Source organism: Haliotis cracherodii, unplaced genomic scaffold, assembly GCF_022045235.1.
Source record: "Haliotis cracherodii isolate W230 unplaced genomic scaffold, xgHalCrac1.p SCAF_19, whole genome shotgun sequence".
Lineage (NCBI taxonomy): Eukaryota > Metazoa > Mollusca > Gastropoda > Lepetellida > Haliotidae > Haliotis > Haliotis cracherodii.
In genome coordinates this window covers 18,319,396-18,463,574 of record NW_027266274.1, presented here as the reverse complement: position 1 = coordinate 18,463,574, position 144,179 = coordinate 18,319,396, and the positions used below count along the sequence as shown (strand labels likewise).

At 40.6% G+C, this 144,179-nt stretch overlaps 8 protein-coding genes, 1 long non-coding RNA gene and 1 pseudogene across 9 annotated transcripts in view; 2 read left to right on the top strand and 8 right to left on the bottom strand.

Moving 5' to 3' along the window:
• Window positions 1-2,062, bottom strand: part of LOC139466855 (gustatory receptor for sugar taste 61a-like) — a 3,691-nt gene extending 1,629 nt beyond the window's left edge. The window contains exons 1-2 of the mRNA XM_071248596.1: window positions 1,625-2,062; window positions 694-762 (exon numbers count right to left, since the gene is read on the bottom strand). Coding sequence (XP_071104697.1) covers window positions 694-762; window positions 1,625-2,062 — 507 coding nt within the window. The remainder of the gene's footprint in view (window positions 1-693; window positions 763-1,624) is intronic.
• Window positions 2,063-11,581: 9,519 nt separating this feature from the next.
• LOC139466633 (gustatory receptor for sugar taste 64a-like) lies at window positions 11,582-19,987 on the bottom strand. The gene is given in 5 exon segments (XM_071248219.1): window positions 11,582-11,899; window positions 14,498-14,617; window positions 15,005-15,094; window positions 18,973-19,041; window positions 19,553-19,987. Coding segments are annotated over 5 exon segments (1,032 nt in total).
• Window positions 19,988-22,717: 2,730 nt separating this feature from the next.
• Window positions 22,718-28,873, bottom strand: LOC139466606 (gustatory receptor for sugar taste 64a-like). Its single transcript, XM_071248196.1, has 4 exons — window positions 28,436-28,873; window positions 27,692-27,760; window positions 23,176-23,265; window positions 22,718-22,816 (listed from the first exon to the last, which is right to left on the bottom strand). Exons 1-4 carry the CDS (start codon window positions 28,871-28,873, stop codon window positions 22,718-22,720), a joined length of 696 nt encoding a protein of 231 aa, XP_071104297.1.
• A 6,301-nt stretch (window positions 28,874-35,174) lies between these two features.
• On the bottom strand, window positions 35,175-40,432 carry LOC139466632 (gustatory receptor for sugar taste 64a-like; annotated as a pseudogene).
• A 5,009-nt stretch (window positions 40,433-45,441) lies between these two features.
• Window positions 45,442-45,765, bottom strand: LOC139466631 (uncharacterized). Its single transcript, XM_071248218.1, has one exon. It carries the CDS (start codon window positions 45,763-45,765, stop codon window positions 45,442-45,444), a length of 324 nt encoding a protein of 107 aa, XP_071104319.1.
• A 183-nt stretch (window positions 45,766-45,948) lies between these two features.
• Window positions 45,949-52,906, bottom strand: LOC139467174 (uncharacterized). The gene is made up of 3 exons (XR_011653644.1): window positions 52,814-52,906; window positions 52,182-52,253; window positions 45,949-46,206 (listed from the first exon to the last, which is right to left on the bottom strand). It is a non-coding gene; the product is annotated as an uncharacterized lncRNA (long non-coding RNA).
• Window positions 52,907-58,639: 5,733 nt separating this feature from the next.
• On the bottom strand, window positions 58,640-66,752 carry LOC139467173 (netrin receptor UNC5A-like). Its single transcript, XM_071248895.1, has 5 exons — window positions 66,688-66,752; window positions 66,312-66,396; window positions 61,575-61,772; window positions 60,620-60,746; window positions 58,640-59,365 (listed from the first exon to the last, which is right to left on the bottom strand). Exons 1-5 carry the CDS (start codon window positions 66,721-66,723, stop codon window positions 59,335-59,337), a joined length of 477 nt encoding a protein of 158 aa, XP_071104996.1. The 5' UTR covers window positions 66,724-66,752; the 3' UTR covers window positions 58,640-59,334.
• Window positions 66,753-72,607: 5,855 nt separating this feature from the next.
• LOC139467171 (A disintegrin and metalloproteinase with thrombospondin motifs adt-1-like) lies at window positions 72,608-89,572 on the bottom strand. The gene is made up of 15 exons (XM_071248894.1): window positions 89,485-89,572; window positions 86,876-87,087; window positions 86,399-86,476; window positions 85,643-85,880; window positions 85,166-85,235; window positions 84,750-84,828; window positions 84,136-84,219; window positions 78,319-78,455; window positions 77,860-77,894; window positions 77,378-77,483; window positions 76,985-77,143; window positions 75,977-76,106; window positions 75,450-75,575; window positions 74,286-74,337; window positions 72,608-72,786 (listed from the first exon to the last, which is right to left on the bottom strand). Exons 1-15 carry the CDS (start codon window positions 89,570-89,572, stop codon window positions 72,608-72,610), a joined length of 1,773 nt encoding a protein of 590 aa, XP_071104995.1.
• A 7,908-nt stretch (window positions 89,573-97,480) lies between these two features.
• On the top strand, window positions 97,481-110,519 carry LOC139466604 (60 kDa lysophospholipase-like). Its single transcript, XM_071248194.1, has 10 exons — window positions 97,481-97,547; window positions 98,894-99,014; window positions 99,864-99,984; window positions 102,799-102,924; window positions 105,297-105,377; window positions 106,019-106,166; window positions 107,721-107,836; window positions 109,172-109,345; window positions 109,669-109,779; window positions 110,463-110,519. The coding sequence occupies exons 1-10, from the start codon at window positions 97,481-97,483 to the stop codon at window positions 110,517-110,519; spliced, it is 1,122 nt and encodes a 373-aa protein (XP_071104295.1).
• A 9,424-nt stretch (window positions 110,520-119,943) lies between these two features.
• On the top strand, window positions 119,944-131,722 carry LOC139466831 (tyrosine kinase receptor Cad96Ca-like). The gene is made up of 12 exons (XM_071248538.1): window positions 119,944-120,101; window positions 121,529-121,720; window positions 122,772-122,963; window positions 123,855-124,046; window positions 126,939-127,054; window positions 127,235-127,373; window positions 127,934-128,044; window positions 128,653-128,846; window positions 129,264-129,392; window positions 129,975-130,086; window positions 130,563-130,659; window positions 131,318-131,722. Exons 1-12 carry the CDS (start codon window positions 120,032-120,034, stop codon window positions 131,499-131,501), a joined length of 1,728 nt encoding a protein of 575 aa, XP_071104639.1. The 5' UTR covers window positions 119,944-120,031; the 3' UTR covers window positions 131,502-131,722.
• Window positions 131,723-144,179: the final 12,457 nt, after the last annotated feature.

The following is a 144,179-nucleotide window of genomic DNA, read 5'->3' as shown; positions in this document are numbered from 1 at the left end:
TCGTATCCCAATTGCGTGGATCGATGCTAATGATGTCAATCACTGGATTGTCTGGTCCAGACACGATTATTTACAGACCTTCGTCATTTAGCTGGAAAACTGCTGAGTGCGGCGTTAAACAACAAACGAACGAAAGAAAGAAAGAACTATGTGCAGGCTATTCCAGTGCCTCAGTGTTATACATGAAACTAGCTCGGCAGTGCCTCGTACGTGTCACGGTATCGGTCAATTTTACAATCGAAGTGTGTAGTTTCGATGTTGTCAATTGTATGTATTTAATAAAAATAACTCAAAAACGTAATTTATTACCACTGGTCGTCGTTGACCTTTTGGTGTACAGGTAGTAATGACTATGCTGGATGTTTACAAAGGCTACTGTATCGAGGGTCGGTTATTATACACTACATATCACTTTATTTACAGTGCATTTTCCATCTTACGTTTACACGTGAATCCACCACTGCCTCGCACAAACGCAGTCTGTACAGGCTCTGTAATGGACAAGCTCGTTTCATGTTATATTCTTTGAGAAAATGTAACTTTCTCTTGCGCATGAATGCTGAGTGATCCGATATGGCATACTGCGGCAAACATCTGTACATTGTATCTCAGGGAAACCTTTATCCTTTGTTTGCATCTCAACAATATATTTAAAGATTTGTCCCTAAATGTATTGTTATAATGTTTTCTTACCAGTCCAACAACTCTATCTGGCATATTTCTCCCAGCCAAGTCATGCAGAATATTCAGGGGTCGGTGTGCCTGCATATAAACAGTTTAGTTATATCATTTAAACTTATTTAATCATAACACAACATTTAAATTGACACAAAATCGGATTAATAATTCATGTTCTGTAACAAAGTCACTGGTGGTCCAGTAGTTAAATCTTTCGCTCGTCACGCCTACTACCTCTGCAATACTCACCTCCATTTGTAATTCCACAGGAATTAGTATTATGACATGCATTTGACTTGATAAATTGCAGAATCATGATAAAAACTGTTTACCACATAGATAACTGAACAATTATAGTTGAAACCCTGCTCATTCTAAATGTCCAGACACACCAACCACCGTAACACTTTTTTTTTCTACAGACATCCATTTAGGTCTAACGGGGTATCACTGTACATATTCCAAAACACATTCTAACACTTACTGCTTCTTTCAGTCTGATACCGATATAGGTGAGAGTGATGAGATGCAGAACGGACATATTCCAAAACAACATTCTAACACTTACTGCTTCGTTCAGTCTGATACCGATATAGGTGAGAGTGATGAGATGCAGAATGGACATATTCCAAAATAACATTCTAACACTTACTGGGGGGCACGAGTGGCCCAGTCGTCTAAGGCGCCGCGATTCGCTGTGCAGAGTTGCGTCCCTTGGGCACGACAGAAACCTATGATTGCGGGTTCGAATCCCGGTTCGCCCCAATTATGTTTCTAGGTTTGTCAGCACCATACCCGTGCTCGTGGGTTTCACCGAAGTGGTAAACGTCTGAGGCCTGCATCACTTCGGGCTTTCCTCCCACATTAAGCTGACACGCCGCAATATGACTGGAAATCTGTTAAAAGCGGCGCTAAACCCAACTCACTCACTCACTCTAACACTTACTGCTTCGTGCAGTCTGATACCGATATAGGTGAGAGCGATGAGATGCAGAATGGACATGTACACATAACCTCCGGCCATGCTCAGGTTCACAAAGGATTTGTCGTCGTTGATGATGCTGTACAGGCCGAAACACACAATGAGGAAGGAGCTGACGTAGCCAGCAGCCACGTGTCTGAACATCAGGGAAGACACATGTTCCACAATGTCTGTTAACGATGCATGGTAACCTCGAATGTCCTCAATATCCTCTTCTTTGACGGACCCTTCAGATGCCCTTAACAGCCTCAGCGTGCAACCGTCATACTCGTAGGTAAGTAGAAGGGTGATGGACAAGAACAGAAGCAATAACGCATGGCTTAGCAGAAAACTATAGCCATTAACTATCAAAGTTAAGACGAGTGAAGGCCAATAGAATTCACTGGATGTTTCACTCATCATGCTTCCAACGAATCCACGGACCAAACAGACCAAAGCCGCGAGGATCACAATACAAACTAATGTCCTCATCACCCTCTGCCTCAAAGTATTGTTTGTAACAAAACTGTTGCAGTTCAATCGTGCTTCACGCAGACGTTCGCAGAATATGCGTACCTTGCTGTGGATGTTGGTACTGAGACCAAAATAGGTTACACACAACAGAATAAAAATGTTACTTGCTGAGGGGATAATTGTGTCCGTGAAAGATTCAGCTTTCAAATAGGAGGGTATCATCTGGACGAAATTTAGAACATAAAATATGCACACCAAAATTGAATATACCCGGGAAGCTACAAACAAGACGTTACACGATTTTGCTTTCTCCGAGTGCTGATAGTCCCATGATAACCCGGACAAAGCTACGAGTCTCTGAACACTTGTCAATGTTTTCTGTACATCATCTGTATCAATGGATGAACCAACGGTAATTGGGGAAACCTTCAGCATCTTCGACAGACTAGATAATAAATATGTTGCGTTCTCTTCGTAAGCTGGACCTTCATATGGTTCTGTTCTGAACTCAATCTAAACACTATTAGTCATAGTCTCCATGACAGAGCATCCGTCAAACTTGTATTCCGATCGCCCTTTCAATTCCACGAGAGGTTAAACACGGAACGTGGTGAGGCGAGCCATTATGTCATCCGGCGTCATTAAACACAACACTATTTATTTCTTTGCATGCACTTACCTGGCATAAGCTGTATAAAGCTTTTAATGGACATTCGGTAGATGGGATTATCTAAATTGATTAATCAATAGAGCTATGCAGCATTATGTTTGGTGGAAATATTCTATAAGTATAATATCAAACATGAAGTTATATTACAGTGTTTGAAAGGTAGGAAAACGATGACTGCGTCAACTACTTATTTTGAATTTGACGATGTAGAACACCGCTCAGTACTCAGGTTCAATTACAGATGTAGTGTTCATCTCTGCAGGGTAAACAGAAAGGGAAAGGAGAAGAGAGAGACAGAGAAAAAGAGCCAGAAATAGATATGACTTATTCAAGACAAACATCGGTAGTGTAATGTAATGTTTATTACCTTTTAAATAGGGTCCCTCGGGTTAAAGTGTTCGCTTGTCACGCCGAAGACCCGGCTTCGATTCCCAGGTACGATTCCCTTTTCTGGTGTATCCCGCTGTGATATTACTGGATTATTGCTAAAAGTGGCGTAAAAAGAAACTTACTATAGCTAGTACCCGATTAAATATTTGATCAGAAAAGTTTGGAAGGGTAAAATTGTTTGGGATAGATTTTCGTTTTGAGCGTCTCAAGCGATTGGTGTCTTTCTTGATAAGCATCCTATCACTGTATGATGTATTGAAAGTGATAATAGTTTGTTAATGCGTAACTTGGGAGAGCTCTACAATGGAAGAATTTACCTTGAAATGTTTCCCCTTTTCCAAATCCGTGACTGGCGTCCGCTAGTTCTTGACTGTTACTGAAGCCAGATCTAGGATCACAGTGACATTTAAGTTGCATTTTCGCTGAAGATGTAGGGTCGTTCATTCCCGTAATATTTGTACAGTTATACATGTGTGAAGCGAATAAAGATTTTTTTTACATTGTTTTGAAAAGCGCTCATTTCTATTTTTGCGTGAGCTTGGTTTTAAAGCCAATTTGAACAGTATTCCAGTTATATCACGGCGTGTAAGCTTAATGTAGGAGGAGAGGCCAAAGTGATGCAGGTCTCAGACGGTTACCACTTTGCACGGGTATGGTGCTGACAAACCGAGAATTATTGTTCGGGCGTACCGGGATTCGAACCCACAAACATTGGTTTCTGCTGGTGCAAGGGACGCATGTCTGTAAAGCGAATTGTAGCGCCTCAGACGAGTAGACCACCCTGAGACTTTTAATAGCAGTTGACACGAAAATATATGCTAACTGGAAGTTCGAACAAGGACAAGATATTTTATGGATGAGAACTTCTTTATCGGAGTTCGTCAATCCGTGCGTTCGTCCTTACGTCCTTCCGCTTCTTAAAGGGGACAAATTTTATCAAAAACTATTTAAGTCAGAGAAATTAAATTTTACACACTGATTTTACTGGTCACGATCTCAAAGGAGTTCGAAAATTGGTGTCGTAAATATATTTTCTTACAGAACAATGGCCCTCACATCGTGCTTTTCAACTTAGTGCAGACTGTGTGAAATGGGGACACGTTATCTCAGGAACTACTGAAGTTACTTGAATGGAACTTTGGCTGCTTATTTAAGAGATACTTGTCAGAGTTCGAAAATTGGTCCCATAATTTATCTTTTGACAGAGTTACGGCACTTGATCAAAGTTAGTCTCCTTAGTGCAAAGTGTCTGCAACGGGGACAAGTTTCCTAAGAAACTATTGAAGTAATCTTATCTATGAGATACTGATGAAGACTGAGTTATATTTTTCCAGAGAAGGGGCCTTTTGTGTGTATTAATTTCACATTTTATCATTTTTACTGATTTACACAAAGCGACCCAATGCAAGTTATATCTTCTTAAGACTTTATAGGACTCTGTTTTACAGTTGAACAAACAAGTTCTAATCTTCCACATGGCGGTGGATAGTGTTAACGCTTTTTCTTGTTAGGTTATGGTGTGAGGTTTCTGCATACATCCTTATCCCGTTGTCAAGCAAGCGTGAACTAAGACAGCACAGGATAGGCTTATATGTATCTAATTAGGATAAAAAAACCCAGGAGATTATACATGAAAGGACAAATGATAAGGATAATAGTTGATTGTTATAGCAACAACAAAAGAAGCCAACTGTACATGACGGGGCACAAATATACAGTGCTGATGGATTAATTAAAGATGATAGCTCGAGCGTTCTATTGTTTTATCAGTTTATTGTAACATTTCATAACCTAGAAACATTCGGGTCGAATCCAATTATTGAATTTAAATACAATGTTAACAGTACTCTCTTTAAGTAGCATTTATAAGTTGCTATGGTAACGGTTTCCACATATGTATGTTATTGAACTTATACTCCAAGGTGTGGCTTTACTCGAACTACGGTCAGCACTTGGTGTGGTCCATAACTTCTCCACGACTTCTCTACGCAAAATCACTGAGGCGATCGAAGCTATCATTAATAATTCACCGAGCTTTACGACGTTGTCCTGCTATCAACTTGCTTTTGGTATCTATCTATCTATCTATCTATCTATCTATCTATCTATCTATCTATCTATGTATCTATGTATGTATCTATCTATCTATCTTTCTATCTATCTATCTATTGGAAGAACATTTGGCAGGTAATCTAGTGTGATTATTCTCCGGCGTATTATATTTCCAAATTGACGACCTCACAACATTACAAAGTAAAGCTAAATAGCCATTAGCGCAAAAAACCCGTTAAGTTCACTACAAATACCAGATGATGAAGATATATTGCCGTAGTGTTTGCATCTTGTCGACAGCCATCAGTGGATTCCGGTTTAAACTGTATCACGATGAAAACGTAGGTGAGGAGGGTACCGATGATCTGTGTCAACAAAGAAGCAAAGTTTATTGATTTATTGTTTGTTTGAAGCCACAGTCAGCAATGTACCAGCTATGCGATGGGAGTCAGGAAGACAATCCAGTGACTAACATCTTGATGGATTTACACAACTGAGATAATGATAATATGAATCAACCAAGTCGGCGAGCAAGCTCTGCTGACATGTGTCAGAAGCAAAGTGATAGGGTGACAAGTACCCTTTAGGCTGTAACTGATATTCTGTAAATGGCGTCAGTGGAGAATAAAATTATGTGTTATCTTAAGAGTGACAAATGTCAGTGTTGACAAATATCCTTTCACCTATATTTATTCAACGTTATAGTGTCCTTCGTGGTGGTCATTAGGCCTAAAGCACTAGTTCCAATCTGACGTTGAGACAACTTGTTGGCGAACAGTGTGACCTGGGTGTTCATAAGAAAGATATGATAGTGACAACCCAGGAAACATGTATGTTCAGGAAGGTAGCGTAAGGTTATGATATAATAAATAAAATAAAACTGATAATGTAACATTCAAATATGCTTGACACAATATAATTTATCATAACATGTACACCCCCTTCACAATTGTCTTTCCCCACACAACTTTTTGTCAGACAATAACCCGTTTAAAAGACCCTGAATCAGCCTCTGACAGATCATATATAAAAAACATAGACCGTAAAACTGACACACAAACACTTTTTTCACATTGTCATTTACCTGCAAAGCTTTCCCAAGGCAAATTAGAATTAGAAGTATTTATCATATAATGGGAAGGTTACTCGGCAGGATAAAGCCAACGGATAAAAACGATATCCGTTGGGGTCATATACGGATAGAGATGCAAATATCAAAGGTCAAGTAGGGACTACTTTCACTGTTTATAAACCAACATGGCGTCGCCCTCGTCATTCGGCGATCGAGTCAGAATTAACCATCTGGAATCTGGATAAACTACAGGGATAATTGCTATCATTATCAAAAGAACAGTCTAATATAATGAAAATCAGTGTCTAACTGTGACGTCGCTAAGGCATTTTATAAGTTTTGGCAACTTTGGAGACATAAATTTCGAAACATTAGCGAGGGTTCGAGGCCTAGCCAAGCCGGATCAGTAGCCATATCTGTGCTTGTAGACCCCTGCGGCTTGAAACCTTCTCCACAATTAAAATAGTTGGATTTGGCCGAAATATGTTATGAATTGTTACTTTGTTTCGTGTTTTGTCGCTGTGTGTACATCTGACTACACTTCTTAACGTTATGACAGGACAGACCGACTGTCAACAACGTCTGACCGTGGCCGTGACGTCTCATAGGCTAGGGTTAGAGTAGCTTCCCTTTGACAAAGGGCATTTACTCTAGCGGACAGACCGATGGATTGCCGCGAAAGGCAATTAAAAACAATTGTTGTTTTGCGTATATGTTACTTCGTAACTGTATAAGAAACAGATTTCAGTTGGAACTATATTGGCTACTGTCACTGTCCGACTGACACATCACTTACCCTGTGACGTAATGAATATTAATGCGCGCATTTCAGGAAAACATTGAATGTTTCGGTAATGTTTGTGAGAGAGGGAAAGCGATTTTGAAGCACAACATTAAAGAATGACATTAAAAAATAAAGAGGTTATCACGCTTGTGTGTTTGGGGATGGTAAATATCCTGTATTAGGAATAAACACTATGTATTTAGCTCGCCAAGGCTCGCTAAATACAATGTTTATTCCCAATGCAGGATATTTACCATCCACGCGTGATAACCTCTATATATTTCGTCAATGTATTTGTAACATTTTTATATTTTTATATCAACAAAGATGTGTGTAGCGTAGTTAATGGTGTATATTAACTATTATTATACCAATACTGATATTTAATATTTCTCTCTCATTTTCGTAGAAAGTTCCTTTAGTTAATCTGGATCTCTCCCATAAGCATAACCATCAAAATGCAAATCAGATTCAGTTTGTTTATTCCATGACTTCCCTCCTCGCTAAATCGTTGGTTTTTTTCGCTTCGAAATTTGAATTTGTTTTTGAATGAATTTGTACAACCCCACATAAGACATCGTCGTTGACCTTGTGGTATATAAGAAATAACGACAATGCTCGATGTTTATAACAGCTGTCGTCTCGCTGGTCGGTTTATGTGCTGTATATAATTTCGTTGGAAAATAGTTTCCCATGCTCTTATCTTCAAGTTCCCATTTGAATTGATCACTGCTTGTGCTAGCTCTGTAATCGATAAGCTGGAGTGTCACTTCCTCTTGCCTACGAGTGTTGATTGATGTGATCTGAGATTTTAGATAAACGTCAAGGTGAATTGTTTTAACTTGACATGGACAATGACAAACTAGTGACAAACAGAAAAGCAACGGACTAAAATAATCGCCCTAACATATTTCTCTACTAAGAGAAAAGGGTCTGAAGTCACCACCTGCCACTGCGAATTCATCTCAAGTTCAGTTGACCCTGAGTCAAAAAAAGTAGTCGCTCGGGGAGGTCAATACATTCCAGTGACCTCAAAATCCATTCGGGAGATACAGAACCATAACGTTTTCTGTGGCCTATCCAACACATTGAGAGGTAACGATAGTAAGTTTTAAGCCTCATAAGGATCATTTTCTGAACTAGCAATTGATCATTACAGATCCATTATCCTTTTCTGGTTCCTTTCTGCTCCATGAATAATGTCATCTAAAGGTCTGTAAAACACTCTCTAAATATTATGTAGTGTGTATTCAGACAAGTTTTTAGGGTCAATCAAATCACCTTTCTGTGGGAGAAGTATTGTTCGACCTTTGCACAACCGAGATGGAAATCCCCTGTATCTACAAGAGTATTAAAACAGTGAAGTAATGGTTTTGGGACACACGGGAACCAATTTCATTAAAATCAGACCTTAGTTCTCGCTATCGCTAAACAAAGATCTGAAGACATCCATTAAAGGACGTCGCTTACCTGATCATGAAAGTGACAGTCGAAATGTGATTTCTAATCATGCAACCTCGAAAACTTTAACACCGGGTATTCCGAACGATAGTTACGGATTTAACGACTGAATCCATTTAATCAAGACCATCTATTAGCCATTCCAGAATGTTCTTTTGTTCAGGTTTCATATGTTTAATAGAGAATTTGTCAGAATATGTTTCGAAGCGTAGTCGCCAATTTGAAATTAGTGCCGTAAAGCACGAGAAAGCTGCCTTCTGATTGGCAAATGTCGACTTGTCAGTCATTCCATTGATCGGTCAAATGTCGCGCAAGGCGGTCTGACATGACCCGTAATGGGGTGTCCTCAGATCATTGTTTAGCGGTAGCGAGAACTAAGATATGATTTTAATGAGACTGCATGGGAACGGTTTCTAAAACCGGTTTCGGATACCATCATGCCCTGGCCCCGTAACAGACTGGGACTTTTGAACTTCCTTTTTCCGTCAGTCGGGTGTAATGAAACACAACAATGGAGACTTTATTGTGTCATGTACATTATCATTGTAATCCCCTACCCATGCATGGTCCCCCAAGGTTGCAGTTGCCGGGTATAGACAACGACTGTTTCCAAAACCTTTCACTGAAATACATGGTGGGTCTTTCCTCATTCCTGCCGTTTGTTGCATTTTATTGCCTTTTTACTCTTTTTTTTCATAGGATTTGAACAGTTTGGTTTGGTTTTTGCAATTATTTTTCTTATCCCACTTTTTTTTTCTTTCCGTCCCAACCTCTTACGGAATAAAGAATTTGATTAAGAATTTTCTCTTTTGTTTTGTTTTTCATTTTTTTCCAAATTGATGTTTGGCGTTTTGACATTGGTTAAAGCACAGTTAAATCCAGGACTCCAGGCATTGTCATGTACAGACCTCTTAAACTTTCTTTATTATTATGTACAGATTAAAATATAAAATGCAGCAAAGAGAGTTTGGGTGATCCTGGCACAGTCAGGCTGGTTAGGCTCATCATCAGCTCAGGGCCCTTGCCCCCTCTACACGCAGCCCAGACAGCGATTGGGACTTCTCCCAGGAAGCACTGCCTACTCAAACCTACCCAGAACTTTTCGGAGAATGTGAAGACTCCCCAACACTGCAGCCTTCTGCATTACCCAGATTGTCAGAAAGGCTGTATTCCTGGCAGTAAACCCGGGTACACAATGTCAGTCATCAGATTGGGATGTACCAACCCTAAGGCACTGAGAACAATGGGGAGTCGGACAACTTGGAACATGGAATGCAAGCGTGAAAACGAGGTCTGCATATTTGCCATGTTCTTCCTGAATCTTTTCCAAATATGTATAAAACTTAATGTACGAAGCGACACACTTTGTTTTATTAATTTATCCTTAGTTGTTCAGGTTAACCTTTGTTAAGGTTGTTTTGTGTTATGAGCCTTGACTGTCTACAAATTGCTCATATGTATGTGTGTGTTTGTGTGCGTGTGTGCGTGTGTGTGTGTGTGCGTGCGTGCGTGCGTGCGTGCGTGCGTGCGTGGGGGATGGCTAAAAGCCCCCCTAGTCCTCATGACATCACCAGGTAACGCTCTCAGATCACATACAGTTTAAAAAAAATCCAGTTAACATTGTTATAAAGATGTTCGAGTGAAAGATGTCGTCTCAAAATGTATTGTTATATTGTTTACTTACCAGTCCAATAACTCTATCTGGCATATTTTTCCCAGCCAAGTCATGCAGAATATCCAGAGGTCGGCGTGCCTGCATACAAACATTCTAGTAAGTTTTATTTATAATTAATAATAGAAACCATTTCATGCTGAAACTGACACAGATCGAATTGCATGATTATGTGTATTGTCCACTTGTAGTCGCATTAGTTGAAACCGTTACTGTTTGTTTGTCGTTTAACGCCGCACTCCAGCTCTATGACGGCGGTCTTTAAATAATCAAGTCTGGACAAGACACGCCAGTGATTGACATCATCAACATCGATCCATGCAATTGGGATACGATGACACGCATCAACCAAGTCCGCGAGCCTGTCCATCCGATCCCGTTAGACAAGCATAGTCGTCCTTTACCTATCACGCCTGAAAGGTCTGCAGTGATACATCACTGGAACTTGCCACAAATGGCTGTACATCATTACTCAAATCTGTAATCCCAAAGGCAATAGCATTAATATTACATTTATTTGCATTGAAACCTTGTACACTCATGATTACAACTATTCACAAATATAGGTGGTCTATCTCGCTCAGAAAAGTATAACTATAACGGTAATGCTGTTGAGGTTGTTGTTGTTTAGGTTTGTACTTTTGATTACCTTGTTTACCTCTGTAACACATGTATACGTTGTGTGACGTCGTGAATCTGTACTTTACAAAGAAAGTGTTATCCACAATATAACATTTGTTACATTTGACCACTTTCTAAATGGTATTGTGTGTTCACAGATTTTGGTCATTGGAGCCGTGCCAATTTACACTTGTCAGAGGGGTACTCAAAGTATGTGATCTAGACTGCCAGTTGTCGGACTTTCATTTTTGGTTAGATCGCTGACTTTGTGTCCTGGCGATAAGATGTCTTACTCTGGCAGTGTGGGTTCGAATCCCGGAGGGGCCACGAGTGACCCAGTCGTCTAAGGCGACGCGATTCGCTGTGCAGAGTTGCGTCCCTTGGGCACGCCAGAAACCTATGATTGTGGGTTCGAATCCCGGTTCGTCCCGATTATGTCTCTAGGTTTGTCAGCACCATACCCGTGCTCGTGTGTTTCACCGAAGTGGTAAACATCTGAGACCTGCATCACTTCGGGCTTTCCTCCCACATTAAGCTGACACGCCGCGATATAACTGGAATACTGTTAAAAGCGGCGTCCAACATGTACAGACAAACGAATTATAGAACCTCTATGTAATCCTATAGACATTGCATACATATATCATTACGAACACATACCACTTTGTGCAGTCTGATACCAATATATATATAGGTGAGAGCGATGAGATGCAAAAGGGAAATGGATGTAACACATGCGTCGATACTCATTTTCCCAAAGGACTTGTCGTCGTTGATGACGCTTCGTGCAGTCTGATACCAATGTAGGTGAGAGCGATGAGATTCTGAATGGAAGAGCAAACAGCAAATACGGCAATACTCATTTTCATAAAGGACGTGTCGTCGTTGATGACGCTGTACAGGCAGAAACACACAATGAGGAAGGAGCTGACGTAGCAAGCAGCCACGTGTCTGGACATCATGGAAGACACATGTTCCACAATGTCTATTAACGATGCATGGTAACCTCGAATTTCCTCAATATCCTCTTCTTTGACGGACCCTTCAGATGCCCTTAACAGTCTCTGTGTGCAACCATCATACGCCAGTAGAAGGGTGAGGTGAAATGGGGTTTAACGTCGCGTCCAAGAGTATTGCACTTATATAGCGACTTGCATGTACGTGAGTGTGTTTGTGCGGCTGCTTGTGCTAGACCGGACTGATGCCGATTTATAGTGCTAGCTCACTGAGATACCATACCGCAGTTTAACATGAATACCCCACTCAGACACAGTATACTTTCTCCGAGCCGACCAGTCCTTGTTTTTTAGCCCCTTAATGCCGAGCGCCAGACAGGGTAACAACAAGCACCATCTTTTAACGTCTTTTGGTATGACGCGGTCGGGGATCGAACCCCGGACCTTCCGCTCTCCGGCCGGACGCTCTACCAGACCACGGAGGCGGTTCATACGCATGGGGAGTGAGTGAGTGAGTGAGTGAGTGAGTGAGTTAAAGCTTTACGTCACATCGGCAATATTTCAGCCATATCATGACGAGAAATTATACTTTTTTATACATATATTTTAACTAAATTAAAACCTGTCATCGATGGACAGTAAAATTACTAGAATATCACAGATTGATATTTAAAACTAGCATACAACTATAAAAAGATATCACTATATATAACGGTACAATACAAAAGAGGGCTAAAGATCGCCAGCAGCTGAAGGTAGATCACCATGCTAGGGTCCATGGGGACTTACAGTATTTTTGCTACCTGCATGGACCCCAGCCGGATTTACATCATCCCTTCCGCTGTTGGCGATTAATGACAAATCTAGCCAGAACAAACGAACATATATACTTAAAAGAGCAGAAATAAACATACTTTGAAAGACGTGGTCTTCCATACCCTCTCAAGGGGGACAATAATTTTACACTACTTTAACCCCCTTCGAGGATATAGCCACTAACGATCTCAGTTACTAAATAATTCTACCAATTATAAAAGTTATTTATTTACAAAATATAGCAATCAAAATATATGACATAATTCAATTTCCTTTAAAAAAACAATGAGTACTTTCCTGTGTAAAAAGGTCCTTCATAGTTGAAACTTTGAAATTCTTATCCCTTGTGATGGAAAAATCAACACAGACAAGCAGGACATGCTTGACCGTGATTCTTTCATCACAAGGGATGCAGAATGGAGGATCCTCACCTTTTAAAATATATTCATGAGTATAACGTGAATGGCCAATACGATATCGTCTTAAACTGACCTCTTCAAATCTGCACTGACAACCCAAGTAGGTATAACCGATATTTGCTTGTATTGCATGTAATTTATTTATGCCCACTTGGGTGTCCCACTTCTTTTGCATCAGCTCACGGATGTAAGGTCTAATTATAGGTTTATAATCACTGTATGGTAACATGGGGAGGAAGAAGGGAACAGAAGTAAAAACGAATGGTTTAGCAGAGCGATCTATATGCGTTATCGAAGTCAAGACGAGCAATAGAATTTACTTTTATTGAACCAAACATAAGTTTAGATAATGCACGGATCATTCAGCCAACAGCCGCGAGGATCACATAACGTATAAAACCAACAACGAGGTTGGAAAACCAGAAACGACGCGGTGCACCATTTTACTGACCATTGATAACCCGGACAATGCCATGACGTCTCTGGACACTTGTCAATGTTTCCTGAACATCATCTGTGTCACTGGATGTACCAATGGTATTTGGGGAAACATTTAACATATTCCACAGATTGGATATTAAATATATTGTGTATTCTCTTTGCAGGCTTGACCTTCATATGTTTCTGTTTTCAACTCATTGTAACCAGTATTTGTCGTAGTCTCCATGGCCATGCATCAGTCAACAAGTACATTTAAATCCCCAAGAGGTTAAACCTGGAAAATGCTGAGGCGGGACAATCAGTCCTCCAGAGAGATTAAAATCTGAACAATTTATTTGTTTGAGACAGCTGACAAATAGCTGGAATATTGCTGAGTGTTGCGTCAAACAACAACCAAATACAACATATGTTTGAGAGTCATTGCTGTCACGTAAGCTGTATAAAACCTTTAATGGACAGTCTATAAATGGGATTACCTCAACTGATTATTCAATCAAGCTATATGACATTATTCTGTGTTAGAAAAGCGCCAATTCCAGTTATTGAGTGTGTGAGTTGGGTTAAACGCCGAGCGTGTCAGCTTAATGTGGAAGCTAAGCCCCATGTGATGCAGGTCTCAGACGTTTACCACTTTGGTGAAACTCAAGAGCCCGGGTAGGGTGCTGACAAACCTCCTAACATAACAAGGATGAGTATATTTATTGATTTTCCGAGAGCAGAACAATGATAAAAATATTCACATGTGTATGCTATTGGACTTTGTAGATATTGAAATCAATCTGTATACATTCGGAAACCATGACAACAATTGAATACATCACAAAGCACGGTTACTGATTTTCATTGATCCATACAAATAATTGTCATCACTCTTTCACCTATTACGCCAAATGGAATCTGTTTTGGCAGATAATGAAGTGTGATTAGTGAAACTAAGTAGTCATTAGTGCAAAAGCGTTAACTTCGAGTCATAACAATACATTATAAAGTAAAGCTAAATAGCCATTAGCGCAAAAAACGTAAAGGTCACTTCAAATACGAGTTAACGCAGTTATATTGCCGTCGTGTTTGCATCCTGTCGACATCCACCAGTAAATTCCGGTTTAAACTGGATCACGATGAAGACGTACGTGAGGAGGGTACCGATGATCTGTGTCAACAAAGAAGCAAAGTTTATTGATTGCTTACGACCAACAGAGGAATATTACAGCTGCATAACGACGGTCTGTAAATAATCGAGTCTTGACAAAACAATCAAGTAACTGACATCATGAGTATTAACTAACACAATCGGGATACTATTACATGAATCAACCAAGTCGGCGACCTGGCCACCCTATCCAAGACCAATTCTAATTCGGACCTCCACGGACGAGAATCAAAGTAATGGTATGACAATTATTCGTTTGGCTGCAGTGAAGCTACGTATGAGAACTCAGTAATAGGTTCCAGTGGAGAAAATAATTGTTCCTCATCTTATGATTTGGCAAATGTCATTGTGAATATATACCTTTTAACCTATGTGTAGTCAACGTACCGTTAGGATCGTGTCCTTCGTGATGGTCATTAGACCCAAGGCACTGATTCCAATCTGACGTTGAGACAACTTGTTGGCGAACAGTGTTACCTGTGTGTATACATGAGGAAAATATCAAAGTGTCATGCATTTCATCAAAATATATATTGCTTATAGCAGCACGAAACGTGTGTTCAGTTAAGTAGAGTGTGGTTTACAGTCGACTATGGCAAGGGTTTTGTCGCTTTATTTGCTTGATAATATCCCACTTAACAAGGCCAATACGAGTTGTCGGAAAACTAAATTAAGCATTTGTGATTTGTGTTTCAGTGATAAAAACAGCCATCAATATTGGCGAATCAGTTTTAGTTTGATGTACATGCCTCAACCAGATGATTTTTCTTCATACAATCTTTATCAAAAGAATAAACCAGTTCAAAAAGTAATTCATATATTAATAAAATGCCTGCGTCCAATCTCGCGCATATATTATCCAATGATTGAAATGGGCTTAAGAGCCTAAATAGATGATTAAATCCTCATAAAGCATATTAAAACAAATATCTTGAAGAAAAAAAAATGCCCGAAGACATTATTCATATCCATGAGATGTTAAAAACCTTTAGAGTTCGGTTGATTCATAGCGTTCGCCGTGACATTGACGCCGATGATAACGTTAGATTTGTGCCCAGTGACCTCATACATGTTCTAGGCTAATTGTTGGCCATGGCATTATGTGCGGCCGGAGGTGAGCATTGGCGACTGGTGCAAGGTGACTACAGTCCGTTTGGCTCCAAATGAGAACGACGAATTGAAAAATAATTATGACTGAGCAAATCCCACACAATATTGTTCACGGAAGGGTCATTCGCAACAACCTACTGACACCCTTTGGTGTCCTGTTTGCAAGGCATGTGAGTCGACGTCTTGTCAAGATATACAACGGTCCGTTTGGCTCCTATTCCAAAATATCTTAAAATCGGGAAAAGTCTATTAAATGTCAATACGGTATAGCAATGAATACCCTGTACCCTGTAACAACAACATCTATTTTTATTCCCACCACTTGGAATAGTTGTTTAAGAAACTATCATGTTGTTATGTGTACAAGTTTACATCTTGAAGGAAGCGGATCACAATAGTAGGAGGGACATCGCAAACACTCACTGCACTCAGCGCATTGAGCTGATGTGAAATAGCTGATATTTAAGGTGTATGATTTCTTCCGGTGTAAAGCAGAAAGAGGAAAACCTTTTTTTGCCATTAATAAATACTTGAAACGAGCTTCTGAAGCTCTTGGTATGTCTCCTAACAAGCTGAAAAGTGTTGTCCGTCGACGGGACTCCAGCAATCAGGCGAGGTAGGTGGGGAACATATCAAAACCATGTTTGTGTGATAAATTAGACAGTTTTGAGAACAATCAAGACATACGTGCAACTGTTAAACTGCATTCAGAAAATAAATACATGTCACTTAGACTCTTGAAGAGTGAGTGAGTAAGTATGGTTTTACGCCGGTTTTAGCAATATTCCAGCAATATCACGGCGGGGGACACCAGAAATGGACTCTAGAAGAAATACCTGGAAACTGAACATGCTTTAATTGTTACAAAACACAAGTTATGGCAACTTTGCATCCAGTTGGATACAGATGCAAAAAGATAAGTGGTGAAAACAGGGCTGTGTCATGTGAACGATCTCACATCCTTTGTCTCATTTTCTTCAAACCACCAAGCAAATACAAATATAAAAAGGCAATTGTCATTCGATTGTCAACATTTTTCAAGTTCGAAAATGCCGAGACAAAGTGCTGCTGATCGGAAGATCGCCATAGGACGTTTCCAAAGAGGGCAATCGCAGTCTTCTGTTGCACGCCACTTCAACGTCCACCACAGCACCATTTGCCGCCTTTGTGTCCGACACACACATATAATTCAACTGCAGACCGTCCGAGAAGCGGCCGACCAAGAGTTACCACCCCTGCACAGGATCGCTACATTCGACTGTTCCACCTATCGTCGTCGAAATAAGCGTTTTGCCCTACATTGTGTACGTGAATTTGACTATTTTGGTGAAGGTAGTGTCATTGTGTGGGGGGCCATATCTTACACCATGAGATCTGACTTAGTTGTGCTTTAGGGAAATTTGACAGCAAATCGCTACATGAATCAAATTCTTCAACCTCGCCTTCTTCCAATCGTTGACCGCCAGAAGGAGCTGTTTCAACAGGATAACGCACCACCGGACACAGATCTCCAGATCTCTAACCAATCGAACACCTCTGGGATGAACTCGATCGACGTGTACGTCAACGTCAGAACACGCCGGTGACATTCCTACAACTGGTCAACGCGTTACAAGCAGAATAGCGCAGAATTCCGCAGGACAGAATTCGTACACTTATCCAGTCAGTGCCAGGGGATGCAGAGCCGTGAATGCTGTCCGGGTCACACGAGATACTGAGTTCAGCGCAACCTTGTGGCCTTATGTGACATGACAATGAACAGTTTTCAATGGCTTTGTACAACGACAACGTGTGACTATCGAGCTCCAAACTTTCATATTTGTATCTATGATATTGAATTAAATATATCGCCTTTATCAGGTACAATAAATGTACTAAAAATCTACCTGTGCGTTTCTTTATTGGAGAGTGTATTAGCCATTCCAGAATGTTCTTTTGTTCAGGTTTCACATTTTTAATCGAGAATTTGTCAAAATATGTTTCGAAGCGTAGTCGCCAATTTGAAATTAGTGCCGTAAAGCACGAGAAAGCTGCCTTCTGATTGGCTAATGTTGGTTTGTCAGTCCTTCCATTGGTCAGTCAAAGTTCGCGCAAGGTCGGTCTGACGTGACCCGTAATGGGATGTCCTCAGATCTTTGTTAAGCGGAAGCGAGAACTAAGATATGATTTTAATGAGATTGGGTGAATATGTATGATAATCCCTGACTTTAGCTATCCCCACTGTATTTTTGTATTTGATACTGACCACTGCCATCATATTCTATATTGCTATTGAATATTGTACTACCACTCCATTATTTACTGCCTTTGTAATTGCTGTGCAGTAATTGGTATTGATTTGTAAACCAAGCTAATTTTTGTAATACATTTCTTGCTTGTATACACACTTAATTGTGTTGGTTGTTTGTTGGTTTCGTACTAGGTTCTTTTACGTACATATTTCTGGGTGAACATAGTGTTTCAGTTTGGGAATCGACACCTAACAACACAAGGAACTGGAAAGGGCCTAGTACGATCTCGGTGGTGGGTTTAAGGCTGAAATAGTTAGAAAACGTCAGTTTCGAATATGGGAGTAGATTCTAGAGGATTGAAAGACGAAATTGGCAAAGTGTGAGTCAGAAATGAGACCTGAAAACAGGAAATTTGTGGTTACAGAGAAAGTCACATATGTTGTTTGTTTTTTTGGTTAATTTTTATTTATTTATTTTTTTTTTTTGGGGGGGGGTGTGTATCAGTTAGCCGTCATATAGCTGGAATATTGCTGAGTGCGGCGTTAAACAAAATAAAACAAACAAAACAAATCAGGTGAACAAGTGACTTGCCTCTGCGTGTATTTGCGCCGGTGTCATCGGGTCAGGATATGCTTTTCGTGGTATCGTCACTGTTTTATAGATTCACAAACACATGCTCATGATGTAGTTGGAATCGTACAATCGATCTGGAAGTCTAAAGGACAGTGGTCTGTCTCGGTGAGCGTGGCTTATTATTCTACTTCTATTTCTTTGGGATATTAATGCAGAAGAAACTGACTATCAGATTGCAGGAATAACAATGAAGAAGCGAAAAATGAATTATAAGAATATATATAATTAACTTATCAAATTCGATAGATCATATTTCAAGGTTTATAATACACCTAATCAAGGTTGCACAGATCACATAGTTTTAATAAATACAACTACCTTTGTTTTATATATAAGCATGTTACGTGTTTTGTGTAAATGCATTGTTATAATATTTCTTACCAGTCCAATTACTCTATCTGGCATAGTTCTCCCAGCCAAGTCATGTAGAATATTCAGAGGTCGGTGTGCCTGAATACAAACATTCTAGTTATTTCATTAAAAGTAATAATAAAAACCAGTTTCTAATAACACATTTAAACTCACAGAAAATCGGATGACATAATTCGTGTAATGTAACGAAGCCACTGGTAGTCCCAAGGTAGCCAATGTGTTAAATTTCTTTGATGGTATCATGTCCATTCCTCTTTTATATTGGATTCCAAAGCTCCATAAAAATCCGTACAAGATAAATACCACACAATCCCTGCATCAAAGATTAAACTAAATCCTTAATACAATCAAAAAAGGGCTTTGTTTCATATGAACAGAATACACTGCGATGTCATGATAAAGGTCACAGTTGGGATCGTCTAGGTATTGGTAATATGAATAGAAAACTTAACCATTGTCGTGGAAACTCTGCTACGCTCAAATGTCTAGACAAATCAATCCTAGTACCACTTTGTAACCATACAGACATCCCATATCTCTCTAATAAAGTTTTAGTGTACATTTTTCACAACAACATTCTTACACTTACCGCTTCGTGCAGTCTGATACCGATATAGGTGAGAGCGATGAGATGCAGAGTGGACATATACACAGCACATCCGGCGATACTCAAGTTCGCAAAGGACTTGTCGTCGTTGATGACGCTGTACAGGCAGAAACACACACTAAGGAAGGAGCTGACGTAGCCAGCAGCCACATGTCTGGACATCAGGGAAGACACATGTTCCACAATGTCTGTTAACGATGCATGGTAACCTCGAATGTCCTCAACATCCTCTTCTTTGACGGACCCTTCAGATGCCCATTTCAGTCTCATTGTGCAACTATCATATTCATAAGTAAGAAGAAGGGAGATGGACAAGAACAGAAGTAATAACGCATGGTTTAGCAGAGTGGTACAGCCACCAATTATCGAAGCCAAGGCGAATGAAGGCCAATAGTATTCACTGTATTTTTCACTCATAATTCTTGCATCGAATCCACTGGCCACACAGCTCAAAACCGCGAGGATCACAATACTTACACATGCCCTCTTCACCCTCTGCCTCAATTTAATGTTTGAAACACAACTCTTAAACTTCAACCGTGTTTCACAGAGACGTTCGCAGAATATGCGTACCTTGTTGTGAATGTTTGTACTGAGACACCAGTAGGCTAGAGACAACATAGTAACAATGTGATTTGCCATGGTAAGACTTGTATCCGTGAAAGATGCAGCTTCCGAATATAATGGTATCATCTGGATACAAAACAGTATGTAAAATATGCACACCAAACTTGAATATATCCGTGAAACCACCAACGAGGCGGTGCACCTTTTTGGTGACTTTGACTGCTGATAGTCCCATGATAACCCGGACAATGCCATGAGTCTCTGGACACTTCTCAATGTTTCCTGTACATCATCTGTATCACTAAATGTATGAACGGAATTTTTGAAAATCTTTAACATCTTTGACAGAATGGATAATAAATGTATGTTGTCCTCTCTTTGCAGGCTAGACCTTCATATGGTTCTGTTGTGAACTAAATGTTACCAGTGATAGTCATAGTATCCATGACAATGCATCAGTCAACAAAGTATTCCGAACGCATAATGAAATCCCTAAGAGGTTCGAGATAGAAATTGGTGAGGCGAGTAAGCCAGTGCTATTCAACACCAAAACATTTATTTGGTTGAGAGTCATTGCATGTACGCATTTGGCCTTTGCTGTAAAAGCATTTAATGGACAGTCTATAAATGAGATTAACTAAACTACTTTATCAATCAAGCTATATGGCATTCTCAGTGAAAATGTTCTGTGAGTATGACATCAAACATGAAGTTATATACAAATGTGTACAGTTTTTTGCAAGGTAGGAAAACGATGAGTGTGTCAACTACATATTTTTATGTGACGTTGTGGAACACTGCTTTCTGTAATAAGGTTTAATTGATTTCAATTCCAGATGAATTGATCTTAGTGTACAATTGCAGGTCTATGATGCCATTAAAATGGAGAGAGAGAGAGAGAGAGAGAGAGAGAGAGAGAGAGAGAGAGAGAGAGAGAGAGAGAGAGAGAGAGAAATAAAGAAATACATTGGAGGTTTAAAAGTTATTCCAGCAATCATTGGTGCTGTAATATTCATTCCCCACTAAATATTTGGTTTAGTAGGGGAAAACAATTTGGGATGTGATTTTCTTTGGGACCGAATTTCATATTAAAACGGTAACTTGCGACGAATGTCTGTTATTCCATCGGTGTATGACGAATTATAATTGACGATAGTTCATTATTTCAGGATGTGTTAGCTTAATGTGAGAGGAAAGTCCAAAGTGAATCAAGTCGTTTCTGCCACAACGATATGAAGTTACATATTAACTGTAATCCCTCGAGCATAATACCAGAACGACATACATGTTATAAAGAAGTCCCAGTGGAGCTTCGTGGGTGGTAGAATAAGTTCGCGTAACTACAGTCTGCAACAAAAGGTTAGAAATGGTTACAGTTTAGGCTGATAAGGTGTCTACAGGAGGTCGTTATTTCAGTCCCTCCGTCTTGCCGTCCGTCGTTCCGAAGACATTTTTAGTGCGACCTATAACTCATAAACTACTGCATAGATTCATTTTAGACTTGTGAACCGTTTCGAAACCAATAAGAGAGGTGCCGTGCGAAGTTAGATTTCAATATTTGGAATTTTGTTTTACTGACACATTTGTACTGCTGCATGGATTCTTTTCAAATTTGGGGAACAGTTTCCGTCCGAATAGAAAAGTTGTAGTGTAAAGTTAAATTTTGATATGTGGATTATCTGAGAAAATACGAACTGTTTTGAACATAGAATTTTGTTTACTTCACTATTTGTCCGACCTATAACTTAAAAACTACTTTGGGGTACAGTTTCCTTATTAACAGTAGAGGTGCAGTGCATGGTTATATTCCGATAAGTGGGTCTTCTGAGAAACAATTGCCTCATTCATGTTTTGAACGTCGAAATATGTTTGAGTCGAGGTCGGGAGTATAAGTGAGTCGTGTTCACTTTTTTATTTTGTTATAATTATATTTGTTATATTAATATCTGTTAGGGCTCTCTCAAATCAAACAACACGTATTCCATGAATCACAAAGAATGTAGCATGAAAAGAAGGGTTTGCTTCCACAGAGGGTTTCCCGTCTGTTCCATTCTGACTGACGTTTCTGTTGTTGAGTGAGTGGGTGTAGTTTTTGCCATTTTTAGAAATATTGAATACGAATGTGTTGGACACCAAAGTTTCATATACTGTCTAACCTGGGGATTGAAACATTTGGCTTGATGAACCAACACTTAAACCTATCTCCAACTGACGCTAAAGTATTTTGTTTGTTGCTTTCCGACATTCATACAACTAAACACATATGCACATACATCCCGTTATTCTGCTAACATCGTGTACTTGATTGTGGCTTAAGGGCGTCTTTGTAGGCATATATCTATTTGTAAACATTCGGAGCCCATTACACCAATTTAATACTTGACAGACGTCACAAAGCACTGTTACTGATTTTCGGCGATCCTTCAAATAAATTTCACCACTATTTTGCCTTTGGGGCAGGTAATGGAGTGTTATTGTTCTCTGGTGTTTGCTCTTAACATGTCTGTTGTGACGATGTTAAAACATCACCAAGTAAAGCTGACTAGCCATTCGTGCAAAATCAAATACGAGTTGATGCAATTATATTGCCGTAGTGTTTGCATCCTTTCGACATTCACTCGTTGATTCCGGTTTAAACTGGATCACGATGAAAACGTAGGTGAGGAGGGTACCGATGATCTGTGTCAACAAAGAAGCAAAGTTTATTGATTTATAGTTGGTTTAAAGCCGCACTCAGCAATATTCCAGCTACATGACGGCGGCCAGTAAATAATCGACCAGACAATTCAGTGATTAACATCATGAGCATTGATGTACGCAATTGGGATACCTTGACATGAATCAACCAAGTCGATCTCAATAGTCACGATAAGCATAGTTGGCTGAAGATCAATTCTAACCCTGATAGTATAACACAGGGTAATTCGGATGTAATGAAGCTACGTTTGGCCATACTGTAATAGGTTTCAGTAGAGAAGAGAATTGTGTCTTATCTTAAAATTTACAAATATTGTCCGAGCTATATGTATTCAACGTACCGTTAGGATCGTGTCCTTCGTGATGGTCATTAGGCCTAAAGCACTGATTCCGATCTGACGTTGAGACAACTTGTTGGCGAACAGCGTAACCTGGGTGTGCAGTTCGTAAGAAAAATATGATAGTGACAATGACAGAGGTAAGTTCTTTCAATGTGGTCAGATGTATGTAGACAGACATCTATGCGATTCACACCATAATTCGATTGAATGTAACAGAATGATACTTCAAATACATTACAAGTTGACACGTATTAATATAATGTTATACAACGATCTACATTTAGAATTCAGGGGTCCGTTCCACATAGATATCGTAGCGCTTATGTTATCGTAACTCCTGTACTTAACGTAGACTTACGACTGTCGTTGCGCTACGATCGCCTTGTGGAACGGGGCCTTCTACCTGAAAGTTAATAAAAACACGTCACAATACCCTTTGATGAAATTAGTGAAATTGTTGCAAGATACACCGGCGGAACAAGGCCATATGACGGCAGCTTATCAACAGGCAACTCTACACGTATTGTCATTGAATAATACCAGGAATGTTGAGAGTTCTCAAATAAATACTTGAATTGTTCGATTAGCATTACTTAGAAGTTGACGGAGGACAAAATAGACACACTTTGTGGATAATATTTTTTATTAATAACTGTAAAGGTGACGTTACGGCGTAGATCCTTGTACCGTTGTCAAGCACAGCTGAATAGTACATTGTAGGTGGAGGTTGGTTGGTTGGTTGGTTGGTTGGTTTGTTGTTTAACGCCGCACTCAGCAATATTGCAGCTATATGACGGCGGTCTGTAAATAATCGTGTCTGGACTAGACAAAGCAGTGATTTACATCATGAGCATCGATCCACGCAATTGGGATCGATGACATGTATCAACCAAGTCAGCGAGCCTGACCACCCGATCCCGTTAGTCGCCTTTTACGACAAGCATAGTCACCTTTTACGGCAAGCATGGGTTGCTGAAGACTTATTCTACCCTGGAATCTTCACGGGCATGTAGGTGAAGGATTGACAGTAACAACAATTGCATTCATGAGGGCGATAAACGTGAGTAGGTTAAGTAATGAAATCAGAACAATAACGTAACAACATGACGGACAGAGAACATATGATGAGGAAGGTAATAAGATAGGAAGCAAATTGAACAGGATAAATATACATAGGTGGGGTGATGACTGCTTAATGAGTTCATAGTAGGCGGATAGGATGAAAGAGCCTTGGTCTATGTTGATTTATGGCCTGTTGCGGCCAATGTGGACTGCTTCTATTAGTTTCCTTTCAATGAAGTCATGATGTTGTTGCAGAGGATTTGGACGTTTTCGCAGTTGATGTTGTGATGGGAGCAGTCGCTGATATGGTCTGAGACGGCTGATTTTCTCTCTGATTTTGTGATCTTTGACTCTGGTGTTGATGGGGCGAGATGTTTCACCTACATAGGATTGTCCACAGTTATAGGTTCTTAGCGTGTGGTCCTGTTTCTGCCGTTGGCTCTTAGAAGGGTATTGAGAGCGGTGGAACTGGTGAAGTCGGTGTCAATATTGGCTTGCTGTTTGAAGAGGCGGCTGATGATGTTGGGGGCTTGTCCTATGAATGGGAGGGCGATACGGAAGGGACCCGATTCAGGTTTTGGGGTCGCAGATCTGGGTGTGGATTGGCGAAAAAGAGGAGATGACTTTGTCGACAATATTTTGTTAATAATCATTCAGGTGAGTGAAGGCTTGGCGGAGGTCTTAGATCTCAGGTTTGGGGTTAGCAGAATAAATGGTTGATGGTTCGTTCAGAGAGGGTAGAGATGAGGCCAGTCGTAGTTCTAAAGGGATGGTTGGAGTTGAAGTGGATGGACTGATCAGTGTGGGTGGGCTTCTGGCAGACAGCAGGATTGGATCTTTTTCTTGCTTAGGATAACAAACCAGCAAGTTGATTGAATGGGTGATGTGATAAGGTCTTGCTGTTCAAAGAAAGTCATGTAGATTTCAGTTAAGGAAATCAGCTGACTCTCTCCTAGCCTAAGGGGGAAGGATTCTGGTGAGGTGTTGGGCCGTGTCTCGGAAACACACAAGTCAATGGGCAAGGCTATTTCATCCCATCCGGCTACTATGAACTCATATTAGAATAACGCAAGAATCACCCCACCTATGTATACTTATCCTGTTTAACTGGCTTTAATAGGAGGCAATTCATCATGCACTAAAAGTCACACCGGAACTACAGGAAGCAAAGGCAGTCAACCCATCAAACTCGCTAAGTGAACTTCAAGTGATCAGCTGCAGAAACTCAAACTCAAGGCCAAGCACAGTCAATAATATTATATACGAATATACACAATTATCGGACCAAGGGCAACAGGTGGAGCTGTGTTGGATCCCGTCTCACATAGACATTCATAGAAATGAAAAAGCAGACCCATTGGCGAAGCTAGCTCTGGTCAAGGCGGAGATACAGCCTATTCCCTTCAGTAACCTAGAGATAAAAAGCAACATCCAAGCCTCCTTAGTTCATCGATGACAAGCCCAGTGGGACGCAAGTAAGATCGGCAGATGGCTATACAAAATTCAAGCCAAGATCCGCCAAAAGCCATAAGCGAAACTCAAATGAAAGGAAAGTTGAAATAGCCATCTTGTGTATCAGAATCGGTCACAAAAAGCACTGTGACAAGGTTTGTCCATCTTGCAATCAACCTGAATCCATTGCTCACTTGTAATTGGAATGTCAACGCTACGCCCCAGCCCGGCTCGGCTAAAACAAGAATTGCAGTTTGATCCGCTGTCTGTCGTAGATCTCCTAAAGCAAAGAGATAGCAATAGCGAAGACCAAACTAACTCTATTTCTGAGAGATGTACAGCTCCTCCTGTATATAAACAGAGCAACAAAAGACAAAATGAAATTATATCAATATACGAAAATAGAACTCGCATCATTTCAAAAAAAGAAATTCTATGAATACCAAAACTCAGTGTAGATATGTGTACCCAACTCACACACATGAGTCCCAAAGAGGGACAGGTCAGCCTAAATTGCTATGGCAGAAGGCGACCTCTTAAATACTTAAACCAGCAGCAGCAGCAACAACATCACCATTCAGTCTTGATGGACAACGGAAAAATAATGTCAACCGAAACGTCGCCTTTACAGTAATTAAAGAAATTGTTATCCATAATGTCTACATTAATAAATACTTGTATTGTATATTGTTTCCTAAGCTTGTATCTGTAAGTCCCTATTTATCTCATCTGTTTGCTCGGTCTGCAACAGATTAGCTAGAGTGTACAAGTTTTATACTTAGAGAAAGTCGACACTTCCTTTTGCGCAGGAAAAGTGCTTGACGTGATTTGAGATATTGAGTAAATGTCACATGTGCAATGACGTTTTGTCCGTATACAAGGAAACCTTTCCAGAAAAGTCCTATATATAGAGAACATTACGGGAAGCCCTTTTTTCACATGAAGCTTTTCCAGGGAGATAACTCTTCCGCTCATATTGACATAGCTGTTTGATCAAGGTTACAACATTCAAGTCCCAATACAGCTTTCAAAAAGTTAACGACGTAGTGTTCGTGAATACGCTTGTCTTAGGAAACCTTTGTGAACACGAAGAGTTCGCATTTATTCAGAATGAAACTTTGTTTGGAATATTATGTATATCAGAAATGCACTTACCATTAGTTGGTAAAAAGTCTTCCTGAACGTTATATCGGCCTATAAAATATTGTGATTCCTTTCTGATCTAGATGTAGTCACATGAATCGCCTCAGTTAATGTAAGTACTGGTATCAGTGACAGAGGTAGAGGTAGATACCTTGGCCAGAGGATCACCTAACAATAACTGTCTAAAATTATCGCTATCAGCATTTGAAAAGAAACGAAGAGAAACAAGATGACCTGCAGTTCAAACAGAGCACATCTGCATGCCATAGAATAGTTCTTGAAAACTCAAGAATCCAAAATAAATGAGCAAGGAAAGTAATATAGTATTGTGTGCTGCAAATGTGGCACACATATGACAAGAGAGTGAAAGTATTATGACGGAAAGGTTGGAGCAATATTGGCTCTAAAGTGGCTCGAACGTATCTCGAAAGTGCCGCAAAGGTTTCATGTTTATGCCCCCAAATTAATTTCAAATCTATTGTATCAAATGTTATTATTGAGCGTATGTGTGAGTGAATTTTGTCTCATGCCATCAATGTTCCAACTATATCACGACAGCAAACATACATGCACACAAATAAATGTCATGTTTCCTTCGTTATTATGAGGAATGAATCTTAACACCGATGTGCAAACTGTGTAAAACCCAATTACCACGCTCTAATGACTCAGGACAAACCCAGTAGGTCAGGAAGAGGGTGCCGGGTTCAAGGTCCAGTAACCACATGAGAGTTGATCTTTCAAACTTTTTTTCGAAAGATGAAAAGCTTGAAAGCTTCAAGCTGTTTCCTACTTCTCGTTATATTCGAGTTAAAGATAAGGTGTTGTCTCTAAATATATTGTCAGAATGGTTTCTTACCAGTCCAATTATTCTGTCTGGCATATTCCTCCCAGCCAAGTCATGCAGAATATTTAGAGGTCGGTAAGCCTGCATAGAAACATTCTAGTTATTTCCTTCACTTCATAATAAAACAAATAGACACAATCGGATAACATAATAATACGTGGACGGTAACGAGCCACCGGCGATACCAAGACAGCCCAGTAGTTAAATTGGTTGCTTATCACGACAAAAACATCTGCAGTGAAACATCATTGGAACTTAATATAGAAAAAATGGTACTCAGCCCCATTTGTAATCCCATAATAATTACAAAATGTACATTCATTTGCAACTGCAACATTGTCGAATCATGATGAAAGCCTCACAAGGGTTCGTCATATGATTTGTTTGTCGTTAAACGCCGCACTCAGCAATATTCCAGCTATATGACAGCGCTCTGTCAATAATCGGGTCTGGACCAGACAATCCAGCGATTCACATCATGAGCATCGATCTAGACAATTGGGATCGATGACATGCATGAACCAAGTCACGAGCCAGACCTTACGGCAAGCATGGGTTGCTGAAGACCTGTTCTGGAATACAAAGCCTAACCACTGTGGGTGAAACCCTGCTGATCCAAATTACTCATTCAGACGAATCATAAAATCGCTTTGTAAGCATATGGACATTCAATATATATTTATCATTCAGAATGTGTGATCTTCTGTCAAAGAGGGTTTCACCGTACATCTTCCACAACAACATTCTAACACTTACCGCTTCGTGCAGTCTGATACCAATGTAGGTGAGAGCGATAAGATGCTGAATGGAAGAGCAAACAGCATATGCGGCAATACTCATTTTCAAAAAGGACGTGTCGTCGTTGATGACGCTGTACAGACAGAAACACACACTAAGGAAGGAGCTGACGTAGCCAGCAGCCACGTGTCTGGACATCAGAGAAGACACATGTTCCACAATGTCAGTTAACGATGCATGGTAACCTCGAATGTCCTCAATATCCTCTTCTTTGACGGACCCTTCAGATGCCCTTAACAGTCTCATTGCGCAACTATCATATTCATAAGTAAGAAGAAGGGAGATGGACAAGAACAGAAGCAATAAGGAATTGTTCAGCAGAGTGACATAGCCACCCCTTATCGATGACAAGATGACATTTGACCAACTGAATTCATTGAATGTACCATCCATCATGCTGATAGATAATACACTGGCCACACAGATCAAAGCCGCGAAGATCACAATACATAAACATGCTCTCTTCACCCTCTGCCTCAATTTAGTGTTTGAAACACAACTGTTAAACTTCAACCGTGTTTCACGGAGACGTTCGCAGAATATGCGTACCTTGTTGTGGATGCTGGTACTGAGACACCAGTAAGCTAGAGACAACATAGTAACAGTTTGATTCGCTATGGTAAGACTTGTTTCAGTTAAGGATTCAGCCTTCGAATATGATCGCGTCATCTCCACACAAAACAGAACGTAAATTACACACACCACACTGGAATATATCCGGGAAGCCACCACCGAGGCGGTGCACCTTTTTGCTGACTTCGACTGCTTATAGTCCCATGATAACCCGGACAATGCTATGAGTCTCTGGATACTTGTCAGTGTTTCCTGAACACCATCGGTATCATTGGATGTACCAACGGTAGCTTGGAAAACCTTTAACATCTTCGAACAGATTGGATGAAATTACAATAATATATTGGATACTGTATTATATGTTGTGTTCTCCTTGTAGGTTTGGACTTCATATGGTTCTTTTTTCAACTCGGTGCTACCAGAATCGGAAGTGAAAGTTTCAGTCAACTGCGAATGTACGTTTAATACCACGAGGTGGTCCAAATGGCAATTACTAAGGCGAGCCAATATGTGCTTAAACGTGACTACATGCGTTAGCATTAATTTGTATGAGTGTAATTGTTAGTGAACGTTATTGGCCTAAGCGGTAAAAAGCCTTTAATGCAAATTCTATAAAATTATCTGAACCGAATTATCAATCAAGCTATGGCACACAACTGTTTGTAGACGAACATTTCCAGAACTGTACTAATGGGTTCTTAATGCAGTAGCTAAAAGGTCTGTTGTTAAACCTGGCAATAATTGTCCACATTTGAAAACTACAGGATGCCATCCCATTTGAAAATGTTCTGTGCGTATAACGTCAAACTTGAAGTAATATATAAAAGTATTTGCAAGGTATGTAAACAGTGACAGTGCCAACTACATATTCTCTAACACAGCTTTGATTTGATGTTGTGGACACTGCTCTCAGTGATCAGATTAATTGATTTTCTGTTCCCGATGTATTGACGGTCTCTATGTGGTAGGGGAATGAGTGGATAGGTGTAGGGTATTGTGGCTCCTGTTAACTTCCACAACGGTCAACATTGGCTGCACGATTGAAAGCCAGCACTTAACACAAAGCTCACGTTTTTGAAACTTTGGCGCTATCACATACAATCATCTCATTGTTAGGCACGGTGCTGACAACGCCCTTATTGATTTCCATCTTCCCATGTATTATCCACAACATCAGGGCGAATTTTTATTGACGACAGTTCATTATCTCAGGATGTGCCAACTTAGTTCGGGAGGAATGTCCAAAGTGAAGCAAGTCGTTTCTGCCATATAAAGTCAATGTAAATAAAACAAATGAAGCATAGAACTGTAGGATATACTTTGTAATCCCTCGAGCATCATGTAAAAGTGACATGCATGTTATGAGTTGTTTGTTTGTTGTTTAACGCCGCACTCAGCAATATTCCAGCTTTATGACCGCGGTCTGTAAATAATGGAGTCTGGACTAGACAATCCAGTGATTGACATCATGAGCATCGACCCATGCAATTGGGATCGATGACAAGCATGAACCAAGTCAGCGAGCCTGACCACCCGATCCCGTTAAGTCTCCTCATACGACAAGAATAGTCGCCTATTATGGCAAGCATGGGTTGTTGTAGATCTATTCTACCCCGGACAGGTTTGCCTTTGTGAACGATGATGATATCGATAAGATCTTAACTGCTTATGAAAATGAAAACACAATGAAAAAGACTAAATCTGACATGAATTTAGTTCACAAATGTATACAGGAAGCCTTACATGACACAAGAAATATGGAACTATCCATACTCTTTGCAAATATTTCATTTCCGCACGCAAATCAGATGGTTCAGAATTCGACCCGCCTACTTTGAAGGGATAGGATAAGGGATACCTTTGCGACATGATTACCAACATCTGCTTACGAAAACGATGCACATTTCTAAATTCAGGGAGATTATGACACGAATTTTTTTTTTAAATATACAAGGAAAAGGAAACTTACCCCAGCGAGCTGATCCTGTGTCCGATATTGAACTAATTAAAGTCCGTGAAAGCGGACAGCTAGCACCAAGTCTCCAGCTTCCCCCCATTAATGAATCATATCAAAATATCAACAAACGCCTGTCATCTACTAGGCTATGTCCACTCCACAAGCGTGTTTGTCATACAACTTGTTGTCCGGAATAAACTGTAACGCCGGTACTGTTGTCATTCCTGGTTTCGGCCAGCTCATATCTGGGTTAAGTCGGGTCATTCATCCCGACACAGTGACAGCAATCGTACTTTTACCTACTTTTCATTACTTTTCTCTAACAAACATTGCTTCTGTACATTCCGTCTATGTTGTTGTTACGGGGTTTGGCATTTTTTCGAATAACACAAGAAAAACCTGACAGGTTTTCCATGCTTCCTCTTCTCAATGTGAAATTCCGCTTGCCCATGCTAATGCATGACGGCGGCTGTCAGTCAATGACGAGACTTTGTCAAACAAGCTTGATTCAAAAACCTTATGAACCTTTTATGGAACTTGTCTTCTTTTTTGTAATGCTAGATAGTGAGCGCTGCGTAAATCAGGCAGAAATATGACTTCAATAAAGTGAACTTTAAAGTTTTTTAACAGAACTATCATTTCACGCGTAATAACACGTTAACTGAGTAATACGGTTGGAGGGTGTGGCCCGTTGTTTTTTCACACGTGGGTTGCTACAAAACAGCTGATTCTAGATCGGCGACAGATTTATTTTCTTGAAGCATGTCACATGACAATGGGTAATAAATAGAATTACCCACTCGCAAAAGCTCGGAACTTACAACTTTAATGTCACTCGTGACATATTTTCCATAATCACTCGTACCTCGTGGGTTGTTCTATAATTAAGCAGCATGATATCCTACAACTACAAGGGGCGGTCGGGTAGCCTAGCATTCGCTCGTCACACGGAAGACCCGAGTTCGATTCCCGACATGGTTACAATGTGCGAACCCACTTTCTGGTGTTCCCTGCCGTGATATTGGTGCAATATTGCTAAAAGTGGGCGTAAAATCAAACTCACTCACTCACAACACTACAACCACAACTATTTTAGCGTAAGGAGAAGAGTTCATCCGCACAGAGGATTTCCCGTCCCGTCTATTCTATTCTGACTGATGTTTGTGTTGTCCAATGGTAATGAGTGAGTGACTATCGTTTAAGCCATTTTTAGAAATATTAAATCATTATCAACGTGTCGGACACAAAGGCTAAATTGTCGAAATCTGGGGCATTGAACCGTATCTTTGGTGACAAGCCAACACGTAATCCACTCCACTGCTGAGTCAAAGATATTGTTTGTTGGTTTTCGACATGCATACAATTAAACACATCTGCACACAAATCCCCATCAGAATTGTGTGTGTATAAACTATGATACTATAGACAATAAGACATGTTTGTAAGGCAGCATCTCTCTGTCGAGATTTTCCAGGCTGCGTTGATACAAATCAACTCGTTCACTGCCATCAATGTCATTGCTATGTGGCAGTATTTAATGTTTATTCCTGATGATTGAAAGTGACAGCAAATTGACCATTATTATTATTATTATTTTTGTTGTTGTTGTTATTGTTGTTGTTTAACGCCGCACTCAGCTATATGACGGCGGTCTGTAAATAATTGAGTGTGGACCAGACAATTCAGTAATTGAATCATGAGTATCGATCAAGGCATTTGGTGTAAGCTACATTTGCGCTTAGGATAAAGAATGGATTACATGTTATTATAACCAATTGGGAAATTCACACATGGGAATCAAATTAAGCATTTATCAACTACATACAGATTACTATGCGCTTGGAGTTTGTTAGTGTGTTTTGAGCATTAATCCAGCTATTTTACAGCGGAGGAAACGGGTAATGGCCGTGTCTTCAATGTTTCGAGCGAATGCGATAACTACCAGATCAGCCTAACACTCTGGTTTCAGGATGACTTTGCACGGTAAACTACCTTTACAACGAACTGATTGATATAATGAATTGTCCTATTGGGACCGGCAATTTGCTGTATATTGTATACGTGTTTATTACGAACTACGGTTATAACGAACTAGAATTAGAGCTTCCTTTGAGTTCGTTATATCCGTAGTTTACTGTAGTGAAACAATGCAGGGAAACATTCTTGTACATGCATGAACAGTGCTTTGTCACACTTACTGTCACGTCGCACCTTTTCATCGTGTGTCGACCATTAATTTTATTCCTGACACCATATATTTTTTCATCTCTGCAAAAACCAATAATGGTGTCCACTCACGGTCCCACACTGAAAGTGTGAAAACATTTCAGTCTTTAACAAACAGAAATACAGTAAACTATGGATATAACGAACACAAAGGGAGCTCTAATACTAGTTCGTTATAAACGTAGTTTGTAATAAGCACGTATACAGTATATATACAGCATATTGGCTGGACCAATATGGACAGTTCGTTATATCCGTCAGTTCGATACACGTGTTCGTTATAAACGTAGTTTACTGTATAAATAATATGGTATGACCTTTTTAGCCGATCTAAATTTACACATATACACGACGGCACGGGTGGCCCAGTCGTCAAAGGCGCCGAAATTGGCTGTGCAGAGGTACGCCAGAAACCAATGATCGTGGGTTCGATTCCCGGTTCGCCCGGATTACTTTTCTTTGTCAGTCAGCAACCTTCGCGTGCTCGTGGGTTTCAAGAAATTAGTAAACATCTGAGATCTTCATTACTTCGAGGTTTCCTCCTTTATTTAGTTGACCCATTGTGAGTGAGTGAGTATGGTTTTACGCCGCTTTTAGCAATATTCCAGCAATATCACGGCGGGGGACACCAGAAATGGGCTTCACACATTGTACCCATGTCGGGAATCGAACCCGGGTCTTCGGCGTGACGAGCGAACGCTTTAACCACTAGGCTACCCGACCGCCCCTGACCCATTGTGATATATTAGAAACTGGAATACTGTTCAAGGCGGCATTAAACCCAACTCACTCACTAAAACACCCACATGTTATTGTACAGTGAGTGAGTTCTTGTTTTACGCCGCTTTTAGGCAATATTCAAGCAATATCACGGCGGGGGACACCAGAAATGGGCTTCACACATTGTACCCATGTCGGAATTCGAACCCAGGTCTTCGGCGTGACGAGCGAACGCTTTAACCACTAGGCTACCCGACCGCCCCTTGTTATTGTAGAGAAACTTCAAGGTGTGGCGTTACTTCGTTTGTCTCAAACTACTGTTAGACCTTAGAGATATCCTAACTCCCCCACATGCAATCAGTGCATTATCTATATTATCAAGAGAGCTGCGTTCGCTGAAAACACCGTGTGCATAAGGATTCTAAAAGTGCTGTTATCAATGTGTGTTTGCTTGTGGTTTAAAGGCGTCAATGAAGGTATTTATCCATGTAAATACATTCGGAGACCATTACAACAAAATAATACATTATAGACGTTAGAAAGCCATCTTCCCGAGGCAAGGGGGTTAACTGACTCTAAAAGTCCAGTTTCCACCCTTGCCGAACTAGACTGGAATTATGGAGTCATAATTTTAGCTGGACTAACGAGTCTATGCATAGTCCAATCAAAATCGCGTAACGAAATCGACATCCGGTTCGTCAGCTGCCGTGCAGATTTCGGTCGATTGCAGGATTTCTAAAGCATGTGTACTACCAATTCGGCGTCAACAGATATTTTCTCAATCCTTCCATGTTTCTAATCAAGGTCGTCAAGTGATTTGATGCACTTCGCGAAGTACGAGCCGTTTTATTACAATATAGATCTTGATTATCGATCAGATCGTCTTGAGTGGACGCCGCCATTTTGTTTGGAGCAAACTACAAGTAATATGAGAGGTGGAATCTGATTGGTCAATAGCACGGTCATAGAAGGGACATAACTCGTTATAATCAATGGTAGCGGTACGATCGAGCCCAGAAATTCCAGCCTTGTTCGGCAAGGGTGGAAACTGGACTTTTACAGTTAGTTAACTTCCATGCCTCGGGAAGATGTTAGAAAGCATGTTTAATGATTTTCTGCAATCCATTAAAATAATGTTCACCTCTATTTTGCCTTTTACGGCTAGTGGAATCTGTTTCGGCAGATATTGGTGACTGTCAAAACATTACAAAGTGAAGCTTACTATCCATAAAGGCAAAAAACGTAATAACAGTCCAATACGAGATGATGCAGTTATATTGCCGTAGTGTTTGCATCCTGTCGAGACCCACCAGGTGATTCCGGTTTAAACTGGATCACGATGAAAACGTAGGTGAGGAGGGTACCGATGACCTGTGTTAACAAAAAAGATAAGTTAATTGTTTAATGGTTTGTTAAAAGCCGCAATCAGCAGTATCCAAGCTATATGGCGACAGTCTGTAAATAATCGAGTTGGGACATGACAACCAAGTGAGTGTCACCATGAGCATCGATCTCGCAATTGAGAAACCATGACATGAACCAGCCAAGTCAGCAAGGGGGACAAACCGATGCCGGTAGTCTCCTGTTAGGTACCGACCGATATTCTGGGGAAGGGGGCATTGGATTTTATCGCAAAAACCCTTAGGTGGCGTGAAATTGGGTTTAACGTCGCGTCCAAGATTATTGCACGTATTTAGCGACGTGCATGTACGTGTGTGTGTGTGTGGCTGCTTATACTAGTCCGGACTGATGTCGATTTATAGTGTTAGCTCACTGAGATCCATGCCGCAGTTTAACATGAACACCCCGCTCAGACAAAGTATACTGACTCCGAGCCGAGCAGTCCTTGTTTTAGCCCCTTAATGCCGAGCGCCAGACAGGGTTACAACAAGTACCATCTTTTAACGTCTTTTGGTATGACGCGGCCGGGGACCAACCCCAGACATTCCGCTCTCCGGGCGGACGCTCTACCACTAGACCACGGAGGCGGTCCGGTCCCTTAGGACAAGTACGGGTTGCTGAAGACCAATTTCTAACCCGGATCTTCACGGCTAAGAAGCCAAGTAATTGTATTACAATTGGTCATTGGGCTGTAGTTAATTTACGCATGGACAGATTTCAATTGAGAATATGATTGTTTCTTATTTTAAGATTTACCAATTACCATTGTGGATAAATATGGTTTGACCTATATGTATTCAACGTACCGTTAGGATCGTGTCCTTCGTGATGGTCATTAGGCCTAAAGCACTGATTCCGATCTGACGTTGAGACAACTTGTTGGCGAACAGCGTAACCTGGGTGTGCAGTTCGTGAAAAACACATATCACATTGACAACACAACATATACATTTCATCACATTATATATTGTTTAATAACAACATCGAACACCTACATGTATGTTCAGGAAAGTCCATTGACGCTCTGATAAATTGGATATGACAGTTCACGAGGTCCACACATAACACCCACATATAACCATCTCATGCGTGAGTTGTCGGACAGGCTCCATTGGTAGGTCACATTATGATCAAAACCATAAGCGACTGTAAATGTTTCGCCGATTGTAAGAACGAACTTTGGGTGGTATCTTTGTAATCCAAGCGTCTCTACCGACGTCGCTAAACAAGTGCCAAGAAGTCTTGTATACGCTACAGTTTCTGTGAGATACCCTGTGCATGCAAACTAATGCAGCATTATTCATTTTGCCTCTCTGAGAGATAATATTTGGCCCAAGTCCCTTTTTCAAGAGTGCTGTTAATATAAATATGAACGTGTTTCTACAGAAAGGGGTCTGTGTTTGGCTTCAATAATATGTTGCAAAGCCCATACGTAAAAAAGATGTACATGTCTTCACCAGAAGCTTGTGCTTGATACGGTTTTGTGGTAGACATGTCGAGGACGTTTCCAAATTTGACGCATCAGTGACAAAAATGATTTCCGATGCAATTCCCTATTTTGACATGTGCCCTATGTTCCCTTGTTTTTTCAGGTGAAAATTGACTTGCTTTTGCATTGGTCTTGAGCAGCCCATGCTTGTTGTTAGAGGCAACTAACTGGGTGAAGAAGCCTGTTGTGTACACCATCAACTCATCAAAGACCCCAGTCGGTCATAATCCTTTTGTTTATATTACTGGGTTCACCGGCTAATATTTCTACCCTTTTGTGTACATAACATGTTTCCCAAACCAAGTGTAACTACATCTTAATCTCTTCTACTGTATAAACACTGCCTCCTACCTATATATATATATATATATATATATATATATATATATATATATATATATATATATATATATATTGATAGTATATATACACTTCTGGGCCGCGTCCCAATCAAACCCACTAATCGAAAACTTAATAAAACAAAATATTAGCCCTAGAAACCAAGCCCTAGCCCGGAAACACCAACTACTTACTCCAATTTCCCAAAGAATAACCAATTACCTAAACGAACACAAAATAAATAATCTTAAACAAAACAATAAATCATCCAATATCTTCACTCCAAAACTTAAAATACCAAAAATAGACACAACACTAGCCGATACACTAAATAAACAGACCGATCCTAACATCGCTAAAACCACCACACTAGCATACATACATGAAAATTGGCCAAATTGGTGTCACATATACACAGACGGATCCTCAGATCCGATCTCAAAACACACAGGTTTCGGAGTCCACATCGCACAACCAACAAAAGACACACAATCTTACCGACTCCCAAACAACCAATCCATATTCACGGCCAAACTAATGGGCATGGCCTCAGCACTACACAATCAGCAATGTAAAAAAAAAAAAAAAAACTCATCCTAACCGACTCCCTCGGTGGACTACAAGCCCTCAAAAATAAAAACACTAAAAACCGCCCCAAACTAATAAATCAAATACTCAATAGCTCGAACAACTTAACTAAGGTAGGTAAACAAATAGAGTTCATATGGAACCCCGCCCACTAATCTTTGGAAATGAAAAGGCAGATAAAGCAGCAAAATTATCCCTTAAACTCCCAGAAATAAACTTAAACTTACCCAGCTCAAAATCAGAAATCAAATGTGTCACTAAACAAAAAATCAACAAAAAATGGCAAAATATATACCAAAACTCAAATAGCCAAATCAGGAAAGTACTCAAAAAAAACCTAAATAAACCCAAAATACTACACCCATCCAAAAAAATCGACAGAATAATTACCAAACTACAAACAGGCCATACCAAACTAAATAATCACCGTAAAATAGCTAAACTACACACAACAGGAAACTGCCCACATTGCAAACAACAAGAAACACCAGAACACGTACTCATTCACTGCACACACTACCAAACACACCGAACAACACTACAGACCACCCTAAATCATAAAACCGGACTTACACTAGAATCAATCCTAAATCCATAAGATAAATTTTAAAAAATCAAAGCCTTAGGCATATACCTAATAAAAACAGGACTAATTAGCCGCATTTAAACCCCAAATAAAATATTAAAACCAAAACTACCTTATTTGATAACCACCCAACACACACAGCTCCCTTAGTTCGTCCCCCACCCACTCTTGGCATTCTTTCCAAATCTCAAAATTTCAAAATTACTATATAAGCAACCCCTAAAGCCCCCCTCCTGGGTTGCACAAACTCACTTTTCCCCTTTTCGGAAACACATTAAAAGGCCTGGCCGGGCCCGTGTGCGACATACGCTTGCAGTCGGAAAGCGCGCGTTAAATCTCCAATATAAGTAAGTAAGTACTTGTGAACAATACTCTGTACATCACTTGCATGAAAACGGTGTTAGAACCTACACCGAAACCTCACTCCTAATTGTACTATGAAGTTGTTCATCCATACACCTTATCCTCACTTAGTACTCCAACTTATAAATGCCTCGTGAAAAACTTAAGGTTGAAGTGTTGTTTCTGAAAGTGTTATTTTCTTACCAGTCCAATAGCTCTATCTGGCATATTTCTCCCAGCCAAGTCATGCAGAATATTCAGAGGCCGATGTGCCTGAATACAAACATTTCCTTTAAAATGAATAATAAACAATAGTAATAATAAAACTTACACAAAAAACGGATTAAATAATACTTTATCTGTTACGAAGACATTAGTGGTAGCCCAATAGTTATACCGTTCGCTCGTCCCGCCTAACACCTCTGCAGTGACACAACATTCAAACATTGGTTCTGTTGCCACTTGTAGGGGCGGTCGGGTAGCCTAGTGGTTAAAGCGTTCGCTCGTCACGCCGAAGACCCGGGTTCGATTCCCAACATGGGTACAATGTGTGAAGCCCATTTCTTGTGTCCCCCGCCGTGATGTTGCTTGAATATTGCTAAAAGCGGCGTAAAATCAAACTCACTGACACTGACTGTTGCCATTTGTAGCATTCTGACCCCTTTAGTAATCCAATAGGAATTCGTATTCATTTGCACTAAGGTATTGTAGAAAAATTATAAGAGTTTATGAGGGTTTATCATATGGATAGATAACCATTATAGTGGAAACACTGATAATAAAAATGTCCTGAACAACTAAGCATAGAGCCTCTATAGGTGAGTGAAATTGGGTTTAACGTCGCGTTATAGCGTCCACGTGTGTGTCCGGACTGATGCCGATTTATAGTGCTAGCTCACTGAGATACCATACCACAGTTTAACATGAATACCCCACTCAGACACAGTATACTGACTCCGAGCCGACCAGTCTTTGTTTTAGCCCCCTAATGCCGAGCGCCAGACAGGTTGACAACAAGTACAATCTTTTAACGTATTTTGTTATGACGCTGCCGGAGATCGAACCCCGGACCTTCCGCTCTCCGGGCGACCGCTCTGCCACTAGACCACGGAGGCGGTCAGAACCTCTGTTTAATCACATAGGCATCCCATACATATATTAATCAGAACATATGATTTTCTGTCTAAAGGGGCTTCTCTGTACATCTTCCGCAAACAACATTCTTACACTTACCGCTTCGTGCAGTCTGATACCGATATAGGTGAGAGCGATGAGATGCAGAGTGGACATGTACACAGTACCTCCAGTGATGCTCAAGTTCACAAAGGACTTGTCGTCGTTGATGATGCTGTACAGGCAGAAACACACAACGAGGAAGGAGCTGGCGTAGCCAGCAGCCACGTATCTGGACATCAGGGAAGACACATGTTCCACAATGTCTGTTAACGATGCATGGTAACCTCGAATGTCCTCAATATCCTCTTCTTTGACGGACCCTTCAGATGCCTTTAACAACCTCAGAGTGCAACCGTCATACTCGTAGGTAAGTAGAAGGGAGATGGACAAGAACAGAAGTAATAACGCATGGATTAGCAGAGTTGTATAGCCACCCGCTATCGAAGCCAAGACGACTGAAGGCCAATAGAATTTACTGGATGCTTCACTCATGCTTATGGAAAATCCACTGGCCACATAGGCTCCAGCTGCGAGGATCCCAATAGTTACACAAGCCATCTTCACCCTCCGCCTCAATGTGATGGTTGAAACACAACTATTAAACTTAAACCGTGCATCACTGAGACGTTGGCAGAATATGCGTACCTTGCTGTGGATGTTGGTACTGAGACTCCAAAAAGTTAGACACAACAGAGTTAAAATGCTATTTACTAAGGGAAGACTTGTCTCTAGAAAAGATTCAGCTTTCGAATATAATGGTATTATCTGGATAACAGATAGAAAAATAGATATGCACACCAAACTTGAATATATCCGGAAGGCTACCAAGAAGACGGTGAACCTTTTTGCTGGCTTCGGCTGCTGATAGTCCCATGATAACCCCGAAAATGCTAACACTCTCTGAATATTTGTCAGTGTTTTCTGTACATCATCTGTATCACTGGATGTGCCAACGGTATCTTTGGAAAACTTTGGCATCTTCGACAGATTGGATAATATATTTATGTTCTGTTCTCTTTGTAAGCCAGACCTTCATATGATTATGTCCCCGGCTCAGTGACACCAGTATTTGAAGTAATAGTCTTTATGATGACGCATCTGTTACCATGGGATATCATGAACGTGCATTAAATTCTTTACGAGGTTCTCAAGGGACATAGATGAGTAGAGCAAATGTATACCTTTCAGCGTGATCAAACACGACAACATGTATTTGTCAGTGAGAGATTGCTAAGCTACGCTGTAAAAAGCTGTTAACGAATTGATTAATCAATCACACAAGCTATATGGCATAATTGTTTTTGGGTATTGCTTCCACATTTATTCTAATGGGTCCTTAAATCCGAAGCTGGTAGGTCTGCTATAAATATCAAACAATAATTATCCACATTTGAAAAAGTGTGTGTTATGCCCAGTGAAACGTTTCTAAGAGTTTGATATCAAACACGAAGCTGGATACAAAAGTATTTCAAAGATGTGAAATGTGAGATGTGATTTTGAATATGACGTTGTGGAACACCGCTCCCTGTTATGAGGTTAATTGATGTGTGTTTCAGATATACATGTATACTGTTTATCTCTGTGTCCAACTGCGGGGTCTATGATGCCATTAAAATGCATAGGATGAATTAGTTAGTATGTACATGTACGTCAGGGAATTATCGTCTTTCATATTTACTAAAATATTTAATCACAATGTCCGCGTTGGCTGTCACCATTGAATACCAGCACATAACACACACCTCACTGTTTCCTTGAAACGTCGGAACTGATACACGAGAGAGAGAGAGAGAGAGAGAGAGAGAGAGAGAGAGAGAGAGACGCCGTATGTCCGAGTTATTAATTTCATATTTATTGCGGGTACCCATAGACTCTCTACGAATGAAGTGCAATCAATGTATGAGGAAATATTTGTTAATGACCTGATATTGTTCATTATTGGTTCTTATATAGATGGAAGATAACGGCCTCCACCCAGATCATACACATCGTATCTGATATCTAATCTTGACGAGGATAAGTAACAAAGACGATCCAGATATGCAACAAGGCCGATCGATGTAATATTTGTTTATTGTTTTTGATTAGTTTTCTTTTTCGGTACTGATAAACGTTAATATCTAATTGTTAGACAGGGTGTTTATTATTATTATTATTATTATTATTATTATTATTATTATTATTATTATTATTATCGAAAAATAGATGTTGGACCAAAAACTCCTGAAACTAACTAACTAAGTATTGATAATAAACCTATTTACTACAATATTTCCAGGATACACACACATACCGGAGATATATTTAACGTAACCATTCACCACCCCACCCCACCCCTCTCAACCACCACCCCCACACATACCAGACTCCCACTCCTCGACACACACCAGACGCCCACTCCTCCACACACACACCTCACACACACAACTCCACACACACTCCACACCAGACCCCCCCACACACACCTCACACACACAACTCCACACACACTCCACACCAACCCCTCCACACACACCTCACCTCACCCCTCCACACAAACCTCACACCCACCCCTCCACACACACCTCACTCCTCCACACAAACCTCACACCCACCCCTCCACACACACCTCACCCCTCCACACAAACCTCACCTCACCCCCACCCCTCCACACACACCTCACCCCTCCACACACACCTCACACCCACCCCTCCACACACACCTCACACCCACCCCTCCACACACACCTCACCTCACACACACCCCTCCACACACACCTCACCTCACACACACCCCTCCACACACACCTCACCCCCCACACCCATCCCTCCACACACACCTCACATCCACCCCCCCACCCCTCCACACCCACCCCTCGACCTCACCCCCCCACACACCTCCACACACACCTCACCCCGACCCCTCCACACACACCTCACCCCACCCCTCCACACACACCTCACCCCAACCCCTCCACACACAGCCCACACCCATCCCTCCACACACAGCCCACACCCACCCCTCCACACACACACCTCACCCCTCCACACACACCTCACCCCTCCACACACACCTCACGCCCACACCTCCACACACACCCCTCCACACACCTCACACCCACACCTCCACACACACCTCACCCCCACACCTCCACGCACACCCCCACCCCTCCACATGCAGCCCAAACCCACCCCTCCACACACACCTCACCCCCACCTCTCCACACACACCTCACCACCACCCCTCCACACACACATCACACCCACCCCCAATGCACTTCCTTCTGGATAAGGAAACAAGTGCAGAAATGCCCGGGTTCAATCAGGACGTGTTCTGTGTGATCTCTGACAGGAGGAAGTTCTTCAACCTAAAAAATCGCTATTGTTTGATGAATAATATTACGACATATGCACACGGGATATAGACGCGTAAACGCCTACTCTCTCACTCTCTGATGGTTGAAAGAGCAGACAGGGTAGAAAAGTTCAATACCCTGCTTGAAACTGTGGCAAGCGGTTTTATGAGCTTACCGTGTATAGGAGATTTACGCCTTTTAGGCTTTGGTTGAAAAGGGGGGAGGGGGATTTCCCGACTCTCGGGTGTTTACACTTTCAACCAAAACCGAGGGGTTTTGTTTTTCTCTGGGTAATAAACCGTCAAAATAGTTTAATTTAAACCAGAAAAAATAAATTTACAATTGACGCGTTATAACGAGACAATTGTAAAGCCTGTCCATGTGTACTTCTGTTGGCGAAAGCTGTCGCTGCACGAGAATTTCGTGCTCGCGTATCGGTTTGATACCACGTGGCTGTTCAGAGCGGCTCACTGCCATTCAAGGCCTCCAGCATTAGCTACAACAAAAGTATCTTTATCTCCCAGTCGTGCCATAAACATCGTGATAACTTATAGTGAAACAATACAATGTGTCGCGGTATAAAGTTAATTTGATCGAAGCGTGCGAGAAAAAGATTACGCGCAGCATTCACGCATTTGGAGTCATGACAGGTAAAAGGAACAAAAATTACCACCTGTTCCGGTGGCTCGGTGGGAAAACAGTGGGTTATAAACTTTACACGATATGAGATCTTGCATGTTCTATTCCCTTCATTCATAAAGAAACAGTTTTATTTCTTGTCTTCGATTTTCGAACATTGGACGTTTGAAACACCAAGTCCAAATTCGATCTGCTTCTCAACTCATCAGGTCTCACAAGGAAACAAAAAAAACCCATATTCGGGATGAGGTATTACAAGGATAAAAGTAAAACCTAACCTCGAATATACCTACAATACAAGAGGCAAAAGTGGCAGTAGGTTTTACAGGACAGGGTGAATGAGATCAGCTTCCATTAAACCTATCTTCTCATCATCACTGTCTCCCCCTCCCTCATCACTGTCTCTCCCTCTTCATCACTGTCTCTCCCTCCCTCACCACTGTCTCTCCCTCCACATCACTGTCTCTCCCTCCCTCCCTCACCACTCTCTCCCTCCCTCACAACTGTCTCTCCCCTCATCATTGTCTCTCCCTCCCTCACCACTGTCTCTCCCTCCCTCACCACTGTCTTTCCCCTCATCATTGTCTCTCCCTCCCTCACCACTGTCTCATCACTGTCTCTCCCTCCCTCATCACTGTCTCCTCCTCCCTCACCACTGTCTCATCACTGTCTCCCCCTCCCTCACCACTGTTTCATCACTTTCTTCCCATCCCTCACCACTGTCTCTCCCTCCCTCACCACTGTCTCCCCCTCCCTCACCACTGTCTCATCACTGTCTCCCCCTCCTTCACCACTGTCTCTCCCTCCCTCATCACTGTCTCCTCCTCCCTCACCACTGTCTCATCACTGTCTCCCCCTCCCTCACCACTGTCTCATCACTGTCTCCCCCTCCCTCACCACTGTCTCTCCCCCCTCATCACTGTCTCCTCCTCCCTCACCACTGTCTCATTACTGTCTCCCCCTCCCTCACCACTGTCTCATCACTGTCTCCCTCTCCCTCACCACTGTCTCCCCCTCCCTCACCACTGTCTCATCACTGTCTCCCCCTCCCTCACTACTGTCTCATCACTGTCTCCCTCTCCCTCACCACTGTCTCATCACTGTCTCCTCCTCCCTCACCACTGTCTCATCACTGTCTCCTCCTCCCTCACCACTGTCTCATCACTGTCTCCGCCTCCCTCACCACTGTCTCATCACTGTCTCCTCCTCCCTCACCGCTGTCTCATCACTGTCTCTCCCTCCCTCATCACTGTCTCCGCCTCCCTCACCACTGTCTCCTCCTCCCTCACTACTGTCTCATCACTGTCTCTCCCTCCCTCATCACTGTCTCCTCCTCCCTCACCACTGTCTCATCACTGTCTCCCCCTCCCTCATCACTGTCTCATCACTGTCTCATCACTGTCTCTCCCTCCCTCACCACTGTCTCATCACTGTCTCCCCCTCCCTCATCACTGTCTCCCCCTCCCTCATCACTGTCTCACCACTGTCTCTCCCTCCCTCACCACTGTCTCCCCCTCCCTCACCACCGTTTCTCCCTCCATCAGCACTGTCTCCCTTACTCATCACTGTCTCTCCCTCCCTCACCACTGTCTCTTCACTGTCTCATCACTGTCTCTCCCTCCCTCGTCACTGTCTCTCCCTCCCTCACCACTGTCTCTCCCTCCCTCACCACCGTTTCTCCCTCCATCAGCACTGTCTCCCCCTCCCTCGTCACTGTCTCACCACTGTCTCTCCCTCCCTCACCACTGTCTCCCCCTCCCTCACCACCGTTTCTCCCTCCATCAGCACTGTCTCCCTTACTCATCACTGTCTCCCCCTCCCTCGTCACTGTCTCACCACTGTCTCTCCCTCCCTCACCACTGTCTCCCCCTCCCTCACCACCGTTTCTCCCTCCATCAGCACTGTCTCCCTTACTCATCACTGTCTCTCCCTCCCTCACCACTGTCTCTTCACTGTCTCATCACTGTCTCTCCCTACCTCGTCACTGTCTCTCCCTCCCTCACCACTGTCTCTCCCTCACCCCTCACCGTCTCTCTAACTCACTTATCCACTCCTGATATAACTGAACTACCATCGCCCAAATTAAAACAAAGCCAACATCTTAATCAAAAGAAATGTTTAATTGTTTGAAAGAATGAAGACAACGATACTATCAGTGTTTTAAGCACACGGCTGTCCCACGTCATAGAAGCACCTTTGTCTTCCCTGAGCTGGCACAGGCATTGAACGACCTCAGAGACCACGGCCAGTCAGAGTCAGAAAGAGGTCAGACGTCCTGGTTCGTCATGCACAGGTTACTGGATGAGCAGCAGCAGAGAGCTGGCGATCAGGGGAACCAGTGACACAGTTACCTCCCTTCCTGAAACAGCCCACAATGGCTACCATTAATCACTGTAGGAAAATGCAACTTTTGAAACCAACTTCTTGGATCACGGAAATATAAAACGTCAACGCCAGAGAATAACCAGTCTCTATTATCTGCCGAAACGAATTCCTTTGGGTAATGAAAATTATAGTCTTTAAAATCGATAGGGGATACTCCGAAATAACTTGTAGTTGTATGATAATATTGAGCGCTTTCGGAACACACTGAAGTACATGTATGACATTAAATGTCATGACCGCCAATGAACTTGAAGGACGATAAGGGTAGGGTAAAATAATTATAAGTTAACGTTTTAGGAACAGTGGTACGTAATAACCCCTCGATTTGTCAAAAAATGAAATATTTCATGATCCCCAACTTTATAATTAGATCACTGAAAATCAGCGGAGACACGATACAATTACATACGAGCATCTTAATGGAATTTGTTTCGTCGGTTAATGGACTGATTGTTCTTTTGACTTGACCTTTTGTATTTGATTAAACAGGGTCAGTGTTCCTGCTGGTTGACAGAAGTCTTCAGCAACCCATGCTGGCCATAAAAGGTGACAATGCATGTCGTCAGAGGAGACTAACGGGATCGGGTGGTCAGACCCATTGAGTTGATCGATGCTCATGATGTCAATCACTGGATTGTCTGGTCCAGACTCGATTATTTACAGATCGCCATCATGCAGCTGGAATATTGCTGAGTGCGGCGTTAAACAACAAACAAACAAAACATTGGGAGAGTAACCCGGCTTTTCTGCTAGGAATACAGCTGTTCTGACAATCTGGGTAATGCAGAAGGCTGCAGTGTTTGGGAGTTTCTTGGTTACAGACCGCCGTCATATAGCTGGAATATTGCTGAGATCGGCCTTAAACAACAAACAAGCAAAACCAAATAACAGAAGTCTCCGAGTTTCATCATAAGCTCGGTAGCATTTATCAACTACAAAAGTAATTTCTTTCAGTGGCATTTAGAAGTTGGAGTGATGAAGTAAGACGAGTTCTATGGATGAACAACTTCTTTATTACATTAGTGCGACGTTTCGGTGTAGATCCTAACACCTATATCAAGCAATTGATGGATAGGGCTGACTGACTGATATAGAAGATTTAACGTGCGCTTTCCGACTACAGCGTATTTCGCACACGGGCCTGGCCGGACCATTTAGTGTATTCCGAGAAGGGTGAAAGTGGTGTGTGCAACCCAAGAGGGGGCTTTTAGGGGTCGCTTATATTGATTTTTTGAAATTTTGAAATTTGGAATAAATGCCGAGGTGGGTGGAGGAGGGAACTAAGGGAGCCGGGTGAGGTGGGTGTTTGTATGTTTATTGGATTTTGGATTGGTAGATTAATTAATTTTTAGATGCGCTTAATTAGGTCTGTTTTGATTAAGAATACGCCTAGGGCCTTGAAGTTTTCTAGTTTATTTTGAGGGTTTAGTATTTCATCTAGAGTAGGAACCTTATTTAGATTGAGGGTGGTTTGTAGTGTGGTTCTGTGTGTTTGATAGTGTGTGCAGTGAATGAGTGCGTGTTCTGTGGTTTCGGGTTGTTTGCAGTGGGGGCAGTTGCCTGTGGTGTGTCTTTTAAGTTGTTTTAGGTGGTTATTTAGGTTAGTGTGTCCTGTTTGGAGTTTTGTAATTAATCTGTCAATTTTTTTAGAGGGGTGTAGGATTTTAGGTTTGGCTAGTGGTTTTCTGAGCACTTTTTTGATTTGGCTATTTGTGTTTTGATATTGATTATGCCATTTTTTGGTTATTTTTTGTTTGTTTACACTTTTAATTTCTGATTTTGAGATGGGTAGGTTTAGGCTTATTTCTGGTATTTTGAGAGATAATTTAGCTGCTTTATCGGCGCTTTCGTTGCCGTAAATTCCTACGTGGGCGGGGATCCACAAGAAGGTTATTTGTTTGCCTGCTTTTGTTAGGTCGTTGGAGCTTTTAAGTATTTGGTTTATTAATTCAGGTCGTTTTTTGGTATTTTTGTTTTGGAGGGCTTGTAGTCCACTAAGGGAGTCAGTGAGAATTAGGATTTTTTTGTTGTTTTTAGATTGTTGGTTATGCAGGGCTGAGGCCATGCCCATAAGTTCGGCCGTGAATATAGATTGGTTGTTAGGGAGTCGGTAAGATTGTGTGGATATAACTGGTTGTGTGGTAAGGACTCCGAAGCCTGTGTGGTTGGAGATCGGGTCTGAAGATCCGTCAGTGTATATGTGACACCAATTCGGCCAATTTTCGTGTATGTATGCAAGTGTGGTGGTTTTAGCTATGTTTGGGTCGGTTTGTTTATTTATTTGGTTAGCTAGCGTTGTGTCTATTTGGGGTATTTTGAGTTTAGGGGTGAAGATATTTGATTGTTTGCAGTTTTGTTTAAGATTTTGAGTTTGGTGTTCATTGAGGTAGTTAGTTATTCTTTGGGATATTGGGGTGAGTAAGGGGTGTTTGCGAGCTAGAGCTTGGTTTCTTGGGCTAATGTTTTGGTTAATTAGGTTTTGGATGAGAGGGTTTGTTTGGGACGCGGCCCAGAAATTAAGGCTTAGATGTTCCCTGCGTAGATTTAGTGGCATTTTCTCCTGTAAGGGCCTGAAGTGAGGTGTAGGAGGTGCCATGTGGGGGTGCGTGTAATTAGTTTGAGAGCCTGATATTGTATTGAGTCAAGTTTTTTAGAAAGAGAGTTGTTTAGGGTATTGTATATGGCACAGCCGTAGTCTAGTTTTGATCTAATTAGTGTTGTATATAGTGAGAGGAGGGTATCTTTGGAGGCTCCCCAGTTAGAGCCGGTGAGACATCTTAATGTGTTAAGGTCTTTGCTGCATCTAGTTTTTAGGTTTTGGACGTGAGCCTCCCAGGTGAGGTGTTGATCGAAAATAAGTCCTAAGAATTTTGTTTGTTTTTGGAATTTGATTGTTTGGTTGTTTAGCTGGAGGATTGGGTAGGCAGGTTTCATGTTTTTATGTTTGAATACTACTCCTGTTGTTTTATCTGAATTAAGGGAGAAGCCCCATTTGTCTGCCCATTGTTGTATCTTATTTAGAGATTTTTGGATTAAGTTTTCTGCCATTTTAATGCTTTTAGTGCGGATCCATAGGGCTCCGTCATCCGCGAATTTTGAAGTGTTTAGTTTAGGGGATAAGCCCTCGAATAGATCATTTATCATTATATTGAAGAGGGTTGGGCTGAGGATGCTGCCCTGGGGAGTGCCATTTTCTAGGGGACACTGGTCCGATAATGTATGGTCTATACCCACGGTAATTTTGCGATTGTTTAGGAAATCTTGGATGAAGTTTATTATTTGACCTTTTAGTCCTATTTTTTTTAGTTTTTGTATTAGCCCGTGGTGCCATACCATATCGAAAGCTTTAGAGAAGTCGAGGAATATGCCTATGGTGTATTGCTTGTTTAGCTGTCCTGTTTTTATATCCTGTTCTAGTCGGGCGAGGTTATCGAGAGTTGATCGGCCAGGAGTGAAGCCGCTTTGGTCAGGATTTATGATGTTGTTTTGGTCTAGGTAGTGCTGTAGACTATTTTTAGTCATAAGTTCCATTATTTTGCAGAGATTTGAGGTTAGGGAGATGGGCCTATAGGAGTTTGCCTGATCTGCTGGTTTATTTGGTTTAGGTTTTGGGATTACTAGAGCTTCCTTCCATGAGGATGGGACCTGTCCGTTTAGGTAGACTAGGTTGTATAGTTTAAGTAAGGTTTGGAGTAGTTTGGTAGGTAAGTGTTTGATTATTTGGTAAGAGATGAGGTCTAGGCCAGGGGCTGTTCCTTTTTTTCTATTGTTTAGTACGTGATTTAGTTCTTCTATGGTGTAAGGTTGGTTTATTTCTAGGTTGTCTTGTCTGTTTTCTTTGGAGAATTTGGTTTCTTTATTTAGTTTATCTTGGAATTTCTTACTGAAGTTACTGTTGCTGCTAACTTTAGAGAAGTGTTTGGCTAGGTTGTTGGCCTTTTGGGTGGGGTTAGTTGAGTTGTTTATATTGGGGCTTTTTTTGTGCCGTTTGATGCCTCGGATGGCGTGAATTTTGCGCCACACCTTCCTAGCGTCGGTGTGGTGGTTTAGCTCCTCGCAGAATATTTTCCAGTTTTTGGTTTTAGCAGTTTTAACTAGGTTTTGCACTTGGTGGTTAAGTTCATGAGCTGTTTTGAGATGAGAGGGGTTTCGTTTAGCTCTGTTGAAAGCTGATTTGCGTTTTAGTCTAGTTAGCTCTATTTCCTCATTCCACCAAGGGACAGTGGGTTTTCCTGGGTTGGATGATTTGAAGGGGATTGCGGATTTGGCTGCGTTGATTATGAAGTTAGTTAGATTTTGACAGAATGTTTCGGGGTCTGTTGTTTCTAAATCGTTTAGATTAGCTTCGTTGCATAATTCTTGGAATTTGTCCCAGTTGGCGTTTTTGTACTGAAATTTAGGTTCCTGTTTAGGGGTTTGATTTGGTATTTTTATATTTCCTAGGGTTATATTTATGGGAAAGTGGTCGCTGCCTAGGGGTACTGGGTGGACGTCCCACATCAGACTTTGTGCTAAGTCTGGCGTACATATTGTTAAGTCGATAGCCGACATGGTGTGGTGGGTTTTGTCGTATCTAGTTGGTTGGTTATTGTTAAATAGTATTAGGTCATTTTTTTCGATCCACTCTGATATTAGTTTTCCATGGTTGTCTAGTTTATCTGCAATGCCCCAGGTAGGATGATGGGCATTGAAGTCTCCTAGGAAGATGGTTGATTTATTTCCTAATTGGTAAAGGATATCTAGGTCTGTATCTTTAATTGGTTTTAGTGTTGAGTGATAGATGTTAATGATTTTTATATTTTGGTTATTGATGGTGACTTGGATTCCATTAGCTTCTAGATTAGGAGTGTTTACTTCAACTTCCTCGTAGACAAGCAGACTGATGGAGATGATGGAAGCTTGTTTACTCTGTGTTCATTAGTCATCCACTGGCTTCCAATTAGCTTAATTACCTCTCTGTGTCCATCAACTAGTCACTGTAACAACTTAGATGTCAGTAAGTGTATATATACCTATGTTGTTTAGCCCTATCCATCAATTGCTTGATAAAGGTGTTAGGATCTACACCGAAACGCCGCACTAATTGTAATAAAGAAGTTGTTCATCCATAGTACTCGTCTTACTACAAAAGTAATGTTAGGGCTGAGACATGAGAAATGTGATACGCGTCTCACAGATCACCTGCATTTATGTCTACATAGAGAATTCAACTCGGCTATTCTAGCACTGAACACATCGTGGTACGAAGAAGGCTCAGTACACATGTCTTTATAACACAGCAACAATACATGGTGTTATATGTCACAGTGATACGACATTAAAGAATAGACGGAAGTAGTTTAGTTGACAGCCCGAGCTAATACCACACAAGGAAATAATGTTATCAAAACATGGTCGTGTACATTACATTACAACTAAGGACAAAATAACAATGGGAACTGGTCATTCTTTTTGCGATGGATGCTTAACAGAAGTGTATTTGTAGATGAAGAAACAAACTGAGTTGATGCTATTGAGTTGATACGATTGAATGAGTTTTACGCCACTTTTAGCAACATTCCAGTTAAATCTCGCAGGACACATAAAAAAAGCTTCACGCATTATATTTATGTGCATACACGCTACAGAGATAAAAGCAATGCATGGATGCCTGTATTTACGTCTGTAAACCTTAACCCTGTAACTAAGGCTGCATAAAATGTTTCCCGGGCACATTGTTGTCAAAGGCAAGGAAAGGAGCACTTTTAAAAGAAATGTTTATGGAAAAAGAAGTACTGAATACTTTAAAAAGTATTTTTTCCCACCAAGAATACCAATAAACACATCTGGGCACATAAGAGCCCTTCTCTTTGTACAACGTCAGTCTCGTTTGTGCTCAGACGGTGACGATATTTGGCATTGGATTGATATGACGTGATTCCCGAGAATTATATATATATTTTAACTTACCATCACTGGTTGTTGTCGGTGGCTCAGCGGTTGTAGAGTCTTGTGCCGTTACCATTGTCTGGCACAGAATAGCTGCAACAACAATTCCAAACATCCATATTGTTTTTGTGGTATCAAATGATGCAGTGTATACAACTGCTATAAAGTACTGGTCTGTATTTTAACTCTCCCACTTATAGTATTTCAGTTGCATCACCAAATGTCAGCTCAATAGGAGAAGACGCCGAAAATAAGTGTTGCATGTGTCGGGTTTGACAACGTGTGACAATAAATACATAAGACAAATAGTACAAGGTGAGTCTGCAGAAAGTTTTATCAAAATTGAAAAAAGATAATTGACAAATGACTCGGCGTGCCAGCTTAATGTGTGAGGAAAGACGAAAAGTGATGCAGGTCTCAGACGTGGCGAAACCAACGAGCGCGAGTATGGTACTGACAAACCCCTCAAAAGCCCTAAAAATTATGGCGATTCTCGGATTCGAACGCACGATCACAGGTTTATATCATGTCTAAACAGCGGAATTCTAATCAAATAACCCGTCGCATAAGACGGCACATACCCTGTTCTCCCGCAATTGACAAAAAGTGCAATGAAACAGAGAGAGCATGAACATTTCAATGGAGACACTTACCCATTAGGAGGCAGGCAAAGAGGACGACCTTCATGTTGATAGCAAGGGCAATAGTGGGGGAAGTAATACACTAGTCAAGGGCACTCGAATTTATAACAGTCGTCAAGTCATGTGACCTCATAATGCGTTGGACAATCACAAGGAAAAAGAAGACGGAAATTTTTCGTTCGAAGTTTTCCTTCCTGAATCGTGTCTAGGCGTCAGACACTATAGGAAGCTTTGGACTCATCATATTTTATTGTCTTGTTATCAAGAAATAATGTAAGGATGTAAAATATAGTGTTTATTCAATCCACAGGGTGACCTTATGAATAGTTGCGTTTTGCACTCGTCATGCTTTAGTATGAACAGCCATGAACACCTGCAAAGCTTTAGTATCAATATCCGTCAGCACCCGCCATGCGTTAGTATGAACGAACATCAGCATCCACCATGCGTTAGTATGAACATCCGTCAGCAACCGCCATGCTTTCTGTATGAACGAACATCAGCACCTCAATGCTTTGTATGAACATCTATCAGCAGCCACCATACTTTAGTATGAACATCCATCGGCACCCGCCATACTTTAATACGAACAGCCTTCAGCACACGCCATGCTTTGGTATGAACATCCATCGGCACCTACCATACTTTAGTATGAAAATCCATCAGCACCCACACTTCTTTAGTATGAACACCCATCAACACCCGCCATGCTTTAGTATGAACATCCATCGGCACCCACCATTTTTAGTATGAACATCAATTAGCACCTGCTATACTTTTGTATGAACATCCATAAGCACCTGCCATACTTTGGTATGAACATCCATCAGCACCTGCCATACTTTGGTATGAATATCTATCAGCACCTACCATACTTTATTATGAACACCCATCAACACCCGACATGCTTTCGTATGAACATCCATCAGTACCTCAATGCTTTAGTATGAACATCCATCAGCACCTGCTATACTTTAGTATGAACATCCATCGGGACCCGCCATACTTTAGTATGAACATCCATCGGCACCCGCCATACTTTAATACGAACAGCCTTCAGCACACGCCATGCTTTGGTATGAACACCCATCAGCACCTACCATACTTTAGTATGAAAATCCATCAGCACCCACACTTCTTTAGTATGAACACCCATCAACACCCGCCATGCTTTAGTATGAACATCCATCGGCACCCGCCATTTTTAGTATGAACATCAACCAGCACCTGCTATACTTTGGTATGAACATCCATCAGCACCTACCATACTTTAGTATGAAAATCCATCAGCACCCACACTTCTTTAGTATGAACACCCATCAACACCCGCCATGCTTTAGTATGAACATCCATCGGCACCCGCCATTTTTAGTATGAACATCAATCAGCACCTGCTATACTTTGGTATGAACATCCATCAGCACCTGCCATACTTTAGTATGAACATCCATCAGCACCTGCCATACTTTGGTATGAACATCCATCAACACCTGCTATACTTTAGTATGAACATCCATCGGGACCCGCCATACTTTAGTATGAAAATCCATCAGCACCCAGAATTTCTTTTTCTATCCGAATAAACATTATGAATATAAACAACACATTCTATTTTAGCAGTGTTAGTGTTAATGCTTAATGTGGCCTTTTCAAATCTATATAAACATCTTGATCAGCTACACAGAGTTGAGATATGATAATAATGTTATGCGAGCTCCTCGCATATACTTCAAGTACAGTAAAATACGTTTATGATGAACTCAATGGGGCCACTTATTTTAGTTCGTTATAACCGTAATTCGTTATAAACATATATACAGCATATATACAGCAAATGGCTGGGACCAAAAATCCAGTTCGTTATATCCTCTAGTTCGTTATAAGTGTGTTCGTTATAAACGTAGTTTACTTTAGTTCAAATTGATACAAGGAAGAGGCGCATTTACTGTCCTTCATTAAATTATTTCAGCTGAATTCTCGGAAATCAAAACTCTAACGTTGACAAGGAAATTCAACTTTCAGTTTTCACAGACAAACAGAGATCGAAACTTCGTCCGTAATTTTGCCACGTGTGAAACTGAAACAGTAGGGAAGTAATAAGTACATAGATATCCGCAATGCATTGCTCCATAGCAGACACAGATATTCTACCAGTGTTACTTGACCCTAGTTTTTCCTCCTTAAAAGTATTAACGCAAACAGGACGTACACATATGATAATAATGATTCGGCGGGGTGAATGGGACTCAACTCTTATTGTATGTTGCCGATGAAGACTGTCTGAATAGTCTTAGCTTTGAGGTGAAAACAAGTACCATCTTTTAACCTCTTTTGGTATGACGGGATCGAACCCCGGACCCTCCGCTTTTTAGGCGGACACTCTACCACTAGACCACGGAGGTGGTCAAAAAGGTAATAAAATTGGTTTCAGTCATTACGTGCATTAATATATTTAATGAAAAACAGTTTTTTTACCTCTAAAATTCATATTTTATATTCTTATTTGTTTGAATCTTGGTAAAAATATGTCGAGAGTCACGACATCCTTCAATTGTACAAAACAAATCAATCTCACAATTGAATAAGACCCCAGCAGTTATGTTAATGGACAGTTCAATAAGAATTTAAGCGACAAAACCCTATCCACATTCATAAGAAATTTCTGCCCAAATCAAAGTCCATGATCCTGAAACATAATCAGATGCATCCCACTGAGCACAAACTAACATGCTAGTCAAGCAGCGACGACTTAGACAAGTGAGTGAGTGAGTGAGTGAGTTAATATTTAAAGTCACATCGGCATTCTTAGACAAGAAATGGTGTGGTGGGGTAGCCTGGTGGATAAAGCGTTCGTGCGTCACGCCGAAGACCCGGGTTCGATTCCTCTCATGAGTACGTGTTAATCCTATTTCTGGTGTTCCCCGTAGTGGTATTGCCGATTCTTTACGGTCAGTGTTATGCATATTTCCATTGTGCGCATTAATGCACGTTTACCCAAGCACGTGCCATCCAGAATAATAACCGCACCACTGCTTCCACGCCATCAAATACCGGGACAAATGCCAGTCGCCTTGACCAAAGAACGAGACGGGACCCGGCCTGCTCACCCAGACTTCAACTGATCTCCACTAGAATGCAGTGGACGTCATTGGTGTCTCCAACATACATGTTCATCGTTATTGTACTACGAAGCTACCATACATCTTTTTATTTAAACAAAAAAGGTTTTAGAACAGGATTTCATAAAATGCCATGCATTTTTCTTGCTCGTGAGGCGAGAAGGTATGAAGTATTTTATTTTTTACCCAAATGCGTACGCATGTTTTGATCTGTATACAGATGGTGGGCGTGTCTGAGAGCAAAGCCATGAAACAACTGGTAATATTTATCACTAAATGTATTCAGTCACAGATGTTTCCGCTTGTATACCTGCAAAGTAATTCATACGGTAGGTCTCTTTGTATTCAATAAGGTTTGGGAAAAAACACATTCAATAAATATTTTTGGGATTCATAGTGTGATTTTATCAATCGGATTAGACAGTAAATGATATCGGGGTCGTCACACGTAGCCGGTTTCTTTCATATGCCGACAGATACTCCGTAGATTATCCCAAGAAGCATGCGCTCTTTTGATGCACTGAACTACAGTCTGAATGAAATATAACCCCGAGTATGAATTGAGGTAGAATTTTCTGTGTAAACTCTCAACGTGGTTGGTTGTGCAGGGCCCGACTGTCCCGTAGTGGCTCCAGGTGTTGCGACCGTTCGATTTTCAGTCAGAAGCTGGTCGCATAGTCTTTGAGGTTCTCTCCATTGGCCCCGACTGGATCCTATTCAAGTGCGCACCACCAAAAACACTGACGAGATCAACAGGCTCGATCGCACCTCTCACAAGCTGGGTCACACTGGGATCTTCCTGGAAGACCAATGTCAGATTACTCTTGTGGGCATACCTTCACACGGCTAGTTAAACATTATGTAATGGTTACTTAAGACATTGTAATATTTGTACCCAGTTTGTGAAAGGACCTCCATGTGACCTCGACGACTGTCTTCATGGTTGCCCCTGTACACAGCGGAACAAAAAAAGGTTGACACTGTGCACAAATACACCGATCCCAGGTTCGCTGTTCCGTACCTAGGTAAACGTTACCTCAATTCTAAAGTCCTACATGCAGGTATAAATAAAATGATGATATTATAACTCCTGTCTTAACATAATTTATTGACTCCATGGTTCAAACGGATTATAAACCTATCTTCATAAGGGAGGTTGAGAGGCCATTTGGCTGATTAAGTAAGGATAAGAATTTATGGATGAACAACTTCTTTATTACAATTAAGAGCTCTTTATTGTAATAAAGAAGTTGTTCATCCATAAATTCTCATCCTTACTTAGTACTCCAACTTCTAAATGCCTATCAAAGAAGTCATTTGGCTGATGTTTATACCACATTTTAACAGATAACAGTTCCAAGTGCGTGTTGACTCCAATGTGTCAGATATTTATCACAACTAATTCAAGGTGGCCAACAAGGAAACATATTACCCGCAATGCTGTTTAGTATTACAACATATATTCTTTAAAACAAAATGATTACTTTTTATGGGCCACTCTATGTGGATGACTTGAATGTGCTGGGGAGATAGACATATGCACGCTGAGGAGAGACAGTGTCCTGTCGAATATACCGTTTACAGCGCACATAAAATATGTATAAGGAGATGCGACTTAGGTGACATGCCTGAGCTTTCAAAATATTCGGTGAGACCACTGTGCCCGTTCGTCACAGGGAGAATCTTGTCCGCGTTGGCTGCACCATTGAATACCAGCACATATCACACACCTCACTTTTTCCTTGAAACGTCGGTACTGATAAGAGAGAGAGAGAGAGAGAGAGAGAGAGAGAGAGAGAGAGAGAGAGAGAGAGAGAGAGAGAGAGAGAGAGAGAGAGAGAGAGAGAGAGAGAGAGAGAGAAACACGCCGTATGTCCGAGTTATTAATTTCATATTTATTGCGCAATCAAACAAAGAAACCCGGAAATCCATAGACTCTCTACGAATGAAGTGCAATCAATGTATGAGGGGAGATTTGTTAATGGCCTGATATTGTTAAATATTGATTAGTATATAGAAGGAAGATAACGGCCTCCACCCAGATCATACACATCGTATCTGATATTTATTCTTGACGAGGTTAAGTAACAAGGACGATCGAGATATGTACAAGGACGATCGAGATATGCAACAAGGACGATCGACATATGTAACACGGACAATCGAGATCTGTTACAAGGACGATCGATGTAATATTTGCTTATTGTTTTGGATTAGTTTTGTTGAATCATGGTTTTATCTTACAAGGACGATTTAGATCTGTTACCCAGACGATCGAGATATGCAAAAAGGAAGATCGAGATCTGTTACAAGGACGATCGAGATATGCAACAAGGACGATCGAGATATGCAACAAGGACGATCGAGATATGTAACACGGACGATCGAGATATGCAACAAGGACGATTGAGATATGCAGCACGGACGATCGAGATATGTAACACGGACGATCGAGATATGCAACACGGACGATCAAGATGTGCAACAAGGACGATTGTTTATTGTTTATTGTTTTGGATTAGTTTCGTGGAATCATTGTTTGGTGTTTCAAAAAAAATTATACTAGATATGTTTTGTCAGTTATCGGAAACCATGTATATTGAATGACAGCTATAGATTTAACGTTGGCAGATATCTTCAAAGGTGTGTCCTGACCAAGAAATATGCCTACAAAACCTACCACGAGCCAGAACAGGACTGTACTATACATTTACTTCTACAAAATCTGATGGGTCTACAGGAAGGAAAATTTCTATCTGCGAAACGAGTTCAGAATATGCCCATGTTCGAAAAGAGTTGAATAAGAATTACATCATGTGCATCAGGATGCTATTTCGGTATAAACGACACAAGAACATAGAACACTGTTTCTATATGAAGCTGTGAAAGAGGCATGGAGTAGAAAGTGTTTTATGGTTGAAGAGAATGTTGAAACAAATTACATGTATGTCCGTTATACAGGCAGGAGAACTGGAGACACACACTAAACACAACGTCTTCGTCTGACTCCCTCTGTGGCCTAGTGGCTAGAGCGTCTGTCCCGAGAGACGAAGGTAGACGGTTCCATGCCCAAGGCGCGTCAAAAGACACTTCTTATTCTTTCTGTGTGTTATTGAGACAGCCCCGTTCCAGTACGAATTTTCCACTGACATCTTAATATATAACGTCATAACCAGAGAATACCCAGTCTCGACAAATGAAGTCTTTGTTCTACACTACAACAACGGTTATGAGGTGACAATGGCAGCAGCAAGATATTCCAATCACTAAAGTAGCAAATGTCTTCATGATCTGTTCAGTAGTCCATGTTACAGGACGTGTTTGCTTGTTTTACCTATAGTCCTCATCGCATCACTTTCCTTTGGTCATATTGCCTCCAATAGATTGAGAAATACTTCAAGTTTAAATGGGCTCTTACATCTCCACGTTTTGGTCGCCTTTGACACTGGAATGAGAATATGGATATGAAGTCAATAGCGTAACATAATAAAAAAGACAACCACTTAATGTCAGTTTATGTCAGCTCTGATACAAAGTATTCAAAATATGTCATGCTAAATTTCTGAGGTGCCGAGCTACAGAGTACTTTCTCTTGTGGACTCCTTTCCTCTGCCTGCAGCTGCGGCAGCTCCAGCTCTACAGAACAATCTCCCAAATTCCATCAAACGATCTCCTCGCATGTAGTTTTCAAGACAGCACTAAAAGCCCTTTCTTTAGAATTGCTATTATTGTTATCTAGTCTACAGAACAATCTCCCAAATTTCATCAAGACAATCTCCTCGCAGGTAGCTTTCAAGACAGCACTAAAATCCCTTTCTTTAGAACTGCTATTATTGTTATCTAGTCAACAGAACAATCCCCCAATTTCCATCAAGACAATCTCCTCACAGGTAGTTTTCAAGACAGCGCTAAAAGCCCATTTCATTAGAATTGCTGTTATTATTATCTAGTGTTTTCACTCTTGACTTGTTGATCCGGTAGGTCATGCTCACCCTTTTCGCGAACACCTTGTGTCATCACTGATTTTCACTTGTCCATTCATATAATTTCAACAGCTATTTTGATCTTTATCCCAAAATGGAAAGTTCATAATTGCTATTATTTTTATCTGGTGTTTTCACTTTTGACGTTGTTTCCACAGCTATTATGCACTTCACGCCAAATGGAATCTTTTTCTGCAGAAAATCAAGTCTGGTTACTCTCTTGCATTGACAGTTTATATCATATAGACTAGGTTGTGCACAGGACGCCGTCCTATAGCAGGAATATTGCTGGGTGCGGCGTTGAACAACAAACACGAACTTACTTATTGATGAAAGTTGTATGAGTGGCGAGTGATACCGGTAGAACAGGACATGCTTCCCCTTTTTGCGAACCCCTGGTGTCATAAGTTGATGTATCAGAATTTTAAAAAAAAGATGACATATTGAGTTATATTGGACGAAGCGTGTGTTGCCAGGTGGCGTAAGAGTGAGAGTCAGAATCGGGTTACTATGTTGGAGTAACTATGTGGGGACAATATACCTGAAATTGCCGACTTAACTTCAAATAAAAAGTCACTCTCTGTCACTCTTGGCACTACAAAGTATAATTTGTCAGTAACACACCTCCCAGCCTTAGGCCAACTCACTCAATTGTAATTTCCAGCGACTTAATATTGTGAAAGAGAATCGATTTAGCGTGGAAGTCATTTACTCACGGTTTCCTGCAGTTCCAGATGCAACAGGCGACGATGAGGAGGATGAGACAGACGCTGATGGCGATGATGGAGCAGATGAGGCCAATATACAAACCGTCCTTCTCCAGTGTTAAAGCTGAACCACTTCCTGATAAGCAAATAATACGTCATATGTTCTTTACCCGTATTGGCCATTTAAAGTATAAGGAGTAGGCAAGTTGGATTAAAGACACCTTGAACATATCGGTGAGGTAAGGTGAGGTGAAATTGGCTTTAAGGTCGCGTCCAAGATTATTGCACTTATATAGCGACGTGCATGTACGTGTGTGTGTTTGTGTGGCTGCTTGTACCAGTCCGGACTAATGCCGATTTATTGTGAGTGAGTGAGTGGGTGAGTATGGTTTCACGCCGCTTTTTGCAATATTCCAGCAACATCACGGCGGGGGACACCAGAAATAGGCTTCACACATTGTACCCATGTCGGGAATCAGGTATTCGGCGTGACGAGCGAACGCTTTAACCACTAGGCTACCAGCGGCCCCCCGATGTATAGTGCAGAGATACTATGCCGCAGTTAAACATGAATACCCCACTGACACCGTATACTGACTCCGAGCCGGCCAGTCTTTGTTTTAGCCCCTAGATGCCGAGCGCCAGACAGGGTAACAACAAGTACCATATTTTAACATCTTTTGGTATGAGGCGACCGGGGATCGAACCCTGGACCTTCCGCTCTCCGGGCGGATGCTCTACAACTAGACCACGGAGGCGGTATGAACATATCGTGTCACTAGGTAGCCTAATGCTAGACCCAAACCTTACGCAGCTTGTTTATGTTTACTGTGGTAAAACCTAGGCTCTGATCAAAGTCAACGGCCAGCGGATCCTGGCCTTGTTAAGGGAGGCAACTCTGCACAGCAGATGGCTTAGGCCACTGTGCCCCATGTCTTTATTAATGTATGAAACAGTCTCTCACCCTTTGACGGACATTCCCCTAGTCCACAGTTGACCACTTTAGATTCATGCGGGTGATGTACACAGGCGCGACCTCCATTCATCGGCTCCGGGTTGGTGCAGTTCCGGTGTCTGTCCGTAGTCCTGGTTGCCCCCTTACCGCAGGTTGCCGAGCAGGATCTGTTGATCCAGGACCCCCATTCAGTCTCACCACCATCAACTGAAATTAGTGGTAAGCATCTTTGAAACGAACATTTCCTAGATGAGAGCTATTAGAGCATGGGCGATGGGGAAGCCTAGTGGTTAAAGCGTTCGCTCGTCACGCCGAAGACCCTGGTTCGATTCCTGGCATGATTACAACACCAATTGTGGTGTCGCCCGCAGTGATATTGATGGAACATTGCTAGATACGGCGTAAAACCATACTCACTCACACTTAAGGCAGACACGGTTTGGGCTTCCCGCTGTTGGGGAACCGTAAATGCCTAAAGTACATGTGTAACTATAAGCTTGTTATCAAACAGAATATAACAAAAATAGTGCAACTTTTGATGTAGCTCACCTGAATATGCATGAAGTCAACAAATGTCAACGAACATGGCGTCTTTAGAACGAATACCACTAAAATGATAACATCATATGAAGATTTACATACATGCAATTTTCAATTTCCTCAGGGGCGGTAGGGTAGCCCAGTGGTTAAAGCGTTCGCTAATCACGCCGAAGACCTGGGTTCGATTCCCAAACATGGGTACATTGTTTGAAGCCCATTACTTGTCTCCCCCTCCGTGATATTGCTTGAATATTGCTAATAGCGGCGTAAAACTATACACACTCATTTACTCAATTTTCTTAGACTGGCAATTTCTGAGATGGGAACTTATAATTTAGGTATCCGAGATGGTAACTTATAAATTCTGCTTAATCTTTTCGCCTAGTTATTCATTTCACTGACGTCTCTTTACCTACTTATATAGGTCACTACCTGTCTATTTATCTACTTATGCATGTTATTGTACCTTTCAACTTATCTACATGTGTATGTCATTATACCTGTCTATTTACCCACCTACCTACACACGTAGATGTCGGCGTCTTGGAAGACAGTCCTCCACACTATCAAAGTCTAAACCCTGATGACATGCATCAACCAGGTCCGCGAGCCTGGCCACCCGATCCCTTTAGTCGCCTCTTACAACAAGCATAGTTTTTTTACCCCGGATCTTTACAGGCTTTCCTGCATGTTAAGGTGGACAGTGTTGTTCTGATACCGTCACATGATCACAAGGCGCGCAGTGAAGAGATCATCGCATGAATGGGTAATTTGGACATAAGCAGGTCACTAAACACAGCAGTTCAAAGCGTTATTGTCCATTTAAGTTTAGACGAAATTCATACCCAAGTATTGATTCTATAAAATCCAATACAGATGAAGACACATTGTAAGTGGTGAAGTCTCAACTGGACCCTAAATAAATCAGTTCTTTTAGTTTCCAATCTGAGTTTTTATAGCATACCCTCAAGCATTGGTGTCGGCCAATTGCTACATTTCACAAATTTTCGAGCATGCTCTTTCCACGAAGATTCCAAAGACCAGCAAACGATTCTTGCTTTAATATTTTTGGTCAGGGTTACAATATTCAAAGCCTTCGTAAAACTTTCAAATGGTGACATTAGAAAGACATTTTCAAATTTGAAGCATCGATGACCAAAATGATGTCCAATGCGATCCTAACTCTACCCCTACCGTGGTACTCGTCGCATGCAAAAACAAGTCAATTGTTCACCTGAACAAACACGGCAATATGGGAAAACAGGAATGTTGATACCAATGTGGGAACCTGAAACGTCTGTACCATCTCACCACCCCGTGTACAACACGATACAATACCTCGGCTAGCTTTCGAAAATGTATTTTTACTTACAACAGGGACAAACAAGCACATACACCTACAGTCCCTCAAGGTGTATGGCACATTGTGCACGAGTTTTACATGCATATTTTAGTCTTAACAATGAGTCACAATGCTTTTTAGACACTCTGTGTCAATTGAGCGTGAGATTCTACTATCGAGCACTGGTTTAATATTGAACACCTAGTTAAACTACAGTCGTATCTGTTTGATCTTACGTAACCTCTTAAAGAGTATAAAAAACGGTTGATTCTTTAATAACCTCTGGATTTTACTCATATATTGTTGTTATTTATTTCAATTTAAAATCTGTTAGTGATTCTGGTGTCTAGATTACCTCCTAATGATAGTTCAAGCTGACATCTTAAAAGACCATATCTGTGTATACGTATCAAATGTCAAACAAAGGTAAATGTCGTTGGTTGTTTTCTTCAGGAAATGGGACCGGTCGGGTAGCCTAGTGGTTAAAGCGTTCGCTCGTCACGCCGAAGACCCGGGTTCGATTCCAGAAAAGGGTACAATGCGTGAAGCCCATTGCTGGTGTCCTCCGCCGTGATAATGCTGGAATATTGCTAAAAGCGGCGTAAAACCATACTCACTCACTCTTCAGGAAATGAGCCTAGTTAAGCTCGTCAGCAACCCATGCTTGCCGTAAAAGGATACTATGCTTGTAGTAAGAAGCGACTAACGGGATCCGGTACTCAGGCTCGCTGACTTGGTTGATGCTTGTCAACGTATCCCAACATGCGTGCATCGATGCGCATGATGTTAATCACTTGATTTTATGGTCCGGACTCGCTTGATATACAGACCGCCGTCATATAGCAGGAACATTGCTGAGTGCGGCGTTAATCAACAAACAAACAAACATAACTGTGGCCTATGTCACGTCTAAGCCAGGTTATGTTTAAGTGTTGTTGTGGTCATCTCTGCTGTGACATCGCCTTGTCGAACAGGGCACAGATGTACAAGGGATCATCTCTGCTGTGACATCGCCTTGTCGAACAGGGCACAGATGTACAAGAGATCATCTCTGCTGTGACATCGCCTTGTCGAACAGGGCACAGATGTACAAGGGATCATCTCTGCTGTGACATCGCCTTGTCGAACAGGGCACAGATGTACAAGGGATCATCTCTGCTGTGACATCGCCTTGTCGAACAGGGCACAGATGTACAAGAGATCATCTCTGCTGTGACATCGCCTTGTCGAACAGGGCACAGATGTACAAGGGATCATCTCTGCTGTGACATCGCCTTGTCGAACAGGGCACAGATGTACAAGAGATCATCTCTGCTGTGACATCGCCTTGTCGAACAGGGCACAGATGTACAAGGGATCATCTCTGCTGTGACATCGCCTTGTCGAACAGGGCACAGATGTACAAGGGATCATCTCTGCTGTGACATCGCCTTGTCGAACAGGGCACAGATGTACAAGGGATCATCTCTGCTGTGACATCGCCTTGTCGAACAGGGCACAGATGTACAAGAGATCATCTCTGCTGTGACATCGCCTTGTCGAACAGGGCACAGATGTACAAGGGATCATCTCTGCTGTGACATCGCCTTGTCGAACAGGGCACAGATGTACAAGGGATCATCTCTGCTGTGACATCGCCTTGTCGAACAGGGCATAGATGTACAAGGGATCATCTCTGCTGTGACATCGCCTTGTCGAACAGGGCACAGATGTACAAGGATCATCTCTGCTGTGACATCGCCTTGTCGAACAGGGCACAGATGTACAAGGGATCATCTCTGCTGTGACATCGCCTTGTCGAACAGGGCACAGATGTACAAGGGATCATCTCTGCTGTGACATCGCCTTGTCGAACAGGGCACAGATGTACAAGGGATCATCTCTGCTGTGACATCGCCTTGTCGAACAGGGCACAGATGTACAAGGGATCATCTCTGCTGTGACATCGCCTTGTCGAACAGGGCACAGATGTACAAGGGATCATCTCTGCTGTGACATCGCCTTGTCGAACAGGGCACAGATGTACAAGGGATCATCTCTGCTGTGACATCGCCTTGTCGAACAGGGCACAGATGTACAAGGGATCATCTCTGCTGTGACATCGCCTTGTCGAACAGGGCACAGATGTACAAGGATCATCTCTACTGTGACATCGCCTTGTCGAACAGGGCACAGATGTACAAGGGATCATCTCTGCTGTGACATCGCCTTGTCGAACAGGGCATAGATGTACAAGGGATCATCTCTGCTGTGACATCGCCTTGTCGAACAGGGCACAGATGTACAAGGATCATCTCTGCTGTGACATCGCCTTGTCGAACAGGGCACAGATGTACAAGGGATCATCTCTGTTGTGACATCGCCTTGTCGAACAGGGCACAGATGTACAAGGGATCATCTCTGCTGTGACATCGCCTTGTCGAACAGGGCACAGATGTACAAGGGATCATCTCTGCTGTGACATCGCCTTGTCGAACAGGGCACAGATGTACAAGGGATCATCTCTGCTGTGACATCGCCTTGTCGAACAGGGCACAGATGTACAAGGGGTCATCTCTGCTGTGACATCGCCTTGTCGAACAGGGCACAGATGTACAAGGATCATCTCTGCTGTGACATCGCCTTGTCGAACAGGGCACAGATGTACAAAGGATAATCAATTTTATACCGCACTTGTCCCGACATCTCCACTCAAATAATATCTATATTTGCTCCCTGATCAGTGAATCCGTAAGTCAAGTTTATTTTGTGAGAATCTCTTCTCTACATTATATCGCCTCATGAAGTGGTGTGATAAATACAAATGGTATAACTTCAAGATAGATAACAAAATCAGACTAAAAAGAAACTAATGTAAAACTAACCTTTAGCTGTTTGTTGATATGCGTATGGTATGCTGTTGATAAGTAAAATTACAGGTACAATCAGACATTGCATCCGTAACGTCATCTGAAGCAACAATTGCAATCATTCATATCAGGTAATGGTAAATATAAACATTTGATTATCTGCGAGAACATTGATTACCAACAAAAGTATGTCTAACTAATTTCGTCGACCTCATATATGCTTAAATTCATCTTGATAGCCATTTTGAAAAATGATTTTTATACGCTATGATAGTTTACTTGATTGATGACAATCACATCATCATTTTTAGTAGATTTGACAAGGTTAATATCTGAATACGATAATCAACTTATTTGCTGTTGGGCTGTGGAAGTGGAACTCGTTCCTTACCTTCATAACTTCTGAATGTAATTCAGTTGAGGACATGACAGCCTGCAGTGTTTTCCCCTTCTCCCTCTCTAGCTTTTCTTCTTCTCACTGTACCGCTCCAACACCACCCTGTGAGCTATGGGTACATTGTGTGGCATTGAGCAGCAACACACGCGCGATCACTTCACGTTTCTATTATGCACCTCTCCCTTACACAGACATAACTTACAAATTTGCACAGAACGGTTTTGTTGCGTGGACAATGTAGTCAGTTCTAAGTGGTTACATGTCTATACATTTTCGATACAGCCAGGTTTGTAAAAGATATAGAGGACAGATATCCTGTCGGTTTATGTGTGCGAATATTCTAAGGGTTTTGTCCCTCTTAATATAATGTATGATATGGGATATGGTAATTACTTCTTACAGCATTATATTCGGACTACGACAGACAAGTAAAACAACTTGTTGACTAGGTATGTTCATACCCCCAATAATGAAAAGTAATAGAGGTTCAGAGTTGGACAACAGTAGAAGAATATTATTTGGATGTTGTTCCTTTTCGATCAGCCAATTGTTTCCCAACCGTTACTGTATAATAGTTTAAGGTGAGGTGAGGTGAGGAAATGGGGTTTAATGTCGCGTCCATCATTATTGCACTTATATAGCGACGTGCATGTACGTGTGTGCATTTGTGTGGCTGCTTGTACTTGTCCGAACTGATGCCGATTTATAGTGCTAGCTCACTGAGATACCATGCCGCAGTTTAACATGAATATCCCACTCAGACACAGTATACTGACTCCGAGCCGACCAGTCCTTGTTTTAGCCCCTTAATGCCGAGCGCCAGACAGGGTAACAACAAGTACCATCTTTTAACGTCTTTTGGTATGACGCGGCCGGGGATCGAACCCCGGACCTTCCGCTCTCCGTGCGGACGCTCTACCACTAGACCACGGAGGCGGTACTGATAGTTTAAGTCACAGGGCGCTCCGTAGAAGGGAATGTCCGAGTAACTCTCCATTCCGTAAAAATATTGAAGCAGAGGCCCCGCATGATGTTCAAGGAATGTAGAGTTACGCGGATATCCCCCTCTACGGAGCGCCCTGTGACTTAAAGTATTATACAGTAAGGATTGGGACACACATGTCTACTCTTGTACATTGACAAAACATTGTAAAGAGCCAAACAACATGCATTGTGAAGATCAGCTCGCGACGGAGCACGTGCCACAGCAGCAAAAGCAGAGAACACAATCAACTATCCATGTCCTCAAAATAACGATATGTTTTAAGTATTGTTTAGCGCTTAATTCCGACTGATGTCGCTGTGAATTTCAACGGACAAGATCGGCTTTACAAGCAGTGCTAAATGGGGTATAGGATACATTGTTAAACATTTCTATGCACGCTAAGTTCACTGCAGTCCTTACAACACATCATGTGTATGCCCAGCTGGTAAGTGAAGGCATATGACTGATACCACTTTATATAGAGTGTTGGTATGGCTTAAATAAAACCGATAAAACCTTTCTATCATCATAAGAACGATTCCGACTATATCATAATATATAGGTATAGAATATAAGATGAGAAAAAGCTAACATATACACATGGTATACACAAAATAACAGGTCTAAATCTCGATAGAAAAAAGAAACAGGAGAATAACAACAACTTTACCCCACAGCAATTATTGAATCTATGTTATGCACAGTTGAGCTATTGAGCTAAAAACAGTAACAGCGATACCAGTATAATTATAAGACAAAGTAGCCAGGTAATGCAACAGTGTGGTCATATATATTCCTCACGGATGTCGTCAGTCGCAGGCTTTCTGCGCCACACCTGTTGAAGCTGCTGTGTGTTTGCTGGAGGAGGTACGCGTTGTCTCAGCTGTCGATCAAGATGATCCAAGGGATGCTCTATGGATTCATGTCTGGAGAACATGATGGCCAAGGCAATACGTTGACGTTAACGTTGTACAGATATTGCTTTTCAAGTCTGGCGGTATGAGACTGTGCATTCCACTGCTGCAAAAGGGTAACCCTTGACTGTCCACGTACGAATGGCACTACAACAGGTCGCAACACTTCATCCCTGTATCTTTCCCAAATAAGATTCCCACGGATGATGACAAGTCCGCAGATAACGGCTCACCAAGGTGCTAACACTGGTTTGACGGATGAGTGGTGACTGATTCTGCTACATTGTGTTGCACTCTTTAAAATGTGAACGCAGACACTGGTATAAATCTCCATTTTGTCCTCATTGTATTTACAGCCAACCAACGAAACATACGCGATGGCACATGACTTCCGGCGCCATTACCTTTGATTCTTGCTATCACGCTTTGCTTACGGCTATAACAGTTTTGTCTTGACTCAGTGGCCGAACTGATTAGCATGATTAACAGCTTCCAACACAGTAAACGCCTTGGGGTGTGAGATAATATCAACTATCACTGAGCCTGAAGATGAAATAACAGTTGATAATGCATTATCTTGTCATATAACTTTTAACCGATATGACACATTGTATAAACTACGTAATACGTAAAATTACGAGCTTAAGAAAGTATACACCCTGATACAGCATCTATTGTCGCCGGGCACATATTGCCGCTGGCGACATTATATGCCAACGTTCACGGCACACATTCTCGCCAATCGGCTGGCGACAATATATGCTTGGGGTGCACCGATTTGATAGGACTTAGATATGATAGATTTTTAGATGACTCGGGATATTGTTAATACGGACGTCATTATGAAGATGTTTTACATTAACTGTTCCTTTGTCTTCAGTTTACGGTTATTAGATGTCGCTGTTATGTAGATTGCTGTATGATTATATATTCTTATTATAATGTTTAATTCATATATTTATCTATATGGCACTTGTTTGAATACCGCTTCTATTTTGATAAGTATGTATATGAAACTGCTCTGTACAATGCATGATGTAATGTGTATAGGGGTGAGATATTTATATTGATATCTTGTTTATAAATCCCCATCCACTATACATATTATTGTAGAAATATATTCTGTTTAACTTTCATAATTTCTAAATACATTCCTTCTGCAACATTCAACTCCATAACCCTTTACGTTAATGTTTCAAAATAAAAACGCTAATAATTGGAATTTTTATCTCTGAATCGAAAGATATGTACACAGCCCGACATATAAGCTGATGAAGTTGTCATGTAGGCCTACACTTTTTAAGTATTGGATAACGTAATAATTGTAGCTGTAAGAGGTTTCTAGGAAATCTGTTGGTAATTGAATATAATGTACATACGTTCTGCTTTTATTAAACAATTGTTTACGGCCTGTCATATTTGGTCTACTTGTTCTTGTTCTTCAATTTCCAAACTGTTCACAGTTTGAGTTTTATTTAATTTTATTTTAATTTATTTGAGTGACATTTGTCAGTACGTTTACTGCCATAATGAGAGGGAGACGGTGTCTACGTCCCGCTCCATTACAGGCGAAAAGTGGCTTGACCTTGTTCCATTCTGAACAGGCTACTGCGTTCGTTTACTGTTTACATTGTTTATCAAATTCAGTATGTAAGTGGGGTATTCCATTGTAGTCAAACACATGATGTAAGATATAAAAGATGGAATAAATGAAAAAGCAACATTGTTCACAGTGATTTGTTACATAATCAATAAATCGTTGCTAGAACATTTTGGGGGAATTATTTCAGTTACTGACCAGAGTATATCTTCTACCTCCAAGTCAGATACATCATACCGATCAGAATGCATCTAATACCTCCAAGTCAGATACACCATACCGGTCAGTGTACGTCTGCTGCCTCCAAGTCAGATACATCATAACGATCAGGGTACATCTACTACCTCCAAGACAAAATACTCCATACCCATCCTTCATAGCGATCAGAGTATGTCTTCTATCTCCGAGTGAAATACTTCATACCTGTCAGGGTGCGTGTGCTATCGCCAAATGAAATACTTCATATCGATCAGGGTATATCTTCTACCTCCGAGTGAAATACTTCATACCTGTCAGGGTGCGTCTGCTATCGCCAAATGAAATAATTCATATCGATCAGGGTATATCTTCTACCTCCGAGTGAAATACTTCATACCTGTCAGGGTGCGTCTGCTATCGCCAAATGAAATACTTCATACTTTTCAGGGTGCGTCTGCTATCGACAAATGAAATACTTCATATCGATCAGGGTATATCTTCTACCTCCGAGTCAAATATTTCATACCTGTCAGGGTGCGTCTGCTATCGCCAAATGAAATACTTCATATCGATCAGGGTATATCTTCTACCTCCGAGTGAAATACTTCATACCGATCAGGGTATATCTGCTACCTTCACGTCAAGTATATCATACCGAGCAGGGTATATCTACCATACCAATTTAAAATACACCCCACCGATCTGAGTATATCTACTACCTGAATGTGAAATACTTCATATCCATCTACCTCCAAGTCACATTCGTCATACACGATCAGGGTATATCTACTACAAGATTGACACAGTTCTATGGATAACAACTTCTTTAATACTGTGAAAAGCGACGTTTCGGTATAGATCCTTATACCGTTGTCAAGCAAGACTGAATGAGGGCTGCTGCTTATTTAAAGATTTTACGTCCGCTTCGTATTTATTGCATTTCGCGGACGGGATAGGTGGGGAAGTAATGATAAATAGGTTAAATATAAGAATCACCATACCCAAAAAACTGAAACTAACCTGGGAGTAACCTATGTTTTCCTAGAGAAGGTAGTAGAGAGTATTATTACTAGTGGTGTTATTTACATTAAGAGACGTGGGGCCATTACTTTATCTTACCGGGTGTAGGTTGGGTTGGTACAGCATATTGGGTGATTGTAAGTATGCAGTTAGGCTGCATTAATAAATATAGGGAGTGATTGAGTAAAGAAAGAAACTGGGGTTAAATGAAGGAACTGTATAAGCCGGTAATCCCGGGGGGTGGGGTTGGGGGGGTGGGTTGGTTTTTGGGGTTATGACCTGGTTAGGTGGCGAGCGGTGTGGGCTTGTGGTAGGCGCTGGCTGGCTAAACGGGTTTCTTTGTTTAGTGTGTGGATAACTGGGTTTTAGGCGCGGACGTCGGAGAGGAACTCGCGTTGGAAATTTGGATCCCGATCCGAAAATTAAGGGAGATTGTTGACCAGAGCAAAGTAATTTTAGATAGTTTTGTTTGGGAGATTCTAAATTCTGTCTAGGAGGTCTGCTTTGATGATAAATTGTGTTATTGCATTGAAGATGTGGATAGGGTTGGAAGGGTTGAGAAGTAGTGAGTAGTGAGGGACATAGTGCAGAATATGTATAGTAGGTGGAGGATTAACAGTAACAACAACAGCATACATGAGTGGGATAACATAGGTAGGTGTGACAACAAAGGGATGATGCTGTCACAACACGATGGACAGAAAACACGAAGCTGGAAGCCAATAGGGGGCATAAAGCCAATAAACAGGATAAGTGATTATTGTTTGATGAGCCACTCATGAATTCGAAGGTTAAGAAATTCAACACTGACCACGGTAACTCTGGCATCATTTTGTACCGACAAAAGACTCACCACAACAGGGATAACATATTATTAATCCTTTAACACAGTGGTTGTGTACGTCACAGAAACATTTGCATCGGACATTTACAAATTATATGAAGTGTGAGGAGCGTAAACGACACATATACAGTTCAGAAGGATAGTTGTACAACTATGGGTAAGTTAAAGTCATGGCCTTATCTACACCACTGAGAACAGTACAGATATAGTAACACCTAATAATATTGCAAATACAGTTAAATGTATTGATACGTAAATGCGTCACACATTGCAGAATTTCAAAACTTCCTTGATTATTATCTAAATACAGTCGACAAGTAGACTGAAATATGTCATCCAGTTCATTGGTTTGTCTATCCGAATAATTGGACGCCGGGCAAGGTTTGGAAGACGACGAATCTCACTGTGGTCGTTTTCTGAGGAATCTGTTCAGCGCACGTGGCACAACAAAACAGCAGTTGGACTGGTGTGTAGGTCGTGCATTTAGACGCTTGACAACCATACGCCGGACGATCCCCTTGAGGACACTTGGCTGTGGAAACAAACGTGTAGGCATAATACAGCCGGGGAGAGCATGTACATGGTTATAAAGGTTTGTTTGTTGTTTAACGCCGCATTCTGCAATATTCCAGTTGGGTACATGCGGTCTTAAAATAATCGTGCCTGGGCAGACAATCCAGTGTTTGACATCATGAGCATGAGCGATGACATGTATCTAGCAAATCAGCGATCCTGACCACCCGACCCCGCTTGTCGGCTCTTAGGACAAGTATGTGTTTCTGAAGACCAATTCTAACCCCGGTTTTCATGAGGGACATAGCTAGTTTTAATGTTGATTTGGGTCTCGTTTACATGCAATAATAAATCAAGGTGCCAAAAGATAATATCTAAATCTCACCAGCATCCTGATGTAGTGACAGCCTAGATAGTGACCTCTTTTGATTTAGGTATGGTGAGAATTGATCATCATTGTTTTAACATTCTAGCGATAAGATTTCCAATGATAATACATGGCGTCCTTTCAACATTTCATATTGAAGGAGCTGCGTTTCCGCATAACTGCGGGTAGTTCCAAACTAAGTACCTGTCTTTGATGTCTAGGTGAAACTGTAGAGGAGGAAATAGCCGTTATCGACCTTAAAGACGACAAAAGGTATTATTACAATGCAAGGCGTATGGGAGTAGAGACAACAGATATATTCGGAACATTTCTGTGGGACATATTTCATATTCGTCGCTATTGTCATCTTTCCTTCTCCAACAAGAAGACTCACAACCCGTTCGATGGCCGCCATGTATCGAAACGGCGCAAGCCAATCTGAATACGCGTAGGGATAGGGATACTCCCACCAACATAAAAATATTTAAATTATTTTTGGCAATATGCATCTGTTTAATAAATTTTGAAAAAGCACATTGTGAGTTCCACACTACTATTGTATAAGTGGAAGCGGCTCACTTGACTGTGATATCATTTCAATGGACCTTTTACAATACTTGGATTCCCCAAACTAGATTCAGTATAAAAGAATGTATAAGTTAAAAAACGTATTAAAGTAATTAACTAATCCCCGATATAAAAACAAATAATTCACGTGCATATTAAACTCTCGTCATGATATTGTGTTGAGGACATTTTAGTCCATTTGCTATGTTACAAATTTGTTCTACGATAACAAGATAGCTAAGCTTCAGTGATAAAGCATTAAAGACAAAAGCAATTTTCATTCTTCAGATAAGTAAACTATATGTTGTACCGATTTTGTAAAGTGAACACAATATTGCTATTGTTGAGACAGATGGCCCAATTTTCCCGCAGATCATTTAAAAATCAAGCAGTTGTAAGGTCAGATTAGCTTATATAGACATGTGTGACACACGATAGCTTTTATTTAAGTTAATTTCAAGGTGTAATTTCCAGTGCATACATGATACAATCCAGTACATAAGGAAAGTGGCACTTTCACATCATGCATGTTTATCACAGTGCACTGATAATGTATCTTGTCTCAGACATAATCGAGTTATTACCTGATTTTTCTGGAGCTGCAGCATTGGAGACACACGTTCCACGTTCACACCACTGCAAAAGAACGTTTAAAGTTTAAACAGTCAATGTGTCGTGTCAACCATAACGTTAGGTTGCATCAGAAAAATGCAGAGCAGATTATAGCTGCAGTAAAACAGATTGCCGTTACCAGTGGGCTTGAAGAAAGACTGTCAGAAGTCACTGTCCGCATTCTAACTGCAGAATTGTTTTATAGGCATTACTTTGGAGTTGGCGGATGACAGAGACACCATCAAAATCCACAAGATCCCTCCTAAAGCCCTCCTATTTGTGTGTTCGCGAGACACAACAACGCCCAACACCTCACCAGAACCCCCCCCCCCCCCCCCCCCGCTTTGTCATCCTAAAACAAGTCCAAGACCCAAACTTGCTACTACAACATCGAAACCAACAACATCCCCGTGTAAAGTTCACCATCGAAATAGAGAAGAACAACCAACTACTCTTCCTGGATGTCCTTGTCTCCAGAACCATACAAACAGAACCCAAACCAGTGTCTACCGGAAACCCACCCACACTGACCAATATGTCCACTTCAACTCCAACCCATCCCCTTAGAACTAAGACTGGCATCATCTCTCTCCTCAGTGAACGAGCCATCGACCATTCTTCTGCTGACCCCAAACCTGAGATCGAACACCTTCGTCAAAACTTTATCCACCTAAACAATTATCCACCAAATCTCCACTGTAGTCTATCCCACACTCCGTTCTGCGACCCCTGAACCCGAATCAGCGCCTTTCCGCATCACCCTCCTATTCATAGGAAGAGCTTCACACATCACCAGCCGCCTCCTCAAACAGCAATCCAATATTGACACCTACTTCACCAGGTCCACCTTCCCTCAGTACCCTACTAAGAGCCAACGGCAGAAACTCAACCCATCCTGAACAGCCTAGAGGTGTAGTTTATAAAATTGATGGCAACTGTGGACAATCCAACGAAACATCCCGCCCCAAAAACACCAGAATCAAAGAGCACAACGCTCCTTTCACAATTTTGATATTCTCTTATCAACATCAAAATGAATGTAAACACTATCACCATCAAAGTATCGTTCCAGATTTATAAACTTTATCCCTTGATATCGAGCTGAATAGTTGATTAAAACCAATAACAGTTATCACCTTTTTATCGCCACATGATGTGTGTTCAAGGGGAATCGACCAGTAGCACAGGTTTCCGGTTCCAAGACAGAACTGTTCCCGACACATCGACTCAAAATTGTTTCCATTTTCATATGATGCGAAATCCTGGAATTGTAGAGAAAAAAACAACCATCAAGGCATGGTTATGTAAACTAACACGTAAAGAAAGGAGCATTTATGTACACAAATGCATTCTATCAGCATCAAGAACTGAAGTCTGTAGAACTGTAGTTTATTATTCAGGAAGTAACTAAAATAGTCTAAAAATATCAATAATCCATATACCATTATCAGTTCTCCATGGTGTTTTATTCCACCCATTCGTTATAACTTAGATAGCTAAAAGAAAAACCAAAATGTTCAAAGTAAGCCAGTTAAGGTAATAAATAATTTATCCTCTTTGGGAAATAGTTCATGACGTATTATTTTCACACCATTTGTATAAATCCAATAGTGATAATAAAGTGATCGATGTTTGCTGTGACACCTGTTTGCTGTTTACCTACCCTGCAAAACGTCGACTGAGGTCCCCGTTGTGCTACGCACTGCTGATCGCTATTAATCGCTTGACCTGCACGTCGTCCATCCGTAGAAAGAATAGAACCGGATATAGAGGTGTTGAGAGCACAGGCGCTTCTGGAGGGAAAACGGATTGAAACACATTTGTTAAAACAATTTTAAAACAACTTCTTAAATAGCCATTTAGAAGTTGGAGTACTAAGTAAGGATAAGAATTTATGGATGAACAACTTCTTTATTGCAATTTAGAGCGACGTTTCTGTGTAGGTTCTAACACCGTCTAACACCATCACCTGCTTGACAACTGTGTTAGTACCTACACCGAAACGTCGCTCTTTATTGTAATAAAGAAGTTGTTCATCCATAAATTATTATCCTTACTTGATGTCAAAACAAGTGAATATCGCAAAGAACTTTAACTTCCAGGTATATCGATGATCTGTCCTTGTTCAATATCGATCAAGTAGCCAATTTTCCTCCACTATTTTACCCACCTGAACTAGATATATAGTAGACTAGTGACACCTGTTTCCTATTTAGATATATGCATAAAGATTCAAGTGACAAATAAATCTCTCTTCCCAAGACTGTATGCCAAAAAGGATGACTTCAACTTTCCAAAAGTCAATTTATCTAATGAGTTGAGCTTCAGCCTTTGGTGTTTATATTTCACAACTTTGAGCATGCTCTTTCCACGAAGATGTCGAAGAACGCCATCAAAGAACGCCTCTTCCATAAAGGAGTTTGGTCAAGGCTATGCAGATCCTCAGTAAAGCTTTCACTTTTTTATGCCTGAAAAGTGTACATTTCCAAATCTCGCCCATCTTTGACAAACATTATCCATCCTCATAAACCCTCTCTCTTCACCCCCAAACTCCGAACCCGAATCCCCCACCCCGAATCCCCCACCCCAAAACCCCCTCTCTATATCATACCGAGAAAGGTTAAAACGTTCCGCCTTCAAATTCGTCAATAACTGATAAGAGTTTACTCACTGAGAAGTAGATAGAGTAGCCTTCAATGTCTCCACAGAACATGACGAGAAGGTCCAGAAATTAGACGGATTCAGTGGAGAGGGGGGTCGTAATATAGCTGACATTACAAAGCTGTCATTGTTGTTGCAGCCAATGTTGGAGTCATGTCGTAAACCCAAGCTAAAACATAAAGAACCAATAAAGTCAAAATGTATGCTATTGTTAGGAATTGTCGTATTGACATAAGTATATATAAGTGTAAGACGTTAGATTATATTTCACTATTGAATACCAATGCTAGGCCGACAATATTTTTTATCCCCGAAAGAATAATAAAGGTCATATTACTCGCCCTACTAAGAAAACTTCCCAAACAGTAGGGGAAATATTCCTATAATAGTAAAAAACACTTACATGTGTCCAAGTTCATGAGCAGCAAGTATCCCAACTGAACCACCAGTGATGATTTTGGCAATGCTTACAGGGATATCTGTGCACAGAGTATCAAAAGTGGCATAACCTGGAACAGAAACAACAAACATAAAACACCGTCTAGCACTATGGTGTACACCGAGAATATATTTTGTAGAATGCATCTGACGCGATACGTTGAGTATCCCCACAGCGTTTGCGATATTGATATCTCCCTACGTGGGATTCCCATAAGTATTACAATTATAATCTCATCACAGGAGACACCTCAAACACTGTATTTAGATTCTATCACAGACAGCATCAGATACAGTTCAGATCGGAATACAATACTCTGGTCTCACCACTTGCGGTTCCTCAATATATTACCACAACAGCAGAAGAAAATGATGAAGATGACGGAGAAGAAGAAAAAAAGAAAGAAATATGCACGAAATCCGAGCTCCTGAACCCAACTGACTCACCTATTGGGGTAAATCCACTTACTGTCAAGTCATACCTGCAACAAGAAATTAAAATCAATGATGAGGAACATTTGAACATACACAATCACGTCATCGTCTTCTGCAATATGAAATTTTAGTTGTGGAAAACTACTTCGACAAACTTTAAATACATGTTCGCTCTCGGGGGCATGGATGTCCAAGTGAAATCCAAGATCGCGCGTTGGAATCGCAGATTAGCCGGCAGTTTATTATCCTTGGTCTCTCAGTATTACACGCAAGTACTGATGATCGTCAATCACATGACCTAAACAATTGAAGGGACACATAATATTTAGGAAGTAGACCAAAAGACCGATCTTGGCTCATGCCCTCAGATGGATACATGTTCAACAATGGCGTACCATTGCTTGAAGCCGCATGGACTAATAGTCACATCCACCACGTGTATTACACACATATACAACGCATGTAGCTTACCTCGTGAAGATCATATAGGCGTCGGCTGACTTGGGGGCGTTATCAAAGAGGAACTGTGCATGAATTGTGAGAGCCGGTATAATGGGTACAACGCTGCCGTTCTTTGTGGTCTCAGTCCACGGAGACCCAGAGGCGGACTTGAGAAACGAAAGAACAAATTGTTAACTAACCGTCTTGAAGAAGTGTTGTCACAATAAAACACACTCAGGTAGTATAGTAGGTGTCGGGGTGATGGTAGTAGTAGTAGTAGTAGTGGTAGTAGTAGTAGTAGTAGTGGTAGTAGTAGTGGTAGTGGTAGTGGTAGTGGTAGTAGTAGTAGTAGTAGTAGTGGTAGTAGTGTTCGTAGTAGTAGTAGTATTAGTAGTGGTAGTAGTAGTAGTAGTAGTGGTAGTAGTAGAAGTTGTAGTAGTAGTAGTATTAGTGGTAGCAGTAGTGGTAGTAATAGTAGTGGTAGTAGTAGTAGTATTAGTGGTAGTAGTATTAGTGGTAGTAGTAGTAGTGGTAGTAGTAGTAGTAGTAGCGGTAGTAGTAGTAGTAGTAGTAGTGGTAGTAATAGTAGTGGTAGTAGAAGTAGTAGTAGTAGTAGTAATAGTAGTAGTAGTAGTGGTAGTAGTAGTAGTGGTAGTAGTAGTAGTGGTAGTGGTAGTAGTAGTGGTAGTAGGAGTAGTAGTGGTAGTAGTAGTAGTAGTAGTAATGGTAGTAGTAGTGGCAGTAATGGTAGTCGTAGTAGTAATGGTAGTAGTAGTAGTATACCATCGATACAACGTGTACATATATATATAGAGAGAGAGAGCGAGAGAACAAGAGAGCGAGAGAGAGAGAAAAAAATGTGGAGTGTGTTTATGATACATACAATATATATATGTAGAGTGAATTTATGATACATACAATGCATATCCATGTATAACGTGTTTATGATAAATAAAGAAGTACGGTTTATTTCTTCACACGACATAGTAAAAAAACAACTAATCTTACCTGGTGGCAACATTATTGGTCCTGTTTATCGGACAGTAATTGCAGAACACGTACTCCATGAACACAGTAACTGTAGAACACGTAAACAATGAACACTGTAACTATGGAACACGTACACCATGTACACAGTAACTGTGGAACACGTACACCATGTACACAGTAAATGTGGAACACGTACACTATGAACACAGTAGCTGTGGAACACGTACACCATGAACACAGTAACTGTGGAACACGTACACCATGTACACTGTAACTGTGGAACACGTACACCATGTACACTGTAACTGTGGAACACGTACACCATGTACACAGTAACTGTGGAACAAGTACACCATGAACACAGTAACTGTGGAACACGTACACCATGTACACTGTAACTGTGGAACACGTACACCATGAACACAGTAACTGTGGAACACGTACACCATGAACACAGTAACTGTGGAACACGTACACCATGAACACAGTAACTGTGGAACACGTACACCATGAACACAGTAACTGTGGAACACGTACGCTATGAACACAGTAAATGTGGAACACGTACACCATGTACACTGTAACTGTGGAACGCGTACACCATGAACACTGTAACTGTGAAACACGTACACCATGAACACAGTAACTGTAGAACACGTACACCATGAACACTGTAACTGTGGAACACGTACACCATGAACACAGTAACTGTAGAACAAGTACACCATGTACACAGTAACTGTGGAACACGTACACCATGTACACTGTAACTGTGGAACACGTACACCATGTACACTGTAACTGTGAAACACGTACACCATGAACACAGTAACTGTAGAACACGTACACCATGAACACAGTAACTGTAGAACACGTACACCATGAACACAGTAACTGTAGAACACGTACACCATGAACACAGTAACTGTAGAACACGTACACCATGAACACTTTAACTGTGGAACACGTACACCATGAACACAGTAACTGTAGAACAAGTACACCATGTACACAGTAACTGTGGAACACGTACACCATGTACACTGTAACTGTGGAACACGTACACCATGAACACAGTAACTGTAGAACACGTACACCATGAACACTGTAACTGTGGAACACGTACACCATGAACACAGTAACTGTAGAACAAGTACACCATGTGCACAGTAACTGTGGAACACGTACACCATGTACACAGTAACTGTGGAACACGTACACCATGAACACAGTAACTGTGGAACACGTACACCATGTACACAGTAACTGTGGAACACGTACACCATGAACACAGTAAATGTGGAACACGTACACCATGTACACAGTAACTGTGGAACACGTACACCATGTACACAGTAACTGTGGAACACGTACACCATGAACACAGTAAATGTGGAACACGTACACCATGAACACAGTAACTGTAGAACACGTACACCATGAACACAGTAACTGTAGAACACGTACACCATGAACACAGTAACTGTAGAACACGTACACCATGAACACAGTAACTGTAGAACACGTACACCATGAACACTTTAACTGTGGAACACGTACACCATGAACACAGTAACTGTAGAACAAGTACACCATGTACACAGTAACTGTGGAACACGTACACCATGTACACTGTAACTGTGGAACACGTACACCATGAACACAGTAACTGTAGAACACGTACACCATGAACACTGTAACTGTGGAACACGTACACCATGAACACAGTAACTGTAGAACACGTACACCATGTACACAGTAACTGTGGAACACGTACACCATGTACACAGTAACTGTGGAACACGTACACCATGTACACTGTAACTGTGGAACACGTACACCATGTACACTGTAACTGTAGAACAAGTACACCATGTACACAGTAACTGTGGAACAAGTACACCATGAACACAGTAACTGTAGAACACGTACACCATGTACACAGTAACTGTGGAACACGTACACCATGAACACAGTAACTGTGGAACACGTACACCATGTACACTGTAACTGTGGAACACGTACACCATGTACACAGTAACTGTGGAACACGTACACCATGTACACTGTAACTGTGGAACACGTACACCATGTACACAGTAACTGTGGAACACGTACACCATGAACACAGTAAATGTGGAACACGTACACCATGTACACAGTAACTGTGGAACACGTACACCATGTACACTGTAACTGTGGAACGCGTACACCATGTACACAGTAACTGTGGAACACGTACACCATGTACACTGTAACTGTGGAACGCGTACACCATGTACACAGTAACTGTGGAACACGTACACCATGAACACAGTAACTGTGGAACACGTACACCATGAACACAGTAACTTTGGAACACGTACACCATGTACACAGTAACTGTGGAACACGTACACCATGTACACTGTAACTGTGGAACGCGTACACCATGTACACTGTAACTGTGAAACACGTACGCTATGAACACAGTAGCTGTGGAACACGTACACCATGAACACAGTAACTGTGGAACACGTACACCATGAACACAGTAACTGTGGAACACGTACACCATGAACACAGTATCTGTGGAACACGTACACCATGTACACAGTAACTGTGGAACACGTACACCATGAACACAGTAACTGTGGAACACGTACACCATGAACACAGTAACTGTGGAACACGTACACCATGTACACAGTAACTGTGGAACACGTACACCATGAACACAGTAACTGTGGAACACGTACACCATGTACACAGTAACTGTGGAACACGTACACCATGAACACAGTAACTGTGGAACATGTACACCATGAACACAGTAACTGTGGAACACGTACACCATGAACACAGTAACTGTGGAACACGTACACCATGAACACAGTAACTGTAGAACGCGTACACCATGAACACAGTAACTGTGGAACACGTACACCATGAACACAGTAACTGTGGAACACGTACACCATGTACACAATAACTGTGGAACAAGTACACCATGAACACAGTAACTGTGGAACAAGTACACCATGAACACAGTAAATGTGGAACAAGTACACCATGTACACAGTAACTGCAGAACACGTACACCATGAACACAGTAGCTATGGAACACGTACACCATGAACACAGTAACTGTGGAACACGTATACCATGAACACAGTAGCTATGGAACACGTACACCATGTACACACTAACTGTGGAACAAGTACACCATGAACACAGTAACTTTGGAACACGTACACCATGAACACAGTAACTGTGGAACACGTACACCATGAACACAGTAACTGTGGAACAAGTACACCATGTACACAGTAACAGCAGAACACGTACACCATGAACACAGTAGCTATGGAACAAGTACACCATGAACACAGTAACTGTGGAACACGTACACCATGAACACAGTAGCTATGGAACACGTACACCATGAACACAGTAACTGTGGAATACGTACACCATGAACACAGTAACTGTGGAACACGTACACCATGAACACAGTAACTGTGGAACACGTACACCATGTACACAGTAACTTTGGAACACGTACACCATGTACACAGTAACTGTGGAACACGTACACCATGAACACAGTAACTTTGGAACACGTACACCATGAACACAGTAACTTTGGAACACGTATACCATGAACACAGTAACTGTGGAACATGTACTTAATACAGACACAAACGGTTGAACACTTCCTTGACAAACACAGTTACTGTGAAACACACGCATAGTATACATACACTTTTATGATGAAGTTCACTGTGGCAGTAGTGATATACGTTATCCAGACTTGATTGAGATTGAATGGCTCCCTTGCTTACTGTGGCAATGTTGATACACTTTATCCAGACAGTGATAGAGATTGAAGGGTTCCCTTGCTCACTGTGGCAAATGTTAATATACTTTATCCTGACAGTGATAGAGATTGAAGGGCCCCCTTGCTTACAGTGACAATGTTAATATACTTTATCTAAACAGTGATAGCGATTGAAGGGCTTTCTTGCTTACTGTGGCAATGTTAATATACTTTATCCAGACAGTGATAGAGATTGAAGGGTTTCCTTACTCACTGTGGCAATGTTAATATACTTTTTCCAGACAGTGATAAAGATAAAAGGGTTCCCTTGCTTACTGTGGCAATGTTGATATACTTTATCCAGACTTGATAGAGATTGAAGGGATCCCTTGCTTACTGTGGAAGTATTGATATACTTTATCCAGACTTGATAGAGATTGAAGGGTTCCCTTGCTTACTGTGGAAATATTGATATACTTTATCCAGACTTGATAGAGATTGAAGGGTTCCCTTGCTGTGGCAATGTTGATGTACTTTATCCAGACTTGATAGAGATTGAAGGGTTCCCTTGCTGTGATGTAATGTTGATGTACTTTATCAAGACATTGATAGAAAAAGAAGGGTTCCCTTACTTACGGTGGCAATGTTGATGTACTTTATCCAGACTTGATAGAGATTGAAGGGATCCCTTGCTTACTGTGGAAATATTGATATACTTTATCCAGACTTGATAGAGATTGAAGGGATCCCTTGCTTACTGTGGCAATGTTGATGTACTTTATCAAGACATTGATAGAAAAAGAAGGGTTCCCTTACTTACTGTGGTAATGTTGATGTACCTCGTTCAGACAATGAGTTAGCGGCAATGGGTTTACGCCGCTTTTAGTAATATTCCAGCAACATCACGGTGGCGAAGACCAGTTATGGGCTTTACACATTTTACTTATATGGGGAGTCAAACCCGGGGCATCAGCGCGACGAGCGAACCCTTTAACCACTAGTTTACCCCATTGTCCCCGTCCAGACAGTGGTAGAGATATAAGTGTTCCCTTGCTTACTGTTGCAATGTTGATGTACTTTATCCAGACAGTGACAGAGATCGAAGGGTCCTGTCTGTTCACTGTGTCATATCGAATCTGCATCTGTAATATCAAGCCATGTAATTTAAGTTAGAGACTTAGAGATAAAGAGTGAGTAAATAGAAGCGATAAAACCCATTCCATATTCATAAGATTGTACACCTACGACTCCATCATCAGCCTGTGTTAATGAATCAGTGTTAAAAAGAGATGATAGCAGGTGTTCGCTAAATCTTGCCCAACCTGTAATTTCGCGCAAGTCACAAACACACGCAAAGGCAAGTCACATTGAAAAATACTGGAACAAATAACAATAGTCAAGAAAGGGAATTGAATCGGAAATCATTTTTGTCAATGATTTGATGTTTGAAAATGTCTTCCACATGTCTAACTTAACTTTTAATAAAGCTTGCTATTAAAGTGTAGTACTATGTTGTACTTTTTAATGTACTGGAAAATACTGAATTGAATTACACATTTAAATACTGACGCATGGACGTTATGGAAACTAATGTGACACTTCAATTAAGTACATTGTGACACATTGATGTCGTATAGCACGTAGAAGTGATATTATGACAAAACTGTTTTACCATTTCCTCCACGAAGGCATAGTACAATCTCATGTTGGAGATGGTGGCGGTCGTGTTCCCCTCGGCGGAAGTAAGAAAGCTGCAATAATGGACACATGTTAGAATATCTGGAAACAAAATTATCATGTCTACATAGCATAGGTTATCTTGTACTGTTGTCCGGAATCTGTAATTTAGTCGCACCTTGACCATGTGTTCGTGTTCATAGCAACAGATTCTGTGGTTTAGGGGATAGAGAGTCTGCCCGGAGAGCGGAAGGTCGGTGATCCGATCCCCGGTCATGCCATACCAAAGAATTCAAGAGATAATACGTTTTGTTGTCCTGCATGTTTCTGTGCATTGAGGGGACACACGCACATGCACACACATACACGTGCTTAACGTTTAACGTCTTTGAACACATATGTAGAACTTACACAGTATAGTCACTGAAATCCGGGAATATAGCCAGCTCGATGATATAGTGAGTATCCGTGTTTGCAATGCCTGAAACATAATGTAAATATTCACATGTGACAAAGAATACCTGAGGGAATGTGGGATTATATCTATTTCGTCAGTCAGCAGCACCCCCGCAAGTATGGGGCACTTGGGTAGGTTTCACTACCTGTTCATCAGTGACAATGAAATTACTTGTCATATGACCAGAATTTGACGAAATTCCTTGTTCATTTGACCCAATGTTTCGAACGTTTGATCTAATGCCTAGTAAATGTAACGGAGTGCATTGTATATTTGAGGCAATGCCTTGAGCGTTCGATGGAATACCTTGTACATTTGACGCATTACCTTCTACATTTGAAGGAATGCCTCGTATATTCGACGAAATGCCTTGAACATTTGACAGAATGTCATATATAGTTGCACAATGACTGGAACGTTTGAGGGAATACCTTGTACATTTGACGCATTGCCTTCTACATTTGACGCATTGCCTTCTGCATTTGACGGAATTCCTTCCACATCGAAAGGAATATCAAGCTGAATGTCCACTGTGTCGTTTGTCAGATCAAAGGACACAATCTTGCGCACCTGGTGCAGATTGTTGCTTGTGGATGACTGGCGCTTGTAAACGTGATGTTTCTTTGGCCAGATATTGTACGTCTGGTTGTTGTGATGGATCGTCCCAGCCTCAAGAAGCATAAAGTCAACATGACAATACGTTATACATATATCATTTTACATATCTTTGTCTATATAAAAACTGAACTGCCGTGTCATGTTAATGGATGAGGAAAGAACAAATAGAAGACATTCCTGGACGTTCACAGCTCTGATTTTAACCAATGAGTACTGGTATGATGCTGACAAACCTGATCCTGACATGTAAAAGAAACGCAACTATGTACATCGACTTACGAGGCGTTAGACAAATAGGTCACCCGTGCATCTACATTTCCTCATGTTGTTAATCTATGTTGTTTATGCCGTTAGAGGTGTGTGATTTCCTCTGCAATCAACAATACCCAAGCCACAATGCGGCGGCCCATTCAACACCAAGCCATGGACGCAACGACAGTTGAAAACATGAGTTACAAACAGGCCGTAATGGGTAACAGATTTACACCCATAGAAACAACATGATCCTCAGTCAGCTAATATGACAATACGACAAGCATGGTGAGCTGGGCCCGTGATCACCTTCTTACCAGATGATAAACATCCTCCTCATTCCGCGTAATGATGGCGGCCGATCCTTGAAGAGAATCACGATAAACAGCAGTGTTCTGTCAAAACCAACAACATTTTGTCATTATGTTATGAATGCATACTTATTTTATTAAATCTACAGATTTTTTTCTGAATATTGGGATATTTCAGTTTTTCATGCTGAAAACAAGTTCACAAATTATGTATATTATTCACTACAGTTATTTCCCAAACATTCATGATGATCTCCAACGTTTTTTGTTCAGTAGATGTCACTCATCTCTCTGCTACTGAAGCTTGTTAGATTACAAACTGAAAAAGTTGGAAGAATGATGTTGGATGATAATAGAATCTCAACCTCGAATTTTTAGCGACTCGTGTAGATATATTCAATATTGAAAGACACATTCTATTTATCACATGCGATTTTATGTTGTGTTCAGATGACGGTTTGAATCGAAGACAGCACTGCTTACGTCATGTAGCGGCAAATCGGTTTGAAGCGTTGATCCACGTTCGTCGGTCAGATAGACAGGGTAACTCTCTATGTCTCGTTCACTCCGTGTCAAATTTAGTAAAACGTCTGTGCCAGAGAGTTCAAACCGGAAGTGCAGAATACCAGGCATGTGCGTGGCGGATCTTTCATGGCGGATGTGAGAAGAATGAGTTAACACTGGGTCTACCACATCTGTGAAGTAACGTTGAATCTACATCATTTACATTTGGTCATTAGGTAATAGAGGCACATATCATGAAAGCGTTGAAGTGTCAATTTCCCTACGGAAATTCATTAGGTCAACTACAACTGAGGGTCAGTTTTCAGAAATTGAAATACGAAATGAATTGAATGTACACTTACCAATATATCTCTTTGGTAGATATTATTTTTTATATAATTATATAATGAACATGTTAATATGACATGAAATTCATCTTCAATCATAATTCCTAAACGTGCAGCTTTTTGGAACATGTTGCCAACAACCCACATCTAATTGTATACCCCCCATCTGTTCCCAATTGAGATAATTATCTTCGGTTGTACATGGAATTGTTATTAAGCATGTGATGTTCGGTTTTATATACATTTAACAACATGAATATGTTTCATATCTCTAGCTTACATTTATCGCTGCTTGCCATTTTTGACATTTCTTCATCTAAAGTTTAATTCATTTTTAATATATTTAACTTCACCGATATCTTGATATACCCAACCTGAAAGCGTGTTTAATATTTGGAAAATGGTTTTCATTCTAGTTCAGATCCATACAACAGAATAGGTGTTATCTTATCTAGATTAAAAGTCCGATGCTATTCATTGCTCTGCAAGGTTTTTGAAAGGGTATTTTGCCCTCGTACTTTCAATTGATGTTTGGATCATTAGAGTTGAGCAAGATAATGTATATTTAGAAACTTATTCATTATTATCAACTCCAACTTTCACGATTCACATTCCTAAATAAAAAAGCAATTTTAGTTTTATCACGATTTTTATATAGGTTCCATTTCTCACCAAATGGTTTTAATGTATTCAAATGCTTCAAAAATCCAAACACATTATCTAAGGTAAAATTTCATCTAAAAAAGCAAAAAGAGCATTTCTAGGCAGTAAGGATGTAACTGTGTTTATTTGTTCGCTTTCACAGCCAATGGATACATCCTTGTTTTACTCCTGTTGTACATTTAAACACTTCACTTAGTAAAATATTACTGTTAAATTTACATTTTCAACCAGTATATATTGGGCGTATGCTTTTAATATCTTACCGGATAAACTATTTGTTTAAGTAATATCAAAAGATAGGTTCATATCCACTGAATCAAAAGCTTCCTTAAAATCAATAAAGGCTACATAAAATCTCGCTTTTCATTTAGATAAATATTTTTGGTATTATAACAATTAATACAAATATGTTGTCTGATCAGCTTATTCCTCTGATATCGTTCCATGACAAAAATCTCCCATTTGAAACTGATGTTAACACGCCTCTACCTTTTAGTTTATCAACAGTTATTGTCAACAACACATATTGTCTCATTACTACCATCAAAGTGTTCAATAAAGCATTACCCTGCTTTTATCAATGTATCACAGAACACATCTATTGACTTATGAACATTTTGTACAATCATGTTTTTCGCCATTTCTAATTTGCCCGTGATCTCTTCTGAAATAAGAGTTACTATAAACTCATGTATTTTCACCAATTTCCTCATATATTGGTCGTATCTGACATTGTTCATGTTTCCATTTCTTTATATAATACATGTGCATTTCGATACAAGTGGAAGATATTGTGATTTCGATCTGTCATCAATGGGCACACACGTTGATACATTGTGTAGCATTAGTTGATACAATGCAATAATCACTTAAGTTGGCATCTATGTTTGAAAAAGGTCATTGTTCCGGTCATTGTTTATGATCCAAAATGACAATTTACAATATTGAAACCAAGGGTTCACACATGTCAATTAATGACTTTCCATACCCATTTATTTTGTTATCTTGAGATTTTCAATCAGAATGTTATAAACTTCCGGGCAAAAGAAACTTACCACTAGCTCAATAAAAAGAAACAAATGCAAGTGTTAGCTATATGATGATTATTTTAGAGAAGGGAATCATTTTTCGATGTCTGTACAAAATTGCAAACCCATATCGATAGTGCACTGCCCATAAGGCCGAGCGAAACAGACATGGGGTCAAAATAAAAAAAATACGTGAATAAGTGCCAAACGCGTTGTCTCAGATAATGCAAATAATGCTGATCAAGTCTCTTGTGTGAGTCTGGCAATTTGCTGATGTTCTTTTTTATGCTGCAGCTTTTCTCTGCCCCACACTGGTATTTATGCAACAATTATATATGTACGAACATTTTTAACAGTTCCCCAAAAGGTGACTGTCTTGTGTGCTCAGGGTGTGTTTATGTGAATGTGTTCTGATAACGTTCTAATTTATCGCACCCTTATCGCACCCCGTCTTTTATTCAGATAAACCTTAATTTACAAGTGCTCCGTTTCTTTTGCCCGGTAGTTTATATATGCTAAACATGCTAAAGAGAAATGTAAGACCACCTACCAGAAACACCGAGGTGAGACTCGTCCATGAAGGCGAGTGAATCAGCCGACGTTGAAATTCCCAACAACATCAGAGTTAACAACATCATCAGCGGAATGAAATGAGGTGAATATGTTGTTTCCGTATCAGCACAAGGGGCATGAATATTATTCTGCTGGAAAGGGATATGGTTGTCTTCCTATAAATGTGAAAGCAGACACTGGTATAAATCTCCATTTTGTCCTCATTGTATTTACAGCCAACCAACGAAACATTCGTGATGGCACATGACTTCCGGCGCCATTACCTTTGTTTCTTGCTATCACGCTTTGCTTACGGCTATAACAGTTATGTCTTTACTCAATGGCCGACTTGATTAGCATGATTAACAGCTTCGAGCCTGAAGATGAAATAACAGTTGATAATGCTCTATCTTGTCATATAACTGTAAACCGATATGACACATTGTATAAAGTACATAATACGTTGATACGAGCAAAAGAAAGTATACACCCTGTTTTGGCATCTATTGTCGCCGGGCACATATTGCCGCTGGCCACAATATATGCCTACGTTCACGGCACAGATTACCGCTAGTGCTCAATGTGACCAATAGGTATATTGAGTCTCTTGGAGCAAGATTGTATAATGTTCGAGATATACTCCGGAAAATAGAAGATTACAGACAGACGGACATACTGACGACTATATATCTTCCCGTCGTTATATGTATGGGGAATAAAACTCATGTCTAACATGTTTTCTATAAATGTAATCATCATCATCAACAACATTGTTATCTCAAAGAGTTGCTGTTTTTTTGGCTCTGACGAATGCCGACAATATGTGCAGTAAAATCTCGACATTTATAATTCATGCCCGTCGACATAATTCGCTGGCGACAATATGTTGACATACCCATGCTTGATGGTGGATACAAAAGACACAAACAAGAAAAGTAAAGTTAAACGATGGTGGTGTATTTGATACGGGTATCACAGTAACGTTTGGATAACGTCTGTAATTGTTTGGTCAGTGACGAGAATGTGACGAGAACATCCCACATGTGCTCTTTTAGGGACATGTCAGGTGACTCAGAGGGACAGACCAATGTCCGTATGCTTTCTCGTCGGAGATAATCAGTGACGACCTGAGCACCAACCACGAAGCCTTTAAATGTCATCTGGCAGTTCAATATTTCTGGCGATAATGAAACGACAGGATGCAAAACTTCGTCAAACTATCGCTGACCAGTCAAACGTTTATTCATAATAACCAAAACAATTCTCGTGTCATGCGTGCTACCCAGATCATGGCACTACCACTTACATACATATCATCATCGTCATCAACTGATGCCATGTCATGCCGCTCGCCCCTACATCGCCAAAACGGTTCTCTCCATCTGTGAATCGGAGGAAAAACCTTGATTCGTCTGTAAACGTTGTGAAATGCACAGTCCGTCTCTGGTGTTGCCTAACCCACCCCAATCTTCGCCGCATCGGCATACTCAACTGGAGTTGTTTTCTGCCGGTCGTAAGTTCATTGTTTGACTGAGCACACTTGTGTCGGGGTTGCGATATTTTCTTCTCTTTGTTGGCAGCCTGCCACCGGCCTGAATTTTGAGAAAGGTCTCAGCATGGGACTGTTAATTTCTTCTTAATGTTGTCTACAAGCTTACAAACTTGTAGATGTTGGCATGATCAAGGATTTCGAAGGTGAACGAGGGGAAAGGCAGACGCACGTGGATTTACTATCAGGTTATTATTGTCTGGAGTTCACAGTTTTGGGCATTTCAAATACTAATTGAACAGAGTTCACCTGCACATGTCCACTTTAGTGTAACCAAAAATGCAATGAGCTGTGGCTCTTAATCCCTTATAACAACAACTACAACCAGGGTGAGGGCACAGTAAGGTTAAACCGTGTCCATCAGACAATCTGAGGTGGCTAACGCCATATCTCCCATCAAGTCAGCTCTATTTGTCAGCGCATAATTATTGTTTTACATTTTGAATTAAAGGATTAAAAAAAATCATATTTAACAATCCTACACATTACCAAATACAAAACTTTATAACCCTTCTAGACTTCGTTCCAGTTAACCTGGATCATTCAACTCGCTCGCGAAGGTCGTATACGATTTTAAAGTGAATACATCTACAGTGTACATGTAACTTTTAACTGTATCATATATACTCATGACAAGCAATTATTTTAGTTCCTAATTCGAATGAGCACATTCTAAGGCTAAATCTGCAAAAGGACAGACACAATATTTCTTTGTACATTGTATATTTCGAGCTGTTTCAATGAATGCTCGTTCCACCCGTGACGATGAGGTCTGGTTGTTGATGAAATATAGTAATAGCTTAACAGGCAGATTTAAATGTCTTTAAATGTAATATCCAGTTATGTATGACTGTTTAATAATCTCACACCAACCTTGAGTGGAGAAGGTCCAATAGTTTGTCAGATAGTGTAGTAAACGTCGGTACCTTAAATTACCTTCCAGACTATAGGTTATTAGTACGGCATTGGCCTTGTTGATTGTTACTATACTTTGAGGATTTCTGTGGCCAGTGGCGGACGTAATTCAAACTCCTTCCACACTGACATCGCATCAAATATATTTGTGTACCGATTACATAACTCTTACTGACAGGGTAGGGTGGTAGTTCACGCGAAACGGACGACACTGTGTAAATTGAGCGGCTCCTTTGATATCGCCTCACATAATACTTTTAATGAATGACCCATTAAACGATGATACACATCAGGATCGCAGAGAAAATACAAGATTATTAAGGCACCAATTCATCTTTCATAAACTTTTTGTGTCTCTGTGCTTAATATATCCACATATCAGCGAAAATATGTAATACATGTATCCACAAAAAATATACATCTACAGGCTAGGTATTTGCCCACAGCAACACCTGCATAACTGTTTCTTCACGCGTGGTGTGGCAGATTGTAATTGACCGAGAGCAGATATTGTAGAATCACCTGTAAATAAGGCCGACACTGTAATTAGATACAAAGTACTAATGAGAATATGAGAATTATCATAAAAAGACTGTTGCGTTTTTCTGAACTGTTACCATTTTCATACCAAAAGTGACAATGCATTTAAAAGTTGCTTTAGTGTCATAATATTCACTCAAGTTTTCCTCAATCGAATTGAAACATAATTCCCACTGTCAGTTCGACACCGCATGTAATTAAATAATTATTTCGAGATTTCGTTAAAATGTGAGATATTCAGCCAGACGTTATGCAATAAAAGACGAATAGTTTTTTCCATCAAAATACGCGCACGCGTACCTGTATATTGCATACCTAGTGTCAGTCATTTGCCAAGTGTGATGTATCAACGACACATAAAATGTGAAATGAAAAAGAAACTAACTAAACTTTATTGTTGTGGAAAATAACTCCAATGAATTGGAGTACACGCACATGAATTCGAATGATAAACTGTCAAAAAGTTTTTTGAGAGGTAAGGCCGGGTTCATTACAGATCGCTACAATAAGTAAAACAACTTCTTTGATAGGCATTTAGAAGTTGGAGTATTGAGTAAGGATAAGAATTTATGGATGAACAACTTCTTTGCCCTTAATTGCAATAAAGAAGTTGTTCATCCATAAATTCTTATCCTTACTTAATAAGTAAAACAGGTGAAATTCGTAAAACTTCTATAAAGGAAACATCCAACCAAAAGCCCTTTTTAAATAGTAATGTAATGATATAATATAAAGTATATTTCACATGAGACAATATACTTTGCACACAGTTAGTTGATGCTTTAAAGGGACTGACGAAAACATGGGCGAAATACTTTAATAACGCCGTAAAATAGTTGAATTAAGCAAAAATGAGTTGACTCATGTGTCATAATTTTAGACACACCTTTATGTATTTGCGAGACTAAAACTGTTGAGCAAGGGAAAACATTTTAACTTAATTCAATTATTTTACGGCGTTATTGAAATATTTTGCCCTGGACGAGAAAGTTTGGCCCGGCAAAACCTTTTCCTCCCCATGGGCGAAATATTTCAATATCGCTATAAAATCGTTGAATTAAGTTAAAATGAGTTAAGTTTTGTGTCATGATACTTGAAAGATATACATATATGTATTTGCGAAACAAAAAACATGAGTTTTGAGTAAAGGAAAATATTATGGTAGCGCCCGCCACTAACAATTCTTAACGTATTCGTTTGTTGCCTGGAGCCACACAGAAGTACTCCTGTCATATAACGGTGGCTTGTTAACAAATCAGACAAGTGATGGACGAGAAATCAAGTCACACGACAGTGCAGCGCATTTACTGATTTATTTACACTAAAAAGGATATCTTCATTTTGAATTGAGTCTGCAGTGGGCCAGTGAAGCAATTCTGTTGCTTATTATTAAAAAAGACGAAAGACGAAATATATTCCTTTTCCAACTCAGTGGGAGTCAGTTTTGATGTCTCGGCTCAAATATTTCTCTTTTAGTTAATGCTACTGAGCATATGATAAACGACAGAAACATCGACCAAGTTCAAGTAAATTATTTAAGAATTGACCTTCGTTTTGTGTGTGTTCATTGGAGTATGAACCTTTATAGAGTGAGGGCTAAACTGTATGAACGTCGGAGCTTGCAAGGTTCATCTAGAATGTACAAGAAAGGATAAAAGAATTAAGTGAAGGAGATACGTCTGTGGGATGATATATTCCAAACACAAAAGCGAAATATGTTTCTTGGAGTAGATAAGTTGGTAAAATTCTTAACGACAATGGCAGCACATAATCTGTACTTAGCAACTTTATACTGATTATTTATTGGCCTTTGACTTAACCCACAGTAGTGTGTCAATCGTTTTGAGAGTGTTGCAGCTGTCAACAGAAACTTGAAGATAAGGTATTGTAGACAGACGTTCACCTCGTCATATCTAAACACACACATACTACTCAGAGTTTGCTAAGGATCAAGTTTTGATCATATAAGAAAAAAATCATACAACTAAAGACGTTATTCAAATAGTTATACTCTTCAAACAAAGAAACTTGACATAGATGTAAAACCACTTTTTGCCAAATGTCTAAAATAATTACATTAAATGAGAACCAAATAAGTCAAACAGAAAGATGATGTGTCTATAATTCACGAAAACGCATACAGAGCACACAAACGTAGCGTTTGGGGGTCAATTTTACAGCTTCATCCAAACGCAACCCCCTGTAAAAAGACGTGCAGCACAGGATGCTGCATTTAGGCATGCAGGCCACCCCTGCTGAATGGGTATAAAAATCCACATCAACGGCTGTTCATACAGTCCTTATAACGGCAGTAGAGTCGGTGACAGAATGCCAAGGCTAAATGCAGCTCAACGGAACAACGCCATTGGGAGATTACAAGCTGGGGCAACTCAGAAAGAATTGGACAGGCACTTTTGCGTACCAGACAAGCTATCTCTGCACTGTGGACCCGATACAACAACACCAACAGAGTCGACGACAGATAAAGGTCTGGAAGACCAAGGGTGACAACCAAAGCACAAGATCGATACATCCGGATGCGACACCTCCGAGACCGCACTACCACAGCCACGCCTACAACCACACATATCCCTGGGGTATGCAGAATATCAGATCAAACGGTACGCAACAGACTGAGGGAGGCTGGACTTTTTGCACGAAGATCTGTTCGACGTCATGTATTGACCCCACGTCATCTGGCGGACCGTCTGCTTTGGTGCCAACAGAGGGTTAAATGGGCACGTGCAAGGTTGAGAAATGTATTGTTTACTGACGAGTCCCGTTTCCTGCTCACACGTGCTGATGGGCGCGCAAGTGTCTACAGACGTCGGGGAACGTTACGCCCCCAATTGTGTGCAGCAGGTTGTCCCATTTGGCGGCGGGAGCGTCATGGCATGGGCCGGAATTCATCACGGTGGTAGGTAGCCTCTCGTGCATGTGGCAGGTGCATTGACAGGTGTGCGTTACAGAGACTTGATCCTACAGCCTTACGTTCTTCCTCACGTAAACGTTCATGGCGGACAGTTCCAGCAGGACAACGCTCGACCGCATATTGCACGTGTTTGTCCGGACTACTTACAGCACAACAACATCCAGACATTACCTTGGCCAGCCCGATCACCAGATTTGCACGATGTACACGATGTGTTTGGCTGTAACGGGACAGAATCGTTACACATCATCATCAGAGAGCGCGACGTTTGCTGGGGATTTCAACAACAGAATTCACTTAGTCCGCCTCATCGTCAAAGGCGTCATTTGACGACCGAAGAATAAGGCAGATGTTAAGGCACGTTTGAAACAAGCTCCAGACATTGATAGCCGAGGTTTGGATCAGCTACCCGGCGACATGCAGGTGGTCGACAGCATTCCATAGCAGGAAGGAAGGTTTTCCTGATTCCATTTGCATCCCACTTACCCGTCATCACAGGCAGGCACGTTAGGATTGGGCTGAAGATCACGTCAGTTGACAGACAACATCTTCCCGAGACAAGTGAATTAACTGACTATAAAAGTCCAGTTTCCACCCTTGCCGAACTAGGCTGGTATTATGGAGTTACATTTCGATTGGACTAACGACTGCATAGTCCAATCAAAATCGCGCACCGAAATCGAAATCCGGTTCGTAAACTGTCGTGCAGATTTCTGTCGACTGCAGGATTTGCAAAGCATGTGCACCGCTAACTCCTTGTCAACAGATATTTTCTAAATCTTTTCATGGTGCTCACGTGATTTGATGCACTTCGCGATGTGAGACTCGTTTTATCACAATATAGATCTTGATTATCGATCAGATCGTCTTGACTCGGCGCCACCGTTTTATTTGAAGCAAATACAAGTGATACGAGAGGTTGAATGTGATTGGTCAATAGGAGAGGCATAGAAAGGACATAACTCGTAAAAGCCACTCGTGGCGCTACGATCGAGCCCAGGAATTCCAGCCGAGTTCGGCAAGAGTGGAAACTGGACTTTTAAAGTCAGTTAACTCTCTTGTCTCGGGAAGATGACAGACCAGGACTGGGCTCCAGTACTTTTACATCCCCGATGACTCGAGATACTGTCAAGACTTCACAGATCCTCGCGTCCGAGTGTGGCGCAGACAAGGAGAAAGATTTCAGGATTCCCACAGAACATGATTGCTATGGACAGGGCTGAATCATGAGTTGGTGTGGGATCAGTAGAGGTGGAAGAACCGATTTCGGTGTCCTACAGCGGGTTGCGATGACAGGTGTGCGCTACATGGATAGCATTCTGGATGTGTAAGTGAGACCGTATGCTGGTGCAATCGGACAGGACTTCATCCTTACGGACGATAAGATACGACCGCATCCGGTCAGGTACCGAACATTTGATATACTGAGGACTTGGGATTCTGCATCGAGGTTAGATATGTTTTTAATAACAGCTAAAAAAACAGATGTTTTGTTTATTTAAGACAATGAGCCTCTATTTTCTTTGCAACAATGCAATTTTGGAGTGAAAAAGATTTGGACAATTTTATTTCTTTCGGAAACAAATATTTTTTCATGATTATTTGATAATGATCATGATCAGATTTAGTCAGATACCACCAGTTTGACAGATGATCTGACAGAGTATTGATCACATATTGTTTGTTGTCATTGTGTGGTATTACAATGGACTTTTGTTCATTAAACATGTTTTGATGCAATATTGTCTATGGCTATTTCAACAGTAACTGAAGCACACAATTTGACGTGTTACCTGTCAAAGTTGAGATCCTTAGCAAATTTTGAGTAGTTCATTATGCCATTTTTGCAAAGCAGAGCGTCTCTTAGACACGTTTGTAGAACTTCAATGCTCAATTTCAATGCTGACAGACACTTTGTTAAGATTGCTGTCTTTTGATATTCAGCACTGCTGACTAGATCTACTTATTCAGGTGGGCCACAGTGTCGTGACACTATACTATCACATATTCCAGAGCAGGTCTATTTGAAGCCACAGTGTCCGTTCACTTGTCGAGACGATGGCGGCATCCCGAGTGCTGGTCCTCTACACTGGGGGAACATTTGGCATGGAATACACAAACGAAGGTTGGGCATCGTTTTATCTCCATATAAAGGACATTTTCCGGCTTCATGACCACCAAACTGAGCTTGAAGTAATTGCTTAGTGTAATTCAACAAATCATTGTTTTCATTTTGTCAGATCACAGAAACCTAGGTGATGTGGCATCTGAGCGCGTATTGCTACCTTTGCATCTCTTAGTTTTTGCGATAATCACACAATACTGAGGGGTCGGTCGGGTAGCCTAGTGGTTAAAGCGTTCGCTCGTCACGCCGAAGACCCGGGTTCGATTCCCGACATGGGTACAATATGTGAAGCCCATTTCTGGTGTCCCCCGCCGTGATGTTGCTGGAATATTGCTAAAAGCGGCGTAAAACCTCACTCACTCACTCACAATACAGAGGATATGTGTTACACCCGTGAAGATTCCGGAGAAGTAATGGCCCCCAGCGTACCGAACTTGTTCCACGAGTCGTGTAAAATAAAGATGTCAATAATGAGGATCGGATGTCAGGTCTGATTGCGGGTCATTGTGCTAATGCTGTGAGGCACTGGTTTGGGCCCAGCCGCGTTTGTTTACAGGGACCATAATGTTGTAACAGATACTGATTGTTGCGTAAAATAGCATTCACTCCCTAAATGACTCGTTAGGAATTACGTTCCCACTATTCCTACACTGTACACTATGTGTGTCATGGAGAAATTATCATCTGCAGTGATCTCCTTCGTTAAACTATCCTTCCCTTTGAATGGTAACGGACGTGACACATTGATATGCCACATACAGAGACACGAATCCTGCTGTGTTTGTCCCTGTGCTGGTTCTTGTGGTTTGTCAGTGAAAGGACTCGTGACAATACATACGCGGGCCACACATGTACCCTCATCACAAGAAAAGAGAAAACAACAGCCACGCATTGTGCGGTAGTAGCTGTCTGTCCGAGTGAGTGAGTGAGTTTGGTTGAACTCTGCGTTGAACATTATTTTAGTCATATCACAGCGTCTTTGCATGCGTGCACCCCGTGCTGTTTACTGTTAATGAATCTGAAAACATATGTACGTTGATGCATCCCCTGTCTCGCCAATGTAAAAACTTGAAGCATTTGAATCCGTAGGATTTGTGTTGGACGTAACTCATTTTGACACGAACCAGCGTGTTCGCATCGCACGCAAACATGCCGACAGACTTAAGGTGGGCCGCATCCCACAAGAAGATGATGGTCAGTTTTCTATACATAAGACTGGCCGAATGCAAATCCAATTAGACAGGTGAACAATTTGAACAATAATCTGGAATTCGTCGAACCCACCCTCAAGATAATTGAGATTGTCAATTCCTTGTTATTCCTCATTGAATGTTGTTTCCCGACAGATTCCTTTGACCCTGCAGCCCTTGGGAGAATACTGACAACAGTTAGGCGGAATCCTTATCTCCATGACAACAGGGACTCGTACCACGAAACGGATAAAGAAGTCAGGCGACTCGTCACGCCGTACGTATAGTGAAGAAATATACGACAAGTGAAAGTTGTTGATCGTGCTGTGCAATAATACACTGCAGGGATGAAAAATGGTTTATTCTCCCTGCAGTGTGTTATTGTACGATAAACAATGACGACGAGTCGTTTATTTCTCAGGTGAGATATCATTTTGTACAAACACTTAAAGGATGTTTATATAGTGTACAAGGTTTATAATATTTACCCGTATTAACATAATCATGACTCCCTGAATACAATCTGACCTCGGCATTGTCGGACAACACCAGTTTATGAACGGGGGTGGTTACGTTTGATATTTTCTGGACCTTTTCTCCACATACTGATTGTTATATCTCTCCTACTTTTGGATGCGATATTTCTGCAGCTTATTTCATCAGTTACATCTATTGGGACCAACTCACAAGACACTTCCCAATTTACGACGTCATCAAGTTGCGAAGCGTATGGTCGAATCTCCAGAAATGGTTATGATAGAACAACGTTTTATTTAGAATTAAATAACGCTTTGTCCTTCATTGTTCTTTGCCATTTACCGCATTGCTATCTTATATAATACAGTGAGGAAAAGTTATTATCGAAATATTTATTAATAACCCATATTGTATTTGTCATTGAAGGTATTGAATCCGTAATTACATTTAAGGTAATATATGTATTTATATTCTAAATTCATGCAGAAAATGTGGGATTTTGTGATTTTGTGATAACGTCTTCTTCATACCATCATCAGCAATGAGGAACAGTGTTACTGGCTTGCGTTCTTTAAAATAACATCATCACCGTCGCCTACGACGTGGACGTTAGTGTTGTTGCGATAGTTGTTATGGTTTTTTGTTGCAGAGGTCTGAGGATAAATGGGCTGACTCAGCATATTGTCTACGACGTTGAGAACTTTGGCACCCTGTTATTTTCCTCCAACATGGAACACAAGCACTGGCAAGAAATCGCTACGTATATCAAAGTAAACAATTTCAGTACTTTCACGGTTACACTGTAAACAAGGATTCGATCCCCATGCAAGGTACGTTGGGTGAAGCTTATGCCTGTTTAAGCCGTCATAGCATTGATGCAACATGGGAATACGCGGAAACACTAATATATATGTTTACATGAAGAGATAGCCGAGAAATGGTCTTCGTGCATTTATAGATTCAGTTGGGAAGGCATGAGTAAACTGAAAGATTTTATTCGTTTGTTTGTTTGTCGTTGAGCGACGCACTCAGCAATATTCCAGCTATATGACGGGGGTCTGAAAATAATCCAGTGATCGACATCATGAGCATCGATGCACTTAATTGGGATACGATGATATGCATCAACCAAGTCAGCGAGCCTGAACACCCGACACCGTCAGTCGCCTCCTACGGCAAGCATGGGTTGCTGAAGACCTATCCTACCCCGGATCTTCACGGGTAGTAAACTGAAAGAAGCTGTTGGTGCAATGAACATGTGAACTCATCTTACCTCATTGGCAAATCAGTCGCATACATACCTCACTTTATTACATACACGATATATCACCAACTATGTACCACACATACATATAAACTGTCAATGCTAGAGAATAACCGGCCTAGATTTTCGGCCGAAACAAATTCCACTTGGCGTAAAGGGCAAATGGCTGTGGATATTATATGAATGGACCACTGAAAATCAGTGGCATCAGGTGTTCGTGAAAAGGGTAAACATGTCCTGTCCTACCGGTAGCACCGGCCTGTCCTCATTTCGCATACACCTCACTTCGCCTACACCTTTATCAAAACAAATTTACAGCTGACTGCACATAAGTCAAGTGCTGTGTTACCTCTAAAATAATGAACTAACCCCAAAGAAGGTTAAACAGACAAGACAATCTTGAAGCTTCATACATTGTTTAATAGCTGATATTTACGTTATGCAGTATTAATAATAATGACTCATGATTACTATAGCTTAAATAAGTATAAATAAGTATTATTGCCTGTCGCAGCACATTAGTGCTATTGCCATGCGACGTGAGCCTGTGAACAAACCAGACAATCAAGTGATTGATAAACAAGAAAATGGTATGACACGAGAGTACTGATTTTGTTGAAACTACTAGAAACCGTATGTTGATTTTGAAATACGTCTGCTGTGTACAAGTTCAGAGATTTTCCTGCTTATTAGTAAAGAAAAGCTTTAATACATATACTGAACCACAAAAGAAACGTCACCATGGATAGATATATGAGAAACCTTATTTGTCCAAACATTGTTAACATTCTTTGAGACATATTAAAAAGATGAGACTTGGCAAAACTGATCATCAAGGTTGAAATTAAAGTGTCAAATGTTCTTAACGTGAAACACAACACTAATCTCTGAGAAAAAGGCAAGTCAGTATCTCGTGTGTCCGCCATGTGCATTGATGACTGCCGTGCAACGTACATACATGGAGTTGATGAAGTGGTTGATGAATGCCATGTGCACTTGAGTCCACACTCTGAGAAATGCCTGACGCAGTTCCACTACGTGGTCGGTCACCTGTAGTGTTGGTTGTCTGGTACCGTTGCTGGAGCCGGTATGTGGTCCTTAGGTGGACTTGAAATGCATTGGCTATGTGCAGGGCGGTTTGTCCAGATTGCAATTGTCCAAGGCCTTGGTGTCGTTGATTTCTTGTCAATATTGGCATATGGTAGCAATTAAAAAACGAATAAATGTTATCCGATCTGGGTGGATTTATACAGGGCAAGAAATGGGGGAACGCATGTGCATTTCAATTTGCACGGATCACACATGCATCAGGTTACCATGGCCGTTGCCGTGATGTGTTTGGGCGATCGGTTTGTTTGTCATCTGCTTTGTTTTTTTATCATCAAATTTCATATTTCCGGACAAGGTAATGTTAAATTTTAGAAACTTTGACGAAAAAACCCAGCAGATATTTAAATGACAACTTTTCAAGCAATGTTACTTGGGGTGACGTTTCTTTTGCGGTTCAGTATATATTTGTTTTGCAACACAGTGGGGCTCAGTTTTAAAGTCTCGGGCCCAAACATTTCTTTTGTAGTTGACTCAGCACAGGTACGAGTATATGTTATTAAGCATATGATTAAACTACTATTACACATGCTATTTCTGATGATGGGAAACAATATTGCCTGTGTTTGAAGAATAATATCTGTAACTATTTTCATTTATCAGGGTTACAACATTCAAGCATTAAAGCATTCAAAAGGTTTTATGGTAGATATGGTTTTATATGTAGAGAACATGTCTTTGCATGTGTTTGTCACAGAAGCGACTGGTTGGGCAGGATACCACCACCTTTGAGAGAACACCTGGTATTGTCACTATTGACAATGATTAAGAAAAACATCATTATTATACAGTCGAAGTCGTTCAGTGGACTCTGCTTCAAGTAGATATTCCTTATGATCATTTAAACTGGTTCTGTGGCTTTTCTTCACATAACAGATTCGAGTCTGTTTGTATTGTCAGTTTTCAAACAAAACAGCTTCTCGTCGAGTGAGTGAGTGAGTGAGTGAGTGGGTGGGTGGGTGGGTGGAGTGAGTGAGTGAGTGAGTGAGTGAGTGAGTGAGTGAGTGAGTGAGTGAGTGAGGTTTTACGCCGCCTTTACCAACATTCCAGTAATATCACGGCGGGGGGTTCCAGAAATGGGCTTCACACATTGTACTCATGATGGGAATCGAACCCGGGTCTTCGGTGTGAGCGGCTACCCAACCGCGCCGTCGTCGCTGCTTGACTTCCATATTACTTTGTGCTCAGTGGGATGCATCTGATTATGTTTCAGGATCATTACGCCGAATACACGGGCTTTGTCATCATCACGGGGACGGACACCATGGCGTATGCAGGCTCTGCAGTGTCCTTCATGCTGCAGCACCTCAATAAGCCGGTCGTCTTCACGGGGGCCCAGGTGGGTATGTCCACACACTAGTAGGCGCAAACAACCCACAGACCGAGTGGAACACGGGGGATCAGTGTCAGTATGTTTATCTTAGAAGCACCAGGATCCGCTTGTGGTGGGTTCGAATCCCAGATTGGTCCCGATTAGAACCTTGTCAGCAGCACACCGGTTCCACTGAGGTCGTCAACATTGTAAAACCAGATGAATTCCGGGTTCTCCTCCCCTATTAAACTGACCCGTCCTGACACGCCGTGATATGAAATATGATTCAAGGCACCGTTTTACCCACCACCAAAAATGGAAATATATGCCACACATGACATACTACGTGTCATGGCCATGTCGTGCTCTTTCAAGTTGAAAGTAAATCTTGCATGACGTGACTAGAATGAATGGATCTCATTGGTTCTCATATTATTCAAATCAGAGTCACATGCTACTAATTAACACAACCACCGTAATTGGGAAACGAAGTGTATCATCGTGTCATGAAGATGAACACTGTCATCATAGATATATCATTTGATATTCTTGAAGTGCAGGATGACATCTGCTTCTATGTAACATTTAAATAGCATCTATATGGTATCTGAATAGCTTCTATGTGACATTTAAATAGCGTCTATATGGCATCTGAATATCGTCTATATGACATCTGAATAGCTTCTATGTGACATTTGAATAGCGTCTTTGTGGCATTTGAATAGCTTCTATGTGACATCTGAAGAGTGTCTAAATGACATCTGAATAGCGTCTATATGGCATCTGAATAGCGTCTATATGGCATCTGAATAGCTTCTATGTGACATCTGAATAGCGTCTATATGGTATCTGAATAGCGTCTATATGGCATCTGAATAGCTTCTATATGGTATCTGAATAGCGTCTATATGGCATCTGAATAGCGTCTATATGGTATCTGAATAGCGTCTATATGGCATTTGAATAGCGTCTTTATCGTATCTGAATAGCTTCTATGTGACATCTGAATAGCGTCTATATGGTATCTGAATATCGTCTATATGACATCTGAATAGCTTCTATGTGACATTTGAATAGCGTCTTTGTGGCATTTGAATAGCTTCTATGTGACATCTGAATAGTGTCTAAATGACATCTGAATAGCGTCTATATGGCATCTGAATAGCGTCTATATGGCATCTGAATAGCTTCTATGTGACATCTGAATAGCGTCTATATGGTATCTGAATAGCGTCTATATGGCATCTGAATAGCTTCTATATGGTATCTGAATAGCGTCTATATGGCATCTGAATAGCGTCTATATGGCATCTGAATAGCGTCTATATGGCATCTGAATAGCTTCTATGTGACATCTGAATAGCGTCTATATGGTATCTGAATAGCGTCTATATGGCATCTGAATAGCTTCTATATGGTATCTGAATAGCGTCTATATGGCATCTGAATAGCGTCTATATGGCATCTGAATAGCGTCTATATGGCATTTGAATAGCGTCTTTATCGTATCTGAATAGCTTCTATGTGACATCTGAATAGCGTCTATATGGTATCTGAATATCGTCTATATAGCATCTGAATAGCTTCTAAGTGACATCTGAATAGCGTATATATGGCATCTGAATAGCGTGTATATGGCATCTGAATAGCGTCTATATGGCATCTGAATAGCTTCTATGTGACATCTGAATAGCGTCTATGTGACATCTGAATAGCGTCTGTATGGCATCTGAATAGCGTCTATATAACATCTGAATAGTTTCTATCTGACAGCTGAGTAGTGTTTATGGTATCTGAATATCATCTATATAACATCGAAATAACATCTCTATGGCATGTCACTAGCTTCTATACACAATCTTCTGTATGTGTCACTGACGACGTGGGACGTTTTCCATCCCATCAACCACTGCCACAGACGCTTTATTATTCACTGGCCGCTGCGACATAACTGGAACACTGCTGAGTCAAGCATTAAACAAAACATCGCAAACAGATGCCACTATTCTTCTTGCTATGACCGGGGGCACCGGGGGCACCGGGGGCCCAGTCACCTAGGGCGCCGAGATTCGCTGTTCAGAGTGGCGTCCCTTTTCACGCCAGAAACCTATGATCGTGGGTTCGAATCCCGGTTCGCCCCGATTATGTTTCAAGGCTTGTCAGCTCGTGGGTTTCACCGAAGTGGTAAACGTCTAAGAACTGCATCCCTTCGGGCTTTCCTCCCACATTAGGACACGCCGTGATATAACTCGAATAATGTTAAAAGCGGCGCTAAACCCAGCTCACTCACTCAATTCTGTATTCCATTCCACTGTCCCCCTAAGGTATCTGAAGAGCTTCTATATGTTTATAACCATTAACCACCCAATAACATGACTCCTGTTGTATTAACTCTTCAGATTCCAATCTTCGAGTCGTCAACAGACGGTTTGAACAATCTCCTATGTTCGCTCATCATGGCGACTCAACACATTCCGGAGGTAAGACATGACCACCACACAGACAACAGACTGCGTCTTTCTACAACTGTGGGCGGCATAAATGCTTGTTTTATTTAGGAGTGTTTAACATCCTTAAGATAGCTGTTGCACTCGGTAAAGAGTTAGCATTCAAATGTATTTGTACAATTGATAAATGAGAATGTAAAATGAGATGCACTGATCACGTGTTATATGATTTCAACCGTATGAATCTGAAGCGCTGGAGTTATATTTTCTGCAACTCTTTGAACCGACATGATCATGGCTTGGTATCAATAATAACAGGTTGTAGTTACCATTTTACTTGCATATAATTGCGTGTATACGTACATGTTAGGTTCGAAGACCTAGGAATGCTCAACGTTTGCAGACCCACGATAGCCGTAACTATGATGATTATTTGTAGAAAGATCTTGTGTTAAATTGTTATCGAAACAGTAACCGATTACTTTATAGAAGGGTCTGCGATTCTAATCCTAAAGGCACCAGAAGTCGGTTGGTATAATGCAAAAACCTATTGCTAGTACTGAGATTACAAGCATGTAAACATGCAATACCTAATTTCGAGGACTGAGATTGAACAGTAGTGACAGTTTCATTGAACGCTGACATGACAAGTGGTGTTTGGTTTGGACGGTCAGGTCATGCTATGCTTCAATAAGACGGCCTTCCGGGCAAACAGGACGATCAAGATTGACTCTGTTGACGTCGAAGCCTATGCTTCCCCTAACATGCCATCCCTAGCGACTGTCGACATGGCTGAAGACACGCTGGACGTGAACCTCTCGGGTAGGTTTGTTCACTCTCGAAAGACGAGCGATTGTGTATTAACAAATTAAAGGCGGTCGGGTAGCCTAGTGGTTAAAGCGTTCGCTCGTCACGCCGAAGACTCGGGTTCGATTCCCGGCATGGGTACAATGTGTGAAGCCGCCGTCCCCGCCGTGATATTGCTGGAATGTTGCTAAAAGCGGCGTAAAACCATTCTCACTCACTCACTAAAATTTACAGTCACGTCATCAGTATTTCAGCAATGTTGTGACGAGCTACTTTTTTCCATCCCCATCTTTCTATATTGAATGGTAAAATAACCGGTTATCATTTATTTATATAAAATCTAAAACGCCAGAAAATAATCTGTTTCGAGTATCTGCCGAAACAGATTCCATGGGGCGTAAAGGGAAAAATAGTGACGACAATTATATGAATGGATCACGGAAAATCAGCCAAACCTGACCACCCGATCCACAAAAGTAGATGCCAGTGAATAAGGACGAGTGGAAACCTGCCGTTAAGATCAATAAATATGGGATAGCATAGCGCATCATTTTGACAAGCAACGTGTCATAATTTTTTTAATTACTCTGAATGTCTTTCAGGACATTTCTGGAATGACTTTGCCAGACTTTGACTGAGAAATACAGCTTAGTGCAATTAACGGTCTATCTGATATATTATTTGGACATATTGCATGCGTGTTGATGACAGTGGCTTGTGTACTGAGTACTTGCTGTATGGTTAGCATAGATTGCTTGTCGATGTATATATTGATATGTGTATCAGTCCTTCATTTAAGGATTACCATAGTTTGGGACAATGTATCAGTTCCACACGGGGCACTAGCTATGTGTCCCGACCTGGATAGAGGTGAAGGTGAAATGAGGTTAAACGTCGCGTCCAAGATTATTGCACTTATATAGCGACGTGCATGTACGTGTGTGTGTGTGTTTGTGTGGCTGCTTGTACTAGCTCACTGAGATACCATGCCGCAGTTTAGCATTTACCAGAGTCTGCATATGTGTGACCCACCAGGAGAATAGGGACTTTAGGTGCTGGGAAACAGTTCTGCTGTGACGTCATGAAGAACACTTTTCACGTCCACCAACTTCCGTCAAAAACGGCCATGTGTGCGGACTGTAAAAAATATCTCACTTTTCTCTCGTTAGTTCGTCATGTAACAGTATTTCCAAACATTTCACCAAACATGTCTACGTTTAATTAATCAGACATTATTACTACATAAACAGTTATAAGTTTGCAGAAAATGAGTCCAAGTGTTTTATGTATCTCTGTAATACATATAAATCGAATCCTGTGAATTGTATTTTTTTGTTCCTACGATACTGTAGTTTTAAAATATATGAGAAGTCAAAATGTGATTTTCACCCACAAGGCCCCTTTTCCCCTTGTGGATCCCAGTGCTTTTGATGCAAAAGATTCGGGCTTGCTACATCACATCGGATAGGTATGTACAAATCTGCAATAAGTCATTATGACTCCCTCTGTCACTCACATGCTTCCCACCTTGATGAGCCTACAACCACCCATCGTCCTACTCCCTTCCAGTGAAGGAGAGCCTGGTGAGAAGAAACACGGTCATCGAGGAACTGCATGTTCTACCGGTCTGCAACAAGGATGATGTCGGTATGCTGATGCTGTATCCGGGGATATCAGCAGATATGGTCAGTATGTGAGAATGTGAGAAAGTGTAATACCTTCCGGTTCTCATGTGGTATGAATGATCCGACCCCAGTCCTCTAACAAGACACCATTTTAGGAATATTGTTCCCCTGACTCGAAATATTTCTGCTGAAAACTGAAATGCACATAAGGTAAAACAGGTTATCGGTGGAATAGGATATGGACAAAAAGACTACATATATTCGTCCTAAATAGAAACGCATACATGTACGTAGTTTTCAAGAGATTCATTCTGTGAAGTGACCTGAAATGGGGTCACGGCCAAGATTAATGCACTTATAAAGCGACATGCAGATACATTCTGTTACTTCTACAAGGCTTTCAAATCAAGTTCATCAAACGTTAACGGAGAGATATGTACATGTATGTGTCGGTCATAAAGCTAAGGAACGCGTGAGCCAGTTATTTGCCTGAATGCCTGCACACCTCCTGTCCATGGAACAAGAGGTCTGCGAATGACACCTTTTGGAATGCAAGACAAAGTCCATGCAGTGATGACACTATGCGAATATCAAGGCGCGTCTCGATTTTGTACCACAGTGCACGATCTCCGTCCATATGTTATTGAAATAGTTTTTCTACATCACTTCGGCATGTAATTAATGTTGCATTCACCACGTAAACCAGTCGCGGTAGCATGGTACACAATCGTCAAAATAATAATTGTATTGTCACACAATTCATAGGCGGCTTTGACCACAATCACAGAGAACTAATTCACGGCGTGAGCACTATGTGAACATTTCATTGGATACCCTAGCACGCATGAACATTGGAAGATCCAGGTGTGTTTGAAGCATCTTGATCGGTAATCAGGAGTTGCTGCCAGCAGCCATATTGGAAAATACTAAGAATATACATTCATCACTCGTCTTCTCCACTCGTCGTTATCTTCTGCTAAGAAACCTCTGCACCAACTCCACATGCTTGTGGCCACCAATGATGACACCCCACTTTCTCCAAGCGGTTCGAATCCGCTCTTCAAAAAGGCCGTCAAATCAACCGTTTTGAAAAAGATATATTTTATTACCATGACTTTGTCATGTTTGTTCAAAATGTAATATGACTTCGATTCGACTTTTTTTACCACCCTCTTCAATGTGTTTCATTGCACTGTAAACCTCTTCTTTGAAAGATTGAGGCATGTATGTTTCTTTTTATGTTCAATTCAGTTTTGGGTCCTCATTATTTATGCAGAAAAGATTGAACACCAATGCTGAGAGTGAGTGTTGGTAAGTGGGTGTTTTTGTTGACATTTGAAAGTGTTGTCTTCATAACCAGGTGAGCTACAGTCCCTTGAAAATATTTTTTTGTAGGTGGTTTGTTTTGTTCGAGATTTGAAGGGAGTGATCCTACTTACCTATGGAGCAGGCAACATGAGCGAGGATGTGGTTGATGCCCTCGAGAAACTTGTGAAAGGTGGAGATCGCATGTTCGTAAACATCACAAGCTGTCTGAAAGGAGGTGTGGCGACAAATACATCGCTACAGGTAATTACTTTCCTTAACGTAAAGGGTAATACAAAGAAACTCCATTATGTACATGTTAGGTAATAGGACGAGGGAGTGATTGAGGGCAAAGGGAGTTTGAGATTCATTCAGAGATATCAGAAAACTCTGAAATGGAAGGATGCAATATTTCTTTGACAAAAGTGACAGAACCCTTTCCATTAGCATAAGAAACATTTACGACTGTACGATTCCGACTGTGCCTTACTCACACAATGATATCAAGTTAGGAATGTGGTTATTAGATAGTTTAGATGTCACTCATCAACACGACACCCACTCGTATGTGCCTAAATACGTTGCAGGGCCTGGTCCGGTGTGGACTTGTTCTCGGCGGGGACATGACGCCCCAAGCTGCCTTTACTAAACTAAGCTACGTCCTTGCGACAAACCTGAGTGTCGAGGAAAGGAAAAAGGTATCTGATAGAAAAAAATGCTTTTATTATCTTTGTTAGCCTGATTTGAAAGAGGGACTTATTACTTGCTACAGTAGCAACGACACGTGCATTATAATAAGCAAAGGCAGGAAAACACGTACATATGGATATAAATAGTAAGTTTGACAAAGATTAAGATATATAACTGGAATAAACTAGTGGTTTCTTAGTGATAATCTATTATTTATCACTGTTTAGTTTATACTTGATATTTGTAAAATATATTTAAATGCTTGTAATGATTTCAGTATGACAATTTGGAGAAACGACATCAATATCTCAGAGGCAGAGATAACGATAAGGTGGACAGAGAGATAATGGTAGGGTGGGCACAGAGATAACGGTAGGGTGGACAGAGAGATAACGGTAGGGTGGGCACAGAGATAACGGTAGGGTGGACAGCGAGATAACGGTAGGGTGGGCACAGAGATAACGGTAGGGTGGACACAGAGATAACGGTAGGGTGGGCACAGAGATAACAGTAGGGTGGACAGCGAGATAACGGTAGGGTGGACAGAGAGATAACGGTAGGGTGGACACAGAGATAACGGTAGGGTGGGCAGAGAGATAACGGTAGGGTGGGCACAGATATAACGAGACCTGCAGGTAGTCGAGATTGATCTCTGGCGTTGACGTTTTATATTTGATTTCTGCCTTTTCAGCTGATGCTGCAGAATCTAAGAGGCGAAATTACGGTTACGAAAATTCATTCTGTGTAGAAAACACGATAAACAAGAACTTGTACTTGTACTGTATGTGAAATGAGTGTAAGTAACAGTGTTAAACTATGCATGACGCCCCTTTAAACAACGTTAACAGTTCCTGACGCCGCTTCAAACAGTGTTAACAGTGCCTGACGCCGCTTCAAACAGTATTAACAGTGCCTGATGCCGCTTCAAACAGTATTAACAGTGCCTGACGCCGCTTTAAACAGTGTTAACAGTGCCTGACGCCGCTTCAAACAGTGTTAACAGTGCCTGACGCCGCTTCAAACAGTGTTAACAGTGTCTGACGCCGCTTTAAACAGTGTTAACAGTGCCTGATGCCGCTTCAAACAGTGTTAACAGTGCCTGACGCCGCTTTAAACAGTGTTAACAGTTCCTGACGCCGCTTCAAACAGTATTAACAGTGCCTGACGCCGCTTCAAACATTATTAACAGTTCCTGACGCCGCTTCAAACAGTGTTAACAGTGCCTGACGCCGCTACATGCTCCTTGGTGTAAGACTTGTACAACCACATCAATTGAACAAATTACATGGAAAGGTATTTAACCATGAATTAAGATACATTTATTTATAATATCTTTATTATCTTTATTTCTTTTAACGGCCATTGTACTTTGAGCTTCATAAATGGTCATATTCAATCATATTGTTACTATTTAGTTAGATTTGGGTCATATTTAAGCCAAAACAGGTTGTTAAAGAAATGAAAGCAAAACAAAGATATTCTACATAATTATTACTTTTAGTTTAGTCCTTAGAGTATATTTCCAGTATTTAAAGTAATATGATAACGTGTTCTGAAAATACTTTTCGAGATAATGACTGGTCCCTTTCAATGGCTACTGTTTTGCAAATCAAAACGTTCACACGCAATAGTGACTGTACTTATGTGAGTATACTGTGTTCTACTTGAGTCATTTACCCCAAACCAATACAATCCATACTTTTATAAAGCTTGGAAATGATCACTGTTAATTTTGGCAACAACATAAATAAAGACTTGTGTTATTACACTAAACTTTCTCAAATCTGTCGTCTGCTAGTAAAGGGAAGATAATTATTAACGTGAAAAGTGCCTGACGCCGCTTTAAACAGTGTTAACAGTTCCTGACGCCGCTTCAAACAGTATTAACAGTGCCTGACGCCGCTTCAAACATTATTAACAGTTCCTGACGCCGCTTCAAACAGTGTTAACAGTGCCTGACGCCGCTACATGCTCCTTGGTGTAAGACTTGTACAACCACATCAATTGAACAAATTACATGGAAAGGTATTTAACCATGAATTAAGATACATTTATTTATAATAAATATTATCTTTATTTCTTTTAACGGCCATTGTACTTTGAGCTTCATAAATGGTCATATTCAATCATATTGTTACTATTTAGTTAGATTTGGGTCATATTTAAGCCAAAACAGGTTGTTAAAGAAATGAAAGCAAAACAAAGATATTCTACATAATTATTACTTTTAGTTTAGTCCTTAGAGTATATTTCCAGTATTTAAAGTAATATGATAACGTGTTCTGAAAATACTTTTCGAGATAATGACTGGTCCCTTTCAATGGCTACTGTTTTGCAAATCAAAACGTTCACACGCAATAGTGACTGTACTTATGTGAGTATACTGTGTTCTACTTGAGTCATTTACCCCAAACCAATACAATCCATACTTTTATAAAGCTTGGAAATGATCACTGTTAATTTTGGCAACAACATAAATAAAGACTTGTGTTATTACACTAAACTTTCCCAAATCTGTCGTCTGCTAGTAAAGGGAAGATAATTATTAACGTGAAAAGTTTAAAATGTCTTTGTATGTTTGTCAAAAAGTTTAATATTGTTCGTTATGTGTATTTATATAACAAATGATGGGAATAGGTCGTATATTTGAACTGATGGATTCTCAAATCACAACAAAATACCTTGAAGAATTAACTATTTATATGTTACTATTTCCTTTTTTCGTCTATGACATGTCTTTTAACAATACATTGTGTGCAAATTTAACAAATTACAGAATATGTCATATAAATTGATGGATTATATTTTGGTTACAGAATACGATAGTCACCAAAATCTTACACAAGTGCCCCTAGTAGTTTGGAAGCATGAAGGTTCATCCATACCCAAATTTAAAGGAGCCAGTCAAGGGTGACGGATGTCTGATTCCTCAGGCTCTGGAGCAAGAAAATGTGTGGCATGAATATGTCAAGATGATATCAATGAAATCAATGAGAACAGAAATGTATTCTTACTATGAACCCCGAAATATCAGTGCACTGGATATGTTATTTATTCTTTGTTGCAGTTTATATAAATATGACATTCGAAGTTGTAATACTACGTATGAAATAACAGCAATGCCATCGTTGTTCTTATTTTGCAAAACGTTTGCTCACGTTCCTATTGATAGCCTATTGATAGCCGCGTAGACTGATGGCGTTCGGAATGCCTATAGGAGACAACGTCATTGTGTGTTAGTGAGCAAACCTCTGAACAAACGAGGTGAAACGAGCGCTGTATACATGTATTCAAGGTACAAAAGAGATCAACTTGGCATTGCGAAAACGTGTTACCATTTTCAGTTCTTATTCACTCCAAACTGGTTTAATGACGAGCAGGGTGTAGCGTATATGTCACGGGATCAACTGGTTTGGCGTGTCTGAGGTATATGATGGTCAGTTCTAACTGAACATTATACTGACACTTGTTGCAGCTGCCCTCCCGCTGTCCTTGCAAAGTGAGTGATACTTTCAAATGTTGACTTTGTTTGTCATATAGTTATTAGTGGATGGGATTCCACAACCGGAAGCCTGGTTCAAAACTTTCAGATTTTAGATTCCATAAAAAAAACCTGAACAGAGTTGAATCAATTTGCAGTCATTGTTTAATTTTAAATGCCACTTTCTTAGTCTGGCATATCATTTGATGATGATGACGACGAGGATGAGGATGATGATGATGATGATGATGATGATGATGATGATGATGATGATGATGATGATGATGAACGTATCATCAATATGTAATTACTCTAATCTAATCTAAATTTCACAAACACAGGATACGTTTCATCTTATTCACATGTCTTAAACAACAAGGTCCAGCCAACACGGGATATACTTCATCGTATTCACTTGCCACAAACATCAAGATTAAACCTACATTAGAAAAGAGCCCCAGCCTAATTTCATGCCCCTTGAACACTCTTAGCTTTGTAAATGCTTCTTCATTGTTCGGAATAACACACCGCATACACTAGTTCTAGAGTCAAGTACATGTAACATCGACTTAGCTCACAACACAACCATACAGGAGCGTATGTTTCACAGCCAGCCTAAGGATCCTTACACCGATATTTACCTACACACTATATCCTTCTTTTGATAACGTCGACAATGTGGTGTTGTATTCACGAGACGAAAGCGACGCCTCAAACTTCTGAATTATGCGGCCTATGAATAGGCTTCGAACTACGACACAAACAGCCAAGTCCTTTCGGATATGTTTGGCTATTCAATTATATTCAAGCCATATCACAACGTGTTTCCATCGTTTTCGACTTGCTTTAGGATGAATGGTGCAAAAAGAAATCCATATCAATCACCAGATTGTCTGGTCCAGACTCAATTATTTACAGACCGCCGTCATATAGCTGTAATATTGCTGAGTGCGGCGTTAAACAACAAACCAAACAACCACAAACACCCCCACCCCCCTCCCCATGGGGGACTAGGCTTTTACATTAAAGACTCTTTAGACTGTAATATTATTGTTATACCCACCCCAAACAAAATTTAATTTAAAAAAAACTAACTGGCAATTATTTACAAAACTATGAAATCAAACAGACATAAACAAACTACACGACACAAACATAGACACATTCAACACAAACCTCACTACTACACTATATGACATAGCTATTAAATGCATCCCAACCTCCACCATTAACCCCACCCAAAACACAGTCCCATGGTGGAGCGCTGAAATAGATAAAATAAGAAAACTCTCAATAAACCAAAGAGAGACCGTTCAAAATTACCATTATTTATAATTCTTAGAAACCAAACTAAACAACTTATTAAGGTAGCAAGAAAAAGCCCCTGGCAAACTTTGTGTAATACAATAAAAATTGGCAAAAATAATTCTAGGACATTATGGAACAAATTTTTAGCCTCAAAAGGTACTTAAAAAAGTTTAATCAAACTTCAAGGACCTAACTACAAATAAAGAAAACGCCAATTTTATTTCTCCCCATTTTGCTAGAACCAGCAGTTCCACCAACTACCCACCCCAATTCCAAAACAACATCAAACAGCACCCCACATTCATTAAAAAACCAGACCTCTCCCACCTACCCATCAACAAAATACTCAACATTCATGAATTGCAAACAGCCCTAAAAAACAAAAATACAGCCTCAACCACAGGATTAGACAACATCAGCTATATTATACTAAACAAAATCCCCAATGAAATACAACACTTACTCTTACAACTCTACAATAAAATCTGGAAATCTGGCACCTCAATCTTGGAAACACGCTAAAGTGATACCAGTCCTGAAGCCAGGAAGCCCCAAAATGAGCCTGACTCCTACCAGCCCATATCTTTAACCTCTCACTTATGTAAAATTATTGAATCAATTATAAATAACAGTCTCAAACATCACATGTCTGTAAATAACCTTATTAGCCCTGGCCAGAGCGGCTTCACAAACAACAGACATACTTTAGACCATATTGAACATTTGGAACAGGACATTAGGACAGCATAAGCACAAAAACAACACACCTTTATGGACTTCAGCAAGGCTGTTGATACATATACACCATATACACTCTACCTGGTATCACATACACACATCTACTCTACCGCATCTCAAGACAAAACCAACAAGACAGAGCTAGGCATCCACATTAACCAAGACCCCCAATAACTACAAATTACCACTATAGTAATTACACCAATAATAACACTGCTGAACTCCTAGCCATACTTACAGCCATTCATCCAATCAAAACTCTAAAGCAAAACCATTTTAAAATAATTTCATACTCATAAGGCTCATTCAAAATCCTGCCCTGACCCAATTAGTAATATTATCCATCTCATTTCAGAATTAAAACAAATAAATAAATCTATCAGCCTATTATGGATACCTAGCCATTCAAACATACCTGGTAATCAAATATCCGACACTGCAGCCAAAACAGCCATCACACACCCTTCCCTCCCCATTCATGTTCATACTTCTAAAGGGGGCACGGGTGGCCCAGTCGTCTAAGGCGCCGCGATTCGCTGTGCAGAGTTGCGTCCCTTGGGCACGCCGGAAACCTGTGGTTGTGAGTTCGAATCACGGTTCGCCCCAATTATGTCTCTAGGTTTGTCAGCACCATACCCGTGCTCGTGGGTTTCACCGAAGTGGTAAACGCCTGAGACCTGCATCACTTCGGGCTTTCCTCCCACATTAGGACAGGCCGTGATGTAACTGGAATACTTTTAAAAGTGGCGTTAAACCCAACTCACTCACACCATACTTCTAAAGCCGAGATAAAATCTAAAGTAAAAAACTCCATCAAAATTCAAAATTTCCAAAACTCTGTTCAAAATTCTAACTCGACATGGCTTAAAAGCCTATTTTATAAAACACTCTATAAATTCCACAATTACAAAAATTCGGATCCATGGATCGATCAGCAGTCTAAATGTCATGAACTATGAAAACCTCATTACAGTATATTAAGTGATCCATAGGATTTCACGGTATACATATAAACGGCAAAAACCTTCTCCATGATCATAAGATATGCCTTAAGTCATTTATAAGTAACGAATGCAGGGCACACATTAATGTCAATAAGTACACGTGCGTATAGTGCTAGAAACCTAACATTGCGTGTAACTATTTAAACTTCACAAGAAGTATATCCGGTCAGTGACATAATTGTATACTGTAGTATCAGTTACTTAACAGTGTTCATTAACAATAAACTATTGAATAAATCCATTCGCTCAGATCAATGTATTGTTTATTGTGTATGATAACATACATGTGTTTTCCATGTTTCATTTTTGTCATTTTTTGTTGCTATTGAAAACACTACCATGAAGATACTTGGCATGGATGGACTGTTCTGAATCTAGCTACACATAGCATGTATAGTTCACACTTAACTGTTTGCATGTATAATGTTCAATACTTTCAATGCTTACAGTCTGCATCTGAACTTAGCACACAACAGGCATCTAAGTCACTAGTTATTCTCTGTTGACGACATGGAAAAACTTTTTACTGCACTGTTATCGAGTATTTCCATCTTAAAAGGCGAACTCCAACAGCTATGTGAACAAAGTGATGTCCCTTTGCAAGTTTTAAGAGTTTGGCTGCACATTTCAAGACGGGAAGAAAGAGCCTTAAAAAGTATTAAGGCTGGTACAATGTCAGACAATATTGATAAATAAATATAATCATGGATGAATGACGACTCCTCACACGTCACATAGAGAGTGTTGGAAGCATTCTGATCATAAGGAATAAACTGGTCAATGGTTTTAGCCGCTGGGACCCAGGGGCATGACTCCTGTCAGTTCCAGTTTCATCATCTTTTGAAGCAGCTGATTTTGTTGAACGACTTGTAACCATGGATGAGTCTTGGGCTCATCAGTATCAGTCAGAGACTAAACAACAGTCAAAGCAGTGGAAAACATTGACATCTAAATCCCTTCCTCCAAGGAGGGGTGGTCGGGTAGCCTAGTGATTAATGCGTTCGCTCGTCACGCCGAAGACCCGGGTTCGATTTCCAACATAGGTACAATGTGTGAAGCCAATTTCTGGTGTCCCCCGCCGTGATATTGCTTCCAATAAAAGCGGCGTAAAAACCATACGAACTCACTCACTCACTCCTCGAAGGAAGGCAAAGTTTGTTCCATCAGCTGGCAAAGTGTTCGCTTCTGCCAGACCATTAATGGTCTATATTATTTGCTTAATGCATGCGTGAAATATCGACGTCGTGGAATTGTGACAAAACAGACTCAAGGTGTTTTGTTCCACCAGAACGATGCACACATACACAAGTCTACTGTTGCCATGACTTATAATGAAGCCAACTGTGCATGACTTTGAACTCATGGAACATCCTCTGTATTCACCAGATGCTAGTACTGCACTGTCATATTTCCACCCTTTCCCACATTTGAAGGAATAACTCTCTACCAGGGATTATGTAAGTCAATTTGACGTCATTTCTGCTAAGGAGGACTTCCCACCCCACCAGGACGAAACCTTCTACAACAGTGGCATCCGGGCGTTCAAGCATCGTTGGGAGGAGAAGGGAAGTTGAAAACTTACTTAGCGTCTAACTCCATCAACGCAGATCGTTTCAGACGCCCGTCGTATATGCGTAGTTACTCCAACCATATACGACTTTGTACGTAACTAACACCTTTAACTGCCTGGACAATAATCTGACTCTCAACTACAAAAAGTGTAGACCATGTCGTAAATCAGTGCCGATTGTACAAGATATGTACTAAGTTATGTACGCCGAAGTAAAATGTTAACCAGCAGACGCTGGTGTCCGATCAAACTGGTTTTCAATCTAGTCCTCTTTACAGCCTGATGTCCTGGTCGGTAAAGACACAATACAATCCTGACCGAGATTTACACAGCTCTACAGATAGCGTGTGTTGTATCCTCAAAGGCGTCGTAAGTTCCTGGTTGAGCTATGTGTTGCTTTGAATGACTATGCCTCGCCTGTTTGATTTGCTGGTCTTCCCTTCTGTCACAATCGTGACACTAGGATATTTTATTCTCTCATATCTCATCTGTTGCGTATTTATTGATTATGGATTTTGTTTAGGTTTAAAAAAATGTATAAGCTCTGAACACCAGGTTTGTTGTGGTTAGCAAGTAAGCCTGACATACTTTATACTTGTTCTTTGCAGCTTGTCAAACTATTGATACAATTAAGGAAACTGTTTCTGTCTTGAATATGAATATTGCTATGTACGGCAAAGATAGCGACCATTGCCTAGCGAGAGCAAGTTATATTTTCAATAAAACAATGTTCATCAAAACAGTATAATAAAGTAGTAAAACAGATCTAGACAACCACGTGAATTACAACAAAACATAACGTCAACGCCATGGAATACTCCGTCTACAGGGGCGTAACAATTCAGTGTTTAAAGGCAATGTGCAGTGAAAAGTAAAGGAAAGGGTACTGAAAAGCAATGCTATTCATTTATTCATTCACAAATTGGCCATTGTCATTTAGAGAAATTAATCAGGTAATGAAGTAGTTGGTGTGTGGTGTGTATGTTTGTGATATGCGTATGTGTGTGTATGTATGTTTGTTTGTGTGTGGGTGGGTGTGATGTGTATGTGTATGATGTGTGTGTGAAATTAAATTTCACATGTTCAGGACTAATCTCCGTCGCAAAATGTTGAAAATCATAACGAATTAAAAGAGGACAATAATTTTTCGTTCGTTATAACCGTGGTTCGTTATAAGCATATATACAGAATGTATACAGCAAATGGCAGCAACCAAGAAATAAGTTCGTAATATCAGTCAGTTCGTTTTACTGAATAACGTCTTGTTTGTACTGTGTCATATTCTTATAATTAGTTCTTAAATATGTAAGTGAGTTGGAATGTGAATAAATCGTATTGTATGTAACAGTCAGAAACGGCAAATTTAAAAGCTATATAACTAAACACGGGAGAATCTCTGCCTCAGATTCAGATGAACGCCCAGAAAACCTGGGACTTGAAATGATTCATACAATTTGAAATAGAACTTGCATAACTATGACACTGAATGTCTTTCGAAATATCAGTGTGATCAAAATGTACATATAACTTTGTGGTACTCATACAGTAAACGATAGTTATAAAGAACTCAAAGGGGCCACTAAGTTTAGGTCGTTATAGCCGTAGTTTGTTATAAGCATGTATACAAAATATAAACAACAAATGGCCGTGACCAAGAAATAAATTCGTCATATCAGTGAGTACGTTATAAGCGTGTTCGTTATTAACTTATTTTACTGTAATTTGACATGTGGATTATATTTGAATTCTAGTATGAAAACCTCAACACAAGTGTTACATATTTGTTATTTATCATCTGTTTTCGTTTATATCAATATGACATTAGAAGGTGTAATATTATAAACCGAATCCAAGGATACACTTCCTTGTTCCCACAGCTCAAAGCGTTCGCTCATGTTGCTATTGATAGCCGTGTAGGCGGGTGGCGTTCTGAATGCCGAAATGACATACTGCCATTGTGTGTTCCTCTAAGCAAACTAGGTCAAGCGAAAGTTTACCGAATAGTCGGGATAAATTTATTCATGTTATAAAAGTGATCAGTCTGGTATTGCGAAAACCTGTTGCCATTTTGAGTTCTTGTTCACTCCAAACCAGTTCAATTACGAGCAGGGTGCATCGTGTATGTCAAGGGATCAACTGTTTCCGAGTGTCTGAGGTGTATGATGGTCAGTCCCTACCTGACATTGATACTGGCCCTGCTGGCAACTGCTATCCCTCAAACCGTTCAAAGTAAGTGAGGCTTTCATTCGTTGATAGTTGTTGTCATACACTTCTATGTGGATGGGATTCCTCAAGTAGTATCCTAATCACAAGTCTAATTGTCACCAACAACAAACTCTAACCAACACTGGAAATGGGAATCTAGCCTAGATTTTCCTTCCCAGACACGTGTAACTTGTAAATGTTTCTTCATTGTTCGGATTAACACTCCACATGTCCCAGTTATAAAACGAATGCCAAATAAACGTAACATCGTCTTCATGTACAACACAAACACACAGTTGTGTGTGTTTCACAGCTAGCCAATGCAGCTTAACACGACTGGCAAGTGCTTCATACCTTTATTCGTTGATACTTATCGGCATATACTTATATGTGGATGGGATTGCTCCAGTAATGCCTTATTGTCACAAACAACAAAAAATACCCTGAAAATGTCTCTTGCCTTGAGCCATCCCTCTCAGACTCTCTTAGGTTTGTAAATGTTTTTTCATTGTTAAGATGTACATTACATGTACCAGTTATTATAACGACTATCAAATATATGTAACATCGTCCTCACGCATAACACAAGCATACAGACGTTTATGTTTCACAAACAGCCTGCAGAACCTTACACCAATGTCTACCTACACACAGGATTCACCGACTTTTGAAAACGTCGACCGTGTGCTGTTGTATCCCAAAGACGAACTTAAGAAATGAGACTATTGCATTATTTCTTATGCAGCCTATGGTTTGCCATTATTTGAGAAGTCCTTTCATAAATGTTGCGCTATTGAACATTGTATACGCCTTGCATTAAAACACGTTTCAAAAGGAGTCCGGAATGTTATTGTTGAGGTCGCTATGCTGAATATGCTGTTTAACACATGGAGCATGCAGTGCCGCGATTCAGCAGGTTATTACCCTGCAACGTGTAGTGAAAAATAAACTAATTATCATATTGAATACGTATACACTTGAAATCTTGCCCTATCTTATGCTGTGCAGTATATATATATGGACTATTACGTGTCAACTTACAAAACACAAATGACGTGTGACATATCAATGTTGATGTGATGGAGCTGTAAGACGTTACTGAACATTCCTTACTTAATAAACATTAACACACAGGTGATAATGATCTTCTTATGTTATCGAGTAATCATTAAGACACAAGAGTAGATAAACAAGTTTCTTGAAAAATAACTTTAGCTAGTCCAGAATGTTTAGTGATAAAATACTATATTTATCTGCACCACCATGATAATCTCATCTTGGTTACATAAACATGCTGCGTGACATGAACAGGTCTTTCTTACTGATCCGCGTCTGGAAACGATATTACTAGCGTGAGAATAAATGTGGTAGTTAACCCCCACACCTAAAATCAGTAGATCATTTAAATGCTAATGACAACTGTGACTATTGTCTGATGGCGTCTTCTGCAGTTGATGGAGGGTTCTCTGTGTGGTCGGAGTGGACCACTCCGTCATGTGCAGTAACATGTGGCCTATCAGCCACGACGCAGGTGCAGAGAACACGGACATGCAGCAACCCTCCACCAAGCAATGGCGGACAACCATGCAATGGCAGTTCTACTGAGACAAAATTTGTAAGCTGCAACTTTGATTCCTGTCCAGGTGAGATGAAATTTTGTATTGAATAAATAATTGATATTGTACTTTTGTCAACGGATGGAATGATACGGTACCTGCACCCATGCACATGATCTGATCACGTGGCTAGAAGTACCTATTATTTTTTTATTCCTCTTTTATGTCTTTTTCTATGCCCACAAAACCTTACCGCAGGTAATTTCATCACTATGGTTGTATATTTGAATAAAATATAGGACTAGACATGCTCAATGTTGACGGGCAGAAAACCATGATTCGGATCCGATGGACCCTGATTATGTTTCTTGGTTTGACAGCATAATGCCCGTGCTCGTGTGTTTCACTAAAGATATAAAAGTGTAAGACCGGCATCACTTCGGACTTATATATACCTCTCACGCCGCTATATGACTGGTTCGGAGGGGTAGCCTAGTGGGTGGTTAAAGCCTTTGCTCGTCTCACCATGTCCACTCCACACATGGCTACAATGCGTAAAGCCAATTTCTGGTGTCCCCTGACGTTTATTTGCTCGACTAGAGCTAAATTCGGCGCAGAACCCATCTCAATCCCTCACTGTGTAACAGAAATATTGTTCAAATCAGTGTCGAACCCAGCTCATAACATTCGAATATATGTTGTGTCTTTTCCTCCCATCCCACATCACTTAGCTAATTTGGTGTCTTGGCGAATTTGGTTGACATCATGGGATCGTACCCCGACGACATGTATATATCTCATGATACCAATCACTGTATTGTATGGTCCAGACTTGATTTTTTTTCAGGCCGCCTTAGCGGAGTATTGCTGGATCAAACGTTAGACAACAAAAAGACATTTTTTTAATGGAAAGTGTGTGTGTATTAGGTGCTACCGATAGCACAGGACATGCATTTCCTTTTCGCAAACACCTGGTGTCATTCCTTTTCCAGTAATTTATTCATATTATTTCTTTTAATGTTTTTTTTTCTTTTTCGCCCTTTGGAATCTGTTTAGGCAGATAATCGATACTGATTATTCTCTGATATTGGCGGTTTGAATTCTGTTATCAACGATGTTTGTCATGCTTGCATTCCAGTACATGGAGGTTTCTCGCAGTGGACACAGTGGACCAATCCTTCATGCGCAGTAACATGTGGCGCATCAGCCACGAGGAGGGTAGAGAAAACCAGACGATGCAACAGCCCTGTTCCAAGCAATGGTGGGCGTTATTGCATTGGGGTTGCATATAAATTTGAGGATAGAAATTGTCAGCTTCCAATCTGCCAAGGTGAGACCTATTTATCTACTTTCTATAAGTTGTCTTGAATATATATGCGACAAAACCCTTTCCATAATCAACAGAGGTATCTGCTAAAAGCACTGTCCATTATTCGATTCCGACCGTGTCATGAGACATCACTAAATGAGTCTTTCCAAGAAGTCGGTGGGAAATGAAAGTACCTTGGTGGGAGTCCAAACTGTCTCAGGTCGTGAACGTTAACTGCTTTGGCAAAACTCGAGACTGGATCATATACAATCAGGACAAGTCCAGACTCAAACTCTCAACTAGCGGATGCTGTACAACGAACCGCCTTACACCTCTGGGTTGTATACCTTATTTTTGCCTGTTGTATTTGTTTTCTAAATTTGATCCATATTGATGTTAACAAAAACATTTGAAAGGGATAAAGTCAGAACTCGAAACACGAACGATGGTCAGCGGATAACACATCTTGATCTCTGTAGATACATGGAGGAAACATCTATGTTGGGACATGCAGTAAATACAACTACAGGACGCTGTTTCTATGCCAAAACATAACAGCTTGATAAACCTGGCTATATGTATCCGAAATGTACTTTTAGTCCCAACTCTATTAAATATACAATACAACATGTAAACAAGTCTATGTCAAAACTCTAAATCGAATGTTAGAAACAATGTTAGCCTCACTTGGGGAATTTTAGGTGCGAAAACCTCAGAGGAAAGCCAGTTTTGATTATCCAACGAAACAGATTCTACAGGGTTTAAAATGCAAAATAGCAGCAATAGTTATATGAATGGATCACTGTAAATCAGTGACTACACCGGGTGTTCCTGTGTGGAAGCTTAGGTGTCTAAAGCCAACTTTGTAGTGCATGTATTGATATATTGATATATTGATGGAAACATTCACAGATGACGTGGGGTTTAATAAATGGGGACAATGGATCAATCAAACCTGTGACGTCACATGCGGATCATCAGCCACCAAGTCGGTCACGAGAGTAAGGACTTGCATGTATCCTAGCCCACAGAATGACAGTGGAAACTGCACTGGGCCGTTTGAACAGAGGAAAACGGTGAACTGTAACTTATCCAACTGTGCAGGTAGGTTGAACGTTGTCCATAGATCTCCACATGAGCCTTCAGACTCAACACGGATACTTAAATGATAAAAAATTACGCACAAAATATTTGACGAACAGTAAATGCCAAGAGACAGTTGTTGTAGGATTGTTTTTAGTCAGAAATATAACCTACAAATCTTTCTATAATCAAAATTAATCTGTGCAAAATGTCCATTGTTCGATTCAAGCTCCATAACACAATCAAAGACTTAGTGACCATATGAAATAAGGACGATACCAGGGGTTCTCGAAAATATATATTGTCAATGCAAGACAATAAGGGGTCTAGATCATGCGCCGAAATACATTCCATATGGAGTAAAGGGCAAAATAGCTGTGAAAATAATATGAACGGACCACTGGAAATCAGTGATAAACCAGGTGTTCGCGAAGGACTCACACCCGCCAATTGCATATTGCAGTGTGTACCCTTGTATGTATCCATCAGTATATATCCATGGTACTGCATTCTGATATGCAGTAAGTATTACTGATAAAGCGATCTATGACGAAGTCAAGCGTAAGCTGGGACACAAACACAAAGAGTCTTTCCAACAATCTTTGATTGAGATATACATGAGTGACCCAAGTGAGCTAAATCACATACGTCAAAGTATTTACGACCATGCAAGGGATACAGTCGAAGGTGGCATACCTGGTCATGTATTGCAAGCAAAGGTACTCAGCCGATCAAGTATTACATCAATGGGAAACCAGTATATGTGTACGCCTAATGAAAAGCATGACGATAAAACTGAGCAGACAGCAGCTCACATCATACCATTCGATGAGAATGACTCAATATCTACGATTCTCAGCCATGTTATACAGATAAAACAGTGCATTGCTCGTGGAAATGATACGGCTGAAAACAAGTTAGCACAACTGGAAAACAAACTCCGCCGCGAAAGGTGCTGACATACGAGTACGCCCAGGATATGCGTGTGCGTGTCACCTTTGTCCGACTAATGAAGAAGAATCAACCCTACAACTACCAACACACCTACACTGTGCAAGTGAACATCGACTATGACGACTATGAACACTTCGTTTCTATTAATCCATATTTATGGCCGCCAGGTATTAAAGGAGCGAATATGTACCCAAGACCCAGATGACATCTCGTAACACTGACTCTCATACCCACAGGTAATAAAACATTCATGTGTCACATCCAGTTTAGAAGGGACACTGTGAGGAGCAAGGTGGGCGCACTCCTAATGACGCTGTCATTATTAACTTGGCATGTACGTGGAGTTCGTCAGACATTGTCTCGACATGTTGATGTTGTGGCTCTACAGGAGCATTGGTGACCGGCAAATAGAATGTCTAATTCAAATATGTTTCAGGATCTAAATTTGATATCCTAATATGCTGTTTCTCCTGATACATGTTGTTTTCGGGGATCAGTTGGATTAGCAATCTTAGTTAATATCAACAGCGAGTGGAAAGCTCACTCTATCACTGTAAGCACAGACCACGCAATAGCTATCAAACTAACTAGCGACACCACTGTGATATTTATGTAATAGCATGTCGCCTACCTTCAACTAATGCACTACATTCTGTGTATTGTGACGCCTTTAACGATCTCTGTGAACAGGGTGTTACTTTTATCCTTGGTGATCTTAATGCAAATATGTTTAAGCATAATCTCTCTGCCCGGGATAATCTAGTTAGCACTGCTCTATCTGATAGACACCTACACACCATTAGTGAGCTCGCATCCCATTCCCCACGTTATACATGTAGATCCAAGGATAACACCTCAAAGAGTATGATTTTATACTATATATCCTAGTACCCTCGTGGATAAAAGACCATGTTACCGATCTCCGTGTCATAGATGCATGCCCTTATACGGTGTCAGATCACCTGCCATGTTTATTATGTCAATATATTGTCAATATCCACACCCCCCCCCCCCCCCCCCCTCCCTTCCAAAATGGAACAAAGCAACTGAAGATGATACACTCATGTACCAATGTGAATTTGATACATACGAGTATATACATATACTCTGTACGGTACTTTCCCTTCAAAATTGAAATTGAGAAATCATGTTAATGAAACTATATGCCACTACGAAGAACAATTATGGCTCACAAGTGTATTAAATAACGCAAGCATGTCCCGTTATAAGAGAATTCATACGAAATTAACATACCATGTACTTTGGCAAATAGCTTTTCTGTACCCGGAATATCGACCTGCTTTACAAATGTGCGTGAAAGTCTTACCACGCAGTAAACTTTCAAAAGAGTGCATGCTCTGTAATAGGCATGCTTTCGACTATGACAGCCATATTATTTCAGCGCTTATATCAGAAGGAAATGCGTTTTTCTCTTCTCTGATTGACTTACTTGACGTTCAAAAATATGTAGATTTTGAAATGCCAAAATTCTCATTCTTATTTGGGGCTGAAACAAGATTTACTTACAATCTGGATCAACACACCTGGGAAGCTATTATACTACAATTCGCCTCGTATCTGTACAAACTAAAACATCTTTTGATATATATCTTTTAGTTAATATCTGTCTTCGTTTAGGTATCTGAATTTGATAAACCGTGTGTAATTGTAAATATATTATGCCCTTTTTATTGTGTTAACCGCGTGTAATTGAATAATCTTTTCATTGTAATCTTCGGAATGACATCTGGAGGAAGTAAAGATTTTCTCTCTCTCAACGTTGATCTGTCAGAAACACAACTTGCTCCAGTCGTTAGTAACCGTTTCATTTGAAGATAGAGGGAATGTTTGTTTCATGTTTTTCTCAGGAACTTAAACATAGACACATAGACAAATAAATTGAATTCTTCAATGGTGCCTTATATTAGATTAATGTCACTCTATCTGATGTTGAAATAGAATCATCGTCTTCCACGTGGCAGCTGGCTGTTGGCATTTCTGTCGGAGTAGCTGCTCTGCTGGGTCTAATACTCATCATCGTATGTGTCATGAGGCGACGAAACTCACCCGTGAAGGTACACAAAATATGTCATAAGATATGCGTTGATAAATCTTTTTGAAAGAAATCCAAGTTTGTTAATAGTGTATAACGTAGGATCTACACATCTCGCTAAATGAACCAATAATATTTAAGCATTTTGAGGATTTCATTGTACATTGATCTGTCAACACAGAGTTTTCATTCTGTTTTTAAGGGAAAGCCTTTTGTACCTGCTAGACTCGAGTTGATCACGTTAATGGGCGAGGGGAAGTTTGGTGAGGTGTGGAAGGCTCGAGCTCACGGTATTATCTCCAAGGGACTGTGGGACTTCGTGGCTGTGAAGAAGTGCAAAGGTATGCACGTTGTATAGGAGAGATTTTTGCTACCATATCATGTTGTGTCTGTATATGTGTAGCTCTCAGTCCATGTCATGCACCTCAATGATTCTGTTCCATATTTACTCTTGAAGCTTGGATTCAGGATACGCTTGACGGAACTATGGAGTACAACTGTGAATATTAACGGACATACAGTCACATTCATTACAACCTTAACAACAATACAACAGTCAGCACTACACTGTGCATGAATGACTTGAAAAAATTGGTGTGGATAGTCCCAATATGTGGAAATCCGAAACGAAGTTTTAGATACGTTGTGGTGCCTTTGTGCGTACATTCGATGTAATTGGGGCATTCAATGAGGATGGTGGCTAGTTATCTCAAGCGTTACAATCTTATGTATTGATTTGAGAGAAACAGTATCTTAGATTATGGTTATATATGAAATATGCGGTTTTCCGTAAACTATGTTTTCTCGAAGTTTTCATGGGCAAATGTTTCCTTTTATTTTACCTGTATTCGCTTACGGAAATATGCCCGTGTATGAAATCTCCCATTGCAATGTATTACAGGTAATGCCACAGAGGCTGTACGAGAAGACTTCAAACATGAAATTGAACTCATGAAGTCTTTACCGAAGCATCTCCATGTTGTGAATTATCTCGATTTTTCAGCCAAGGCAGGTTCGTATCAATTACTACATAACGACAGATTAAAGATTTAGAAAACAGCTCGATATAAAATAAGTTTTGGAAAGTAAAACGATTTAATAATGAAGAAATACATACATTATACATTGTTTGTTATTATATAAGGTCTTTACTGTAATTTCAAATTGAGAATACATACTTAAACATTCATGCTTTGTGTGTCACAGTCTCTGGAAAAGTTCAGTCTGAGTATTCATGCTATCTGTGTAACAGTCTCCTATAAAGTTCAGTCTGAGTATTCATGCTATGTTTATCACAGGCTCTGGAAAAGTTCAGTCTTTGTATTCATGCTACGTTTGTAACAGTCTCTTATAAAGATCAGTCTGAGTATTCATGCTTTGTGTGTCACAGGCTCTGGAAATGTTCAGACTGAGTATTCAGGCTATGTGTGTTACAGGCTCTGATAAAGTTCAGTCTGAGTATTTAAGCTATGTTTGTTAAAGGCTCTGATAAAGTTCAATCTGAGTATTCATGCTATGTTTGTTACAGGCTCTGATAAAGTTCAGTCTGAGTATTCATGCTATGTGTGTTACAGGCTCTGGAAAAGTTCAGTCTGAGTATTCATGCTATGTTTGTTACAGGCTCTGATATGCTGATAATGGAACTCGTTCCATTGGGCAATCTTCTTAACCATTTACGATCAAGACGTCCGAAGGCAGGTGCTAGGGCGCTGAAAACTGATACTGGAGCTGATACACAAGAACTGACATCTAAAGAACTGACGATGTTCGCCCACCAGATAGCTAAAGGAATGATACATCTGCAAAATAATAGAGTAAGATCTTATGTCTGAAATGTAAACACAAAACAATTAATTAACACTTTGATGAATCCATGATACAGATACATTATGCGAGTTATCACTTTAGTTTTGTCCCTTGTTTGCATGCTTCTGATGACAGGGAGGGAAAGCTATGATAGTAAAGGGTGTTTTACCTTTGTTATGTCAGTATATTTTCAAGTACATTTATTTAAACTTACCCGTAGGAGAATGTGCCTTCATTCAAATTTCAAATGAATGGTATGGAATTGGACCCAACACACCCCACCCCCACCCCCCTGCTTGTCTGTCTTGGGGGATTACGTTAATACAACAAAATTATTACAAAAATATCTCGAGGAAAATAATTGTATGAAAGGGTTGGCACAACAGAAGGATACTGGCTGAGACATGTATGATGTATCCTTGCAGATCGTTCATCGTGACTTGGCTGCCAGAAACGTACTTCTTGGCGAGAACCTTGTCTGTAAAGTATCAGACTTGGGCTTGGCCAGAAAACTCCCAGACACAGGTGAAGATGCATACGAAACAAAATCAGGGGTAAGGAATGTTTTTTTTGTCTTTCACAAAACAGTCAGAGCATGTTAGATATGCATTAAGAAGTAATTGCCTTTTCCAATAACCTGGACTCACAGCTGTGCTTTAATTGCTCATTGGTTGACGTATTTATACACTGTATCACACCTCTTTTAGAGATGCCCACAGTGTCGGATACATGTCGAATATCGTTCCATTGCTCGTGTCCATCAAAGTGCGTACACAAGTTTCCTCCATATTGAGGTGACATTGAAATACTGCTCAAAATGACGTTTATTTACTTTTAATGAAAAACATGGGAATGTCGGGTGCTACCAGAAGACAAGGACACACATATCCTTTTCAAAACACCTGATGTCATCAATGATGATCCATTCATATAACTGTCATCACTATTTTGACTTTTAACGCCTTATGCTTGGACAGATAACAGAGACTGATTATTGTCTGGCGTTGACGTTTTGAATTTACCCCAATTTAACTCAACTGAGCAGAATCAGATGATCACAATTAGTACAACACAAATTGTAACGTGTTGTACCTTGTTAATGTCACATGCCTGTCATGCTCTGTCTTGTTCAACAGGGTCCGCTGCCTATCCGCTGGATGGCTCCAGAATCTCTCAAAGACAGGTTATTTTCTTCCAAGTCTGATGTGTGGTCTTTCGGGATCTTGCTGTGGGAGATTGTTACCCTAGGTATGGTGAAAAAAAAACTGATCAATGAAGGGTAACTTGGATATCATGGGTCGTTGATCATGTTATAAGAAACATTTTAGAATGCATTCCATACCCATTGTCCATATAAATTTGGGTCATTATACTATCGCTGTATAGGATGTGTTTCGCGAACGATTTGATACCTATTCATAAACGCATGCACATAGCATATTCGGAATCGTACAATCGATTCGTATCATAGATGTACATGGTACAAAAAAATTATTCGTGTTGCATGTCATGTTCAAGTATTAAATTATTATACTGTTTTGAAGCTGAATTGTGATGTTCATTTTTTAATCCTATACATTTATAGAAAAATCAATGTCATGTGTGTATATAATATATAACAGATAAAATATTAACGGCAGTTCTGAATGGTACTTATGAAACAGTAAACGAATATTCCCAATGTGTAAACTTCAACTGAGATACTTTAACATGGCATCACTCAGGGGCCAGTCCTTACCAGGGCCAGTCTGCCAGAGACGTCATGGGCTTCGTGATGAGAGGAGGAAGGATGCCCAAGCCAAACCACTGTGCCCTAGAGTTGTAAGTACATCGCAGCACAGCAGATATAGAGAATTCTACACCCATTCTCGTTAGATACGATTTTTACACAGATAGAACGAATATATTAGCAGGTTTGCACTGTATGTCAATGATCTCTAAAGTTGTTTTTGTTTATTGTTTAATGCCACACTCAGGAATGTAACAGCTATTTGACGGTGGTCTGTACATAATCGACCTGACAAACTGGTGATTGGTAATATTGTCGACGACCAAAGCTGTTGCAGCATGTTGACACAAGACACCGAACCTGACCACACGATCATCTAGTCGCGTTTTACAAACGTAGGTTGCTGGGGACCAATTTTATTTCTGAATCGCATCCAAACAGGGATCCAGATTCGTAAGCACAAAGGCTATCTGTCAAAACATAGCATGAAACAGTTCTCTGGAGAAATAACACTGCTGGTGACACTAGCCATCTACTGTACAGTATGCCTCTGATCTCGCCTCCACCCTCGATATCGAACTTCTAATAGAACTGTGTTGAAAGGAACAGGAGATGATCGAGACATGTTCTTTGGAAACGTTAATTGCCACAGTGCGAACTGATTTGAAAAGAGAGAGGCGATGAACAACTCTCGACACATTGCATTATACATATTAAACATGAAGGTTGGTTTTGCTTCTCATTGTGCAGGTACTCTTTGATGACGAAGTGTTGGCGCCATGAGGAGGAGTCGAGACCAGACTTTGGGGATCTGAGCAGTGAACTGGACTCTCTGCTCGAGGAGTCTGGCAACTACATCAAACTGTCGGACTACCAGGATCACCTGTATATGATCCTTGAGGGCCAATCTGGTGACGTAGAGGAGAAGGTCTGACAATCTTCTATCAAAGAACAAACTAGACATGGCGTGTCTGTACACGTGTCGTTTGCCTTTTGCAATACATTGTAGGACATCATTGTTTTGTTCATATATCTAACACGCACATGTATTTCATTCATAAATGTATTAAAACATTAGACTTTTTGTGAAATCGGCAGTGTATTCCAGAGGAATCACAACTTAGTGTCCAGATCTGTTAAGTCTATATGTAAATATATTAGAGCTAGTTGTCATTTGTTTTCACTTTTTTTGCAGAAATTTCTTTGGAATGTGGAAACGAATTTGTCGCTTTCATATATAAATGTATCATAATGTCTCAGTATATCAAACGTTACAATTACTCTCAATGATGAAAGAACATGCATGTTTGTTAAACTAATTTGAAAATGGATAAAGAAAGTCATACTTAATTTTCGTTTTTTTATGTATAACATGGACGGTGGTAACTATTCAATGTTTTGGAGGTTCTAATGTGTGAGTTACAGGGTGACAGATTACCCTTGATTGTGTTGTCAGAAATGACAGAAACAGACATTGCAAAAGTGGTGCGAGTAGCGAATCTTCATCTCTAGGGATCACAATAAGATCAACAAATGTGAATTGCAATATTGATACATTAAAGTGACAAAACACCCTCAAATTAAAAAGAAATATCTTTGTACGATTCCAACTATATCATGAGCAAGGAATCACCAGCTAATAGTGATGATAGCAGGTTTTCGCGAAATGTGAGTGTATCCTGCCTAGCCAATGGCACCGTTACAATTACACAACAAGAAAAATAACATTAACTGTAGGTTGTAGGTGTGACAGGTTGGAGAAATAGTTGAAAAAACGCAGAACTAATCTATTTCTCAACATTATGTTATTTAGTTTGAATATGTACGTCTTATTACTGGGTGTGGCTGAACTTGACCTTCATCGCAATAACTCGTCACTGCTGACAAAAGCTGTCACAGTTGTTGTTGAGAGTCATCCTGCTGTATTGACAAAAGTTGCATGAAGCCAGATGTCAAAAACCATCTAAACTATTGTTTTACACCAACCGGAAGATTTACTTGGAACGAAATTAGCCTGCTGTGCAACGTGATTGTGAATGGAACAACCCTGAAGCATGCCGCTGTATTAAGGCTGGTCGCAGACGAGTCGGCATTGTATGATACAAGGATTCTCCATAGTTGTGACCTGTCAGTTTCAAGAATTCACGGCATTCGATGCCAGCATGTGAAAGATATGTGACAGTAGTAGCCCTGACGCAGTGGTTTGCGAATGTTTTGTTTAACTGTGGGTGTTCTCGAATTGATAAAATGTATGATGGGGCTGCAGTAATGTCGTCACATTTGTTGTGAATTTTCGTTGCCTTTTTGAATAGAATTTTGAATTCCCTACTGCCAAATCCTAACGTTGGTGATTGACAGAGAAGGCAGTGAATATCGGCCACAAAGAGTTTATGAACACAATGACGTCTTCAATAAGGATTTTTAACACTTTTTATAATGTCATGTTTTACTTTTATTGTCGTTTGTTTTAATGAGGAAATTACAGAACATATCCATCAGTTTTATAAACGTTAAGGGTAGTTATCTCATCCTCTCACCATTCAGGTTATTGACTAGGATGTCAAAATCGTCTCCAAAAACTTCCGATATCAAATGTATGCAGGTTCTGATGGGTCATCGGCAGACATTTTTTATGGATCGTTACTCATTGAGTAAGAATTTCAGTAAAAGGAACGCAAAGACGAATATCATTGTCAAAATGGATGTGATCAATTAGCTGCAAGTAAAGAAATAAATTGAGATGACACAGTGATAGCTTGGAAATCCTGATCACCGTTTTCATTCTGATATGGAAATAGACGCTAGTGTAAAACTGAAATTGTTCCTGTCAATGTTGTTTCTGGGTGACTAATAACGTGTGTGTCCACAACCGGCATTAACCCAAACAACCACAGTCGTCTTAATGATGTTGTGAGTCGCCTGTTGCCATCAAGCAGGATTCTCCGCCATTCCTCTGGAAGAGCATCCTTGAGCCGAATTTTGTTGACTGGTTGCTGTTGTCGGTCTCGTATGTGCCAGTCCAAGTGAACCCACAAGTTTGCAATAGGATTCCTATCCGATGAACGTATTTGCCAAGGAACCTGCACATTGATGTTGTATAATTCGTGGTGGATGGGGTCTTGTGTTCTCATGCTGCAGAATTGTTCCCTGGAGCCGTCCACCTAAACAATTGTCTGGAGAATTTGATCACAGTATCCTTGAGTGTTCCTTTTGACATTTTTTTCTGTTCACCACAAATTCTACTACATTACCTCCTACATATGGTTGGACCTCTTGGATGCATCCAGGTGTCCATACACATCGACTCTTCCATGAACCGGATGCAGACCGTAGCAACTTCCATGCTCGAGATTGCACGTAATTATCTCATTTCCTCATATACACCTCTGTAGTGTTTGTGCGAATATTTTCAGCTTGTTCCCTTTCAGCGGCTCGCTGTGATTTTGGGGGCACGGGTGGCCCAGTCGTCTAAGGCGCCGCGATTCGCTGGGCAGAGCTGCGTCACTTGGGCACCCCAGACATTTATGATTGTGGGTCCGAATACCGGTTCGTCCGGATTATATTTCTAGGTCTGTCAGCACCTTACCCGTGCTCGTGGATTTCACCGAGGTGGTAAACGTCTGAAACCTGCATTAATTCGGGCTTTCCTCACACATTAAGCTGACACGCCGCGATATAACTGGAATACTCTTAAAAGCAGCGTTAAACCCAACTCACACACACACACACTGTGATTTTAATACAAAAACCTTTTCCAGTGAGAAGTTTCTTTTCTACGTCAGTTTAATTTTATTATTTGCAGCTATGTACAAATATACCAGTATATAGAACGAGGAAACCTTTCCTTCCAGATAGTTACTGTTGGGAACACGTGAGAGGTATATATATATATATATATATATATATATTCACCAGAACACATGCAATAGTTTGCACATACCGCTCGCATTCGCGCCACACGTGCGTAGGGTGTCATTCCTGATAATGATACTTTCAAGGAAGGTCGATTACTCTCTGTGGACAATTGCTCAAATTTTCTGTCAATGTTATTGAATCTGCTTATTATAAAGTTGTGATTGACTTGGTTTCCTAAATTGCTTGCGTTTGGAACCAGCGATGCGGCTACGGGCTATTGGCATGTAGGAAACTAGCAGAAGTCAGCGTGCAGTGGCCAATACGTTCAATATTTCACAGTCTGTGATTAGCAGACTATGTAGCAGGTCAACGACAAGAGTACATGATTGATTGATCCGAAACTCGCCTCCACAAAATCGAGCTGAAACGACGAATCCAATTGCTGCTAACTTTCATCAGGCTACTGGAGTACTAGTTACGGATCACTCGGTCGTCTACATGCAGGTCTCCATGCTCGACGCACCCTACACATCTTCACACTGCCAACAAACCTCAACGATGTACTTAACGTCGAAACTGTGGTCATTGTGGCTGGCCACGTGTCATGTTTTCAGATAAGTCCCGATTCACTTTTCGTGAAATGAACGTTAAGCCAATGTCAACCTGTCAAACCATATGACAAATATGGCGGTGGATGGTTATGGTGTGGGTGGCATCACTATGCCTGACCATGACTATGACTCACTGGACAATACTATCGGGACAACGTAATGACACCGTTTGTCGTGCCGTTTGCAAGGTGTGTGGTTCGACGTTTAGTCTTTGATGACGACAACGCTCGTGCTCACCGTGCACGAATTGTCGATGGCCAGCAATGAGCAGTGCAATTAATGTTATATTATGATGTTGGTCCGTTTAGAATTATCTTTCACACATTTTTGCAAATAATATCCGATAAAACGCCATAAAACTGATATGTAATGTCCAAGGACAGCTAGTTCAACATAGAGTAGAGTGTTAAATCACCCAGAAAATTGAGCAACCATAACTATTTTATTTATGTTCATATGCTTGTGATTTGAATATAGTAAAAAGGTCAACGATCTGCACCGGGTCAAGGCCTATTTCCCACAACCAATTGCCCCCTGGTCAATCCCTACCCCCTCCTGCATATCACTTCCTTCCTAGGTTGAAAGAACTACAAAGGAAAGGCAAACAGTTTCAAACTTTAATATTTCATACGTTAATAATGTAACAATTGACACGAGGGCTGGGCAAAACGTTCTGAGCCAAACAAACAAAATCAACAATTGTGAAAGTGTTTCTAAATTTTTTTTCAGTAAAATCTCCCTGCTCTTCAATACACTTCTCATATCGATAGTAAGGCTTTTCAATTCCAGTCAGGAAGAATCCATTCACGGCAGCTTTGAGGTCATCGTTGTCGTCACAGAGCTTTCCACGAAGGTGTTCTTTAACAGTGTCGGAAACAAATCAGCGATGAAGCAAATCAGAATCTTTCTAAGTAATCAACAAGTATCACACCCTTTGCTTCCAGGAATACAGTGGCCACAACTTTCTTCACTGATCATAATCAAAGACGTGAATTTAGTTGGTGCCGGAGAAATGGAATGGTGCCATTCGTTGGATTGACGTTTTGACTCGGAATCATATTTGTAGACCCCTGTCCCATCACCCGTTACTAATCTCTTTTTGAACTTGACGAAATCCTCCTCAATTAACTCTTTTTTTTTTCTGGCAATGTCAGTTCCTGATTCTTTAAGACTTGAATTTAGAAACTTTGGCACCAAATGACAGATATCTTATTCATCCCAAACTGTTCATGAATAATTTTCAATGGATCCATGGCTTGGAATTGATCGTGTTAAGGTCGAACAAACACTGTAACTCGAATTCAGATTGAATTCGGAAGGATTAAGAGATGTTATTACAATTTACCGCACGTGGTATAGTGGTAGAGCGTCCGCCCGGAGAGTGGAAGTTCCGAGATTCGATACCAAAAGACGTTAAAAGAGGGTACTTACCCTGTCTGGCGCTCGGTATTAAAGGGCTAAAACAAAGACTGGTCGACTCGGTGTACTTTGTCTAAGTGGGGTATTCATGTCTCAGTGGGCTAGCACTATTAATCGGCATTAGTCCGGACTTGTACAAGCAGCCACACGCACACACACACACACACTTGCATGCACGTGGCTATATAAGTCCAATAGTCTTGGTCGCGACGTTAAACCCAATTTCACCTCACCTCATTCGTAATGGAATATTCATTCATGGCTTAAATGATTTTCGAACAGAATGCCGTCAAGCTATATAAAATCCACAAGGTGCTCATTATATTAAATATTTCATACGTTATCAAAGGGAAACCACTCTTACTTTCCATATAAATGAACATCCGTTAACAAGAACAGGTCACGAGCATTGTGATAGAATGCACGTAATCGGTAAATACAATGTTTCAGCGGTGTCTGGTTGGATCTGGTGTTCGTGTGCATGTGAAAGAAAACACTCGGTATTGTGGTCAGAAATTATATAGTGAACCAATTCTGACGAATCATTTTCTTCAATATGCCGTCTTTTGGCCGACATTGCACCTGACGTAAGCCCCTAAGACAGGCCCGACCATGTCTTAATTCTTGTCGTAAACTTAAGAGAACTTAGCGCTGGGACAGCTTCGAGCATAGACTTAACTAAGATTATTTTCGCCACGACATCTTTACGCCAATATTACAGACAGCTTCGTGAATAGGCCACCAGTATGTTCTTTCGGTAGTACTGTCCAATGACCTTTCATGGACATTATGCCATGGAGATCTAGCAGCCAAAGTGATTCCATATAATTACAGACCCACCCCGAAATCTGTCATGTTGCCGTTGACGTTCGCATGACGTTCGTTATGACGCCTATCCTTAAAGTTCAAAGTGAATCTGAACTCATCTGATAACATTACACGAAACAACAGCTGAATCCACGAGTTTCTAAGCACCATTGGCGTCTGTACATGTTAGATTTTGTTTGTTACAGCTATGAGCAAGTGGAAATTTTAACTCACTTATCATGTCGGTTTTACAACCAGCTCTTGTTTCATTATGTCAAAATTTTCAATCTGGACATTGGGGCCTTCAACAATATACCTCTTTTAACTCCCGCTAGAACCAATTAGAAACACAAATTCGTTCTTCAATCAGCTCCACGTGGTTTGGCATTAGTTGCCAAAGCATATTAGTGTTGACGAATGTCCCGTTACATGTACCGTCAAGGAATTGAGCGTGGAGTTGTTTGGCTACTGAAAATCTTCATCTTGTTATACGTTCCTTCTGATGTTAGTTAACGTTTACATGTGGTATATGAGTAAGTGAGTGGGTTATTAAATAACAATACTTGTTGCAAGTATCAATAACACTATCACCTGCCAGATTATGAAGTCTTGGTATAATGCTTATGGTCTTATTTTTTATGGCAAAAATAATCAATCACAATACGTACATATCAATGTGATGATAGTTTCGCCATGCCAAATTTTTCATGCGGTTTATATGTCAAATTTAGAACTGTAGAACTTTGTTCTTTAATGCCACACTCAGCAATATTCCAAATGAAAATTCAAAATGAGTAATCGAGTCTGGACCAGACAACCCAGTAATTGACATGGTGGGCATCGATGGATACGATGACATGCCATCAACCTAGTCACTGAACCAGACAACCCAGTAATCGACATGGTGGGCATCGATGGATACGATGACATACCATCAACCCAGTCACAGAACCAGACAACCCAGCAATCGACATGTTGGGCATCGATGGATACGATGACATGCCATTAACCCAGTCACTGAACCAGACAACCCAGTAATCGACATGGTGGGCATCGATGGATACGATGACATACCATCAACCCAGTCACAGAACCAGACAACCCAGCAATCGACATGTTGGGCATCGATGGATACGATGACATGCCATTAACCCAGTCACTGAACCAGACAACCCAGTAATCGACATGGTGGGCATCGATGGACACGATGACATGCCATCAACCCAGTCACTGAGCCTGACCACCCAATCCACATTTAATCGCCTCTTACGGCAATCATAGGTTGCTGGGGACCTATATTTTTACTCAGATACCCCACGGGGCTGGTTGAGAAATGAAATAGTATCAAACGGTATTGTTTAACCTTGTTTATATGCAGTGACACGATTTCCGGTATTCCAGTCCACATTAAACGTCATTTTCAAGCAGTCATATCGAGGCAAAGAAGCTGGTGTGACTAAGGGATGTAAATCTACATGATGCCTTATATACAAGGTCACTTTTCATCCTGGTCAATATGTACAGAAACCAGAGCACGGGAACAGAAAACACCACGTCGATTAAACGACGTTTTCCTTCTTCAGTTGGCGATTCTGTATTCGAGGTTTGATTACTAAGAGTCTTGATGTTGAAAAGGGAGTATTAATCAAAACAATTGATCCAGTTGATAAATGTGAACATTTTCAGGACGTTGTCATTACATGACTCATGAGTAATATGCATATAAGCCCCGGCAGACTGTTTTAGAGTTAGAAGATCCCACAGTCTAAACACATATTTAGGAAACTTGTCGGCCATCTTGATTTTAATCTAGATTTCTCAAAAGTAGAAAACGTCCAGTAGCTCCCGTTGAAAAAACTTTCAGAAACATTATATGGCTATTTTGCTAAACAAAGCATGTTTTTTTCATCAATAGATTGACACTCACCTGAAATATGGAAGATATATTGATAATTGGTGGCCAATACGGATTATGCAAATTAGACATATTTCCGAAACAGGGATTGCTTGGGACTTTTAGCATGTTGTGTTTACGGGACCTTGTGGAAATGCATTATGGTGAAATAAATTATGTTGCAATTTGTTCAAAGTTGAGTGAGAAAATGGCCCAGATTACTTGGGCTAAAAGCGCCAACGATGCTATCAAAACATCTACCCTTTGAAATGTTGTACACGCATAAAACAGTTGGAAGTCTAAAACCTAAGTGTGGTCATTGAATTTGAATGAAATTGAGAAGGAATGATAGGGTAAGTAGCTACTTTGTGAAGTCTGATCTGAAATGGGTCCAGAGAGGCATACATCGCGCCTTTGAACCTGACTTGCGTCTTTGTTGAAGAATTGAAATGTGAACGCGACGGGCCTCGATGGGTATCAAAGGCTGGTACGTTGTGTACATAGACAAGCAGCGAAACGTTGTGAAGTTCCCAGATTCAGATTGCGAGTTTTACCAGAGACTGTTTCTAGTGCTCCAAGATCAACACCACCAAGTCCGGGTTTGCCAGCGTCTGTGCTAGAGGACTTGCTGTTTGAAGACCTTTTCGACCCCCCGAATCCAAACACCGAACTGAATGCAGACAGGTTTGCCTCTGTGAACAATGATGACATCAAAAAGTTCTAAACTGCCAATGAAAATGAAAACACTTTGAAAAAGACTAAACTTGAAATGAATTTAGTGCACCAATATATACAGAAAAGTTTAAATGACACAAGAAAGCTGGAAGAAATTAGCCCCAATGAACTTAACATTATTCTTAGTTCATTTTTCATTTCGACACGCATATCAGATGGTTAGAAATACTTTGAAGGGGATCAAGGCTAGCATTGAGCGTTACCTCAAGCGACACGATTACAAACATCTGCTAGCGGAATCTATGCACTTTGTTAAACTGAGGGAGGTTTTGAAATCAAAACAAAAATCATTAAAAAAAGCAAGGAAAAGGAAACTTACCCCAGAGAGCTGATCCTCTGTCCGATATGGAAATGAATAGACTCCGTGAATGCGGACAGCTTGGCACTAAGTCTCCAGATGATGTGGTGGAACAATACAGTCTACTTTGGACTGAGGTCGGCCACGCCCTACAGACGCATTCAGTGGGGCGACGTCACACTCAAAACTGATTCCGATAATAAGGAATATTTACAGTATTTGGAACGTCAGTCAAAAACACGACAGGATGATCAATCTCGTAACTTGGCACCCAAAGCATGGGCTCAACCTGGAGACGAATGTTGTTCGGTGGCAGTTTACAAGTTGTATCGGGATGTTCGCCCGCGAGACTTTTGCAGTGATGACAGTCCATTTTATCTTTCACCCAACGCACAGTTCGGGGTAAAGTCTGAAAACACTTCGTTTAAACGCCAACCTGTTGGCAGAAACAAGCTAGGTTCTCTCATGAAGACCATATACGACTCTCTACGTAACTATCACCTTTAACTGTCAGGACAATGGTCTTACTTCAGCTACAAGAAGCCGAATGTACTAGATATGTTCAAGGTCACACGCCGGAGTAAAATGTTAACCAGCAGACACTGGTGTCCGATCAAACTGGTTTTCAATCTAGTCCTCTTTACAGCCTGATGTCTTGGTCGGTAAAGACACAATACAATCCTGACCGAGATTTACACAGCTCTACCGACAGCGTGTGTTGTATCCACAAAGGCGTCGTAAGTTGCTGTTTGAGCTTTGTGTCGCTTTAAATGACTATGCCTCGCATATTTGATTTGCTGGTCTTTTCTTCTGTCACAATCGTGACACTATGATATTTTATTTCCTCATATCACATGCATTGCGCATTTATTGATTATTGACTTTTTTAGGTTTAAAAAAAATGTATAAGCTCTGAACACCAGGTTTGTTGTGTTAGCAAGTAAGCCTGACATATTTTACATTTGTTCTTTGTAGCTTGTCAAACTATTGATACACTTATTAAAACTGTTTCTGTCTTGAATATGAATATTGCTATGTTAGGCAAAGATAACGACCACTGCCTAGCGAGAGAAAGTTATTTATTCATTGAAACAGTATAATAAAGTAGTAAAACAGATCTAGACAACCAAGTGAATTACAATAAAAATAAAACGTCAACGCCAGAGAATACTTTGTCTCCAGGATCATATTCATTGAGTGTTTAAAGGCAATTTGCAGTGAAAAGTAAAGGAATGGATACTGAAAAGCAATGCTATTCATTTATTCATTCACAAATTGACCATTGTCATTTAGAGAAATGAATTCATAAGGTAATGAAGTAAGTGTTGTTTGGAGTGTATGTTTGTGGTATGCGTGTGTGTGTGTTTGTATGTTTGTGGTATGTGTACGTGTGTGTTTGTATGTGAGTGGGTGGTTGTAGTGTGTATGTTTGTGGTATGCGTATGTGTGTGTTTGTATGTGAGTGGGTGGTTGTATTGTGTATGTTTGTGGTATGCGTATATGTGTGTTTGTATGTGAGTGGGTGGTTGTAGTGTGAATGTTTGTGGTATGCGTATGTGTGTGTTTGTATGTGAGTGGGTGGTTGTAGTGTGTATGTTTGTGGTATGTGTACGTGTGTGTTTGTATGTGAGTGGGTGGTTGTAGTGTGTATGTTTGTGGTATGCGTATGTGTGTGTTTGTATGTGAGTGGGTGGTTGTAGTGTGTATGTTTGTGGTATGCGTATGTGTGTGTTTGTATGTGAGTGGGTGGTTGTATTGTGTATGTTTGTGGTATGCGTATATGTGTGTTTGTATGTGAGTTGTTGGTTGTAGTGTGTATGTTTGTGGTATGCGTATGTGTGTGTTTGTATGTGAGTTGGTGGGTGTGGTGTGTATGTTTGTGGTATGCGTATGTGTGTGTTTGTATGTGTTTGTATGTGTGTGGTGTGTATGTGTGTATGGTGTGTGTGCATGTGAAATGAAATTTCGCTTGTTCAGGACTAATCTCAGTCGCAAAATGTTGAAAAACATAACGAACTCGAAGGAAACACTAGTTTTAGTTCGTTGTAACCGTAGTTTGTTATAACCGTAGTTTGTTATAACCGTAGTTTGTTATAACCGTAGTTCGTTATAACCGTAGTTTGTTATAACCGTAGTTTGTTGTAACCGTAGTTTGTTATAAGCCCTATATACAGAATAGATACAGCAAATGGCCGCGACCAAGAAATAAGTTCATTATATCAGTCAGTTAGTTATAAGCGTGTTCGTTATAAACGTATTTTACTGTATAACGTCATGTTTGTACTGTGTCATATACTTATAATTGATTCTTGAATGTTGAAGTGAGTTGGAATGTGAGTAATTCTTATTGTATGCAGCAGTCAGAAACTGCGAATTAAAAACTACATAACATATAACTAAACATACAGGAGAATCTCTGCCACAGATTCAGATGAACGCCCAGAAAACCAGGGACTTGAAATAATTCATAAAATTCGAAATAATACTTGCACATATATGACACTGAATGTCTTTCGAAATATCAGTGTGATCAAAATGTACATATTACTTTGTGGTACTCATACAGTAAACGATAGTTATAAAGAACTCAAAGGGGCTACTAAGTTTAGTTCGTTATAGCCGTAGTTCGTTATAGGCATGTATACAGAATATAAACAACAAATAGTATGAAAACCTCAAACCTCAACACAAGTGTTACAGATATGTTATTTATCATCTGTTTATATCAATATGACATTAGAAGGTGTAATATTACATACCGAATCCAAGGAAACACTTCCTTGTTCCCACAGCTCAAAGCGTTTGCTCATGTTGCTATTGACAGCCGTGTAGACGGGTGGCGTTCTGAATGCCGAAATGACATACTGTCAATGTGTGTTCCTCTAAGCAAACTAGGTCAAGCGAACGGTTACATAATAGTCGGGATACATTTATTCATGTCATAAAAGTTATCAGTCTTGCATGGCGAAAACGTGTTGCCATATTTAGTGCATCGTGTATGCCAAGGGATCAACTGTTTCCGAGTGTCTGAGGTATATGATGGTCAGTCCTTATACCTGACACTGATACTGACCCTACTGGCAACTGCTATCCCTCTGACCGTTCAAAGTAAGTGATACTTTCATTCGTTGATAGTTGTTGTCATACATTTCTATGTGGATGGGATTCCCCAAGTAATATCCTAATCACCAACAACAAACTCTAACTTACACTAGAAATGGGCCTCTAGCCTAGATTTCCCCTCTCAGACACGTGTAACTTGTAAATGTTTCTTCATTGATCGGATTAACACACCACATGTCCCAGTTATAAAACGAATGCCAAATAAACGTAACATCATCTTCGGGTACAACACAACGCACAGTTCTGTATGTTTCACAGCTAGCCAATGCAGCTTAACACGACTGGCAAGTGCTTCATACCTTTATTCGTTGAAACCTATTGCCATATACTTATATGTGGATTGGATTGCTCCAGTAATGTCTGATTGTCACAAACAAAAAAACATACCCTGAAAACGGGTCTCATGCCTTGAGCCATCCCTCTCAGACTCTCTTAGCTTGTAAATGTGTTTTCATTGTTCAGATGTACATGCATGTACCAGTAGTTTATGTTTCACAACTAGCCTGTAGATCCTTACACTGATATCTACCTACACACTGGATATACCGACTTTTGATGACGTCGACCATGTGCTGTTCTATTCCCAAGACGAATGCTATTAATGAGACTACTGCAAAATCCCTATGCAGCCTTTGGTTTGACTTCAAACTACTGCAGTAAAGAGACATGCCATTATTTGAGAAGTCCTTTCATAAATGTTGGGCTATTGAAGACTTTTCAATCATATCACGAAGTGGTGACATTGTATTCAACTTGCATTAGGACTCATGTTTCAAAAGGAGTCCGGAATTTTTTTGATGAGGTCACTAAGCTGTACATGCTGTTTAACACATGGAGCATGCAGTGCCGTGATTCAGCAAGTTATTACCC

Excerpts from the sequence above, each read along its gene's own strand:
- LOC139467171 (XM_071248894.1), bottom strand. The coding sequence starts at position 89,572 with ATGATGTTGTTAACTCTGATGTTGTTGGGAATTTCAACGTCGGCTGAT. Across the intron at positions 85,881-86,398 it reads AGGAGGATGTTTATCATCTG|GCTGGGACGATCCATCACAA; the intron begins GTAAGAAGGTGA and ends ATGCTTCTTGAG. Across the intron at positions 75,576-75,976 it reads CTCAGTCGACGTTTTGCAGG|GATTTCGCATCATATGAAAA; the intron begins GTAGGTAAACAG and ends CTACAATTCCAG.
- LOC139466604 (XM_071248194.1), top strand. The coding sequence starts at position 97,481 with ATGGCGGCATCCCGAGTGCTGGTCCTCTACACTGGGGGAACATTTGGC. Across the intron at positions 105,378-106,018 it reads CGACTCAACACATTCCGGAG|GTCATGCTATGCTTCAATAA; the intron begins GTAAGACATGAC and ends TTGGACGGTCAG. Across the intron at positions 109,346-109,668 it reads CGACAAATACATCGCTACAG|GGCCTGGTCCGGTGTGGACT; the intron begins GTAATTACTTTC and ends AATACGTTGCAG.
- LOC139467173 (XM_071248895.1), bottom strand. The coding sequence starts at position 66,723 with ATGTCCTCAACTGAATTACATTCAGAAGTTATGAAG. Across the intron at positions 66,397-66,687 it reads TACATTCAGAAGTTATGAAG|ATGACGTTACGGATGCAATG; the intron begins GTAAGGAACGAG and ends TTGTTGCTTCAG. Across the intron at positions 61,773-66,311 it reads ATATCAACAAACAGCTAAAG|TTGATGGTGGTGAGACTGAA; the intron begins GTTAGTTTTACA and ends CACTAATTTCAG.
- LOC139466606 (XM_071248196.1), bottom strand. The coding sequence starts at position 28,873 with ATGATGGATGGTACATTCAATGAATTCAGTTGGTCAAATGTCATCTTG. Across the intron at positions 23,266-27,691 it reads CAGACAGAATAATTGGACTG|GTTACGCTGTTCGCCAACAA; the intron begins GTAAGAAACCAT and ends CTGCACACCCAG. Across the intron at positions 22,817-23,175 it reads CGAAGGACACGATCCTAACG|ATCATCGGTACCCTCCTCAC; the intron begins GTACGTTGAATA and ends TTGTTGACACAG.
- LOC139466631 (XM_071248218.1), bottom strand. The coding sequence starts at position 45,765 with ATGAGTAAGGGAGACAGTGCTGATGGAGGGAGAAACGGTGGTGAGGGA.
- LOC139466831 (XM_071248538.1), top strand. The coding sequence starts at position 120,032 with ATGATGGTCAGTCCCTACCTGACATTGATACTGGCCCTGCTGGCAACT. Across the intron at positions 127,055-127,234 it reads GACGAAACTCACCCGTGAAG|GGAAAGCCTTTTGTACCTGC; the intron begins GTACACAAAATA and ends TCTGTTTTTAAG. Across the intron at positions 128,045-128,652 it reads CGATTTTTCAGCCAAGGCAG|GCTCTGATATGCTGATAATG; the intron begins GTTCGTATCAAT and ends TGTTTGTTACAG.